General features: G+C 48.5%; 1 protein-coding gene and 1 pseudogene across 1 annotated transcript; one reads left to right on the top strand and one right to left on the bottom strand.

The window, feature by feature from the left end:
- Window positions 1-46,540: 46,540 nt before the first annotated feature.
- LOC144175582 (high-affinity choline transporter 1-like) lies at window positions 46,541-130,850 on the bottom strand. The gene is made up of 9 exons (XM_077704643.1): window positions 130,642-130,850; window positions 118,927-119,034; window positions 116,578-116,733; window positions 106,512-106,660; window positions 87,914-88,063; window positions 83,024-83,153; window positions 69,020-69,237; window positions 62,902-63,072; window positions 46,541-46,795 (listed from the first exon to the last, which is right to left on the bottom strand). Exons 1-9 carry the CDS (start codon window positions 130,832-130,834, stop codon window positions 46,541-46,543), a joined length of 1,530 nt encoding a protein of 509 aa, XP_077560769.1. The 5' UTR covers window positions 130,835-130,850.
- LOC144173758 (uncharacterized) lies at window positions 76,190-78,589 on the top strand (annotated as a pseudogene).
- Window positions 130,851-144,179: the final 13,329 nt, after the last annotated feature.

The following is a 144,179-nucleotide window of genomic DNA, read 5'->3' as shown; positions in this document are numbered from 1 at the left end:
AAAGCCATTGAAACAGATAAAGAAATTCGAAAGACAGAAAAAAAGTGGAGAAAAAAATTGGCCGCGTATCTGCTCCTTTCGTTGCAAATGCCGTCAAAAGACGATAGTCTATCGGATTTTGCGAAGTAAATGCCTCCCCTCACTTTACCGCTCACCTCTCATGTTGTTCCTCTTGCGTCGCGCTCCTCCCAAGGTAAAGACGCCAAATGTTTGCTTAACACTTTACGGCCCAGCCCACACAAACGTGTGGGTCAACAAATTCGTTTACTAAGTGGCACCTGTTTCGGGTTCGGTTCCAGAGCTCTGGGTAGTCACTGCGAACGCTTCAGAGACTTTATTGGTTTCGGTAGTTCTCTCATTTTGCCACCAGGGGGCCAGAAATCGCATATTAAAAACGGCGCCCAAGCCGTCGCAATCACGCTAGCCGCCTTCACGATGAAAGCTGGTATTTCTTCTTGCTATTCTCGTATTTTCTGAATAACAAGCGTAAGACGCGATTTCCAGAACTTGGGAAAACACGATCGGCTAAAAAACACACCCGTTCCCTTCGTGTGCGTACTGTCATCACGCTTGAAAAATGCACCTACACATATGTGTGTGCTGGGCTTTCGTCTTCACGAAAATTTTGCTAGGCGGCACACGGTGGCGGGCTTGTGCACTGCAGCGCTAGCGATTAATAATTTTTTCTTGCTTTATTGGTGTCTCATTTATTCGCGGTTTGGTCTGGTTCATTGGTAATGTTTTCTTCCGCCTTAACCTTCAACTCGTTGCGTAATTACTTGTGATAATAGTATTAATAATAATTAATAATTATGTTAATTAAAACTTCATTATTTTTATTTTCACAAAATCCTATTTATCATATAAATACTGCTCAAAACAATACAAAACTTATAAATAATACGTAAAAATTTAGTTTTTCTGTGCCTGATGCTGTTTTTAAGGTATTCTTACTACCCGAAGATCATACAAATAGAAGCCCAGCCCACACATATGTGTGGGTTAGTTTTCTGTGTGAAATACTCTGGGCTTTCCATTCTAACTTGTCGAAGCATCAATGGGAAGGGGTAAATACACAAAATTTATTAACTTGTGGCCATTTTTTCTAAAATCTTTATGTTGGGCAGGAAAGGGTTCAATCATTTTAAATTTCCCGCGTTCCACTGCTCCAAACCGGGTGTCTCGATGCGAACGCTGCCGTACGGCGAAGACGCGCGTTAATCTAGGCACCCTACTTCATCGTTTATAGAACCGCGTTTCCTTACTCCACGTGCGTTGCAAGCAGAACGTGGAAACTATCTAGTGGAACCTTGCGTAACTGTTGCCGGTTGATTTCTTAAAATGGCGCCAGAAGCTATAGTGGCGCGGGCGACAGCAGGCGACGGCGGAGTGAATTCTTTTTCTGCAGTTGATGAAGTATTTAATTTCGCAGAAGTCAAGCATGTTTAAACTTTTATAAAGGAACACTGCAAATGTCACTTCTGTATTGATTTGTTGTCTCATATTTGCGTAATGTCTTGTTCTTCTTCAACAATGTTGACAAGTATGAACATTACACCGGACATGGACGGGTAGATTTAGCTGTGACTATATAAGACTATTGCGCAGGCATTGTTTTGTTTTGGCCGGGGGGCTGAATCGAGTCACAGACCGACAGACGGACAGACAGACAGACAAAATAAAGGGCTATAAAATAAAACAAAAGCCCAACCAGTACTACATACGTATCACGGGTGACGCCAATTAAAAATAAACAGACTGGACCGAAGTCAAAGAGTGTTTTTACGAGAGGAAAAGAAGAAACAAAGAAGAAAGAAGAGAGATCTATCACGCGAAAGCAAGACAAGGGAGGGGACGGGAGGCAATCAGTGGTATTTTTTAAACTAATATGTGGAAGCTCGGTTATGAGTCAACATGTCGGTCTTCATATATGTGATCTTGGTATGCAAACACAAATGCAGTTTAAGTGCTTCCTCGATGGTGAAATTTCATGCTCAACGTTGACTTTTCTTGATCTTCTGTCTTGATCTGCCGTCTTCGTTCTCTGCCGTGATCCGATCTTCATTTTCCCCTGTCCTGCTGTCCCTTGTGTCCTGGTAGCCCTTCTGTAAAACTCAGAAACTGATTACTTCCCCCGACCCCCCTTCCCCATATTTTTCCTCCCCTTTACATCATATTGAATCTTGCTGTTACTGATGTTCCAACCTGAACTATCTTGGTTGTGGTTTCACCTTGTTTCTGTTACTGATATCCCTACCTGAGCTATCTTGATTGTTGTGGCAACTCGTTTTTTACGAAAATTTGTTAGACTTCCACTGCTTCCCACTCCTTCAACTTATACTCACTTTATAATTTGTACTGCCTACTTTATTTCACCCTATTGGTCTTATGTCGTGTTTATCGCTTATTTTCAGTAATAAATGATTTACTGCACCTCGTTGCGCGATTATATCTGCCACCTAACCTCAGATATTTTCAAGCGGGTGCGGCCATTATATCTCTTCCTCTGTTCCTTAAACCTTACTGTACATATACAGTTGTACCCTGTCACAATATTTTTTTCCCATCCCCTTTGTAACCCTTCCTACCCAGGCGGCACAGAAAGTGTGCCCCAAGACCGGCCCGTCTATGGCCGCTTTCTGGCATGTCCGGCCAGCATCCAGGTTCTGGCAGCCACTGATCATGCGTTGAACGGCCAACATTCGGCAACCAGCGCTTCGGCATTTTTCCGTCCGCCCGTGTCCGGACGCACAACGGCAGCTAACCGGCTGCCAGATATTCAGTTCTCTTACGGCTGCCGATGTTGAGAAAGAGAACGGCCGAAGTACGGCCTTAGGGCATCCGTTTTTTCTTCGGGAAGCGGTAATCGGCCGAAGCACGGCAAGCGACCGGCCACAGAATATGCGTATTCTTGCGGCAGTTGGTGTTCGAAAGGAGACCGGCCGGAGCGCGGCTGCCGTGCATTCGTTGTTTCAACGGTGAACCGCGCGTCCGGCGGACGTACGGCCCCAGAATATACGTTTTGCATTCGGTTAGCTGTCTTCGGCCGAATTACGGCCAGCAAATGGCCACAGAATATTTGGCAACCGGTGTTCAAGAGGAGACCGGCCTACGTAAGGTATCTGGTTATACGTCCTTTTTTCGGCAAACGGCATCCAGCCGAACAACGGCTCGCGCCTGGGCGCCGAGAATTCATGCACAGACGTGTTTGGAAGGAGACCGACCGGTTTTTTTCTGGGGGGACAAAGAGCCGTTAGGGAGCCGAACGACGGGGACGCGTTTTTCATCCGCTCCGTGTTTCTACGTTTTAAATGAACGAACATCGTTTGTCAAACAGTAATGAGTGTTCTCGGTGAACGGGCAAGGTACAAGGACTCACTGGACATTAGCAGGGAACCTTTTAGGCCATCGAAATGTCATTTATTGCCACAAGAAGACTGTGCCACACCGACGGGTGAGCTAAGCCTCGCCAGTCATCGCCGCTACCACGCTTCTGCCTCCGGCTTCGTCGACGCATCATCTGGAGGCTATTCGCCCGCTCAAGAAATGGAGAATTGGAGACATCGATCCACCAGAGATGTCCGATCCGAGATGGAGATGGTTCACCAAAATAACTGGCCTTCAAAGGCGTCGAGCAAGCGGCAACCACGCAGGAGCTAAACCGCCACCATGTCAAGGACTCCCCACCAAAGAAAGGCAAGTGCGAGCAAAAGCGCAAGTTATTCTGCTTACAATTAAACTGCGACAAGCAATGTTGCACTATGTTGTTGGTGATAAACGTAGAATAGACTCGCTCGTGCATTGGTAGGATCAACTTCATGCCCTGCACTATGTTACTTCCTGGGATTTTACGACTGCCTATTTAAAAAAATTATTTTAAGTTTGCGATAACAACAGAGCCTTGTCACTGACGAAGCCTAGCTGTTAATTTAGTTCCGATGTTTGAAGGTTAGCTTAGCTACTCTTGGGATATGACTCATTTGGTTAAACATAATCGCCAGCATCCTAGCAAACACGGATTTTGTCAGGATTTTCTTGCTCAACGCAGATTGTTGAGTTCACGCACGATTTGGCTCTTGCAATAGATAAGCTTAAAGTGGTTGACTGTATATTCTTGGACTGCAGAAAAGCAAATGATGGTGTTGCATATCACCTTCTGCGTAGTACATTTCATCCTATGAACTGAATGAATTGGTTTTTGCATTGTTATTACTATTTGCCCTATAGCTTTGTTCAAAAGTACTGTGTAGTTAACCGGACTATAGCGAATGAACGTGATTCCGTATACCTGCAGCTTTATTCGCATTTAATAACATCCTGGTGTGCTGATTCAGAAAAGTTTTTGGATTTAAACAGTGTGTTAACGGCACCTTTACAAGAAAACCTTCATTCCAATTGGATACGTATACCGTAAATTATGCTGCTGTGACAACGGCCGAGGAATATAAATACCCAGGAGTTTATTTAGGGAGTGGTTGGAGGTTAAATAGGCAGGTTCACACCATAAAAGTTACGGCTGCATATGTTTCTGGCTTTCTGAGACGAAATTTCAGTGAACCTCCATCTAACTGAAAAGAACAACCGTATTTCACTCATGTGCGCTCAATCTTGGAGTACGCATGTGTTTTTGTGGATCCCTACACCAAAGAGCTCGTTTATACGCTCGAAAACATACAGAATATGTCAGTGCAATTCGTATTAGGTAATTGGCACGCTCAACTTAGCATGAGAGAAAGTAAAAGTAAACTGAAATGGCAGGACGTGAAAGATCACAGACGAAACCACAGGTTTAACTTTTTTCGTAATATCTATTATTCGAAAACTGTTGTAGAAGGGAAGTATGTCCATGCGCCATTCTACATATCTCAAAGTGGGACCGTTAGCTTAAAGCAAATTATTAACTTTTCTTTAAAGGTGACGCCTTGCGCGATTCCTTTTATTTTACATCAATGCTGCAGTGTAATTATCTTCGACGTATGATTGCATTGACTGTTTATATTGACGATTTTCAGCGCGCTTTGTAGAATTATTTTGTTATTTTGTCTCATATTTAATGCTTAGTGTTATGTATCTCCCTTCTGTAATGCATGCAAAGGAAAGCAGGTATGAAATAAATAAATAAATAAATAAATAAATAAATAAATAAATAAATAAATAAATAAATAAATAAAACAATGAATAAATAAATGAATAAAAATAAATAAATAAATAAACAAACAAATAAAAAACAATAAATAAATAAATAAATAAATAAATAAATAAACTTCCAGAGGCGCAAGTTTGCCTCCGACGGGTTGAGAACCCTACGCATTCAACCTTGACCAATACAATATTTATTGCCCTATTCGTTGCAGTATGCAAGGTTTCCTGTATACATGCTACCATTGCTATGTTATTGGTTTGAAACAAATTATGTAACTAATTTTACGCCTTTCCTTGCGTGAACACAAAGGGATACAACTGCAGCCACCTGAAGCAGGGCGTCATTCGCGACGCGTCTAGAATTTTTTGAACGTAGTATGACATTAGAAGAAAATTAAGTTCTTTTGGACTATTGAGTGGTGTGGACGTACACTCATGAAAACAACATTAAAATAGATTGAAAATGAAAGTACCGGTTCGCTCCTTCTTAGGATCAGCCCTGCGCAAGATCATCAGAAAAGTTGATCGAGTAGAAAATGTCTTTGCAAGAAAAATGGGCAAAAAACTGGACATACTTTTTTGTGAAGGAGTTATATTAAATGCTCCTGAGTGTTTTGTTGAGAACCAAAACGCTTCGTAAAGGCATTCACGCCGGTTTTATATACATCAAAATTGGTCAAGCAACTGTTATAAAAATAGTTTATGTAGTCATAGCATGAAAGTGTTCCGGAATATTGCCCTAAAAGAAATTGGCTAAAAGCGGCGCAATTTATATCTCTGAAATTCAACCCACTAAAGTATGCGCCCTCCGCCCCCCCCCCCCCCTCCTCTTTCCCCGTTTATTACAGGAAAGCCGCCACACAGAGGATATCAGGATCTGGACAATACATCTATTCAAGCTCTACAAAGAACTGAATATTTTCTGTGTTCGGCAGTAAAAGAGGCACAGCAATTAAAGGACCGACAATTTGTGAGCACTGTTTAATAAATGAATTTTGCTGTCAACTGAGGCTGGTAATTAAGCAAAGCTGCGCTGAAAGCTTGACGGCTGGTGCTTGCGCGCGAACTCACTTTGATGTGGCTGCATTGGACCCAAAATGCTGGGTTTGTGCTGCTTCTGCACTGCGCGAATGAGTCATCTGCTTGCGCGACATGCAGTAACCGGCCTCAGTACAGCTAACGTACTGTGGCTGAACTCCAATGCCCGTAGCACGGCCGTATTTCCGGTAGCTGTAGTCCGGCTGGAGTCCGACGACCGCATCTCGGCTGTCCTCCGGCGGACGTACTTCGGCCGTACACGGGTGGCTTTGGAATGGCCGGAGCCCTACGGCTGGAATCTGGCCGTATGACTGTAAGCCGGTCGACTGGCCGACGGACACTGGCCGTTGGACAGCCATCGGAGTACGGCCGTATACGGCCAAAAGGCCCACATTTGGACATGGGCCGAACATGGCTGCCGGAAAACGGCCGGACAGAAAATCACCGGCCAAAGTACACCGGCCTGTTTTAGGCCGAACAGTCCTGTGCTGCCTGGGTAATTTCCTGTGTGCATCTTTTTACTTGGTCTTCTGTTTTTGTTATAAGAGCACTAAAACACCAACGGGTCCTCAATTGTAATTGTGCCCTCCTGAGTGACCAGCCCTGGTTTATATATTCCCGTTTTAGTCTCTGCCCACCCTGTTTATAATACTTCCCACCACTCCACTACAATTCCGTGCTCTCCTTGAACATACCTCCCACGGGGGAGGGTATTTGTCCACCTCTTGCCACGAGATGGACAGACAGACAGACAGACATACAGACAGACCAAAGACAGGACAGACAGACAGACAGACAGACAGACAGACACACAGACATACAGACAGACCAAAATTTCTGGGTTTAAGTAGCCCAAGAAAGACTATCGTCTTTAAAATTCCCGCCGGGTAGGATACTCTCTGTTACTCTCTTTATATATCCGGGCTACAACCGGGCTACAGCCGCTGCGTGACGCCGGTCGTCTCCAGGTAATGGAGCAGATGGAAGAAGACTTCCAGTTGGGTTGCCGCAGGCCCCTTCGGGAACAAAAGGTCCTCCATGCCGGCTCTAGAAAGCTTTTGGCGCTGGAGCGCTCGGTGGAGCTGTTGCCGGCACTACCTTCAATACTCGGTTACAACTCAAGTACGGCACCACCTCATGTAGTGTATCACTCCGCCAAAGCGCCGGACCCGTGATGTCAGTGCGCGCGCGTTTTGAAAGGCGTTTGCTATGAATGCGTGACATCTTCTGCCTCGTCTCACGCAGCTTGTTTGACAGTCCAAAGAACCACGGGAACGGCTCACGCCATGTTCAAAATATTCCCACTAACCCCCGACTTGCGCCGCGGCTACGGTGATAACCCATGTAGCACAGGACTGTTCGGCCTAAAACAGGCCGGTGTACTTTGGCCGGTGATTTTCTGTCCGGCCGTTTTCCGGCAGCCATGTTCGGCCCATGTCCAAATGTGGGCCTTTTGGCCGTATACGGCCGTACTCCCATGGCTGTCCAACGGCCAGTGTCCGTCGGCCAGTCGACCGGCTTACGGTCATACGGCCAGATTCCAGCCGTAGGGCTCCGGCCATTGCAAAGCCACCCGTGTACGGCCGAAGAACGTCCGCCGGAGGATAGCCGAGATGCGGTCGTCGGACTCCAGCCGGACTACAGCTACCGGAAATACGGCCGTGCTACGGGCATTGGAGTTCGGCCACAGTACGTTAGCTGTACTGAGGCCGGTCACTGCATGTCGCGCAAGCAGATGACTCATTCGCGCAGCGCAGAAACAGCACAAACCCAGCATTAGGGTACAATGCAGCCACATCAAAGTGAGCTCGCGCGCAACCACCAGCCGTCAAGCTTTCAGCGCAGCCTTGCTTAATTACCAGCCTCAGTTGACAGCAAAATTCATTTATTAAACAGTGCTCACAAATTGTCGTTCCTTTAATTGCTGTGCCTCATTTACTGCCGAACACAGAAAATATTCAGTTCTTTGTAGAGCTTGAATAGATGTATTGTCCAGGTCCTAATATCCTCTGTGGGGCGGCTTACCTGTAATAAACGGGGAAAGAGGAGGGGGGGGGGAAAGGGCGCATACTTTAGTGGGTTGAATTTCAGAGAGATAAATTGCGCCGCTTTTAGCCAATTTCTTTTAGGGCAATATTCCGGAACACTTTCATGCTATGACTACATGAACTATTTTTATAACAGTTGCTTGACCAATTTTGATGTATATAAAACCGGCGTGAATGCCTTTGCGAAGCGTTTTGGTTCTCAACAAAACACTCAGGAGCATTTAATATAACTCCTTCACAATAAAGTATGTCCAGTTTTTGCCCATTTTTCTTGCAAAGACATTTTCTACTCGATCAACTTTTCTGATGATCTTGCGCAGGGCTGATCCTAAGAAGGAGCGAACAGGTACTTTCATTTTCAATCTATTTTAATGTGGTTTTCATGAGTATACGTCCACACCACTTAATAGTCCAAAAGAGCTTAATTTTCTTCTAATGTCATACTACGTTCAAAAAATTCTAGACGCGTCGCGAATGACGCCCTGCTTCAGGTGGCTGCAGTTGTATCCCTTTGTGTTCACGCAAGGAAAGGCGTAAAACTAGAGTTACATAATTTGTTTCGAAACCAATAACATAGCAATCGTAGCATGTATAGAGGAAACCTTGCATACTGCAACGAATGGGGCAATAAATATTTTATTGGCCAAGGTTGAATGCGTAGGGTTCTCAACCCGTCGGAGGTAAACTTGCGCCTCTGGAAGTTTATTTATTTATTAATTAATTTATTTATTTTTTTTTTAATTTATTTATTTATTTGTTTGTTTGTTTGTTTATTTATTTATTTTTATTCATTTATTTTTTGTTTGTTTATTTATTTTTATGTATTTATTTATTCATTGTTTTATTTATTTATTTATTTATTTATTTATTTGATGGGTGCTTGCCTTTGCATGCATTACAGAAGGGAGATACATAACACTAAGCATTAAATATGAGACAAAATAACAAAATAATTCTACAAAGCGCGCTTAAAATCGTCAATATAAACAGCTAATGCAATCATACGTCGAAGATAATTACACTGCAGTATTGATGTAAAATAAAATGAATCGCGCAAGGCGTCACCTTTAAAGGAAAGTTAATAATTTGCTTTAAGCTAGCGGTCCCACTTTGCAATATGTAGAATGGCGCTTGGACATACTTCTCCCCTTCTACAACAGTTTTCGAATGATAGATATTACGAAAAAAGTTAAACCTGTGGTTTCGTATATGATCTTTCACGTCCTGCCATTTCAGTTTACTTTTACTTTCTCTCAGGCTAAGTTGAGCGCGCCAATTACCTAATACGAATCGCACTGACATATTCTGTATGTTTTCGAGTGTATCAACGAGCTCTTTGGTGTAGGGATCCACGAAAACACATGCGTACTCCAAGATTGAGCGCACATGAGTGAAATACGGTTGTTCTTTTCAGTTAGATGGAGGTTCACTGAAATTTCTTCTCAGAAAGCCAAAAACATATGCAGCCGTGACTTTTATGGTGTGAACCTGCCTATTTAACCTCTAACCACTCCCTAAGTAAACTCCTAGGTATTTATATTCCTCGGCCGTTGTCACAGCAGCTTAATTTACGGTATACGTACCCAATTGGAATGAAAGTTTTCTTGTAAAGGTGCCGTTAACACACTGTTTAACATCCAAAAAGTTTTCTGAACCAGCACACCAGGATGTTATTAAATGCGAATAAAGCTGCAGGTATACGGAATCACGTTCATTCGCTATAGTCCGGTTAACTACACAGTACTTTTGAACAAAGCTATAAGGCCAATAGTAATAACAATGCAAAAACCGATTCATTCAATTCATAGGATGAAACGTACTACGCAGAAGGTGATATCCAACACCATCATTTGCTTTTCTGCAGTCCAAGAATATACAGTCAAGCACTTTAAGCTTATCTATTGCAAGAGCCAAATCGTGCGTGAACTCAACAATCTGCGTTGAGCAAGAAAATCCTGACAAAATCCCTGTTGCTAGGATGCTGGCGATTATGTTTACCCAAATGAGTCATATCTCAGGAGTAGCTAAGCTCACCTTCAAACATCGGAACTAAATTAACAGCTAGGCTTCGTCAGTGACAAGGCTCTGTTGTTATCGCAAATTTAAAATAATTTTTTTTTCTAAATAGGCAGTCGTAAAATCCCCTGAAGTAACATAGTGCAGGGCATGAAGTTGATCCTACCAATGCACGAGCGAGTCTCGTCTACGTTTATCACCAACAACATAGTGCAACATTGCTTGTCGCAGTTTAATTGTAAGCAGAATAACTTCCGCTTTTGCTCGCACCTGCCTTTCTTTGGTGGGGAGTCCTTGACATGGTGGCGGTTTAGCTCCTGCGTGGTTGCCGCTTGCTCGACGCCCTTGAAGGCCAGTTATTTTGGTGAACCATCTCCATCTCGGATCGGACCTCTCTGGCGGATCGTTGTCTCCAATGCTCTCCATTTCTTGAGCGGGCGAATAGCCTCGAGATGATGCGTCGACGAAGCCGGCGGCAGAAGCGTGGTAGCGGCGATGACTGGCGAGGCTTAGCTCACCCGTCGGTGTGGCACAGTCTTCTTGTGGCAATAAATGACATTTCGATGGCCTAAAAGGTTCCTGCTAATGTCCAGTGAGTCCTTGCACCTTGCCCGTTCACCGAGAACACTCATTACTGTTTGACAAACGATGTTTGTTCATTTAAAACGTAGAAACACGGAGCGGATGAAAAACGCGTCCCCGTCGTTCGGCTCCCTAACGGCTTTTTGTCCCCCTAGGAAAAAACCGGTCGGTCTCCTTCCAAACACGTCTGTGCATGAATTCTCGGCGCGCAGGCGCGAGCCGTTGTTCGGCTGGATGCCGTTTGCCGAAAAAAGGACGTATAACCAGATACCTTAGGTAGGCCGGTCTCCTCTTGAACACCGGTTGCCAAATATTCTGTGGCCATTCGCTTGCCGTAATTCGGCCGAGGACGGCTAACCGAATGCAAAACGTATATTCTGGGGCCGTACGTCCGCCGGACGCGCGGTTCACCGTTGAAACAACGAATGCACGGCAGCCGCGCTCCGGCCGGTCTCCTTTCGAACACCAACTGCCGCAAGAATACGCATATTCTGTGGCCGGTCGCTTGCCGGGCTTTGGCCGATTACCGCTTCCCGAAGAAAAAACAGATGCCCTAAGGCCGTACTTCGGCCGTTCTCTTTCTCAACATCGGCAGCCGTAAGAGAACTGAATATCTGGCAGCCGGTTAGCTGCCGTTGTGCGTCCGGACACGGGTGGACGGAAAAATGCCGAAGCGCTGGTTGCCGAATGTTGGCCGTTCAACGCATGATCAGTGGCTGCCAGAACCTGGATGCTGGCCGGACATGCCAGAAAGCGGCCATAGACGGGCCGGTCTTGGGCACACTTTCTGTGCCGCCTGGGAAGGCACTGCGGCAACTTCCGGTGCCCTTCTTAAGTTGTCACCGAGTATACCTTCGCGTAAAGGCTTTAGCAAAAGAAAAAAAAATGCGAGGGCACGTGACCGTGCGCCTCGTGAGAAGCTTCTGGCGTAGTCCATGCTTGCGCGTGCGCTTTCGCTATAGTGCCTAGCCCTTTCGAAACTGCTCTCGTCATTCAACGACACCTCACAAAATATGCTTTAGCGCCTTGAGGACAAAAATGAAAACTTCTGGTTTTATGGCCAAAGGGTTCTTTGCGCTTTCGTGGGGCTGGAAGAAATGAAAAAGAAGCTCCAGTAGACGCAGGGGATGACGACGGGGTGGGTACGGAAACTGGAATCTCGGTTTGTCAAAATGTGTATAAACCTGTAAATACTTCAGTGCCAGCTTCATTTTTTCCCTGTAGGCTGAGGGTGTAGAAGCTTTTAAAATAAAAGGGGAAATTTTTGTTTTCACTGACAAGAAAATTTTGCTTGCCTTATGACCAAAGTAGTTGTCATGGCTGTAAATTAATGAATACTTGGAGTACTAGCGTAATTTTTAGTTTCTAACCTCCGGGGTCCACACTGTACAAAAATATGCAGAAAAACAGTTGCCCCTTGAAATAAAAATTCCAGGACTGAAAGGACTAAAATATACCTGTGTCACGTAAGGAGCTTCCGCCTTCGTCGTCGTCGCCTTCGGCGCGGCGGATCCGTTTGGCGCCGGTGGCTACAGGACTCCTGCTTCCCCTACCCCCTTTACGTAGAGCTGGAGGCCTTCGTGTTGCCCACGTGACGTTTTTGGTCGGTTGAACGTAGGAATTCAGGGGCGGAATCGTTGAGACGGGGAAGCCCTTGGTGGGTTAAAGGGAGGCGACATAAGCGGGCTTCACTCGGTCCGCGGCGATGACGGCTCGGCGGCCGTTAATTTCACGGGTGACAGTCTTGGGTTGCCGCTCGTCGTACGAGATACATGCACTGCATAGACTTGCTCTTTCTGCTCCCTGTCTCCTGGGATCCGCTGCCAGTCTGGGGAGAAGCTATGTCGACCGCCAGCTCTGCTGTTCCTCCAGCCCTGCACCAATAGTGCAAGCTGCGGCAATTTTTTATACGATTCTCTGATTACTGTAACGTCGAGATTCACCCTATTTTTGTGGAAAAATATATCTGAAACTGTACGAAAGTTTGGTGTGCGACATTGTGGGTTCTCGCCGCTATCTGCCCGTGCGCTTCGTCCAAATCCAGCGACGCCTATCTACGAAAATGTACGTCAGGGGTGATTAGTAAATTTTATGCTCAATTTAAACCTGCTGTAGATTTTTCTAAAAATTTTTGTTGCTGAGAAGAATATAAAACTTTTTTACGATCAAAGGTCGAATTTGTTTCAGAATCCAAACTTTTTCGAACATTGAGTCTGAATGTTACGAGAAGTACTCAAGTTACAACCCTAAAAGTTTGTTCAGGTGTGCTCTTTACATTTCTAAATTATAGCGCCGAATGTTATAATTGTGTAAAATACCATTAAGATGCAACCGGTACGGAAGTTTGAAGGCAAAACTGAAGAACCCAAATTCAGACGCCTGTATCAAAAATGAGAACATCGTCGATTGTATTGAAATTCCCCCTAGATGTAGGCCTTTACATGTACATGCAGTATCATCAAAAACATGTTGCATCATTTGTTCCTGAAGCCGTATATCATGAGAGAAGAGCCTTATCCCCCAGTCTCTCCCCGACTTACTGCAGTGATAGAAACTGTTGTATACGTTTGATATCTTTTGCATAAAAGGCAAATGCTCCACCGATACAACCTGATCCACGGATACAATAACTGGGATGGAACAATAACAATGGCACTTTTAATGTCCACGATGGCACCATAAAAAACTGTGTACCCCATTTGAAGTTTGTAGTTTGGGGGAAGAAAAAGGATAAAACTTTTATGTTCAGGCCCATATTAAGAAAATCACCTTAAATATTTTGTGAGACTATCCCAAGATGTTGGCAGCGAAATATACTTTAGTTACAAGCAAATACGTTCCCTCAAAACAGCACCATTTCTCCCATGGAAAACCGATACGCGACCGCAGCGCCGCTACTTCCCGCTGCAGTGAAAGAGCGGTAACGGCATTTCATGGGGCAAAGAAAAGCGTTTTAGGGCGCAGGTCCTTTCGCGCCCGGTACCTTGGTTTTGCGGCGGCGTAGACATCCGTCGGCGTTCAAGTAAACTATTGAGCGAAAGAAGCAGCGAAGGCAGAAAGAAAACGGAGAGTAGCGTCTGGCGAAAGTACGAAGGGGGAGGGCAGGACACTCAAAGGGCACAAAATACCTAATTTTATAATATAATAATACTTTTTATATACTTTTAATACTTATCAGGCACAAATTACTTGTTTTTCCTGTTACAGGTGGTGGCTGTACTGGGCAATATTCCCCTCTCCGATATTCGTGGACCAGCATTCTATCCTTCTCGTCGCCTTAGCAGCCTTGTAGTTAAGTCCTTTTTTGCTACGCTCAAATCATAGGGCTTCTGGAGGCCGAATATTTCCCTCTAGAATTGGATTGATACCCTCGCACTCTGACACTATGTGCCGCATAGTTTCTGTTTCTTTTCCGCAGACCACGCAAGCCTCATCATTTTGTGTATACTTCGCCATAAAGCTCTTAGTTCGCAAGCAACGTGCTCTAGCCTAAAAAAAGCAAAACACTGCCTTTGGAATCATCTTAGAAATTTTCCTTTCTGATTTCTAATAGATGTCATCTGATGCCATGCGCGGCGCAACTTTTCCTTTCTTTTGGGCTAAGATTTGTTTTGTTGCAGCGTCTAATGGCAGTATTTCATCGAGGCAGACTGCATTGACGCTAGGAGAGCTTTAGGCATACATTACCTTCTACCGCTTCATATTCATTTCTACTCCTACTATGGAGTTTTCTGAGTACAGCTTCACAGCGTGCGAGACAAATTTTGTTTTTTGTTTTTGGTCGTTTGTAAGGGGGACTAGTTTTGCCCAGTAAACGGCGGCCAGCAGCTCTTGGGCCCTGGCGGCGTTTTCAGGCAACTGGACGGCCTAGACTTGGACTCCAGCTGAGTTGGAGCTGAGCTGCCCGGTTTCCCACTGCTCGTTATTCGTGATTTTACTACATTGTCGGGTCGACCGAGGACAAGCCCGCAGTAGATGCGACAGGTCTGCCCGGTCCTTACATAGCCCGCACATGCCTGAACACTCGCCAGGGCAGTACTGAGTGTACGCCACAGCGCTTGGAAACGGATTTGTGTGGAGGGCTCCAGACCTCCGATTGTAGAGTTGTATGGGCGCTGGAATACCGGGCCCGTTTGAATCTGTAACGATTAGTATCTTCTTTGTATCAGCGGAGGCCGGAGAGGACGCTGGAAAAACAGAATCCCTTCCGGTTGCACAATACGAGCGACTTGCACATAGTCCATCGGGTAGGGATATACGCGACTCACTAGGAAATAACTAAGAGTCGCAACAAGGCACCAAGGTCGACATTCCCCAGAAAATACGGGGATGGTAGAAAATACTCCGTCAGGCAGAAAGGTGCACCGGAACTAAACGAGGGAAGGCGAAGCAGCATTGGATTAGATTGGATTGGATTGAATTGAAGTAGATTGGATTGGATTTGAATAGGATCGGCATGAATTGAAATGAATTTGGTTGGATTGGATGGTATTAAAATGAATTTTATCGGATTGGATTGCATTGGAATTGTATATACTGTACACAGGCGCTGTCACTCATTTACATGCGGGAGTGGGCAAAACCGCGGGTGATTTACGGTAAGAACGATCCCCAGTGCTTCTCCCACTCGTCATGGTTCACTTCGTGGGATACGTGAGTTTTTTTTACCCATCGGTTCCCCGTATTCAGTGAACTAGATATGCGTTGTCTGGAACTTTAAAATGAGATTTCGGCGCACATTAACGATCCTCAGGTGGTCAAAGTTAATCCGGAGCCGTCTACTACGGATGCAATTTTTTGGTTAGAGGGAAGTTGTATGTTGTGTTCATTATCCCTTTTATCCAAAATGTGGACATGGTTATACTAAGATAATAGTAAGGCATGAAAGGTTCCAGAAGCATCAAAACATTCCCCTTGCCTAAGCCAGTGGAATGGGTGTACCGGTGATGAAGAATGAAGTCTAAATCCACAATAAGAAAGCATAACTGTATTTACATACATAGTTAAAAATGTACATGGCTTCCGATGATACGCGTCTTCTTTCTTCAGACGATTGAGGCTGCCCCCTTGGTCCGTCTTCTTCATCTGGGCTATTTCTGTGTGTCCGAGGACTTGAAATGCAACATACTCCCCGCCCCACAGATAACTGCCTATTTTGGTAATCTTGCGGAAAACGTGATTGCGTCTTCGCGACAGCCACTTTATGCGCAGAAAAAAAAACAGCGCCTCTCTTGATCTTCTTTCGGTCACTTGTCCTTGCTTGAACAGCGATCAGTCTCACTGCCATGGCATCTTGCTCTCGGAAGCGGGTATTCTGACTCACTTACTGATTTATGTCCTTTCCTGCTCTTCTGTTTGCTTTTCCTCCTCTTGTTAGATGAATCACTTGGTTCCACATTAACTTTGGCTTCAGTAGCGTGAGAATAAAATCGATCTGGCGGTGAACCACGATTCATACTTATCAGGCCCTTCTTGCGCTTGTCGGAGGCAGATACGTCTGCCTCTGACCTGAGCCGTATAGAAATCGAATGGCACTCTTTCAGCGGCCTTTTCGTGTCGCTTCTTGCCTCGGACAGGACATTTATTCGCGGAGATGACTCATGGCTCCAATGGTAGCTTAGTCGCAACCCGCTGACATTCGATGCGCCATCCGATGAACTTAGTCCAGACAGGGGCCCCTGAAACATCTAACCGAAAATAGAATTGAGGGCGACCATGCTGTTGTTTCCGGGGTGATGACGCACCTCTTCTGTCATGGCCTTCCAGAGGTGGTCAACTCCAATCAGCAGGCTGATGCCCGGCATAGCAGCCATGCCGGGCCGAAGAAGCTTGTCTGCAATGGCATGATTGCTGTCTTCGATAGATAAAGCAAAGTCACTCTCTGTGGGTACTTGCAGGATTTCCTTGCAAATGAAAAGAACTTCGATCGCTTCCGGAGAAAATGATGCGTCACTGAACTGACTCCGTACAAACACTTGCACAAGGCGGCATTATTTTTTTGATAACTCATCCTGTCCGAACGCGCGAAGGTGAAAGTTCATCTTCCAAATATCCTGCAGATGAAGGGTATGAGAGACATCTTCGCAGATGAAAGAGCGCTCACTCTCCCGATCCACAATGCCACAGACGCATGCATGCTGCTGACTTTCCTGAATTCGGAACCTACATGTCTGTAGAAGTATTTGCGTGTACAGAATAGGTGTAGTGTTGTAGTTCAGGATACTGCCACCCAACTTCCTTAGATTCTCGTTTCTACCAGTTCCCTTCCGCTACCAGGTACGATTGCAAAGCGATGCTACATGTCGCTCGTTGCAATGTCCACACATAACATGGCGACGGCGCACTTTAGAAAAAAATGCCGTTTCATAGTGCAACGAAAGCATTGCCCGTCAGCTGCCAACTTCTCCAATCTATCCTTATGACCGATATTCCCATCGCACAGCTCCCTAGAGTGCTGGCCTGAGTCACAGAATAGATACTTGTACTCTCCCGAGGCGCCAGAACTCCGCACCGCTGCAGTTGGAGGCATGCGCAAGCCTTCCTTGCCATCTTGCGATTTCGAGTGAGCTGGTTCCCTTCAGTTGTCCATCCCACTTCGTTCTCTGAACTTTACTTCGATCATAAGGTAGGACAAAATCACTTTAAGCTCACCGCCCGGGGATGCCGGGGACTCAGCCGTTCCACCGACGAAGGACTCTCCGCCTGAATGGCCTGACCTGTGCAAACTGTGCGCTCTGTGGGTGGTAAGCAACTATGGTGTCTGATGGCAATGCTCCCAGAAGCACGCTTGTCATCATTGTAGAGTACGTGTGTGAAGAAACCTTCAGGGCTGCCAGTCCGCGCACGTGACACTGCACGTGGTCCAGCAGTCGCTGCAGTCCGCCAACCTTATTCGATGACACCACTGAAGGGAGCGATGGAAGCAGCACCAGATGTTCCTGTACAATATGGCGTGTCAGCATAGAGTCGCGAAAGAATTTCCACGGCGTCTGAATAACGTCGGTTGTAGCCCGGTAGTGGATGCACCAGCTGACCTATCCAGCAGCGACCAACGGTAATGAAACTTCTCTCCATTTTTCAGGCCGGTATTTTTGTGAACGGCTGCCTTAAACTTCGCCTATAAGTTGACCCACAGACACAACTCGTTGTTGAATGTTTGGAGCTTCAGCGTCAGGAGCTTCATGGAACTTCCCTGGAGATGACGCTTGTCACTCTGAGAGAGAGAGACATAATGCATTTAATGGTAAAAGCGAGGTTAGCCGAGCCATATCGCTGAGCATGTTACGCCATATGAAGGAACGAAAACATCAGGGTCTGTGAACTAAAATAAATAAATAAATAAATAAATAAATAAATAAATAAATAAATAAATAAATAAATAAACAAGGTGATGCCCACGACTGTTCATGCGCGTTTACAGAGTTTGGAATCCACATACACAGAGATTGGAAATTATGTTGGTCACAGCGCTTGTTCCAAGCCAGTACTACGCAAGAACACCAACAGAGCTTTGGTCACTGCTAAAGCATGCCCACGCTGCCAAGTTACAATGCGCAGTTGCATTCGACATAGCTCCAGTACCTGGAGAGTAGGACACGGAAGACGTCTACTTTCTGTCATGGTTCCTACAGTAGATGTGGTCTTCGGAACCAGAAGACAGATTCGTAGTATTTTGGCCTGTAGGCCTTCTAGCCCTCTACAGTTCCCTTTGGAGAGTGTGGTCAGTGCTGGGAGGCTGTAGCGGAGAAGCCTTCACAGAGAGCGTCATATAGCCTTAAAAGAGAGCTGACATTGTATCCACCAGCGCTGTTTGAGAGCATACCAATAATGTGCGCAAATGATGTCAGCTTCTCTTTTAAGCTGCCAACGTGTGGTGTCCACGTCAGATGACGGTCAAAAAGTGACACCAAGGAATTTGTGATGATGGACATATGGTATTGGAACGCCAGCGGCCATTAAATGGTACTTGGATACATTCCGTTCAGTGAATGGCATTGCGGCGCACTTGGTGGGTGATATATCAAGGCCGCGTATCGCGAGAAACTTCGCAACCGAGGGAGGAGGAAGGAGGAGGAAGTGATTGTTGGGGGGGGGGGGGGGAAAGAGGCCGGTAACTGTCTGGAGTTTCGCCGACACCTCAACCGGCCGAGCGGAAGCGAGGAGGGTGGGAGAGTCGAAAGAGTAGGTATAGGGGGAGAAAAGAAGTAGGGAGGTAGTGAGTGGGCGAATGCCGAGAATCAAACACATGTAAGTAGCGCGGCGCAGCAAGGCAGGCGGGAATACACAGTGAACGGGGGGGGGGGGGGGGGGTTGAGTGGGCCAATGAAAAAAAAAAAAAAGAAAAGAGAAGAAGAAAATAAAAAAACCATCAAAGGGGAAAAAAAGAAAAAAAGAAAAAAACCGATAATAACAACCACAAGTGCGAGAGACGCGACGGCAACAGTGCTAAGGACGACTAACACTAAACAACAACAAAAAAATTCCCTCGCACTTCCCCGAGGGGGAGAGTGTGTAAGTGCGAATGCACGGTTGTTGATTGCGCGATTACGGTGGATATCGTGATCTTGGAGTGGAGAGGAGGCGCCCAACACCCGCAGTCACTGAGAGGAGAGAGGAGGAGGAGAGTAGCGCCCGCCGTTACGGCGAGGGCTACACGAGCGCCCTCACGCGTCGGAATGCGGAGCGCCCGCTACGCGAGCGAGAGCTCTCCCGCCCGAAGTGGAGAGAAGGCGCCCAACACCCGCAGTCACTGAGCGGAGAGAGGAGGAGGAGAGTAGCGCGCGTCCATCTCCCCCCGTTGCTAGGGAGGACGAGGAGGAAGACGAGGAGCGCGCGCACCCGCAGCTGTTGCTATGCGGACGACGGCGGCGGACGATTCAGGCTCGCCTAAGAAGTGCATTCGCACTTAAAATAACAAACAACAACAACAACAAATGCGAGAGACGCGACGGCAACAGTGCTAAGAACGACTAACACTGCGGGTGGGGCAGTAGTAACTGCGGCGAGACGTACGGGAGTAGAAGGCAACAGACAGCACATATAACAGCAATCAACATAGGGAAGAAAAAAAAGAAAAAAAAAGAAACACATAGCAAGGTACAGGGTTACATGATAGGGGGGCAGCTGGATATGAGTGGGGGCTGATAAATGTAAAGATAACTGATAAGCGGGGTACAAAGGGCATAATATAAGACATGCGGGGGGTAAATACTAGGCACAATGGAATGGGGATACATGATTAATGTAAGTTGAGGGCAGAGATACAGCATGCAGACAGGTTGACATTTGTACAGGTAACACAGAATACTTGGTTAATAGTGCGCGTGCCGCATACAGTCTGATTGCAAATTTCGGGATGGGTCGCGCTGATGGTGTGTGCGAGGTATTAGCGGCATAGGATAGTGTTGTGGCGGGATGGGGGCACTGGGTTTATGGCGTATGGGCGCGGTCTTGCACATTCGCATCATGTCGCGCGCACGCACGCACGCACGCACGCACGCACGCACGCACGCACGCACGCACGCACGCACGCACGCACGCACGCACGCACACGCACACGCACACGCACACGCACACGCACACGCACACGCACACGCACACGCACACGCACACACACACACACACACACACACACACACACACACACACACACACACACACACACACACACACACACACACACACACACACACACACACACACACACACACACACACACACACACACACACACACACACACACACACACACACACACACACACACACACACACGCACGCACGCACGCACGCACGCACGCACGCACGCACGCACGCACGCACGCACGCACGCACGCACGCGGCGAGCACAGGGCAAGGAGAGTTCGTTAGTCTTTTTGGCCGTGGATGGGACAATAGCGCCCTGTAGTCTCGCTTGAATCACACGCCGGTTGTGGCGTGAGAACGAAATGGATATATCGCCTGCGCACATTGACATTTTCACCGATTGCGGCAGACATCTCTCAAGACTGACCAAGGAGGGGTTAAAAACAGTTGGGTTCACGACGCCGCCCTGGGGGACACCGCGGGTAACATTGTGCGATGACGTGTCACCATCTTCTACGCGCATGTAGATGCTTCTGCCGGAGAGGTAATCGCATTTCGCATCGTGGATGCGTCCCGAAATAGCTGCAGACCTCATAGCTGTGAAGGTAGCTCCATGGAGCACGCAGTCATAACCTGATCTTAAGTCAATGAAGACTGCGGTGGTTAATTCTCTTCGAGCCTTTGCCTGCTTAACATGTGTTGCAAGGGCAATCACGTTATCGATGCTGCTCCGATCCTTGCGGAAGCCTGACATCTGCGACGGATATATACCTCTGTCAGTGAGACCCCAGTTCAAGCGCTGTAGTACCATCTTCTCTATCAGTTTACAATGCAACTGAGGAGCGAAATTGGCCGATACGAGTCAATGTGCGTGGGCACCTTGCCAGGCTTTAAGATTAGTACAATGCTGGCGTGCTTCCACTCTGGTTTAAGGTGGACGGTTTCCCAGGAATGGTTAAACACTGAATGAAGCCACCGCTTCGCATTAGCATCAACATGACTCAGGACCCCGTAGCTAATGCCGTCAGGACCTGGGAAAGAAGCTTTCTGAACTGAGGCCAGGGTGGCCTGGAGTTCCGCCACTCGAAAGGGTGTGTCCAGGTAAGATGTGTTCGCCGATGGAGGGCTCATTGTTCCTACGGTGCTTGTAGGAAGTGACCCTTGCGTGGCGGTGATTTTGGCACAGAAGGCTTCAGCTACATCCAGGTCAGTTGTCTTTATACTCAAGGAAATTGGGGTAAAGGCATGTAACTGAGCCCGTGGTGCACGGAGACCACGAACTAGACTCCATATCCTCGTGAGGGGCTTCCTAGGGTCTAATTTGGAGCAACACGACATCCATTCACGCTTGGCGAGCTTTTCCAAATCTCTCTGAATGAGCTTTTGCGTGCGTCTGACCGCTCGTATGTCTTCGATCGTAAAGGTTTTGCGCGCACGTCTTTCCGCCCTTCTACGGATCGCCCGAAGATTGTCATATTCAATGTCAGCCACAGTATACTCCTTTAGAAGCCTGCCGGCTCACATGGTGGACACTGTATATGCAAGAACTTTTTGGAAATTGTGAAAACGGTGTCTCACAAGCATTATTTAAAGGGCCATTTCAGTATTTCTTCTGTCAATCACAAATTCCATGACGAGAAGTGTAACGGTATTACTGTGTCAGCATTCCTTGGGGAGTACACAAGCAAAGCCTACCCTTAATGGAAAAAAAAGTGCAATGCCGAATTCATGCTAACTAAGCACATAATCAGACAAATTACGATGCGTAATTATGATGAACTCGTAGCTTCAGACGCGATAAGAATAAAAAATGTAATGCACTGATGGGGTATTAAATGAAGGCCGTGAAACTCTACATTTTCCTGTCACTGCTTATATTTCCCGTGATTGAGGAGCGCGACTTGGACAACGACACTAAAGAAGAACGACGGGGCAAGCGCTCTGTCCCGTCGTCCTTTTTAGTGTCGTTGTCCAAGCCGCGCTCAATTTTCCAATCATAATGCGCCAGATTGCCCAACAGCTATGTTTAAAGAAGTATATTTCCCGTCATTAGAATTCTTTCCAGCAATCCAATTGTGCTTAGTGAAGCCGACTTTACAAGACTAGATTTAAATCGCTTCATCAGGATGTGTCTAATAAGAGAAAACAATTTTTACGTTGTTGCTAACGCAAGGAACAAACACAGGGAAACTTAGTTGGTTAGCCCAGATACAGGAAGCGCCAATTAATTTAGTTAATACAGGGCCACTTTCGACATGTCGACCTTTCGGGTGCAGCTCGAAGCTTATTGATAACGAAAGTGAAACAGCAGCTGTCACGGGTCCGTCGTCGTTCAGAGCAGTACGCTAAATACCTCTATCCCACAAAAAAAGCGTTCACAGATGGTAACAATGCTCCGCACAACTTTTTCAGGAGTTACGAAGTACAGCACGATATTTGGGTTTCCACAAGTGTCCTTTAGAAAATAGATGCTCACCCACCAACAGTTGCTTGGCAACGCTGGCACACTGCATTACAATTCACGGACAGCAAGTAGATAACTTACCAAGCAGTCATATTACAAGCCTGAAACAAGGCAAACTGGAACGACGCAGCGGCTACCACCGCAGACAGGCCACCGCAGCCTGGAACCTCGTAGCACAGATATTAAGGGAAGCCGTAGCTGCGCAAATACTGTATACAAGACAGCCGCCGACCCGCAGATCATAGTTTCTTACAATAAACACTAGAGAGGAATCTGGCGCTAGCGTCTATGCGGCTCTCATCGAGGCCGTCTGTGTAGTCATGGACCGCCATTATATCACGCGCTCGCCTCAGTTCCATCATTGACTTGGATTGAAACACTTCAGTGGCCGTAAATTCTAACACGGTGCCACAAAAAACGCAAAGGATGGTGTGTTATTATACAAGTGGAAAATAAAACAGGCTGTTTTAAAGCTAAGGAAAAAGTAAGTAAGGCGTATTTTTTCAGGAACGGTTGTGCCTAGTATTATGCAGGATTAGCTGGCAGGTAACAAAAATGCTGAAATTTGGTGGGAAACTCATTAGAGACTCTCAATTTATTAACTTTACCATTGTTTCAGATAATAAGTTGTTTGAAGAGTTTGGGAAGCTTTTTGAGCGTGCCTATGAAAACGCCGTCTTCGTGGTAAACCGGTGCACCGACCGTCAGCTACAGTTTAAGAAAACTTGTTGCTCAGCGACTTGGTTCATACTTGAAGAAAAAAAAACGTGGCATACCTTCCGCCGATGCACATATGTACGTGTAACCAAATAAAGCACTATATTAGCAATCTCCTCCCGCTAGAATTTTGTTAAAGTGATGAGTATTAGCTGAGAAATCGTCAATCAAAAACCCCGCATTGTCGTCGCGCCGCGTTCCCTCCTTCTTTCAACTTATTCTTCGCTGTTGACGGCGAGCGAGCCTTCCCTCCCATGATGCTGCGCTCCTCAGCGGTGACGTACTTCCGCTATTGCGCTCCTAAGACTGCCGTCTGCTACGGGAAAGCTTTGTTGACACCATGAATCCCGCACTCCGCTCAAGCCTGGAAAAGCCAACGAAAAATCTGGCCGCATGTGTGCGGTGGCCTTGCCTTGCCTTTTCGCGGTGTACGTTGCTGCAGTTGCTATCGGCGACACGTGATTTTTTATCGGCGGCGAACTCGCAGCCGCACGGGGAGGATCGTGCGCTCGTTCCCTTTAAAGCACCGCACACTGTTTATCCAAAAGGCGCCGTATGAGATGTGGCCACGCTGGTACCGGGTTTTATTTTGGGGTGGTGGTAATTCCTGCCGGCGGAATGGGAAAAATACATATTAAACCGATACAGAACCCGTGCACAAAACGCTTCAATCATGTGACCAGTTCAGCTTGGGGCGACGCGTGGTGGAGAGCGACAACGTTGGCAAAACATGCTCCGCCGCGCTCTGAGCTTTCTAGCGCTGGAGCGAGCGCCATTTCTTTGACAATCTCAAACATCGGTTGCCTTGGGAACAAGGCTCAAACCGCTCTAGAAGTCCGTTACGGTTGCGTGATCCCGGTTCAGCTCGAGGCCCCACCTCGCGACGCGTGGGCACTGCAGGCGTACCACTCACTCCCATTGGGAAGTGTGAGATGCGTTTGGCATTACAGGAGGCGATGGTGTGTGTGTTGTGGACGCCTTTGTTTCGCGATGAAATGCGACGTTGTGCTTCTGCGGGTGGATAGTGCTTCCCATGGTGCGGATTATCTTTCTCGAGCGACGTACGTCTCAACCTCGCATGGGGTATGTGCAGTGTGCGTGGCTAAAAGCCATCTCGGCTTGTGCGCCAAAGTTAAGTCACTTGCTGTTCGTCCCCGCAAACCGCGCACGAGGTGAGTGCCGAATTTACGACGGGCAGGAGGAGGCAACCTATCGTCTGTCAATCGCGGTTCAGACTTGCAACGCATGTTGTCACGTTGTGTTCGTTCGAAACGCATCTCTGGATTGTTTTGAAGTTGAATAAATTGTATGCGTCAATCCCGGACATTCGGCTCAGGGCATTCCCTGCGATTGCACGAACGAAGTGGCACGGGGCTTCAACGCTTTCTTTATGGAACGTACTCAGGTAAGAGAATATCCATGTCGTGTTATGGCGGTGTTGCATTCATTACAAACGGTTAAGCGTTTGTTTACACTTGTTTCGTTTGTAGTAAAATGTCCAAGCACTCCGGCACTCCGCTGGCAGATCAGCCGGCGAGCCGACGCTGAGCAGATGACTCATCTCTTTGCCGGAAGTGCGTGAAAAGGCCGACCAATAGCAGGATGTCTAGCTCATGACGAACATCTGGGAGGCGATGAGAAAGACATGTGAAGATGGCGGGGTCCAAAAACATGAAGGGAAGAGTGAGAAAAAAGCGACAAACTTTGCAACAAAAATGTGAGCTTTCCACTGCCCGTAAAAGAGTAATACTAGCGGGGTCACTGGCGCACCCAGCTTTATTGAACAAGATGTTCCCGGCAGAACACGACCCCATCTGCCCGTTCAGCAAAAAGACGGAAGGCACTCTGCCGCACATACTGGCAGAGTGTACTGAGCTCAGGAATCCTCTACCTTCCCTCCCCCTTCCCCTTCCCCCCCTACCCGAGCGATGGGAGATCTTGATGCCCAGCCCCGACCTGTCGAAGCAGCAAGAGCTCGCGTCCAGGGGCCAGGAGCTATTGGACTCATATGGGACTCGTGAATAGGGTTCCACCCCATCTGACGCCTGCGAGCGTCACCTGAAATGGGCTCAGCGAAAGTTGTTTCTCTCTCTCTCTCTCTGGCACCGATGACGTTGACAACCCAATCTAACGATTGCGCTAGTTCATTTAGTGTGCTCAAAACGCCTTTCAGGGCCCCTTTAAACAGTCGCGTAAGAAGAGAAGTAGGGCTGATACGGGCCCCGGTATCTGTCGTATCTTGTCTTCGTCGAATTACGTTTTCTTGCTTTTTTTTGTCAGCTAGAACCTTCGCGGCGGCATCTTACCTTCTCAGTCATAAGTCGTTCGCATGACCAACGTCAGGTGCGATCGCGCACTGCCTGCCGTTTCACCGAACATGCCTACCACAGAACAGGGAGGATTTCGGCTTCCTCGTAGCTTGCAGATGTGTTAGTGCATAGTGAAGAAAGCAAATCCCAAAAACCGCTTAAGAATTCAATGGTCATGCCAAGCCCAAGCCAGGTAGGGGGAGGGGGGGTCTTCCCATAACCCCCAATGCGACATGGATTACCAGGCGCAGTTTCCTGTCTGGTATACTTACTAAAAAACTCTATGCCGCAAATCACGTTGAGCTGCAGATTTGGCTGCACATTTCACTTTCGTGTTTGACTGACTCCTACGGCAGAGGAATCAATGACAGTTTTTTAGAAACTTTACGGAAATTAAAAAGGAAGCAAGAGCGTTTTCAAAACTAGAAAACTGCTACAATACGAAAAACAGCGGCGCTGGCGTCGGCGTTATCTTCTTACAGGAAGGAAGAACTACCCGCCATTTTTCGTCTTAAGGGCATTGTCAAAGGCATTATTGGACATATCAACCGGCGGGAACCTTGCATGTACGCTTGATTAGCCTGAGATAAGCCTTGTTTGATGCTTGCAGAGCGGACAGAACACAGTGCCACTCCACCTTGGTGATTAAAGACTGAATTAAGACCGAAAGATTAAGACCAGAAGATAAGCGGTGACGCGTTTGCGTAGAGCCACTAGATGAGCTTATTTATTGGCTTTATGTTTGGCCACACAAAACATGTTCGCTCAGGCGTAGAGCACACCGTAACGCGTAAACAAAAAGAAAAAAAAAAACGAACACATCGAGAGAGAAACATCTTTAATGGGCAAGTGAGGTCAGCCAGGCGGGGCGCTCGACTTGCTACATCAAATGGGGGTGAAGGTGTGATGAAAATTAATGAAAACTCTCACCTAAACATGAATACTCAAACACACAGACGCACACAAAAAGCACACACACAATCAGGCGATATAGGCATTTGTCTGAGAGTTCATAGCTCACTGACAAGTTTAGTGCTCCGGAGGAACGTTAAGATCACTGTTGTTGCGCGAATTGCCATGCCGGTTGTAAGCCAGAGCCCAAGAGGGTGACTCGAAGAGATCTGGGCAGACGCGGGCAGGCAGGGGATTTTCTGCGTGACCTGATGTGTTCGTATTCGATGCAGGACAGCTTCATCTTGCAAGCGAGATGAAGCTGTCCTGCATCTAACACGAACACATCAAGTCACACAGAAAATCCCCTGACGATGACATGGTCGACCGCAGGTTCAGAAAGTTGGGCAGGGAATATCGCACGGTTTCTCAGCATCTCACAATACAACGGCTTCTAAAGCCCACGGCGCAAATTCATCACAGTCACCCCCACCCACCCAACCCAGCGAGGTGCTATGTGGTTGCACAGCTCACGCCATACTAAAACCGCGGAGATTACTGAAATAAGAATTGTCACTTTTCATCTTTATAGCTTACACTTCTTAGCTTGATAATTTCGGGAAAATTTCTGAACCCAATACAATACGGAAGCCAGGGGAATAATTATATGCAACAATCAAACTGGAATTGCAACGATACTTACTTACAGATGCCATATGATGTGCCAGATCGCATTGATAATTCATCTGAAGTCGGGGAATGCCATCCCTGAGTTGGAATTTTCGGCAATTAATTTTTAGCACAAAAGTGTTTTATTCCTGGATTCACGAAGATTTCACTTACGTCATATCCGTCACAGAAGTGACGCCAGTACAACGAAGCAAGCGTCCTGTAAATGTGCACCCCAGCGCACAGGTCTTATTGCGGGGAAGCAACCTTCAGTACTAAAGAGTACGTTATACCTCGGGTTGTTCGTTTTCGAGTTTTATATATGAACAAGCAAGTGTTTTATGTCGGGATACAACCAGATTTCACTGACGTCATATCCGTGACGGAAATGACGCCAGTACATCTTTGCTAAAGAGACCCGCGCTCGCCAAGCACACCCACAAGACAGCCGCCGACCCGCAAAGCATGCTCAGCTGCAGATTTCGCTGCAAATTTCCCTATCGTGTTTTACCGATTCCTATGACAGAGGAATCAACCACAGGCTGTTAAATCGATACGGTACTGGAATGAGCTCTCAAATGTGCAAGTGTTTGCTGAGAATGAAAACTTTTTTTTCGAATCTGTAACCCCCTGACATGTTTTCGGGCGCTGCAGGTATACGTTAAATAAATAAAGAGTAAAGAATACTTGACAATATTAGGCGATAGTCTTCGCAACTAAACTTAATAAGCACGCAGGTGGCAACACACGCATAGCTTCCTCTACCGCGACCCAAGATCACAGCATCAAATTATTTTCCTGGCCATGCACCATGGCACAGGGAAGACCGGCCCTTGGCGGATAGAAATGCCAGTATAGAATTGCGCAGTATAATGACTGCCTTGTGCGCCTGTGTCCAACGGGTCGGTCATGCAAAATGAAATCACAAGCAGATAAAAGCACGCGTGCACGAAACTAAAATTTCCTATTCATGCTCCATGTAACATTACCTTTTCAGTTAATCATACATATAACAATAAAACGGCGATGAAACACTGCAAACAGCACTTTTTTTTTCCTGTGGTCACTATCTAACACCTTTTTGCTTAACGTTCCATATGCCCGTTGGGCACAAGCGTTAGAGGAGGAAGCAGTAAAGATAAAGGGCGCTGACACTGTTCACTTCAGTTGCGGCCTACTCCAATGCAGCCGTGCGGCGCGAAACGCACCAAATGTTTTCGAATTGAATGTTTTCGTTGCACCTGTTCATGTTCGAAGCGTTTGAAGTAACAGCGTCTCCAGGTGTAGCGCCTATGCTCTAGTTGTAATTGGTTTATAAAGGCGCCATCGGGCTAGTCACTATGCCCTAATGCATGCAACCAGAAGCAAAGTGATTAACAATTTATCAGCGCTCGTAATCTCTTCGCTAATTCTTCGGTACCAGGTAAAATGCACAAAAAGTAAAAGAAAACAGGGAAGGGCCGGAGGATTCACAGCACAAGTGGCAGTTATCGCCTCCGTTCAGCTTCAGGCTTGTCTACACACGTCAAAGGTCTTAGGTCTAAGCTTACCGCTGTATCTGCAGTAATGCTCGTACTCAGAAGCCGTGAACGAACTAGACGAAGTGCCGTTGTTTTGCTGCCACTAATCCACCTCTAACCACCCCCTCCTAAAACAATCCTGGGAAGGTCACGTGATGGCTGTTGTACATAATTGTCTGCAAGTCATTGCGGGTGCTGCAGGGGTATGCGCACGCAACGTGCGGTGTGCCGGTAGCATTTAAACTCAACTGCGATGCGAAATCCGCAGTATAAAGAGCACAAAGAGCGGATCGCATGTCATGAACACTAAAAAATAACAGTTCACAAAATGTGCCAGTTAAGAAGAGGACAAAGAGGAAGAATAAAGGCGCACGTGCCACACACAGTCAAAGAATGCAAAAAAAGTTTCATAATTACAAGAATAAAAAGAAACTAGCGGCCACCCGACATCTGCCAGTATGCGGGCCTTTCCGACAATCGTTCCTAACTGATTTTACTGCTAACGGAAGCAAAAAAAAAAAAAAACAAAAGGCAAGACGACGCCCAATTCAGGAGTCCACCATCGTCCTTGCTCCCTATCAACCAGGCCGCGCAGCAGACGGAGCACGTCTTCGGGTGTGCCGCCGTGGTCATCCTACGTCGCCTTGCCCTTGCGAGATTTCTTGCGCGCCGCTGGAGCGGCGGACGTGCTGCTTTCCTCGGTGGCCGTGGCCGTGACCGTCTCCCGGCTTTCTTCCTTCTTGCGGCGTCCGCCCTTGTGGCTTTCACGGCTCGAGCTGGAAGGCCGTCTCTTAGGGCGACGCCGGTCTTCCTCCGATGTCGCCGACAACCCGGAACCGCGCTTCTCGCCCTTGCTGCCACGGATGTCGCCCTTGCTGCCGCGATTTCCGCCCTTGCTGCCGCGATTTTCGCCCTTACTGCGGCGATTTTCGCCCTTGCTCCCGAGTTCTGCCGACCGACCAGAGGACATCCTGCGTTAGGAAGGAGCGTATACAATGTACCATTGCAAGCTGCAGGATACTATCATAATGCAGCTCCGGAGTAGTGCGGCTACGCATTTAACGTGCTCCCTCCTGATAGCGGTTACACAAGACGTATTAAGCCAGCAACGAGGTCTCCCGCCCGAGCGGTAACCCGTGTTCAGGCGTCGGGCTGTCGGCAGGTGGTCCTGTTGCGTAGGGGATCACCTAACTGGACGTACCCGCGCCGTTTGTCTCACTTAACAAACGTGGTGTTGAAAAGCTCTTGCCGGAAGCGCCATCACGGGAAATGATGGCACGGGAATACTGAAGGCGGGATAGTAGTGGAGGAACGAGGTAACGTGAAACTACAAAGCAAGCTTTGAGTCATCATCAGCACCTCACCCCCCCACCACCACGACCACCATCATCATCATCATCATCATATCTTCACCCACTGCGGGGCAAAGCCCTCTCCCATAGACCTCCGATTTCCCGGTACTGTGCTAACAGCGACCAATTTATCGCCGCAAACTTCTTGATCTCATATGCCCATCTAACTTCCTGCCACCCCCTTCCATGCTTGCCTTCTCTAGGGATCCGCACTGTCACCCTTAAAGGCCAACTGCACTCAAATTATCGACAACGTAAAAATAATGTCACCTAAGAGTGTTTTGACTCGGTCGAAACCTCATCAGTCATTCAGGCATTACGGAATCAGGGGGTAGATTAGCATTATGTAAGAATACTAGAGGATATCTACAATGGGTCCACAGATACCATCATCCTCTATAACGAGAGTAGTAAATACTTATAAAAAAGGGCGTCAGACAAGGAGACACAAGCTCTCCAATCTTATTCACAGCATGTTTAAATGTATTCAGAACGTTTGACTGGGTCCAGGTGGGAGTAAGGGTTACTGATGAATGCCCCAGTAACCTCAGATTTGCTGATGACATTGCCGTGCTAAGTAACTCGGGGGACGAATTGCAAAGCATGCTTTACGCACTGGACAAACCGAGTAGAACCATGGGCCTGAAAAATTATATGCAGAAAACCAAACCTCGGGACAGCACAGCGGTTTGAGATAGGTGGCTAGGCAGTGGAAGTGATAAGCGAATATATCTACTTAGGCCAAGTTGTGACCCAGGATCTCAACCATGAGGCAGATCTAATTAGAGGGATAAGAATGGGGTGGAGTGCATAAGGCAGACATTCTCAGATAATGAATGGCATGGCAGCTTACCATTGTCCCTGAAGAAGAAAGTGCATGACAGCTGCATCCTACTCGCATTCACCTTCGGGGCAGAAACTTGGAGGCTCACTAAGAGGGTCCAACTTAATTAAATTGAGGACGACTCAGCGGGCAATAGAGCGGAAGATGATAGATGTAACATTAAGGCACAAGAAGAGAGTGGAGGGGGTCGGGGAACAAACGCGTGGTAAGGACATAGTACAAATTACGAAGAAGAAATGGACGTGTGCAGGGCATGTAATGCGAAGGCAAGATAACCGTTGGTCGTTAAGGGTAACAGAGTGGATGCCTAGAGGAGGCAAGCGTTGCAGGTGGCGGCAGAAAGTTACATGGGCAGATGAGATAAAGAAGTTTGCGGGGATACACTGGTCGCAGTTAGCACAGGACCTGGGTATTTGGAGATTAATGGGAGAGGCCTCTGCCCTGCAGAGGGTGTAGATAGGGTGGTGATGATGATCAATAGCACACAGAGTGCGAAATGCAAAATATTACGTTTGAAACATTAACGCGAGCGACGCGAACGGCTCGCCAAATTCGTGTTTTTGTAATGGAAACTGAATAGAAAAGGCGGCCATTACCGGCGGCCGGACGTGACGTACGTGATGGAACGGAAGCGGCCGCGATAGAACCGGCGGCCGCCGCTCAGAGCCGCCTTCGAATGCGCGTGGTAGCGTCGTGTTTCTCTCTGTTATTTCCACAGAAAAACTCCCACTAACGTTTACCCAGGATAATTGAATTAGGCGCAATTCCGACATGGCGTTGCTATCAATCGAAGTAAAGTAGACCATACGGCAGTTTTTTTTTTCACCAGAATAACGGCCGTTGTAGCGATCCTTGGCATTGCGAGTAAAAAATAGGGCCCTCATTTACAAAGCTAGTTGCTCGTACGATATCGAAAAGCAGCTTTGGTTAGCCGGCGCCACGGCTGTCACCCCGCACCCTTTGAAGGGAATAAACCGCAGGCGGGCGTAAATCAATCACTATTTTTACTATAAATTACGTGCAAATAGCTTCGTGAATATCATTCCAGCATTGTTCGCCTTGCTGCACATCGAGAATCGAATTATAACAGAGATTTAAAACTATAAGACAGCTTCTATAGCTAAATTATGCACTAAAACACGAAAAAAAGACCGATCTAGCGCTGTTTTCTACTTTCACCCGAGGCATATGCACTGTTGAAAACATGTTACTTTCAAGAAAACTAAATACTAGCGCTCTACAGAAGTAAATACTTCATTCGGGAGTTGAAAAAAATCAAGTTTATTGTTTATGAGAGGAACAGTTTTGTTAGCTCTCACACTTCGCAAAGACGACGGCCGATATATTTGTGCGGATGTTTTTGTTACCACGAGCAAGGTTGATTTTGGTTTACTTAGCGAGTAAGGCAAAAGTTGCACAAATGTTTATACCCGCGTGTACAACAACTATAGTTAGGTCGCAAAACTTTGGACAGGTCTAAGGGATGGAGGTGGCATTGGCCCAGCCCAAATATTGCAAATATTGGACGCGGAAGTGCAAGTGTTGAAGAATTTATAAAAGATCCTTTTCTTCGGAGCTAGATGCAATATAAATGACAAATGTAAGGCAAGTGTGGGTGTCGCTATCGGCGACTATGTGCTGACAAGACTCCTCGAGGGCACCGCGAAGACAGCTAACGCCAATACCCCTTTCCACTATCTTAGAATGAGCTGAACGATTCGAAGTCGCCGATAGTGTTCAGCACCAAGTTTCACGTTTGAAAGATGCCGGCTTCCCTCGGAAAGTAATAGCATCAGTGGTTGAAAGCCTATTGCGTGACGTCAAGTCAGGGGCACGACGTCAAGGGCGAGACGAACCTCGCAAACAAAAGAGGCCTGTGGGCCTCCCCTACGGGCACAATTTCTCCCACCGCCTTAAAAAGGTACCGGCGAAATGTGGTGCCGACGTTGTGTTCTCCGATACCGATAAACTAGCACGAATGTGGTCCGCGGTGAATGGCGAGAAAAAGGGCAACCGCTGTGCTAAGAGGCATGCCACGCAGTTTGTTGGTTGCAAACAAGGTGTTGTATAAGAAGTGCCTCCATCCTGTGGAAAATGATATATCGGGCAGAGTGGTAGGTGCATTAACGACAGGCTCCGGGAGCACCGTACAGCTGTTCAAAGCGCTCGCTGCGGGGGGCCATTTAGCTGACCATTGCCGCCGCTGCCGGTGCAGGTGCGTTCGACACTGCGTTCCACTTTACGAAAAGCACAAATATTGCGTTGTTCTAAGGACCAAGCCAGCCGTGAATTTTTTGAAGCGTGGCGCATCATGAAAGGCGGTGGTAAGTGTGTAAGCACGGCATCTATTAGTTTGTCAAAAGAAGAAATAGAGTATCTGAATGCGAACTTGCCACGTGTGTTACGGAATGCACCACTTGACCCTGTCACGACTTCTTTTTTGGTATTTTGAGCATGCTCACGCATGCGCGCTCCTGTATATATATTTCGATACGTGTAGTAAAAATTCAGTTGATGTCTAGCGCTAGTCCTAGGTGTGTGGCCTCTACTTTTGTCCCGTCCTTACTGCGCTACTTAACCATGTTTCACAGTTGGAACCAACTAGCCCACATTTACCCGTTGTCGAGAACAAAAATTGGTGTTACTTTTAAAGCGAAGCCTTGTTGGTCTCACTAATGGTGATGCCATACCAACTTCACACAATTAAAGGGCACATGATGCTGTTGATGATGATGATGAAAAGACGCTTCCTGTGGTGGGAATCGAATCTGGGTTGCCGCCTAATGAAGCGGGCTTCTATCCGATTGCGCCACCACCGCTTATGAGACACTCAGCATTTCCTTTGAGTTCGTTGCGCGGGCGTTGGCTTTGGACTGTGGCTAAGGTGGACTTTGAACTGAGCTGAAATGGAAGAGAAAGCACTCAAACGCAATGAAATACAAGTCCTTCAATACGTGCCTCCTCTTCACACAAACACCACCAAACATTACACCTTGCATTTTCCCTTCAGCGTTCAAATCCCCTCCGCCTAACGACGACGATGGGTGGTAGGGGGGAGGGCGCTCAGCTATCTTGGAGACATTCGTTTGCTGTCGTCTGTGTTTGGACTTTGAATATCAGGCAGTTTGCACTTCGGCCGTGGACGCTTGACCTTTGACTATCAGAAGGTCTGCACTTTGACCGTTGACACTTTGACCTGTGATAGCAGCGGCTTCGACTTTGGCACTTTGCCATTTGATTTTCGCACGCGAGGGAGCTTTGCGTTTCAACCATCGCCGTGGTTAGACGGAGTGGATTTGAACTTTTATCGCTGTCGCACGCTCAAGAACGATACTCGTCGTACCTTGCTTTGTCCCCGCAACTTGTGAGCGCCTGCGAGAGCCGTTGATAGCCGCCGTGACTGCGAAGCGCTACGGCTGCGGGCGCGGCCACTGCGGACCATGTTCGAACGACCAAGGTTGTACGTTATGTGCACTTACGTTTCAGCGCTGACTGCTTTGCCGCTTTTAATGCCGCTGTTGCTTCGGGCGCTTGTATTGAGCACCTGGGAGTTGGAGATAGCCGATTCTCTGGTAGCAGTGGCGTTTTGCGGCCGGCTCTCTGCGAGTGGCTCGGCCTTCTCCACGAAGCACCTGCGGCAGCAGCGCCAGCAGTTTTAGTGGCTGAATAGCCACGGGGCCAGGCATCTTTCTGTCCTGGGGTGAGATGGCACAGACGGCCCCCTTGAACACCCTCTTTCCTTAAACTGGTGAGACAGTAGCTGGAGCTTAAGGGGCCGCGAAGACGAAAAAAAATAGCAGTGGCTTAGCTCGGCTATGCCAGGATATACGCAGTGTGAGCTAAGGTTCAGGTGGTTATTCTTAGCTTACCTGGTTGTCCAGGATTAGCTTGATTATCATGCTTACTTATGCTAACACGAATTCCAATCCAATCCAATTTAATTCAATCCAATCCAGTCACGGCAGCGGCGGGGATCCGTTTCGCCAGCTGTGCGCCGTGAGACGTCACTGCTCCTCGCGAATGCGGAGCACGGCTCTCCAGGAGCCGCGCGAAACTGCTCAACCTCGGCCATTCTAGCTCACTCTACAAAACAATGTTTGTGTTCAGTAAAAAAAGTCTGCTTTGTCTCCACAGCAATTATAACAATATGGCAGACTTGCAACCAATTATCTAGGGATTAAGGAAAACAGACGAAGCTGCGGCTACTCCCCAGTCACTGTGTTGCGAGGGCTGAGTGACATCGCAGACTGTGGTTGTGCGTTTGGTAGAGCGGGCCAAAGCCTCCGCCAAAGGAACATGCCTAGGTGAAGGAAGGGCAGCCATTAGTTCCATTCGATCTTAACACTTGAATGCGCAGGTTTTACTTCGTTTTACTGCGAAACAGTAAACCTCTAACCAGCCAAGGAAATTTTCGTCTCCGCGTCAGCAGAAAACTCCCAGGCTACTGCTGACTACGCAAAGAAACATCCCAGGCTACTTACTTCTTGCTGCTGTCTGCACCTAGGCTACACAAACAAACTACTGGCACCGCCATGGATCGAACCTCGGCCAGTCTTGCCGTCTAAGCTAAGCGCACACGTGCAGACTTGGGGGGGAGGCGGGGAGACAGACGGTGGTTTGGATTCAGTTCTGGGGAGGAGAGGGCGCTCTTTGGCGGCGACGCATGAAACAAGAGGGGTAAGCAGTGAGTGAGATGACGCAAATACGGTCGTGTTGCTCTCTTAACGGTTCGAAAGACGCTAAAAGTGGCCGCCATAATGGCGCGTTCCAAAGTGCGCAGTAAGGCGCCGGAACGTGCGACATGAAAGCAAGCAAAACGGGCGCGCCAGTCCACCCTGCGACGGCGGTTGGAAAGCGAAGCTGTACACAGCACCCACAACAATTACGCATGCGATATCACTTGAATTCACGCACGTGACTCTGAAAGAGTGAAACCAGAGACAAGTGAAATGCACTTAACCACACCCTTTATTACTTCAAAGAGGTATTTTTTAGCGGAGGTTAAATCAATGCATGATCTATTGATGGTGGTTGGTTGAGTTGTATTGGTGAAGTACATGGGTGGAAACGTTTTTTATAAAACTAAAGGAGCTCAAAACCGGTGGTAGACGATCTCACTTCCCTGTCTCTGCCACCGCCGCCGGAGGCGACGAGATCGGCGGCAGAGACGAAGGAGAACTAAGATACCAATGAGTTGGTGAGACCTTCCTTTAATTTATATGAACTCCTAGCGCATGCGCAAGGTGCGCACACAGCCGCTACACGTGCCGTGGGCGTTCCGCCCACGGTACGTGTAGCGGTTGTGTGCGCGCCTTGCACAGCGGCGCGAGAGGTCGCGTGACGCTACCTCGTGGCATTCAGCGAGAACGCAGTGATTAAACCGGCAGATGTGCTCGGTGAGTGCACCATTTGTCTCCCATGTCTCCGCGTGGGCTCGTACGCTCAATCGGTAAACCCACCGCGGTGGCTCAGTGGCTAAGGCATTGCACTGCTGAGCACGAGGTCACTATTTCGATTCCCGGCCGCGTCGGCCGCTTTTGTGATGGAGGCGAAAAGCAAAAACGCCCGTGTGTACGTGATTTCGGCGCACGTTAAGGATACCCAAGTGGTCAAAATTAATCCGGAGCCCTCCACTACGGCGCGCCTCATCGCCTGCGTGGCATCGTCGCCCCACAATCAATCTGTCAATCTCAATCGGTAAGACAACGGCCTTCCAGGCGCTTCCAGTAACTTAGTTGTTCGAGGGAGTGTTATGTTGACACCAACAGTCGCGACAAAACCCTCGGGGTAGAGGTAAAAAGCTTCGCTTTAAAATGAACAGAACTCCCGCTCGCGATTTTCCAGACAGGGGATGCGCGAGCACTGCGAAGGCGCGAAATATGGATTGTGTTGGACAAACCTCCGTTGCATTCATCAAGAAAGGAGTGAGACAGGGAGGCGAAGAGTGTGATGGGTGGTAGCAGTGAGCGTATGCCGCGTGTGTGAATTCAAGTGACGCCGCATGGGTAAACGTTGTGGGTGTCGTTTACAACTACGCAGTCCGGCCACCTCCACAGCGTGGATTGGAGCCAACTTGTTTAGTATTTCCTTCATTTGCACCACGCCTGCTGCTTTGGAATGATTGATGACACCGTGCAGCGGGCGCAATTTATTATTTCGTGCTTTTCTTCGGTCAGAAAAGGTCTTTCGTAGCTGAAATAGAGCTCGGCGAGTTACTAAAGGCTGGTTTTGTTATTATAAAACCAAGTAATATAGGGTTTCATGGTCATTTCAAAACACGCTTTCAGAAAGTGCGCATAGCCACTCCTTAAGGTAAAAGGATAAAAAGCTGCGGTAACTGCCACGGTATCGCTGTTGATGTTCATTTTAAAGACAATAGTCTTTGTTGAGCTAATTAACCGCAGAAATTGTCACATCTGTATTCCTATCTACCTGTTCCTCGATTCAAATGCCAGGCCCAAAGTTGAAAGAATTCTTGAACGAAATGTTTATACAGGCAAAAGTTTTTAAACTAGTTGAGCAAAAAGAAAATATTAGGCGTATTTGAGGCAAGGCATCAATACAAAGTGATATCTGCAGTATTTTTGTAATTAAAAACACGTGGGTGCTTGATTTTTTCTGTTATCAAAAAAAGAATACGCCTTTAAAAATGATTTCACCCAACAATGTAAAAGCGCTGGCAATGCACCTCTGGAGCTACTCCCAAAAAATTCAACAGTAACAAAAGGTTCCAGGAGATGGCGCCGAGCTGCGGAAAGTGGTCATCATCATCATCATAATCATCATCACAATCATCATCACAATCATCATAATAGTCATCATAATCATCATCATCATCATCATCATCATCATCATGGACTAACCAGTTAGGACCAAAGAGCAAGGGAAAACTACTACAAGCCGTCAGAACAAGGATAGAAAAAAAGGCAATACCGGCCGCGTGGCAAATGAGCAGGATGAACTTAGTGTACAAGGGCAAAGGAGTCAGGACAAACCCGAGCTCGTATAAGCCAGTAACCATCACGTCAATTCTGTGCAGGTTAGCAATGCGGGCAGTGAAGTTCGAACTAGAGCAGTGGGTGGAGGAAAATAGGATATTAGGGGAACTTCAAAATGGGTTTCGAAAGTACATAAGCCTAGACGACAACTTATTTCTGGTAAGCCAATGCATAGAGGTGGCGAAGATGCAAAACCGACCGTTGTGGTTAGCCTTTCTGGACATTAAAGCGGCTTATGATAATGTAGACAGGGAGCGGCTATGGGGTATCCTGGAGGACTCCTGGAGGAAGCTTACTCAGGGAGCTATAGCGGGAGAACCAAGTGCAAATAGTGTGGGAGGAGATAACATACAATATGCCTGTATTCACCTACATGGGTCATAATCAAGGATGTCCTCTCTCTCCGCTGCTGTTCATGATCTACATTGCGGGGATAGAAAGGAAGCTAGAAGTCAGCACGATGGGGTTCGACTTATCCTACATGAAAAACGGGCAGGTGGTGGAACAACGGGTTCCGGGACTAATGTATGCAGACGACATATTGTTGATGGCGGACAACCGGATAAGTATGCAGGGCTTGATGAATATATGCGGTAAAGAAGCGACGCACCTAGGGCTATCCTTTAGCAGAGAAAAGTCGGGAATCGCGGTCTTTCACGACTGCGCGGAGCACAAAGCAGTATCAGTGCAACAAGTAGGAACACCATTGGTAAAAGAGTATAAATATTTAGGAATATGGCTGAACGACAGCGAAGATTACACGCAGGCGCATGAGGCTCACCTTAAGACGAAAGGAAGAAGGAACGCTGCTGTAACGAAGCATGGAGCCCTCTGGGGATACAGCAAATACGAGGGGGTAAGGGGAGACTCAAAAGGGGTCCTGGTACCAGGATTAACTTTCTCTAATTCGGTTTTGTGCTTGAAACCAGACACCCAAGCTGGCCTGGAAGTAAATCAGAGGGCTGCAGGCAGCTTGGCCCTAGGGGTCCACAGCAAAACTACAAATGAAGCGCTACAGGGGGATATGGGCTGCTCGTCTTTCGAGTCGAGGGAGGCGCAGAGCAAGATAAAGTTTGAGAGCGATTTCGTGACATGGAGGAGGAAAAATAGATCCGCGAGGGTGTTTAAGTACCTGTATATGGGGAGCGTGGACACGCGGTGAAGACGGAGTACCAGACAGCTGACCAAGCGGTATACGGAAAGTCGGTAGGGGAAAGTGGGGTTTACACAACAGTTAAAAAGCAGGTAAAGGCAGCAGAGACGACAAACTGGGCACAGAGAATGGAAGCGAAAAAAAAAACCCTGGAGATTTATAGGGCACAGAAACGGGAAATTAAGGAGGGATTCTATGACAATACGAAAGGCAGTGCATTGCTCTTCGAGGCACGGGCGGGGTGCCTGAGAACCCGGGCATCGACGGGCAGCTACAGGCAGCAGGATGAAACATGTGCATGCTGCGGCAGTGATCGCGAAACTATAGACCATATTGTCAGGGGCTGCACAGAGATACGAATACCGCGGGGTGAGGCAGAAACGACGCTGGCGGAGGCTTTGGGATTTGGGGCGAGGGGGAACCTCAACGTCAAGGCCATAGAGGTGACGAAGGGGCGACTGGAGTGGTGGTGGAGGAAAAGAAGAAAGGGATAGGTACGCCGGCGGAGTAATCATACGGATGAGAATTTAGAACAGCGAGGGTAGAAAAAAGGGGGGTAGGAGCGATGAGTTTAAAACAGGTAAGAGGGGGAGACGGGAGGGAGGACGCAAATCTATTAGGTTAGCTGGGATTAGGGTAAGTAAGTGTAATTAAACAGGCAAGTCGGTTCCTGACAACCGACGCTAGGGTAAGTAAGTGTAATTAAACAGGCAAGTCGGTTCCTGACAACCGACGCCCCGGTTCAAAAGGAGAGCCACTAATCAACATCACCATCATGTCAAAATTCAAAATTCATTTGACTTCCGCAAACCTCTGCGGTGTTTATCGCGGGAGGAGCGAGGCGGGAGGCGGAAAAAAGAAGAGAGGCATTTTCGTGGCAGGGGCGACAGAAGACTGTCGTCTTTCAGCGACATTTCCAGCGTAGTCGGCAGATACGCGGTCACATTTTTACATCAGCAGTAGTTTTAGAGAATCGACCTAAGCCTTTTCATTTTGCTGATCTCTACGCCCTTCAAAAAAGTGCGACCATTGGAAATATTACATGTACGCAAACCACATGTCAGACGCTCTAAAAACATTGGCGCGTAAGGGCTCGCCTCGCTGCAAATATCGTCGAGTGACTAAGTCGTCTGCCGGCCCTGCCACAAAAATGTCTCTCTTCTCTTTCCAGCCGACGTCTCACGCTGTTCCCCGCTCGTGCCGCTTTCCACATGATTAGCACGGTGAGGTTTGCTCGAGTCAATTCAGTTGTCCAGCAATGGTTGGTAACGATGCTGCTGATGATGATTAGCATCTGCCCCTTCGTAACGGAGTGGCGTTGCACAGCGGCCTTATTCGTTACGCCACTGCACAATAACCTCGCCGAAAATGCAAAAAAGTAATAAAAATAAAATAATAAATACCTTTACGAAATTTTTCTGCTAGTCGTGACTTCCTTGTTCGCATGTCTTCCCGATTGCTCTCTGCACTTTTCCCACCAACACTCTAACCTTATTTTACTAACCTCTACTGCTGTACAATTCACTTTGCCGCTAACCTTAAAGCCAAGGGCTTCTGGAAGCTGGATGGCTCCCTCACTGAGGACTGGACGGATACTTTTGCACTCCGTTACAATATGTCGCATGGTTTCTGGCTCCCTGCCGCAGCATGCGCACAATTCTTCCAGTACCAGCTCGCGGATAAGCGTTTTTGTCCCCAAGCAATGCGCCAGGGCTTTAAAAAGCAATGCACACTCGTTGGTATTACAGATGAATTTTTCCCTTGTGATCTCCTGCTTCCCGATCCTGTAGATATCTGAGGACTTCTTCGTATTCATCATCTGTTTCCAGGTCCTTGTCTTTTATTGTTTCACTTCACTTTTTATTGCTTTGTTCGTTACCCTTGCACTTCCCGGTTTCATATACTTTGTCCTGAGCCTTCCGGTTCTTTTCCTCCACTGTGTGTCCACGCTTTTCTTATAAACATACCTTAACACTATGGCCGCCCATCTCTGGTCATCAATATTTCGAAGTCGTTCTTCAGAGCATACTTTGCTCTGTGCTTCTCTCACTTCAAAGTAGGCCCGACCCATGACTCCCAGCACTGCCTGATTTGTTGTTTTACTTTGTGCTCCTAATGCCAATCGACTTATACTTGTTATGCTTTGTTTTCGGCCAAAACATTACTCCCAAGGTTTTTTTTAAATTTTCTATTGCAAAAATCAGGCAGCCATGTATTTGCAAATGAAATAACATTTTAATAAATATAACTTATGTGTTGATGATTGGTCTCAAATAATGCTATTGTTTTCGTGTTGGTGAACCATGTTGACAAGAGTGTTTTCGGATTCAGTAGTAGGAAGTTTTGGCTATGTACTTCTTGTTCAAGAATTTCGTTACGGTTTGCCCGGGTGGCTTAATCGAGGAACAGACAGACGCATAGAGACGCTAAAATCCTCGCGTTTAAGTACCCAAGAAAGACTATCGTCTGTAAATGTAGTACCTGGCTAATTACAAAGCCATGATAGCTGTCAGTAGTTATTTAAGCGTTTGAAGTGCCAAGTAACATCGCACATTCGCTATCCGGCATCAACTGACCGTTGTTGGGGATGTCAGACGTGATGAACAGAAATAAGCGTGAATACTAGTACGTGTAATAAGCATGTAAATGACTCATCAAATGGAAAATCTCACACAGGGCAAACTCGACCTGGCGAAGTGTGGCAATTTTGATTATTAGAGTTGAGATTAAATAAAACCGATCCACTCAACGTTAGCGCTGTTGGAAGTGCAGAGCAGTGATTCGCCACAGCGGGCTGTGGCGCCGTTATTCGCTCGCTGCCAACACCCATCCCTGTCTTCGACTCCCTGTCTCACTCCTTTCTTGATGAATTTATCGGATGTTTGTCCAATGCAATTGAAATTTCCCGCCCTCGCAGCACTCGCGCGCCCCCTGCCTGGAACAGCGCGAGCAAGATCTAGCCCGTGCCGGCGCCTTACTGCGCAGTTTGGAACGCGTCATTCTTGGCGGCCACTTTTTTCACTTGCTATCGTAAAAACCAACCCAACGGGCGTTCCTAACTAAATGCACGCGGGGGCTGCTGGTTATACACACAGATTTTGCCTCAAATGTACCTGCAGTTTTCTTTGCGCTAAACAACGGGGAGATGTATGACAAGCGCCTGCGCTTCAGGAGTTTCGAGCGTTTATGACTATATGAACAGCTTGGTTTTCGAAGCCTCTGTGATACGCCGACACGTACGTCGTGGGGCTCTACGTGGGTCGGTTATCCCGCTGCGCCGCCTGATTCCGGCAGTCGCGTGACCTTGTGACAGCGAGCTACCACGACAAGATGAGCCCATAAAGTGCTCTGCACTCAAACTCAAGACGTGTCTCCCGCGGATGGGGTACAACAGTGTTGAAACGATGGTGAGGGACATAGTGGCTCGTAGGGAAACAGGTACTGGTGAGTTCTGTAGGTACCAGTAGTTGGACGCATACTGGCGTTGAGCGCGACAACGGGCGGCGCTGCGGAGCGGGGCTCCGTGACGTCGGCTCAGGGATTCTCGTTTTGTCGTCTGCTTCACTCGGCCTCGCTCTCCTGCTGTTTCTTTGCGCTCGGTTGACGTCTGATGCCTTTCCGCGCCGGATTTTGCATGTGCGTAACTTTTTATAATAATAATAAACCTAAAATTGGATACACTAGCTAAAGGCGTGAGTCGAAGTATAGTTTTGTATACAGCTACGGAAGAAAGATTGCTGGCGTCGCTCCATTCCTTGCGAAGCCGGTCCTGTGCGGAGCAAGAAGCGTCGGAGTTAGGCATCAGCTTCTGTATTAATCAATCTTTCGAACAGAGGTAGCAGCCACCTGCTAGTAACCGACAACGGCGAAAATACAAGACCTAAATAAATTCCAGACATTAGGGGCTGTCGGTTTTGGCACAAGGCATTACGATTCCCGGTTCTAATTTGTAAGGTAAAACAGTTTTTGAACCTTGCCGACCGCTCGAAAGTATTCTATCACATCACTTTACGCTGTCATGGCATGAAAGTGCCGACATACACTACGGCGCGCAAAAAATGTAGGTTGAGTTACAAATAACCTACTGTGCGCATAGGCGCGTGCTCGTTTTATACCAGGCTTCTAACCAGGACGGAGGTTTATTGACCAAAACGAGTTACGTATAGGCTAGATATACGGTAACACAATGTTTTTTCAGACCGGGGGTGATATTTCGATTTTATTTCTTGCAGCCATCTCACCCAAATATTGCAGATGTGTTATAGGAAATCTGTACTCAAGAGGAGGAAAAAGAAAAGAGGGAGGAGATGGAGGGGAAAAAAACTTTTTTGACAGTAAGGTCGAGCTGATTCGTGGGCCGGGTCCTCACTCCAGGACAAGAGAGTGAGAGTAATTTTCTTTATTTCATAAAACGCCATCCCAAGCAGACCAGGATTCGTTCTTTACTCCTGGAAGGGTTGGAAAATAATAGCGCTGCTTGGAAATATTCATCGGTTTCGATTCTTGTAATATTTGCACGTATACTATTCGCTGCCTTCGTTAGCGAGTGTGTCAAGCTTTCAACACTATAATCATGTCATAATTGTTCGGGTTTGGTCAGTACGTTATGATATCGATGGTTACCACAGAAGTTCGAAGCACAAAGGCCGCCTTCGAGTACTCTGGACAACGCTGTCTGTGGCGCGATGGCGGTGGCGTAGCAAAAACCTTCTCATTGTATTTGCATGTGAAAAAGCAACGCATGCTGCGGATATGCACCTTCCTGCACGCTGCCATAACGAAAGTCCCTTTGTGAAAAAGGGAACGTATGCCATACAGCCTGAAGAAAATATCACTATCTTTGTGAGCCTCGAAACATCCCCAAACCTACTAAGACATTTGTGACGGTGCAGAAAAATTAATGCGTTGGGCACAGAAAAAAAACATTCTTCTGATACAAGTTAACAACAACGAAAGAAATAGAAGACAGCCGCTTTATTTCCTGCTGTGCAATGCGCGTGTAGGGCCCCGCTGCTTGGTACGTAGCAATATACTGTTGAGTCTTCATAAGAGCATTTCATAAATACTGAAGGAAGCCTGCGTATTTTGAACACTTATCGAGAAGCTCTGAGCGCTGAACCTCGTGAATAAGCTAGAAAGAACGAGTTACACACGATCTTCCGGCCGGTGCTCTGAAGAAAATTGTTCTCTCTCTCATCTTAATTGTGTTGCAAACTTGTGGGGGATACAGCTTGAAATTATTCAGATGTGTCAGAAGCTGGTACAAATAACTGAATTACTAAAAATGTGTTTTTAATGCACTGAAGCATCAAAGCGGGCGATTTCTAGCCCAGGCACTGCTGCCCCTCACAAGCGGAGTGCACCAGACGACAGCGGCGCGAGTCCCTAAGCCGACGTCAGAGCCAGAGGTCGCCACTCAAACATCTTACCACCAATGCTTTCGCAACCACTGAAGCGATATAAAAAGATAAAGTGATTGAACATACAGTATTATTGTCCGCTAGTCAGCGTGTTACAAGATAGCTATTACTACATATGGCTTTGGTTACAGGTAAGTGCACTACCTGAAAAGTACCAAGTTACAGGTACCAGTGGGGGCTGGTGGGAGCAACCAATGTTTGCCAGCGGGGTTCATGAGCCAGGCTCGAGTGGGCAGCAGCTTTGAAAACTCCCGGAAATGCATAGCTACTGACCCCAGTCATTAAAGAACCGATAACAGCTGATTCGGTGGGGCTATGACCATTACTTAAAAATCTAAAGGAGGTATCGTGAACACCACTGGGAAGCCGCTTTTGTGCACCCTGTTGTGGTGCGCTTTACAGGTATGTGAAGACATTAGATCCCACCGAGGTTCTCGCAGATGATGAAAAGCATGCGTCACGCATTGTGGGGGATCGTTAGTTTCATTCGATATAGTTCGGAGTTCCTCGCCACGAGCCTCACGTGTGAGATAGTAGGATAAAGTCAACTGGACGGCAGCGGATTTCGCTAAGCGGTCGAAACCACCGAACCGTGCGGTGTAGTTAGCAGCAGTTGCATCGTGGCCCAATGACCCAGGCGCCGCCGGTACACAGCGCACTCGACAGGACATAGGCGGTTCACTCTCCGCTGTTGTGCCATGGCCCGCATAAGAAGCGCCGCTCCTGGAAATTGCTGGCGACAGCTGCTTTTCGGTGTTTCGAATCTCGACATCGTAAAATTTTGGTGAATCCGCTATGTTGACCGGAAGTGTTTCCTGAAAGGCTGCCACGTAGTCCACATGCTTCTGGCTGGCAAACGACCGTGCGTGCGTTCGCAATTTTCCTTTTCCACTACGTTGAACACCCCGAGTTTTCAGGTGTACGTGTGTTTTTAGCTTCTCTTTGTATCATGTTCATGGCTGGAAACGAGAAACAATATACACATGCGAAAGGAACGGAGAAGGACGATGTCCTTTTTGGTCGCCCGTAGACAAACAATGCCGCGTGCGTAACGCCGAAGAGCCATGCTCTCTTTGTGATTGGCTGCAACATCGGGACGTATCTTTGACACTTGGCGGGAAGGATTACACCGCACATTTCTAAATTTTGCTTGCGAAGAGCTCAGGTGGGAGGAAGTCATTTCTGGGCGTCATTGCCCAAAACACGCGAAAAAATTTCGCCAGCTACCGTTCGTTCTTGCGAATTCTGCGTGAATTTTCACAAACTGCAGTTCAAACCTTCTTACTAGCCAAAATATCATAGCTTCTGCTCCTTTTAAGTGTAGATAGGCGAGCATTAAAGTAACGTTTATTGATTTGCTCTTTCGAGTAGCAATAAAATCGTACTAATTATTTTCCCCAAACGCATTACAAGCTGGCAGTAAGTACAGTCGGAAAGCCCTTGTCTGTAACACGGCTTTGTGTACTTCCGGTGTTTTGTTGTTTAGGCAATTAAGTGAAAATTGGTGCACCATTCTGAAGTCTACGCCAACCACTTCAGTCTCCAACACGTCTTTGAAGAGTATCCTCCAGCACTGTCCAGATATAGGCAGTTAAAGAAGCAATCCCTGTTATAGACGAGCGTTTTACCTACTGTACATTCTGCTTCATTAGGAAGGGACCAACGGGCTCCATTACACGCGCATACACACACGACTCTCCGGACCGCTTGAAATAAGTGGATAGGAATTCTGCGCTGCAAACGTGCGTTTCCGGGTCAGGGAAATTTAGAAAGAATCCAGAAAGGGGCCACGTCTCACTTGAAGATGTCAGCGGAGGGAGAGAGGACGTCCAGGATGAGCCACTTGGCGAGGACGGACACGGACAGCAGCGTGCAGAAGGACATGATCATAGAAAAGGTGCGGAATGGAAAGCGCTGAGCGTCCTCCTTCTCGTCGTAGTAGGGGTACCGGATGAAGGCCGGTATGTGCATCACCTTCTCTCCGCCACCGGCCCGAAAGAAGGAGCCCACGATGAAGGCTGCCAGGGAGCCGTACGTGTTCACGTAGTCCTGCACCCGGAGAGACGATGATGGAGGCTGAGAATACATCTCGTTAGCTTTTGGCTCATCAAAAAGGAATAGCGGGTGACACGCGGCGTTCTAACGCTCGCTTCATGGCGCAACTCACGACGCAAGCGAACTAAACGAGTGGAATAATGCGGCGTGTAGCGGGCGGGACAAAGGACTTAAAGAAGCTGAAAAAATCTGACTAATCCAAACATTTGTAGTCAGCCGTATTACACACTCACTACCATACCTTAATCCATCCTCGGTCGAACTGAACGAGGTAAATTGCCTTATTCGTAAAGTCTTGCTCAGTTCGATTCAGTTCCAACAGGGAAAATACCCCACAGCACTTGCACTGCCAGATTGGAACAGTCGGGCGTCTACAATACAGCCGAGGAACGAATAGAGACCCACAGGCTGAATCAGCTACCGCGACTGTCGGCATCCCCAACCGGCCAACAAATCATGTACAGACTGAATCTGCAAGCTCCGCAAACTACTGACGCCAGGGTCCCCATCCCCTATGAAGTTCCCGCTCAACTTCTCATTCGCCCTCTCCGCGAAACTTGCAACCGTTACACAATCAAAAGCGCAGGGAACAATGAGCCCGAACTCTTACCGAGAAATACACCATAAACTCATGCACGGTATACGTCTAAGCGGCCGACTATAGCATCACGACGTGTATGCTGCTATTTGACGCCAACAGGAACAGTCTAGATGTCTAGATGGACATAAAGCTAAAGGGCTATAGTCTAGACACGGACAGTCTAGATGGACAGTCTAGACATGGACAGTTCGAGAAAGAAGTGGCATGTTGGCGGCAAAATTGAAATCCGCAACATCCTTAACATTCTACCCATCAATTCCCTTACTGTGCGCACCCGCAATCCAGCAACGGCAGAAGAGGCAGCTATTGCGTTGGCACTAGCTCGCCGGCCGACCCCTGCAATCATGATTTCAGATTCGAAAACGGCCACCAAGAACTTCGCCAAAGGCCAAAGGGACTATTTCCCCTCAAGCACTAAAAATTCTCGTCAAAAAAACATTCTCTCCATCTTTCCGCGAGGGGAACCCTGGGGTGATGCAAGGCATCTCACGGGGTTCAATTTGCGTTTCCGTTATGTCGGTTACCCAAATGTGGTTGAATTGTAGCGAACCTTAAATGATGCTCAATCACACGTAGATTCGCTGGCTTCGCTGGTGCTAGCATTTCTATTACCACCTTGGCTGGAACTGGTTACGGTTGCGTCAGCCAACGCGGTAGCAGGCATCTTAGTGTCCAGTTCAACTAATCGGAGCAGCAGGTGGAGCAGCAGTCGGAGCAGTAGCAGCGAGATCGACTGACGGAGCGACTGAGGAGCGCACCGCAGATACCGCGGTTATATAGCCATTCGCGCGAGAGAGTTATGAGAGAGAGACGCGCATGCGCGCTAACGCGCATCTGGCATGGCTAGGAGAACGAGAGAGAGTGTAGCATACGCGAGCTAACGGCGCGCTGACGCACAGCTGGCATGGCGAGGAGAACTCGCTAACACAGCTGGCAGGCGAGAGGAAAGGAGGAGGATTGCGGACGCATGCACGCCGGATGGAAGGACAGGCCGAGTGTAAGAGATGCCTTGCATCTAAAATTACTTCAACACCGAAGTAGAATTGATCTGGACTCCTGCCCACACAGGGTTGGAGGGTAGCGGGCCGGTCAACAAAACAGCTCGAGAGCTCACGACCCGAGCAGGACCATGCCTCGTCCCCGTATACATGGAGCCCGATTAGCCCGAGACAGCTTATTAAGCTTACGAGAAATCACGGAACACCACCGCCTCTCCCGCCGAATGTATCCGCCCGCACATCAGGATCTTACTTACGCCGAAGAACGTCTGTGGTGCCTACTACAGACGAACACACTGCCATGTCGCTCCATACTGCACCATATTCACCCGACTTTATATACGTCACCTAATTGCCCTGCGCGTGGCGCGCAAGACACAGGCGCCCATCCCATATGGGCAGGCTCTGAAGGCAACCTTTCCCTTGATCCCCTCAGTCGAGCTCTGGGAGAAATCGCTGGGTGGCTCGGACCTGCAGACCCATAAGAGCCTCGCGGATAGAGCTCCCATGGTCACCGACAGACTGTGGCTGTCGGTCACCGAACGCACTTAACCAGGCTTTTGAATAAAGTTCTCTCTCTCTCTCTCTCTCTCTCTCTCTCTCTCTCTCTCTCTCTCTCTCTCTCACTCACTCACTCACTCACTCACTCACTCACTCACTCACTAACTCACTCACTCACTCACTCACTCACTCACTCACTCACTCACTCACTCTCTCTGTCCGGCTTAAAGTTGTTAGCCCGTGTGTATCAAATTTGTAATGCGGTCGGTTGGACGCCAATGTGAGGGCAGGTGCATTTGAAACGGTTTACCATAGACGGGGTAAAAAGACGAGCGTATCGCCCAGCTGCACGATTTGAACAAAAATTAAAGCCATTTCACTCAATGTGAAGCTGTCGGAAGTGCAGAACAGTGATTCGCCAAAATGGGCTGTAGCGCTGTTATCCGCTCACTGCAAATCAAACGCAAATCAAACCCAATGCAAATCAAATTTCTCGCCTTCGCAGTGCTCGCGCGCCCCATGCCTGAAACTGCGCCAGCGGTAGTTCTGTTCTTTTTGTGGTTGGTTTTCTTCCCGCTCATGCCGGCGTTGTATTGGCACTTTTTTAAGTGCAGAGCACTTTAGGCGCTCGCCTTGTCGCCCTAGCTTGCTCGCTGGAACCAAGAATATCGCCACGAAGTTACGGTGTAGCCTGTCATGGTCCCTCCGCCGTGGCGTAACCCAGAGGCTTCAAAAGCCAAGCGGCCATGCCAGGATATGCGTAGCGTGTGCTGAGGTTCCGGTGGTTATTCTTAGCTTCCCTGGTTGTCTAGGATTACCTGTTTATCATGCTTAAAGCTGCTTATCATCCAGTCCAAGTCCAATCCATATCCAATCCAATCCAATCCAATGCAATCCAATCCAATCCTCGCGCTTGCGCAGCACTCACACTCGCACTCACCAGACCGGAACGATGGTGAGGCTCACTCACCACTCACTCGTGAGGGGTGAGTGGGGGCTGTGTGAGTGCACTCATGCGTGAGCAAGCCTACCTAAGACGAGCGGCATTGTCGAGTCGCCAGATCTTGTTTACCACCTGGTCATAGTCTATCTGGCGGGAGAATTTCAATACATCTTAATCTGGCCGTTATAATGTCTTTCTCACTCCTTTCGCCGCTATATTTCACGCCTAATTATGTGGCCAACCACGTTTGCCGGTTTAGGCATGCACGGGTTGGGCGTGGAAGGAGGGGACATGCACGCCCAGCAGGGCTTATGCCGCTTCCGATGAAATATCTGTTGTGGCGGTGGGAGATTTAAACGTGGGAGTCTCATGGCTCAATGCGCACTGTCAGCTGTCCTCCGAAATCGAGCGGTTTGCGTGTGGGTTGGTGTGTTGCAGACAATAAGGCGTCTACGAGTGGGCAGCGAAAGGGACACCCACGTGTGTGTTCCCTAAAATAAAGGTCGAGGCCGTCGAGATGTTAACTTGCTATAGTACAGACACATGTCGTTCGTTTGGAGGAAGAAGAGCGGAAACTGAAGAAGCGTCAGCCCGACCTGAACTCTGAAGGGACGTGAAAACAACAAAAAGCCGCTGCCGCCGTCGCTGCAGCCTCAATTTCCAGGTGGTCAAGTAGCTGCGAATCCCTCCCGGATGAACAGCAGCTGGCCCGCTTGGAACGCCTACATGGGCCATTATCACTTGTTCAGCTAAAAGAGCTTTCAGAGTGAGATGTTCGACAGTGTATTTCACTTCTAAGCGTGCGCTCATGCCCGATTTCTGGTTTATGCGTGCACGGGAAGGGAGTGGAGGGGGGCGAGCACGCGCAGCTGTATGTTTCATGCCCTTGCAGAGTTCATGTCTGTTTTGTTGGCCCGAGGTTTAAACGTGGCCGTCAAACAGCCCAATGCGATTGGTCCGGTGTCCTCAGGAGTAGAGTGGCTTGGGTTGACGTGTTACACAAACAATACGCTGCCTACGACGCGGGAGGGAAAGGAAGCTTTACGTTCGTCCACTGGGATAAAGCTTGGGTCTTTCCAAATTTTGTTCAGGTAATTGGTTAGGAAGTACGCTCAGTCATAAATTACAAACGAACTAGTTTTGTTTCGTCCGGTCCGTGGAGGCCGAGCAGCGTCGCAGGTTTTCCTTCTCGACAGAGTGGAAGGGCACTAAAAGCAGCCGCGAGCCCGTCGTCAGAGCCCCCACCCCTGCCCCGGTAACTAACAATCTGAACGCCTACACGCTGCAGTTTTGTCCTCAAATGGGGTTAGACGACGAGACAAGGACAGTAAATTAAACCCTTCCAGTTGCATTGTGCCCCATCTTCACACTTAGCCAGATTGTTGTCAATTATTATTGGCAATTCGCTGAATTTTCTCTTTGCCTTCAAAGCCCCCTTCCCCCTTCCACCCTATTTGCCATCCAGCCCTCCGCCGTATCGACTTCATGCTACTGGGCCCCACACCTCAAACAGTGCTGACCCTTATTTTAGTCTATTAAGTGCGAACTGGGAATAAATTATCCAAGGACACAATTAAATAAAGTGAGAGCAAACAACGAAAGAGAACAACCACTCAGTTCACCCGACCACTTTGTTTTAAAGCCACTACTTTCGGATTCCCGAAGCAAATTTCGTGTTTAATTCTGAGGCTTGCTGCATTGTGTCACTGAGACACGCAATAAAACGGCAAGCTAGCGCAGCACCATGTATTCGTAACGGCGACGCAAAACAGCAGTACGTGTTAAATGAAAGTGCACGCATAGTGCGCAGATACGCAAAAGCGCGGCGCACCGCAGCAGACAAGCTTGCGGTCCACTGAACCAGCTGACTTTTATGCACTATCATTCGCCGATTGCGTTGCTCTTTTTTTTTTTTTGATCGGGTGTTGTTAAAACAGTCCTTGCAACCAAATGTATTAGTTTAAACAAGAAGTACTTTTGCTGCTTAAGGTGTCTGTGGCGCACCGTAGGGCATCGGTAAAGGAGTGGCGATTCCTCGAACCGTAATCACCCACTGCCTGCAGCATGCCGTTCCAACGATCTATGGGGTTGACACTGAGACATGGTGCAAAGAAAGACGGCCGTGATGAATGCATCGGTTCCTCCGTGCCATTTGTGTTATCTGCAATCTGAATGGTCGGATACAATATCAACAGATAACGTATTTTTGTCTGCGCCACTTACTGTTCGTTCTTCTCGGCCTTGTTATCATGAGGTTACCTTAGATGCGTTCTTTGTGTGAGCACCTGTGCGTGACTGGTGATAACCCCGGCTGTTGCTGTCTAGGACACAGCGCCGACCGTCCCGTAATACGAATGCTACGAACCGAGCACGTGGTATGCGTGCCATCTTTCCTACAAGAGATGACCCCCCAAACCACCAGGATATAGAAAACGGCGCTGCCGTTTGCGAGGTAAACATCGGCGCAACGTGCCTATACGACCATGGATCGGTGAACCTGCGAGTGGCAGAGCGCCGTCACCGTCCCAGCACTTTTGTCGACGCTGTAAACGTATTTAGCACTGCAAAGCCATTTTTCTTAATGCCATGTTGATCGCTGGAAGAGACCGTACGAGTAGAGGATGGACTGGAGACCATGTAGCAAAAGAATCGGGAGTATCGAGCTCATTTTGCTTCTGTCAACACGGGATCCTATAGGGACTGGGCGGCGTATTCCCAAACCATATCCCGTAGGGGCCTAGGCCAACCACACCCCCAAAGCAGCGGCGCCGCCAATGAGGTTAAAAAATTGCAATTTTTTAACCTCCTTGGATGCAGCACCGTGACGTCACTTCCTATATGTGCGCGACTTCATGCGAGGTGGATTTTTTGTTTTTTCCCCCTCCCCTCGTTTCGGCTGCTTTGCGGGCGGCCGATGGTTTCGCTCCGTGGGCGGTGATGGCCTGCGGCGCTGGGGAAGCTGACGCACATGTGGTAGACGTTAACCTTTTGTCCCTGAGCCCCTGATCTCTCTGCGCTCTTCTTGCGCGCCTTCAAGTTGACGCTGACCTCCGATCGTGTTCCTATATAAGCGCTCAGCTCGGTGCACGAAGTGCGCGCGCGCGGATGGACGCCTTCACGTACATGTGGCAATTATACAAGTTCCGGAAAGCAAACACTCTCATAAAAATGAAGACAAAAATTTGTTTTGATCTTTTGTGATCGCGCTGCTTCGCGGCGGCCGATGGTTTCGCTCCTAGCACAAGCCTGGCGTACGCGCTGGGAAGATGAAGCTCGCTCTCCGCGCTCTCTTGTGCACCGTCAGTCGCTCGTCTTCCATGCTGTTCCTAGTTAAGCTAGCGCTCGGCGCTTTGCTCAAAGTGCGCGCGCGGATGGATGCTTTTGCACGTACATATGTAGTTACTGTTTACGTTCTGGAAAGCAAGCACTCCCAATAAAGTGAAGGTAAAAATGTTTTTTTTTTGGTCTTGGGTGGTCCTTTGGACTCCCTACCGAAGCGCAGAACGTTTGCTCTCATTCGGTCGAAAGTACACGCGTACGTCGGTCGCTCGTCTGCTGCGAAAATCAGCGAGCGTGTTATTCGCCATACTCGTCTGTGCCTCGCACTCGCGCAGAACTGCCCATCACAAGGTCCGTTCTCATAATTGTGTGCGCCATGCGCGTCCCCCGCGCATTCACGCGATGGTCGCGAAGCTTATAACTTTTGCTTCATGGATAAGCATGAGCAGCCGCTCGAGGTCGTCAGAGATGACCTCGCGTCAACAAATCATGAGTCTGTGTTCCGCGCGAACCTGTCTGACGATGTAGCAGGCAACGCCTTCATGGACACGTATAGCGGGCGCACCAACACAACCTCGATTGTCCAAAAGGTCCAGAAACGGGGCGAAAGTTATGTTTTTCGATACGAAGCGTTGTAGTACGCGAGGAGGCGTTTTGCAACTTGTGTTGTACTATTTATATTTTTATTCCTGCTATTTCTTGTTTATACATTTGTATACTTTTTTGCGTGTGTGTGGCTTACAGTTGAGGCGCGAGCTGTGACACAATGCTGGCGAATTAAAAGGCCAGACAATACAGAAATCTATATATGTGGTAGCTAAAAAAGCGTCGCAAGAAACAGACACAAACTGCTCATCTATACCCATCAGTGGATCTCGAAAAGTGCCAATTTTTTACCCCTATTTGGACTCCCGGATCACTATCGCAAAAATAGTGCGCCAAGGAGATAACGTTTTTTACTTAGTTTTATCTCTGCTGCGACTGCCGTGACTTCAAGCTCACGCGCAACTACTCACTAGTCCCAGCGAAAAGAATGTACGTATCCGAGTGAGTGTAAAACTTTATTAAATGAGAGGCCATGGGGCCCTGGGGGAGCAAGGATGAGGAGCAAAAGGGGAAGGTCACAACTCTCACAATAAACACCGTTGCAGTCTTGGGGTCCTAATCGCAAAAAGAACACATTAAAGTCAGTCAGTGGCAGAAAAACGCCCAGTTCCCACTTCAATGTACAGTTCACACTGTAGACAATGCGGTTCACACTGAAAACAGTGCACGCTGCAGACAGTTCACATTGTAAACCGAACGGGGAAGTCGGCCAGGCTGCTACACCAATTTGTAGAGTCCGTTTTCAAGGGCGTACTCGGTAATTGCTTCTAGTGCGGTGGGATCGTCACGGACCCGACTAACATGTTCCTGTTCAGTCGCAGGGCGGGACCTAGAGTTAAAAGCTGGTGGCGATTACGGTCGAATAATGGACAGAGCCAAATTAAGTGGTAACGATTTGGTGTGCCTTCCCGATTACAGGGGGGAAGGGGGGGCATCAGCGCCATTCGGATCCTGCTGGGGCTGTCTATTTATAAATAACGTATCTAATGCAGCAAAATCTGTGTGTGCATGAAGCACAAATTGTTAAAAATAACTAATCGACATTGGCAACAATGTGAGTGGTAGCACGTATGAGTACTGATATCAAACTGCACCCTGACGGCTTCAGTTAAGAGACTGTGGTCAATAGCCCTGTAGAGAAGACATATTGTCACAAAGCCAAGGACGACGCAGTTGTCTTGAAGGAGAAACAGATTTATTGGAGCCAACTTGTGCTCCCCTAACAACTCAAAAGAATACAGAGGCGGCGAAGCAGCGGTCAACAAAGTGACTTGCGTCGGCGAGCGTCGCAGAATCGAATGCCGCGGCGTCTGCTGTGCCGGCTTTTATCTTTCGGCGCGAGAGTTTCTGGAACCGTCGATTCACATCCAGAACATTGTAGATCACAGAAGATTATTCTGGGCTAGCGGCGTTACGGCGAAACACTCTGCTTATCTGAATGAGATAGCCCGTGCGGTATAAAAATAATGAATGGAACACGCGCTTCGCATGGGACACAGATAACAGATCCGGGCGCCGCCGGGCATTAAAAACAAACGATAAATAAACAAACCCATATATAGTTCGCAGCATTACCCACCCTCTAAGAGTGCATCGACCTGATGCTAAAATAAAACGACAGTCCGAACAAACAGCAACAACAAAACAACAACAAAAAAGTTCGTCATCTTGCGAAGTACGGTTTGAGGCGAACCACGTGGACGATTTCGGGTCGCGTGCGTCGTCGTGATGTGCCAGAATCACCACTGGGGATCACTTCGTAGGTTAATTGGCCAAAACGTCGTAGAATCTGGTAGGGTCCGAAATACCGCCGCAGAAGCTTTTCACTGAGTCCGCGTCGTCGAATGGGAGTCCAAACCCACACACGATCCCCTGGTTGGTACTCGGCGTCTCGGCGTCGGAGGTTGTAGCGGCCGGCATCCACCAGCTGCTGGTCCGTTATACGGACTCGAGCGAGCTGGCGGGCCTCCTCCGCACGCTGAAGGTATCCTTGGACGTCGGCGTTGAGGTCGTCGTCTTCTACATGCGGAAGCATGGCGTCGAGCGTCGTAGTCGGCCGTCTTCCGCAGACAAGCTCGAACGGTGTCATCTGCATAGTTTCCTGCGTCGCTGTATTGTACGCAAACGTGACATACGGGAGGACTTCGTCCCAAGTCTTATGTTCAACGTCGACGTACATGGACAGCATATCCGCAATCGTCTTGTTCAGACGTTCCGTTAGTCCGTTCGTTTGGGGGTGGTAAGCCGTCGTTCTTCGGTGATCCGTGTTGCTGTAGCGTAAGATTACTTGCATCAGCTCCGCGGTAAAGGCCGTTCCGCGGTCCGTGATAAGGACTTCAGGGGCTCCATGTCGCAGCACAACTTGGTTTATAAAGAACTTGGCGACTTCTTGTGCAGTCCCCTTCGGAAGAGCGGCGGTCTCTGCGTAGCGCGTCATGTAGTTTGTCGCTACGACAATCCACTTGTTCTTTGATCGTGACGTAGAGAACGGACCTAGAAGGTCCATTCCAATCTGTTGAAAGGGCCTCGACAGGACGGCGATCGGTTGCAGAAATCCGGCGGGTCTTGTCGGCGGCGTTGTTCGTTGCTGGCAGTCGCGGCAAATCCGAACGTAGTGGGTGACGTCGGAGGTAAGGCGGGGCCAGAAGTACTTCGCCTTAATTTTTGCAATAGTGTGAGCTGTGCCGAGATGTCCGGAAGACGGGTCGTCTTGGGACGCTTCCAAAATTTCGTCACGAAGGTCTGCGGGGATGGCAAGTAGATAATTCGTTCTCGTTCCGGGGCTGAAATTCTTCTTCACGAGGACGGAGTTTTTGAGGCTGAATGCTGGTAAGTTCCGCTTGAAGGCTCTAGGCACAGCGACGTTTCGTCCTTCGAGGTAGTCGATCATTACGCGCAAGTCGGGGTCGGCACGCTGCTGGGCGGCTAGGTCGCTCTCCGTAACAACCCCGAAGAACGCGCTGCCTTCATCGGAGTCTTGTGGTGGTGGGTCGACAGGGGCGCGGGACAGGCAGTCGGCGTCGGAGTGTTTCCTGCCGCATTTGTAGACGATTGTAACGTCGAACTCTTGCAGGCGCAAACTCCACCGCCCAAGACGGCCAGAGGGGTCCTTCAAATTGGCGAGCTAACACAGCGCATGGTGGTATGTCACAACCTTGAACGGTCTACCATACACGTATGGGCGAAATTTTGAAATGGCCCATAGGATTGCCAGGCACTCTTTTTCGGAGGCAGAGTAGTTTTTCTCCTCCTTCGACAGACCACGGCTTGCATAGGCGATTACCTTTTCGCACCCGCTTTGCTAATGGACTAGGACGGCCCCAAAACCTATATCGCTGGCGTCCGTGTGCATTTTCGTTTCGGAGTTTTCGTCGAATTGAGCGAGCACGGGCGGGTTTTGCAGGCGTTGTTTCAGCTCACAGAATGCTTTTTCTTTAGCGTTTTCCCAGGCTAAGGGGTGCTATCTTTTGTCAGGCGCGTGAGTGGCTCTGCGATGCGTGCGAAGCTTGCGACGAAGCGCTGGTAGTATGCGCACACTCCGAGAAATCTTCGCACGCTCTTTTTGTCTCTCGGTCTTGGGAAGTTCGCTATGGCTGATGTTTTCGCCGGGTCAGGCAGGACTCCCGCGGTGTTGACGACGTGTCCCAAAAACTTGAGTTCCTCGTAAGCGAAACGGCACTTTTCGGGCTTCAGCGTTAACCCCGACGAGCAAATAGCCTCGAGTACAGACTCCAACCTTGCAAGGTGTTCATCGAAATTCCGGGCGAATACCACAACGTCGTCGAGGTAGACGAGGCAGGTGTGCCACTTCAGGCCAGCGAGCACAGTGTCCATGACTCTTTGAAACGTTGCTGGCGCCGTGCACAGCCCAAACGGCATCACCTTGAACTCGTACAGACCGTCCGGGGTTATAAATGCAGTCTTCTCTCGGTCTCTCTCGTCCACTTCAATTTGCCAGTAGCCGGTCTTCAGATTCATCGATGAGAAGTACTTCGCGTGGCAGAGGTGGTCAAGAACGTCGTCGATTCGTAGCAGGGGGTACACGTCCTTTTTGGTGATTTTGTTCAGTCTCCGGTAGTCAACGCAGAACCTTAAAGTGCCGTCCTTTTTCTTCACGAGTACGACCGGCGCAGGCCACGGACTTTTCGATGGCTGTATTATGTCGTCGCTGAGCATGTCGTTGACTTGAGCCCGGATGGCTTCCCGCTCGTGGGAAGAGACGCGGTACGGTGACTGTCGGGTAGGTCGGGCTCCGTCTTCGGTTATTATTCGGTGCTTCGCTAGAGGTGTCTGACGTAGTTTCGAGTTCGACGAAAAACACTCGCTGTAGCGACGCAGCAAAGCCAATAGTTTGTTCCGTTGTTCTTGCGGTAACGCCGGATTCACGTCGAAGGAATGCGGAAACTTGAAGGTATCTTCGGGTGCGCGTTCAAAGTCGGCGACTGCGATCACGTCACTTGCTTGTCGTGTTTCTTCGAGGAATGCAATTGCAGCGCCCTTGTTTAAATGCTGGTACTCCTCGGTGAAATTGGTGACCAAAACGTGGGATTTCCGTTGCTTAAACCGCACAATGCTTCTTGCGGCAGACACACCGCGGTCGCGAAGCAACCTTTGGCCACTCTCCACGATAGCGTCGGCAGCAGGAGCAGCACCTTCACAGTAGACGGTGATCATCAAGCTTGCGCGGGGTGGCAGGGTGACATGATCATCGGCGATCCTTACAGCTGCACGGTGTTCTGGGTTCGGTTCCGGCGTCATAGAGGGATCGGAGGAAAACGTTATCGACTTGGTCTGCAGATCAATTATTGCGCCGTTGTCTGTCAAAAAGTCCATTCCGAGAATTACGTCGCGGGAGCAGTTGGGCAAAACGACGAACACTGCAGGGTACGTCGTGCTGTCTATGGTGACGCGCGATGTGCACGTTCCACTTGGCGTCACGAGGTGGCCTCCTGCTGTGCGTATGCGCGGACCATCCCATATGGTCATAACTTTCTTCAGTTTAGACGCAAATGGTCCCCTCATTACGGAGTAGTCGGCTCCCGTGTCTACGAGGGCGACTACATCAAAGCCGTCGATGGACACCTTGACGTCGGATGCCGCCTTCCTCGAGTTCCGGGTGCGTCGGGACGTCGCATCTCGGCTTGTGCGTGTTGACGGTCGGGCACTTTTCGTCGTCGTTGTCGTCGTCTTCTCAGCGGACGTCTCGGTCAGGTCGGGTACGCGTCGCGCCGTATAGCTGTCGTCGTGTTCGGGAGTCTCCTCAGGGTTAGGTCGGGTCGTCGGAATGACGGCATGTCGTAAATCACCATCTTCGGCGCGTCATTGCGTCGTTGGAGAGTTTCCGGTTTTTCGCCGCAGAGCAACTTCACCTCCAGAAGTTGCTGCTTTTAGTTTCCCCCGCGTGTGCTGGGGGACCTTCCACGGGCGAAGTCAGCATTGCTACGGCGGTTCGGCGATTGGTATGGGTAGGGCGATGGCGAACGGTTGAAACGCGCTGGGCCACGGCTGGTTTGAGATAGATACTGGTCGATCTCACGTGGTCGTTGTCCAGGGAGAGGGCGAGGTGCTTCGACGGAGAAACCACGCAGTCCGAGTCTCTTGTATGGGCAGCGACGGTAGATATGGTCGGCCTCTCCGCAGTGGTAGCACAGAGGACGATTATCGGGAGTTCGCCATACGTCCGTCTTTCTCGGCATCTGGTTTCGGACTACCGGGGGTCTGGGGGGGGGGTGACAGTGGGCGGCGGTAAGGCGGGGCCTCTTGACGGCGTGTTGGAGCAGGGCGGGGCCGATGAACAGCCGCGGAGTATGTCATAGCTTGTGGCTCTCGGGGTACTTCGGTTGGCGTAGAACTTCCCAACGCTTGTTGCACTTCTTCTCTAATCACGTCGGTAAGGGTAGCGAGTTGGGGCTGTGGCGGGGTGGGGAGAAATTTCCGCAGCTCCTCTCTCACTACTGCGCGGATGGTCTCGCGTAGGCTTTCAGCCGGAATCCATATGTTGTCGATGTAGCTCGCATTAGCCGCGCCAACAAAGTTCCGCTCATACTGCTTAGCCCGCATTTCGAGGGCCTTCTCAATTGTAGTGGCTTCGGTCACGAATTCGGCGACAGTTTTGGGCGGGTTTCGGACAAGTCCAGCAAACAGTTCCTCCTTTACACCGCACATTAAGAAGCGTAGCTTCTTTTCTTCCGTCATATCAGGGTCCGCGCGGCGAAATAGTCGCTTCATCTCCTCAACGAAGATCACAACCCCTTCGTTGGGGTGTTGCGTGCGCGTTCCCAAGAAGAGGGCGGCTCGTTCTTTTCGCACGACGGTAGCGAATGTTTTGAGGAATTCGCTCATAAAGAGAGTCCAGTTGGTTAGGGAGCTTTCATTGTTCTCAAACCACGATCGGGCCGTATCTTCTAGGTAGAAGAAAACATGGCGGAAGATTTCTTCGTCATCCCACCTGTTAAAGATGCGGACGCTCTCCATTTTCTCCAGCCAGTCCTCAGGATCTTCTCCGGGGGATCCGCGGAACTATGGTGGTTCCCGGGGCTGCTGCAGGACGATTGGCGACGCTCGTTCTTGCACCATGGTGTTGGTTGCGGCGTTCCTTCTCTTGGGCCCTTCTGGCAGAAGACCGCGCTCGGGTGGCAATCCTTGCAGTCGGAGGCTGTCTCTGTTGGACTGGGCTGGCGGCTTGCAGAGGTCGTCATAAAGGGTGCGTACCACGCACCTCCACCAGATGTCACGAAGCCAAGGACGACGCAGTTGTCTTGAAGGAGAAACAAGTTTATTGGAGCGAACTTGTGCTCCCCTAAAAACTCAAAAGAATACAGAGGCGGCGAAGCAGCGGTCAACAAAGTGACTTGCGTCGGCGAACGTCGCAGAATCGTATGCCGCGGCGTCTGCTGTGCCAGCTGTTATCTTTCGGCGCGAGGGTTTCTGGAACCGTCGATTCACATCCAGAACATTGTAGATCACAGAAGATTATTCTGGGCTAGCGGCATTAGGGCGAAACACTCTGCTTATCTGAATGAGATAGCCCATGCGGCATAAAAATAAAGAATGGAACACGCGCTTCGCATGGGACACAGATAACAGATACGGGTGCGTCCGGGCATTAAAAACAAACGATAAATAAACAAACCCGTATATGCTTCGCGGCAATATATCTAACTCCTCGAGTACTTCAATAGCTGTACAATCCAACCACTTGCTCCGTGAATCCAACTATTACTTAGCACTTGGTTGGTAGATATTTTCGATATTAGAGAGTTTTAGCTGACCGTTTTCGACGCTCCGCTGCGGTATCGGGGGCCCGCTCAGCGCAACCGGAGCCAATGCCGTTCGCGGCCAAGCGCGCCACGCATGCGCAATGGCGCTTCCGCTTGCTATCGGAGCGGAGCGGACCGTGAAAGACGGTCAGCTAAAACTCGCTATTGTTTCCCTAAATTGTTACCACCAGCAGTGCAAATTATGCAGAATTCATGACCGAGTGTGAAACGTGTACGTTTGAGCTGGTGTATTTCTTATCAACGTGTCACCCTTTCAAGAACGATTCACACCTTCCATTGCTGTTAAGAAAATGTCAATGTTTTCCTTAGTGGCACTGTTCCTGATAAAGAATTAATCCAATGAAGTTAATATTAACGAAATTCAATGTAATAGTGCTTATGAAAGTGCCAAAATGTAGCAGCTCATGCAGCTGTAATATTTCGCAATGGTAGGACAGTTTGGAAATGTGGTCATGGGTAATTGGCTGCCTTTCTTGTAATCCTTACCTGCAGCACCGAATTGTGTTTTGAGGTGTGTATATAGTGAAACAGCACCCAACTCAATTGTATACCCTTCTGTGTGCTGTAGAATGAGCTTTCAATGAGGGTGTTTGCTTTCCGGAACGTGTATAATTGCCACATGCGCGTGAAAGCGTCCATCCGCGCGCGCGCACTTCGAGCACCGAGCCGAGCGCTTATCTAGGAACACGATCGCAGGTCAGCGTCAACTTGCAGGCCGCAAGAAGAGCGCGGAGAGATCAGGGGCTCAGGTATGAAAGGGCAACTTCTACCACATGTGCGTCAGCTTCCCCAGCGCCGCAGGCCAGCCCCGCCCACGGAGCGAAAACATCTGCCGCCCGCCATCCAGCCGAAACGAGGGGAAGGAGAAAAAAGAAAAAATCCACCTCGCATGAAGCCGCGCACATAGAGGAAGTGACGTCACGGTGCTGTGTCCAAGGAGGATAAAAAATTGCTATCTTTTTAACCTCATTGGCTGCGCCGCTGCTTAGGGGGTGTGGTCGGCCTGGGCCCCTACGGGATATGGTTTGGGAATACGCGACCGGGCGGCCGTTGTATGGCACCACCGTCGTTTCAGCGAACAGCGCCGTCCGTGGCGAACCGCTCGTCAGTGGAATGCCGGTGGCGGTCAGCGCAGCGTAGTTGTGCATGGCTTTGTCGTTTTTCTGCGGTGCGGCTTGCAAAGCGTACGTAATCCCACGTGCATTTTTCAGATCGGTAAATCTTGAGTGTAGATGTGACGTTTACGAGGCATGCCATGTGTGTATGGCCACTCCTATGGTTGGGGCCGTCGCTTTGAGGGGCGAGAGAGCGGCGAGATGGCACCCGCCGCGGTGACTCAGTGGCTGAGGCGTTGCGCTGCTGAGCACGAGGTCGCGGGTTCGATTCCCGGCCGCGGCAGCCGCTTTTCTGATGGAGGCGAAAAGCAAAAAACGCCCGTGTGTACGAGATCTCGGCGCACGTTCAAGATCCCTAGGGGGTCAAAATTAATCCGGAGCCCTCCACTACGGCGCGCCCCATCGCCCGCGTTGCGTCGGTGCTTTAAACCCTACAATCAATCAAATCAGCCGCAAAATGGCACTGCGGCGCACCGGCAGCGGGGCGCAAAGGGAAGCGCGCTGCGCCCCTTCGTTTTGCGTGTCGCTTTGCGCCCCGTTGCCGGTGCGCCGCAGTGCCATTTTGCCGCTCCCTCGCCCCTCAAAGTTACGGCGCCAACCCCGGAACACACGCGTTTGCATGGTGCTACCCCGTCGTTTCAAAGCTACGGCCTGTCGGTTTAGAGAACTGGGCCCATGGAAGACATTCATAAAAGCGGCACGACGTCACCAAACGCGACACGTGTGCTCGCACTTCGAGCTCTGAATGGCGTCAAACGTAGAGCGAGAACATCTTGCCTTCAGGTAGACGATCGAGAACAGCTGAGGGAAGAGGATGACATAGACGAGGTCCGAGGACAGGAACCACAGGTCGTACACGGACTCCGCCGTCAGCGCCATGTACGTGGCCAGTGCACCCACCACGACGATAGACAAGCGCATCACCCAAATCACCTCGGTGTCCGTTGCCTGAAAACAGTGTCAGTGAAGACAACTAGTGTCCAAACAACTATTTCACATGGTGGTGTAATTGAAGTCGTTCAATTGTGACCGACGCTGACGGTGATCAAGAAATATTTCACGACACCTTATTTGGGCGAAAATTGCGCTAGCTGAACTGTGTTTGTCTCACACACACGCATTTAAGAGTCACAGCACAAACAATGAAAAATGGCCCCATTCTTTTGTCACCCAAGAATCATTTCTGACGCGGAAACGTAACCAAGATCCCGCAAGCTGCTCTACAAGGTATTCACCACTTTTAAGATATCACCCTAGCCTGTAGTCGTCGTTTTATACCTTTGCGTTTTGTGATTGTTCTGTTTATACAGACGACAAACGTCGAAATTTTGAGTGACTTGTCTGTCCACTTACGGCATGCACAACGGACCGCGCCAAAGCTTCCATAGCTCTAGTCATCGCACACCAATTACTATAGTGAGCGAACATATCGCCTAAGAAATAAGTAGGTAGTTGTCGTTCGAGCGCGAAGTCCTTTGTGGCGAGTGTTTCGTCGCCTAGCAATAGTATTCCTGCTATTTTTAATCACTAATTACCCCGATTTTCCAACGTTTGCCACGACTGTAGGTCATTTCCACGACGTGGGCAGCACAGTCAATTCTACACGTATCTCAGCAATGGACTCGCGTTTGCGCGTGCAAGTCCCCCGTGACATCTAAGCGGCCGGCTGAAGGAAAGGCGACAAACACGTTCGGTCCTCGGAATGACATAACCGTCTCTCTATTTGCCACGTGGAACAGAAAGGTCCCAACACCTAGTTATTGCTTTTATTCAGTTGTCCATTGGAGATAGTCACAATGGGTGCGCGAGGGTTGTAGAAACACATGACGCGTCGCAGCTTGTGAAATAACCCATACTTACTGCGGTTATGACCACGTAAGCGCTACGGTCATACCAGCTGATTTTTTGGACCAGGTGAACTAACCAGCAAAAAACTACGCCGCGGTTTCTAGTTCACCTGTTGAATTTGAATTTCCCGCCCGTACAGCGTTCTCCCACTGCAATGTTACAATTCTACTCCTCTCGTTTCAGTGCAACAAATAACGGGCTGCCACGTTTGAATGGTCATTGTATTTCATATTTCAATGATCAAGTACAATTCACTTAATATATCCGTGTAGGCTTGTTTTTATTATTACTGTTACGTTATTAAGGAGAACGCCTTAAATGGGCCATGCAAACAAAATACAAGTTTGTTTTATTCGAAAGACTTCGTGTTTTATAGTGCCCCCAGCGCTTGTACGTCAGGCAGCAAATGACACCGTCTTCACTGAGAATTTAATCAATTTAGGTTAAAATTTTGATTCTCCCGCCAAATCGTGGGTCACGCCTGACGTCTGCCATGAAGTCATCAGTACGCGTATTCAAATGTACTTCCACTGCGTAATTCGGCTCTGCAGCCTTGCTTGCCGTCAGTCATCCCAGATGGCGCTACCATACTCAGCCACGGACCGTTGTCAGCGGTTGCTTTGATTTTCACCGTATTTGCACCTAGCTTGCTTTTGTTACTGTAAAAAATAATCGCTTCGTGAACCGTGAGGTATCCTCGACAAACAGACACGTAAGACAGCGTTGCTTACGCCAATCGGCCAGTGTCGTGTAAGACACCTCCAAAGCGACGGACTGCGGTGCAGTTAAAACAAGCACAGTGCGCCCTAGTACCAACAGCAGCTGGCATAGGTACTTCTATGCTTACGTGTGGTTTCGCGACTTTCGTTGTTTACCGCACCATTTTTTCTGCTGTAAAATGAATGTGCATTACATTTAAGCGCAAATAGCTTGTTAGGAAAGCTCATACGCCCTGCCTAATTTGCGTTCGCTTTTGCCGGCCTCAGCCAATTGCACAGCTGGACACATGTGACATCATGGTTCTGTTGCGGGAAATGAGCTAGTGGGTCGCAAGGCCATTCCTTTTTTTCTAATTACATAGCTTATTTGAGTGAACTCTGCGTTAAAAGTAGTGTCAGTATGATACTAACGAGGCAATCTTTCGAATGAACCAAACTTGTGTTTTGTCTGCATGGCTCCTTTAAGGGCACAATTCTGTGAAAAATCGCTGTTGTTATCCTGCCAAGGAAATGACTGACCGACGCTGTGAAGAGTAAATAAATTGAGAACACTAGTGTAATCCGATGGAATTTGAACTGGGGTATCCAGAGCAGCAACCGGATGCGCTACCACTGTACCGTGTCCGCACGTTGCCAGTGGGAGAAGAAAAGTTGTCTCGGAGGTTGCCGTCCCTTCTTTGGTGCACGTTCCCACTTAGGGAATTTACCCAGTGATCGAGAGCTTTCAGGGGCTAATGTGCCCGTGTAACAAAATTCGTAAAACTATGAATTGGAAAAGTGTAGAATACTGCGTGCCGCGTGATACCCGAAGGCGACGCCACGTGAGTAGAAGAACCAGAGCTGGCAGAAGTAATTTGCATTAAAACGCAGAGAAATGAAATCAAACAAAGAGATAGGAGTAGCAGTAAAGCAGTTGCAGATAACTATCGCCAGGCTTTCTCCTTCAAAGCACGTAAGCAGAGTTAAGTCCTCATATACTCCGACCGGCGAGGGTTAAGAACGGCGCTAGATCACGTAGTGTACCCCTCCGCCGAAGCGACGGGCTCGTTACGTGAACGAGCGCGCACGTTCTGGAAAGAGACTGCGTTTAACGGGTGGCGTCCTCTGCTTTTTCTTACGTACTTCGCTTGTCGCCGCTGCGGTTGTTTTAAGCATATATACTGAGTTCGATAAATTACAGAAACCAGTTGTGGCGGATTTTATATACTCGGTGTAACGCACTCTTTGCCTCCGCGCTGGGAAACAGCCGGCTCGTGAGATGAGGCGCAGAGGCAACTTTCGTTATCGTTCTTGAGTTGTGCAGGGATTTTTGTTCCGTTCTTGTTATTCGGATTGAGCTTGTGTCGCCTCCTGTTGCTGCTATACTATTAGAAGGGGTCATAGCAATAAACTGAAGGCCTCGTTTTGCGAGCAGAAGAGAGAGGGTGTACAAGGAGCCCAAAGCGGAGGAAAGTGGAAAGTGGAGACAGGGGCTCTTCGATTTACAGTCTCGGACTCGCCACGGATAGTCAGCGGGTAGTCCGAGGATTCCACGAAGCCATAGGGATATATGGGAAAATCTAATGCCGGACTGCTTTTCGGGGAGTCCGCCGTAAGTCCGAGACTGTAAATCGAAGAGACCCCCAGTTGACTCACATGCGAGTGGCGTAACACTGCTTCAGCCACTAGGTCACGCGCTCAGAGGGCTGACGTCATGGCAAGCCGAGGCGGCGCCGACGAAAGCGGTCTCGGAGTCGCCACCGCTACATCGACGTCACCCGGGAAACTTAAACTACACTTGCTCGGGGGCTTAACTGTGACAGGGTTGCAACTTGGGGTAGTTAGAGACAACAACACTATAAAAAATGGCCGCCAGGAACACACAAGGGGATCCCATTTTTCGCAGGCGCCTTATCACTCATCCGAGATCTGGATGCTTGTTTTGTGTTTGTTAAACGAATAGTGAACTCTATACTGTATGCCTGATTGGGAGGAAAGATTGCGCTTGGCTCCTCTGGCGGTAAATGCTGAGTCCTGCCTATAGTCTGACGCATGCGGTCGGCGTCTTTGGCGAGAACTGCTGGGACCTTCTCGGGTTTCTTGTTTGCGACAAGAAATTTTCCGACCAACGGGAGGCCAACAACGTCGCTGTGAAATGAAACAAGCGCTGGTTGCGTTATTTTTAGTCTTCTCGGCCTGTATAGTGGGTGCGCTGGTTTTTTATTATGCTAGGGGGATTTCTGCGTGATGCGTCACCGCTTTGGTGCGCTTTGATGCGCACTGTGAGATGTAGTGTGGAGCGAGTGCAGGACAGAGCATGGGGCCAAAGGAGACGAATTAGGAACGACGGCGACCAAATTCCAAGACTGCAGAGCAACCAAAAGACCTGCGGGCAACCCACGCGTGTCCAGTTGAAGCGAGGGTGACCCCTTAGGTAAAAAGAAGTTTAAGACATTTAAAAAAATCTTAAAAAGGGGAATCTGCTGGTGACCACTGACACACGAAGAACAAAAAGCAAGGTCGGTACGGTTCGCGGATTCGGCTCGCCAACAGCGCGGTGGAAATGCTTAGGTGCAGGCTCCTAAAGCCGGAGAAAAGTGTGCAAGTGGCATATTGTCAAGTTGGCGGGGACGAAAAATTTGACGGTAACTCATTCCTAACTATCCATCGATTGATGGATACATTATTCATGTTTTGTGCTGAACTGCTAAGGTCAATGGACCGACAGAGAGACGTGGAAAAAAGTTATGGTTGATTTCTCTGTCATAGGAATCGGTAAAACATGAAAGGGAAATGTGCAGTGAAAGCTGCAGCAAAAGGAGCATGATTTTCGGGTCGGCGGCTGTCTTGTGGGTGTGCTTGGCGAGCGACGTCCAGCTGGCGGGTCGCTTAGGCAAAGGTTTACTGGCGTCGTTTCCGTGATGGATATGACGTCAGTGAAATCTTGGTGTATCCGGGCATCAAACACTTTTGTGTTAAAACATAAAACGCGAAAACGAACTACCCTAAGTATAACGTAGTGTTTGGTACTAAAGGTTGCTTCCCCGCAAGATGACGCTGTGGGCAGGGGCGCACCCTTCACAGGCCGCTTGGTTCGTTGTACTGGCGTCGCTTCCGTGACGGATATGGCGTCAGTGAAATCATCGTGTATCCAGGAATGAAATTGCACTTTCGTGTTAAAAATTATAAATCATTCTACCCTGTGAAGATGGATGGCCAGCAAAGCTTTGTAGCACGCGACATAGAGGTGGCGCAGAATTCAGACGAAAGGTAGCAGCAAATAACATTTTTCTTGAGAGTTCACGGCGTTGATATCTAAGAAAGACACACTTTTATTAGGACTGCACTCGTCTTGAAAGTGGTGCCTAATATTAACAAACCTACTCAATATTCCGACCCATGTGATGGGACGTTTGAGCTTAGGGTGGAAATCATGTTTTCAACATCGTGTGGCTGTGATAGTGACCGCGGGCTGATTTCGTGCTGACCGCGAACGTACAGTAATGAACAAAGGAAACACGATCACGAAAGCATGAACCAGACAGCACAATTGGCGCAATTACTTTGCATGCAAGCCAAATTGATGCATGCCCTAATTGCAGTAATAACGGTGGGATATATGGCTTTCGAAAGATACCAATATTGCGCCACGTTGAATTTCCACTATCAGAATTTTTCTATTTTGCGTGTTCTGGTTCATATTTCCGTGTTCGCATTTCACTTGTCCATGACTGCGCATAGCTGTACGTTCGTTTAGCAACTGCCAGTGCACTCCCGCTAGAAATACGCCTCGAGCCTCGGCTGTTTGCCTTCGCGGACGTGAGAAATACGCGTAACCTTCGCCATATAAGCTTCGTCTAAATGGTAGTAGTACTTAAAAAAAAACTGTGGTTGATTCCTCTGTCATAGGAATCGTTGAACACGAAAGGGAAATGTGCAGCGAAATCTGCAGCTGAGTATGATTTGCGGGTCGGGGGCTGTCTTGCCGGTGTGCTTGGCGAGCGACGTCCTGCTGGCGGGTCGCTTCTGCAAAGGTGTACTGCCGCTATTTTCGTGACGGATATGACGTCAGTGAAAAGTTGGTATATACCGGCATAAACCACTTGCGTGTTAAAATATAAAACCCGAAAACGAACAACCCGAAGTATAACGTACTCTTTACTACTCAAGGTTGCTTCCCCGCAAGAAGACGCTGTGGGCAGGGGTGTACCCTTTACAGGCCGCTTGCTTCGTTGTACTGGCGTCACTTCCGTGACGGATATGACGTAAGCGAAATCATCGTGAATCCCGGAATAAAACACTTGCGTGTTAAAATTCCGTCGCCTCGAAAAATGCACGCGCCCACCCACCGTTTGCCGGAGGAGGAGCCTGTAGATGTTCCAGGCGAACATCGAGGCGGCGCTAAGGATGGATGAGTCGGACGACGACATGACGGCAGCCGACACGGCTCCAAGGCCCATGGCGGATACGAAACCCGGAGTCAGGTACTGGAGAACCAGCGGCAGCGTCAATCCGGCCGTCGTCTTCGTGAGCGGAAATTCCTTCTTGTATCCGGCCAGAGTCAAATCTGCGAGCGCGCGGGAACAGTCGCAGTGGTTGGCTTTTTGATGGGGCTGCGACTGCACATGGTACTTAAAGAATGGATGGCAAAACTTCCTAGTGCACAAAAGACGACGGCGAGACGTTACGTTCGCAGAAGGACGGAGATGTGTAAAAATACACTGCTCACTTAAAAAGCGAATCGGGCAGGTCACTTGCTACCCGCCAAATGAGCGCTAGAGAAATGGGGGCGGGGGGTGACACAGAACCATAATCTCCCACTCTAACCTGTATAAACGACAGAGCATACAACTGGCATCGCCACTTGATGTCGCCCATAACTAGAACCGGGAGTAAAGGTTCGAACAATTTAACAGTACCCGCCACAAAGAATCAGCCTCTGACAACTGGCGCTGACGCTGATATTGGTGCGCATAATAAAAGCTCTCTTAAACACACAACTTCCCACCCAGGGAATCCAGGTGTGCTCTTTGTTATTAAGTTGACAGATGAGAAGTGACTAGGGAGACTTCTGATGTTGTGCGAAGGTTGCAAAAACAGGCAGTGCTTCTCATTTCATCGCGTGAAGCAGGCGCAACGAGGGAAGTCCATGGGGCCTCCTACGACAGGAAACTACTGAGGGATGTCGGAATTGCAGTTAGCTTATAATATCAGTGAACAGGCAGGAAGATATTTTGTTTTTGGATGCCATAAATACTTCGATAGAGAAGCGGGTAAGAGCAACAGGCATCCACACGACGAGTAAAGCTTCAGTACAAAGCAAGCTCCGCAAACCACGCCGCGGGAAGACTCACGTTCTTCTGCGCTTTCCTGCCTGCAAACGACGAAACATTGCCGTGTAGCCTTCTCCCAACCCAGCGACGTGTTTAGCTGGTGTTTCAGCAGCCTGATACCTTCGTGCTGCCTGGCGACATCGGGAGTCAGCCACTGGTGTAGTCCACTTCTAATTTCTAGATCATACCGGGTATGCTAGAAATAAGAAATAAGGCATTCAACCAACGAAATAGCCTAATTCTGAATAATAACATTATTGAAGTGGTTAATGAACACAAACTTCTTGGTGTCTGGTTTTCGTGTCACCTGAGTTGGGATTCGCACGTGAGATATGTTGCCCATAAACTCTCTTCGATAGCAGGAGCGGTATCTCGTTGTCGCATGGTAATGCCAGTGAATGTTAAACTCCAAATATATTATGCTTTGTTCGCCTCGCAAATCAACTATTGCAGCCTAGTTTGGGGAACGACAACCAAGGGAAACATTAATAAAATATTGCTTTTGCAAAAAAGAATCTTACGACACATAGCAAATGTTGACAGGATATTCCCCACTAGAAATTTATTTTTACAATATAATATTATTCGATTTGAACACAACTATGAATTTCGCATACTGCAATCAATGTATTTTTGCGGAAGTGAACGTCAAACTTTCTTACACACTTTAGCCTCTCTTACGCCCTGCAGCACTTCAGTTATGACCAGAAATAGTGAATTATGGTTTATCCCCTACTTTCGAACGCAATATAAGTTACAGTCGCTAAAACATAACTTACCTGTGACACTTAATAAATTCAAAGATACAGCCTTTACTTCTCAGAAAAAATTACGGGAGTACTTTATCAACGTGAGTATAAATAATTAATTTACAGAAATGAATCTATGTGGTGACAACGTATGCAAGATACAAATTCTTATTAGTGCGAAGAATGCGTACACGTAAATTTCTCGTGTTTTTTTTGAATGGTTTCTTTTGTTATCGTGTATATGAATGTGACTGAAATTGTGTTATGATTCCGGTACGGTTTCATTTTGCAATGTATTTTTGCGTTTCATCTGTATACTGCATGTCCTGCGAAATTGTACACGCGATTTATTTCTGCAATTTCTATTTTTGCCTGTGGACCTTTATAATTTCTATACGAAAATTGTATCATTTGTACACGTTGTATTATTTATATCATTTGTACAACTTGCATTTACGTTTGTTTTTCTTAGTTTAAAGAGCTACTTTTTGTGGTTTTGTTGTTTGTTGTTTTTATTGTACATTGTTGTTGTTATGTACAACGGCTCCTGGGCCTAGTCAAGCTGCAACTCGCAGCTTATAGCCCAGGAGGCCGTCCAGCGGTTGTTCTGGAGAATAAATGAAAATGAAATGAAATGCTGCGCTTGCACGAACAAGTCTTTCATGTCGTGGTATTCGCGCGTGTTCTTATGCGATTTAACACACGCGATGCAAGATAGTATTCTGCTTACCATGCAATAAATGTACCTGGGAAAAGATAAATGGACCGGTATACCGCTGATAAGGTGGCCCGCAGCCGCTTCAGTCTACGCAATGGAGAACGATGAAATTCATAGCGAAAAGCACGCTGTTATGCGCCACATGGGAAAGGGGTCTCAAAACTGTGGGCGCAAATGTGCCCTACTTGCGTGCGGTTCACGCTCCATGTCAGAAGTAGCATGCGCAAGGGATATGTGAGGGGAGCGCTCGCTGAGCTGAGGGTAGGCCCGCTTCTGTCGTTCGCGAGGGTTGGAACTGGAGAGCGCAAGCGCCGCACTCTTACGGGCCAGTTTGTTACTCAAGATGCACCCGAACAGGTTGCGAAACGCCTTGTGTTTTGCTTTAAACGCCGTTGATTAACGCCAGTGTTTATTGAAAGTCAAGGAAAATGTCCCCTGGCTTTTGGGACATTTTCTCATTGGCGGAGGGGCAGACAGCGAAATAAAATGGCGCGTAGTTGCACAATCGGCCGTTAACGGCGCTAGTTGCGTTATCAGCAGTCGCACTTTAAACTCACTAGAAGGCGGACGCGTGTTGTTCACTCAAAGGAAGACAAGCGGAAATTGAAGGAGGGTCACCCCGTACAGAAGCGCGAATTGGCGCAGAAACATCAGAAAGCCGCCGCCGCAGTACGAGCAGCCGCCGTCGTCGCCATCTGAAGTTCCACTTCATCGAGTAACTGTGAATCCCTTATGCACGAAGAGCAACCTTGCAAGTTGTAACGCCAAAAGCCTGTGATTCTTGTTTCGATTAAATGTTTTCGGAGGCGGCCTTCTTGCCGACGTCTTTCACGTCTAAGCATGCGTGCGTCACCGGCTACGGGGGGAAAGGGACGTGCATGCACAGCCAGGCTTCACGCCCTCACCGAGACAGCCCCGTTGCGCTTTCTAGCGATTTAACCGTGGACGTACGGCGCAGGTTAAAGATTCCAAGATCGTCAAAATTAATCCGGAGCCCTCCACTACGGCGTGCCTTATAGCTTAGTTGTATAGTCCAGAGTTTGACGGAATACCGTCTGGTCGGGTAAAAGCATGGTTGTGACGATGAAACGTAGGTCACTGACCAAGTCAAAGAAGCGGTTTGACGTTTTGGTACTCCTACGGGTACCTTGATCACAATGAGCCTGTGCTTGGAAAACGAAGCTATATATTGGGCATGAGGCGTCGCAATGAGGTCACATAGATACGGTGCAGATTGCCGTCTGTTCTGTTGATAGTGTCGCCCGTACGTCGTCTGATTGATGAAGGATTCGAGCAGCAATCGAGAAGACAGATTGCGCTCGGTTGTCAGAACTTTCGCCTCGTCCCAGTTGACCACTTGTCCCGTTTTCTCACAGTGCTCCGCCAGTACACTTGTTCTTGCATGACCCTTGTTTACGTCGTTCCGGTGCTGCGTTAATCTTCTTTGAAGATTGCCCTTGTGATCAGTGTACATTGGCGAAACGGGCAATCTTCAAAGAAGATTAACGCAGCACCGGAACGACGTAAACAAGGGCCATGCAAGAACAAGCGTACTGGCGGAGCACTGTGAGAAAACGGGACACGTGGTCAACTGGGACGAGGCGAAAGTTCTGACAACCGAGCGCAATCTGTCTTCTCGATTGCTACTCGAATGCCTCATCATGCAGACGACGGCCGACACTATCAACAGAACAGACGGCAACCTGCAACGTATCTATGCGACCTCATTGCGACGCCTCATGCCCAATATATAGCTTCGTTTTCCACTCACAGGCTCATTGTGATCAAGGTACCCGTAGGGGTACCGAAACGTCAAACCGCTTCTTTGACTTTGTCAGTGACCTACGTTTCATCGTCACAGCTTAGGTGTAGCTTCGGCAAGTTAACCTCTACTATAAAAAACTACGACGTCTCGCGTAACGATGCGATCTAGCTGCTGTACTCCGTGCTCGAGCTGTTTGGGTTGGTGGGTTACACAGACAGTAAGATGCCTTAGACGTGGAAACAATTACACCATCTTCCCGTGGGGAACCATGAGGAGGGTGCGAAGCATCATGGGGGTTCCGTGTAGGTTTCGTTGTGTTGCAGTTATGTTGTTTTATTTATCGGAGCACGAATGGGAACGTGGTGTGAACCCCCATGTAGAGACAGAGAGATATGGGGAAATGTAGAGACAGCGAAGAGACCGACACCCGCGTTACCTGATCGAACACCTCCTGGTTCTCGTATTTCTTTATTGCGTGCTCACGCTCCTACCCCGCTGAACGCCCTCTTCGCCCTCTTCTCTGGTTGAGCTGCAAGGCGCGTGGCGCTTCCCTCATCAGCTTTCCCGAAGGAAATTCAACATCCTCCTCTAAAGTTTTCAGTTCGTCGTTTCCGTTGACGTTCAGTTTCGCGTGCCTTCGTTGTATCGGCAGCTTCTTGACGTAGTTTGAATGAGTGAAGGACATAAGGCGCGTTCGTAGCACATGCTCCCGTCTCGGTTTGTAGCGCAGTGGGAAGAGCGCCACGTACCTCCCGGTGCGGCCAGAGAGTCGTGGGATCGAAACCGCGCGCCGCCTAACTATTTCTGTTTATAGTGAACTGCTTTATATATTGAACTGCGCTGATGGGGCTGAAGAGACCCGCATGCACAGTAGAGTGCGGACGGCGGACAACGACAAGGGAGGGAGGGACACAGCCCCAAGAATGAGATGCTTCGCATCTAAAAACCGGACAGCTCCATGTTTGTCCGCTACGACAGTTGGCTAAGAAGTATGCTCAATCGCAAGTTAAACACTTCATTGAGCACAGCCAACGCAGTTATGGAGTGCCGCCTGCTCCGGAAGTAACCACCATCCTGGATACCTGAGAGGCTAAACGAGATAGGTTCAGCCATGCTGGGACGGCTCTTTGGTACACACACAAACAGCATTCCCTCACCAGAAAAGGATCTGGCCACCCTGATGTTGTAGATGGCCGACAACTCCTATGACTTGCCAAAGCAAATTTCGACCTCTCTGCCCCCCGCAGCTGTAGAGCCCCTACCACGGCAGCGGTCAGGCCAGCGCTACAACAGAGGGAGCTATAATCTATAGTTCCGGACGGGCCGCCTTTGGAACTTGACCCTGGCAACGTTCAACGCATGAACACTGTCAAGCGAGGGAACCTTAGCTGACTACCAGAGGAGCTCTCAGACATTAGATGGGATATCATAGGGTTAAGCGAAGTAGAAGAACAGGAAAGGGCTTCATGGAGCTGACTAGCGGGAATATTTTGTGCTACAGAGGACTCCACGAGAAGAAGGAACACGGAGTGGGATTTGGTAGGGTAAACCGGCCAAAAAAATTGAATTTGCAATTTTGGCGCAGAAAAACCGAGCACACTAGGAGGAACAGCCCTGTGGAAGCGCGGCGTCAAGCGCCCGGTCAAAACGGTTTAAATGCCGCGCCGAAGTGGGCCGTGCGCCCTGACGTTTAAAGGGGCCATGAAGAGAAAACAAAAGTTTGTTTTATCCGAAAGGTTAGGTGTTTCATAGTACCCCAAGCGCTTTCCCGGAAGCAAATGATGCTTTATTCACTGAGAAATAAGGCAATTTAAGCCAAAATTTTAAATCTCCCGCTAAAATTGCACATTCCGTGACGTGAACAATGGCGTCATACGAGCTGGTCCATGAAACAGATACTTAGTATGTCGACTCCATATAGCACCCACACGCGGGAGTCGACCGAAACGGCGGCCATTTTAAAAATACTAGTAAAACCTAGTGCACCCGCAGCCCTAGTCATGGAATTGCCTGATCCGGAGAACAAAACTCTCGCCGAGGAGCTCGGGCTTGCATTTAACAACCTCACACCACAAAAACGCTCAATGCTTCTAAGTGCACGAGCGGCAAGAGTTGTGGGATACGCGGTGGACGGGAAAGCGACGAGTCCGCGATAGCCACAACAGACGAACGCCCTGCCGTCGGCACCGCTGCCTCGTCAGCCCCGTCGCGACGGACGAATACAGACTGGTACGTACGTGCCGTATTTTTATTACGGTTAATAATAGTTCAATTTCAGTAGCAGTATCACTTATGCCAGTTGGCCGGTGTCGTGTATGGAAAGCCGTTCGCGCGAGCTCTCTGCTTCGACCAGAAAGATACGAGCGTCAATGCGCGGTGTTTACGGCATTTTTTTTCCCCAAGGTCAGAGCGATTTGACGAAGTCGGCGACGAGCGCCAGCATGTCCCAGGAGTGAGCTAACGTAAGGGTCCCTGCCGTAATCACTTCCTCGGAAATGAAGCGAGCACACTCGCACTTCCTTTAGCTCTCTTTCTCCTCCGTTTGCAAAGTTCACAAAACGTAGCCACTTGCTTCGCCGAGGTTCGTCGTTGGGCAGCACATGAAAGGAGATCTCCTCACCGGCGGGGATGTCGCACTCCCTCGACGATTTGCCCGTACTACATGGGCATTTCGAAACGCAGCAACGAAATTTCATTGTAAAGTACTCGAACAAACTGAAGTTTTCAGTGGTTGTAAACTGGAAACGAGCTCGTAACGACAGCAGCAAGCCAACACCATTCGAAACTTCTGCGACGACTGGCACTATCTCGTCGCTTCTTGCTGTTCCTTACTCCCCTCGTTTCTATTTTTACTTTTGCTGGTTGGCGATATGACGGCCAACCTCCTGTCAAGGGATTAAGATACCAAGCAAGGTCGCGGCTGTACGTGCTGGAACGGTTCGCTGGCCCCTAAGATGCCTAAGAGCCTCGAATCCGAAAATTCTTCTGCGCGACGGTGGCGACGGCGAGATGAGGAGTTCGGCCGACGGTAGTTTCGTACGCATTGGCGCACACGCTTGCGTGTTCATTCGGAACTTCAACCGTTTACTCCACCGTTCTTTGTCATAAAAAGAATGTGCAGTATGTTTCACGGGCATTTAGCTCGCTATGCAAACTATAAGCCCTGCCTAACATGCGTTTGCTTTAGCCGGCCTCCGCCAATCGCAGAGCATTCTCAAGTGACATCATAGGTTCTGTTGCGGAAAATGAGCTGGTGGGTCGCATGGTCATTTCCTTTTTTCCTAATTATGTAGCTTATTTGAGCGAAGTTTGCGTTATAAGTGGTGTCGTTATGGTTCTAACGAGGCAATCTTTCGAATGAACCAAACGTGTTTTCTCTTCATGGCTCCTTTAAAAACGGCGGACACATTTCAGACATCGGTTCAGAGGACGTTATGTTTAGCGTTTTTTCGCGGTTCGCTGGATTATTTTACTTTTTTTGCTTGCGCCTGTGTTTCCAATGTAGGTAGTGTACTAATCATCGTATATCTTTTAAATTACTAACTTTAAGAGACTTGCCGCTAGTGGTGCTCTTGTAGCATGTACCGTTTTTGTGATTGTTCCCACATTTACGGTCGTGGTCGCGTTGCCCCTGCTTCGAGTTTCAAACGCACTGCGATACCGGAAGATGGCACGATCATCCAACAAATGGGCCAAAAGAGAACTTTCAAAGGTAATCGGTTTACGACCAAGCAAGACAGCAAGAAACCGGCTCGACGAAGCGCAAGCTTCGCGAGACTTGGTTAGAGGCATAGTGGTGCATCTTTCGACGTAGACTGTGCAAGTAAAACTGGTTACCGCCTGATCGGCCTCGCGCTTCTCCGTAGCTTTTTGCAAAATGTAGCTGTGTGTAAAAAGTGCAACAAGGGAGAAATTACTTTGGAAGAGGTTATTGACAGGCGTAGCGGTTTGGCGTCCTCCATAAATATCACTTGCAGCGAATGCGATGATTTCAATGTGCTCGAGACATCCAGGCGCACTTTTGGCAACATCTTTGAAGTGAATGAAAGGTTCGTGTACGCCCTTCGTACCTGCGGAAAAGGGTTGGCATTGGGTCGCACCATGTGTGCTGTGCTCAGTCTACCGCCACCGCCAAGAGTTTGCGTCGTACAACACAAGGCTTCTTGACGCATCCACGACCACAGTGAGAAATAGTATGGCAAAAGCTGCCGAAGAGGCCTTCGACTCTGATGGAGAGCTTGAAACTGCGGTCATGGTAGATGGAACACGGATGAAGCGTGGTTATTCATGGTGTTGTAGCAGCAATATCGGCTGACACAGGAAAGGTGCTGGACTTTGAAGTAGAATCCAAGTTTTGCCACATCTGTGCTCGCAACCTTCACACAGATGACAACATGAGTGAATGTAAAGTTACCTACGATGGGCCATCTGGTGGAATGGAATGTGCTGGAGCTGCAAAAATTTTTGGTCGCTCTGTTGAAACGCACCAGCTAATGTACACAAGTTACATTGGTGATGGAGACACTAAGGCATACATTTCTGTCAGAGACTCACAGCCCTACAAGAAGGCCATAGAAAAGCATGAATGTGGGGGACATGTGCAGAAGCGAATGGGCACGAGGCTCAGGAACACCAAGAAAAAATGGAATGGGAAAAAGCTCGCCGATGGTCTGCCACTTTCAGGGAAAGGACGCCTCTCAGAAAAGGACATCGACTCCCTTCAGGTTTACTATGGCAAGGCTATCCGGGAAAATGTAGATAGTTTAGATAACATGAGACGAGCTGAGTGGGCAATATACTTTCACAAGTTATCAACAGATATCAAGCCCCAGCACGGACTCTGCCCAAAAGGACCATCCTCATGGTGTGGGTATAATCGGAGCCTTGTTGAGGCAAGCGTGACCTACTCCCACAAAGACAACGTTCCTGAGGCCGTGATGGATGTCCTCAAGCCAGTGTTCAAGGCGTTGTCAGATCCAGGTCTTCTGAAAAAATGTCTCCATGGAAGAACCCAGAACACTAATGAGTCACTCAACCAACTCATCTGGTGCCGCTGCCCCAAGACAACATTCGTCAGCGCTGACACGGTGAAAACAGCAACTAACGATGCTGTAGCATACTACAATGATGGCAATTCCGCACGGAAAGCAGTTCTGGAAGCCCTTGGAATTGTTCCAGGTGTGTTTTGTGACATTGCCTTCGACAGGATGGATAAAGAGCGTGTTGACCGGGCAGAACTCTATAGCTCCTTCGAAAGCAAAGAAAGACGACGGGTGAAAAAGAACACAAGAAAAGGTTTCTGAGTCACCTCTAAAAAATCCAGCAGTGAAATTTATTCTCCTGGTTCATTTTAAGCATACTTGAGCAGTACGCAAACATAAAACTTCATTTTTCTCAAATTGGGTTTTTTGTAACTTATTCAACTTCAATGTACCTTTTTTCGGAAAGTATTGATTTGATTACAATGAAACTTTGCACACATGATCTGCAACTAATCATAAATATTCCGAACTAAAACAATTACGTTAATATAAATATTACTACTGCAAAAAAGTATACTACATGACACCCCTTACAGCTGTGTGCATGCAGTGACATTATTTTTTTGCGCCCATACTCGAAGTAGGGTATCAAATGTCTTTAATCAGATAAAACCAATGGGTATTTAGAATAACACTGCGCGATATCATCACACTCCTCTTTCTTGTTCCAGAGAAAAGGTACATCGAAATAAGAAACACACCTGAAATTTTGGGAGTGGGCCACAAGAAAGATACACAATCTAGACCCAGACAAAGGGTTTCATGTTTTACCCAGTGGCAGCTTGTCTGCGCACAAAAAATTTGATGCGATAATCTGCAAGCGTTTCGGAAATATAACGTTAAATTTAACATGTATCATTTACCCTACCATACCTCCTTTAAAGCCATAAAGAATTGTCAGGCACGAGGAAAAACTCTTCGGCATTAATGAAAGAGTCAGAGCGGTCGTGATCAATAAACGTTACAGGTTAGAGCAGGTACAGGCCTCTGCGCCTACAACAAGCTACGATGATGAAGCCGTAGACTTTTTCTACGGGTACGTGCAATCAGCATTGAATAAGGGAACAGTACAGTTCATGGTCATGATGGGTGAGTTTAACAAAAAAGTCGGCAAAAACCAAATGGGAGCAAGGGCAGTGGGACACTTTAGACAATCGCAAAAGTCGTGGGGATACACTGGTTGGATTTGCGGAGAGATTCTGCGGTTGATTAAGACATTCTTCTGCAAACTTGAGAACAAAAAATGGACGTGGAAAAAAAGTCCTGATGGTACAATACAAAACGAAAGTGACTTCATCGTAATTAAGTGATAGCCCAGGGATTATGCAGGACGTAGAGGTTAAGAAAGGTTCGAAACAGCGATCATGGGATGGTGAGATGCAAGGTAAGCCTGAATCGCAAAAGGGAAAGAAGTAAACCGATGAACATTAAGATACCCAGCATGGAATCAGTCAGAGCCAGGACGGAAGAAATGTAAAATTGCTCTCCAAAACAAACTCACGCTTCTAAACGATGAGAACGAGGATAGTGTAGACGAGCTACATGGCAAGCTAACAAGGGCAATCACAGAAAATACAGCAGCTGTGGGAGAAGCAGCGCGTAGGAAAGAAGCGGGGAAACTAACTAAAAACGAAGGAACTAATTGCCAAACGTAAGATCACGAAGGCGTCAAGTGCGGTGGATCAAATTGAGTAAGCAGAGCTTTCTAAATTGATTAACAGGAGTAAAACAAATGATGAAGGTCGTGCATATAACATGGCAGTGATCGAGGAAACGCGGCAAATAGGAGGGAGTTTAAAAAAGACTAAGAGGAAGCTTGCCATCGGCAAATACAGGATGCACGCGTGCACTCAGAAACGAGGAAGGAAACATTACGCACAACATGGACGAGATAATAAAGGTAGCAGAACGGTACTACACCAAGCTGTATGCCTGCGAAGTTAGATCAGGGTAAACCACTCAGGGTACGAGCGTAACTTGCGATGCCCCACTAGTAATTAAATAGGCAGTAGGAAAGGCTCTCACGGACAGGAAAAGAGGAAACGTTGCAGGTGACGGCGGCATAACCGTGGAGCTTTTGAGGGAGGGGCAAGATATAGTACTAGAAAAGCATGCTGCAATATTTTCGGAACGCTTAAGGACTCAAAAAGCACCCATGGACTGGAAAAACGCCAACATTATTTTGATTCACAAAAACGGAGATACCAAGGACCTCAAGAATTACACACCCATCAGCCTACTATTAGTTGCTTGTAAGCTGTTTACCAAAGTTATAGTTAACCTCAATGGAGAAAGCTTGGATTCCCAACAACCCAGAGAGCAGGCTGGGTTTAGGAAGGGGTACGCAACCATGGATCACATCCATGTTGTCAATCAAGTTATAGAAAGATCCACAGAATATACTAAATCCCTTTACATCGTATGTGTAGACAATCTGTAGACTATGAAAAAGCGTTTGGCTCAGTACAAACCACAGCCGTACTAAAAGCGTTGAAGGACCAAGGAATAGAAGAGATCTACATAAGACTTCTAGGCGACATTATAAGGGATGTACATTCAGGATATGACTTCACAAGAAAGAATAAGAAGAAGAATGTTTATTGTGTGTTCATAAACGGCATACATAGGCGAATATACAGAAGGAGGTCCCATAGCAAGATGCTCTAAGTGAACCCCCTTTGAGTAAGTGCATACAGAAATTGCAAAAAGATCAGTGAAGCTAGTTCGACAAAACTAAAATACAAGTAGAGCAGTGCACAAACAAACAATAACGGGAATTGCAAATAGAAAAGAGTTGTCAAAAGTGTTTATAGAATGCTAAGCGCCATGAAGAAAGGAAGAAAGCGGAGTTTTGAAGGAATTTATAAAGGATCGCGTTTTAATTTCACTACAAAGACTATTGCAGTTTGAAATTGCCGCGAAATATGCAGTGTGTTTGCCATAGTTAGTGTTAAGGTTTGGCAGTAAAAAGTTTTTTTTTTTAGACGAACCGGGTGCACTGGCTATTAGTGTTTCGGGGTGGAATATGATCGTAGATATCAGTTTATTAAGTGAGTGGTACATAAGGATACTCAGGCTGTATTTGAAAAGATTGTCTATTGTTAGTGATTAAGAAGCTGAGCGGCGTTGCTATTGTGCGGACTATATGTAACTATTCGTATCGCTTGATTTTGAAAGTGCTGAATAGGAGCGGTATGAGTATGATAGGTATTACCCCATGATGAAATACAGAAAACGAGGTGAGTGTGCATGATCTAGGCGCAAAACTAGGAGGATAAATAAAGAAAAAAAAACGACGATGGAAACTTCCTGTTCGGGAACGCAGCAGCTTTCCTGACCAATGCCGTTTCTCAGCGGGACCATGTGAGTTCGCGTCGCGAGTTTCACCGCGTCACCGCCGAGAAAGCGAGGAGTTGTCGCTCTGCTGCGTTGTCGCTTTAGGTATAGCAGGTGTACGCTCTCCGTCGCCGCGTGGACTAGATAAAACCATGGAGGAGCTCTTGAAGACAGTCTTCTATAAAGTTTCGCGTTAAAATAAGTCATTCTGTCTTTTTCCTCCATTGCATAAGTCTACTTCATTCACCGTCTTGAAGCAAGATATTTCCATGCACCTGGGCGTGTTGCCAAAACATTTTTCGTGAGGTCTTCTGATAAGACGAACTTCCTATAAGACGAACAAACCACCATGGTTCCTTCGAGTTCACTCCATCTACTGTCCTCGACTGGCCCGTACCAGGTAGAAATGAGGACGTGCAGATGAGCCGAAGAGCAGGAGCGCTACACAGATGAGCGGCGGCTTTGTGTGCAACGCGCTGGATCGCTTTATGCTTGTCTGCATTGACTACCCATCCCCGTAATCCCACGGCCCCGCCTTGCGCGCCGCGGCAAATCCAGAGGCGGCGCTAAGACACGGCGGCGGAGCACTTGCAGGGGGTAAGCTCAGGCACACGGGCTCAGAAATCGGGGATGAATTCCGGAAGGTCAAGCTGAAGCCTTGTTTCCTGTCGTGTTCGTTGCACGCAGGCGTGCGTCGGTCCTGGTTCGTGTCAGCCATTTGCCTACGGTCCTCGGCTTGTGTATTGGGCGCACCACACGTATAAAGATGGAAACAAGCAAAGACGGCGGCATTTGTGTGGAAGGAATAAATGTCCGATTAAGCCGAAAAGCTGGCGTCGGTGGTTACGTTGGCGCCTGGGACAGAAAGCGCTTCCTCTGGAAGCGTTCCAAGGCCCCAGGCGTTTGGTAGCACGAGCTTAAACTCGGAAGTAACGAGAGGTGGTTGTCCACCTAAGGCGCCATGAGGTACGTGCGTACACACGGGCAGAACCTTAGTTTTGGAGCCAAACACGTGCCACCTTTCGTTATAAATGCCCATGAACTTCCCATATTCTTGAGCCCGACGAAAAAGCTCTTTTTTTGTTGTTTAACCCACCGACGCTACACAGGCGATCAGGCGTGCTGTAGTGGAGGGTTCCGGATTAACTTTGACCACCTGGGAATCTTTAACGTGCGCCGAAATCTAGAACACACGGGCATTTTTTACTTTTTGTCTCCATCAGAAAAGCGGCCGCCACGGCCGCGAATGGAACTAACGTCATCGAACTCAGCAGCACAATACCTTAGGCACCGATGAACATTCTCGAAGTATTGTGTACTATAGGCGCTCCTCAATGACAGCTCCGTCTCCGTCCGTTCAACGATGGGTACGTATCAATAGAAAGAACTACATGTCCTGCTCCCACTCACTGGAAGCCTTGGCAACCGCTCCGATGACTACCGGAGGAACGGCCATGAAGAGGCAGCCAAACGCAGCCATGTACGACAGTAGTTCAGCACCCTCGGCCGTCCGGCTGGAGAGAACTCGCTGGAAATACACCTGCACGGAACGAGATCGGCGGGAGGTACATCTGCTTTGATTCGACCTCGGCTGTTCTCCTGTAGTAAAGTTCCAACGGCAACCGTAGTATTTTTTAACGAACACTGAACTCTATGCTCTACGCCTAATTAGCCTGACGCATGCACTGAAATAATTAGGCAAGAACTGCTCTATTTAGTGACAGTAGTCCTGCCTAGCCTTCAGACAATCTTTACCAGGAACACAAAGTGGGGGAGGATCCATTGTTCACAGGCGCGCCTTATCATCCATCATGCGGTTTCAATGCTTGTTTTCTGGTTTTTAAACAAATTCTCAGCTCTATGCTGTATGCCTGATTAGCCTGACCCATGCGCTCGGCGTCCTAGGCGAGAACTTCTGCGTACTACCTGGTTTTTTTTTTGTTTGCGACACGAAATGTTTCGACCAAATAGAGGCTAACATCGTCATCATCATCATCATTATCACCAGCATATATATGCCCACTGCAAGGCAAAGGCCTCCCCCATTAATCTCCAATTACCCCGGTCCTGTGCTAACTGCGATCAATTTATCCCCGCAAACTTCCTGTTCTCATCTGCCAATCTAACTTTTTGCCGCCACCTGCAGCGCTTGCCTTATCTAGGGATCTACTCTGTTAACCTTAATGACCAACGGTTATCTTGCCTTCGCAATACATGCCCTGCCCACGTCCATTTATTCTTCTTATTTTCTACTAATATGTCCTTAACACGCGTTTGTTCTCTGACACACTCCGCTCTCTTCTTGTCCCTTAATGTTACACCTATAATCTTCCATTCTGTTGTTCGCTGAGTCGTCCTCAATTTAAGTTGAACCCTCTTAGTGAGCCCCCAAGTTTCTGCCCTGCAGGTGAGTACCAGTAAGATGCAGCTGTAATACACTTTCTTCTTCAGGGACAATGGTAAGCTGCCATTTATTATCTGAGAATCTCTGCCGTATGCACTCTACCCCATTCTTATTCTTCTACTTATCTCTGCCTCATGGTTGGGATCCTGGGTCACAACTTGGCCTAAGTAGATATATTCGCTCACCACTTCCACTGCCTCGCCCCCTATATCTCAAACCGCTGTGCTCTCGCGAGTTTATTGATCATTACTTTGGTTTTCTGCATATAAATTTTCAAGCCCACGGTTCTACTCTGGTTGTCCAGTGCGGAAAGCATGCTCTGCAATTCGTCCCCCGAGTTACTTAGCAAGCCAACGTCATTAGCAAATCTTAGGTTACTCAGGTATTCTCCATTAACCCTTACTCCCACCTGTTCCCAATCCAACGTTCTGAATACTTCTTGTAAGCATGCCGTGAATAACATTGGAGAGATTGTGTCTCCTTGTCTGACATCCTTCCTTATAGGTATTTTACTGCTCTCATTGTGGAGGATGATGGTAGCTGTAGACCCACTGTAGATATCCTCTAGTATTCTTACATAATGCTTATCTACACCTTGGTTCCGTAATTCCTGAATGTCTGCTGAGGTTTCCACCGAGTCAAATGCTTTTTCATAATCTATGAGGGCTATATGTTCAGTATACTCAGCACACTTCTCTATCACCTGATTGATCGTGTGAATATGGTCCATTGTTGAATAGCCTTTACGGAACGCTGCGTGTTCTTTGGGTTGACTGAAATCTAAGGCTGCAGAAATTCTGTTAGCGATTACCTTGGTAGGTACTTTGTAGACGACTGACAGTAAGACTGACAGTTTATAAGGCTGACAGTAAGACTGACTGACTGACAGTAAGACTGACAGTCTAGTCAATAAAAGCATAGCTGGCAACATAGAAGAATACTATAGCATTAACGAAAGGGTGCCAAGACTTGTAATTAGGCTCAATAAGAGGTACAAACTCAAGGTTGTACAGGGCTACGCGCCCACATGCAGCCACGACGACCATGTAGTGGAGAGGCTAACAGCTTCGCTGTAAAAATCAAGCTCACTCTACATACGCGGTGCTGGGCTGAACCGTCGCTACTGATAATTCCAACTTAGTAAGCACAGTCCACCTGCTGAAGCACGATGTCGCATTTCATCGCGAAGCGAATGCGATCACAGCACACACAGGGCCTCTGCTGCTGGCCTGGCTGCAAAACTTCATTCGAGAAAACAGCGCGACGCCAGGGGGCGAACATTTGTCATATCCGACGTAAATTACTGTCCGCAGAAACACCGAACCGTGAAATGCCGACACGCTACTCGCCGCCATGATGTAAACAAGGAGATACGAAAGCCCCCTGGCGAACGCACGAGCGCAAACAAACGGCGTGCGCTAACTCTTTGCGTACGGCTGCGTACGCTAGAACTCTCTATTCAAATTTACGTCTCGACAAAAGGGCTTATGCGGCGCTACCTTGGTATGCGTATAGTTGGAGGTAACAGGCGTGTGACTACGAAGAGCTTGCAATAACCATCGCAGCCGCCACCGGCGCCGCGGCTTGGCAGTGTGCGAATGTCAGCACTGTTTCAATAATACCTGTACGTTTTCAAATATTTATGATTTATGAACGTCAACGTGCAAAAATAGATTTTACGTGTTTCCATGAGAGCGTGTGTGCGTGCTTTTCGTTCCACTGTTCGTCACGTGGCTCGCCGCTCTTGGCACATCCGCTCAGTCACCGTTTAAGTGAAGTTTACTGGGCGACTGATAGCTACATTTTTTCTTTGTTTACGAGTATATTTTGAAGGTACTGCACCAGAGACTGGTATATTCGCTTTTTGGGGATGCCACTATATGCATTTATATCAAATTCCGTTTTGTCTTCAGTGTCCCTTTAAGGAAAGCGAGCGCGACTCAAACAGCTAAAACCGGGAATCAAATAGCAAGGAGCCTAGCTCGAACGACGACTGTATGGCGAAAATTCCGACAAAGCTTTCGTCATGGGTGGCGTTAGACGTCGTCGAGACTAAAGTCCCTTCCTCAGACAGTTGATAGCGGGAAAGGAGAAAATGCTTGCCGGGGAGCAGGTGCTTTTTGAAGGGTCGGACGTAAAAGCTGCCGCGAAATTCTTGTTCCCGTCGTGTTTGGCATTTTCACCGCGGGAGCGCGGGCACCCCAAGGGCAGTTTCGTAGCAGCTGCCTTTCGAGGGAGCAGCGGGCTCCACGGCATTGCTAGGCGATCTCTCCATTTCAATTCAAAATAATTCGTTTACGTTAGTGAGCACGAGCTAGAGGTTTTATGTCGCGCACTGTTGGAGATACTTGTTTGCTCAAAGCGCGCGCATGCATGCTCACTTGCCGCAGTTTCTGAGTATTGGTCTAAGTACCAGCACAGCCCTGACTTACTGCTCGGTTGCAAGGATGCCCGCTTTCTGTTTCTTTTTGCTGATGCAGCGTGTTTGATTACGAATATTATTTACAAAATAAATTATTTTGAGAATATTTATGCGGGGGCACTTCGCCTCGACGCCTTTAAAAGCGCAGCTGTTTGTGACTATTCCACCGGTATTCTGATTGGAAGGGGGAAGGTGCTACTTGTAGTGTTGCTTTTGGCATTGTTTCCAGGTGTGCCGCTGGTTTTTATCTCACGCCAGATAACGCTGGCCTCCGCGTATCGTTTCCGCGGGGATGGGAAAACGACTCGCGGAGAGGCGCCCTGGAACTTGCACCAGATAACGCCATGGCCTCGCTGTACCTCACCAGGGGGCCCGGCCGGAGAGAGCGACTGGTGGCACAGCGCCAAGAGAAGTTTCGGTTCTCTGAAAAGTGCTCTAAGAAAGACGCTCTTGGAAAAATGGTGTACCCAGGTTCATTTCAACCCACGTATGCCCCGATGAAAGCATGGCCGGCGCGTTTTGTGGTCATTTTATGTGCCTAGACATTTGTGTGCGTGCGTGCTACTAAGATGCGATCACCATGAAAGTCGCACGCCTTTGAAAACAGCCCCTGGACCACAAGCTTATACGTCCCACCCTTTCATTATGTATTCAGGGTAGATGAGTTATAAGTAGGCCAAATTTTCTAGACTAGTAGACCCACAGGTAGATCGGAACGCTTTCTCGAAGATTGGTGGCTGGGCGACCCGCGTCGGCCGTTAGCACCAACCTTTATCTGTCAGCGCGTCAAGAGGGTTTGTTCGAGTTTCTTCGAGTTCCTTTAGTTTCTTCTAGTTCCTCGGGGCGCCAGAAAAGTTGACGCTATCCATTACAAATTTTGTATCTTTTCTGTCGTCGCAGTGGGGAAGCTGCGTGAAGTCCGCATTCCAGCTTTGCTGGTCATCCACATTCACGGAGTGGAATTACTTGACGATTTCTGGTTCGAAACTGGCAATCTCCTTCAAATAGAAATAATTACGAAGAACTAGAAGTGGTTACTCGGTCCCTATAATATCCAGAACGTGTTGTTTTGACAAAGTCACCGTTGTTAGGTGGATCGCCTCAAAGAAAGACAGAGCGGCAGTGTACGCAAGTTTGTTGCACAGGTGAATAGTTAGCGTGATTCGAACTTTGAAAGCGCGAGTTCAAGGAATGGTATGATTACCCGGTCACATTACAGAGGCGTAACTCACACAGTTATAACGATGGAACACCCGTACAAGCAACGATCACAAAATTGAACGGTACATGCATTTACTTCATGAGAAACACGGCGGGAATTCCGAGCGCAGGTTTGAAGGAGTAGTGATGACCGTTACCTGAAGTCGAAAGAATATTAAAAAACGGTGGCTGTTTGTCTTGTGTAGTCACGCCAGCTTCTCTCATGAATACATTTGTGGAAACATTGCACGCAAGCCCCCCCCGCAACACTCACCTGCCAAGGAATGCCACCCATCATTAAGAGCAGCATTGAGTCGCAGTAACTGCCCATTGATGTCCAATCGACGCTGCCGATGAAGTCGTTCGTCGGGTACGAGATGGGACCCACAGCCTTGTGGAATATGGCGTAGGGCACGCACAGCCACTGCGTCGGACAGTGAAGGATGTTCTGTCAGGAGTAATTCTGGAAAAGCATAGTCCCGTCATGCGCTGCGAGCGGTTCCTGCTTCACAGTTTGCTGTTCCGCAGGTTGCTGTTCTTTAGCTTGTCCCGCAAACCTTGGTCTTAATCGCTTTCCAGGGGCGGTGTTGGGTCCTCAACAGCGCGTCTAGCAACACGACAATTGACACTCGCTGTTGGGTTGCACGATGAGAGTGGCAGCGGAGCACCGCACTCGTCGTTCCGTGTACGTCCTCTGCTTTGGAACGTGTATCAGGAAGGCGACACTCAAGCGACTAGACCAGTGCCGCTACTTACAGCTGCCGTCAGCCCCCCCAGAGCCACTCTGCACCGAAAGCTATTTATTTGCTTATTTTTTGGCGGATTTTGCTGTCTCAGAAGAGCCGAGCACTAAAAAAAAGTAAAGCCGTTCCACTCAATGGGAAGGCTGTCGGAAGTGCAGAGCAGCGATTCGCCATAATGAGTTGTGGCGCCGTTATCCGCTCACTTTTACAGGTTATTCGCCGCCCTTCACGCTCTTCGCCGCCCTGTCTCATTCCTCTCCTCATTAATTCAACGCAGGTTTGTACAACGCATTTCAAATTTCCCGCCTTCGCAATGCTGGCGCGCCTGCATGCCTGAAAGTGCGCCGGCGGGAATTCTGTTCTTTTTGTGCATGATTTTCCTCCCGCACGCGCCGGCATTGAACTGCCACTTTGTTTCGCCTACTATGGTAAAAACCAACCCAACCAGCGTTCGTAACTACATGAACGAGGGTGCTGGCGATTAACTGCGTATATTTTGCCTCAAATATACCTGTAGCTTTCTTTGCGCTAAACAACGGGGAGATATATGACGAGCGCCAGCGGTTCACAAGTTTCGAATGCTTATGACTATAAACCTTTCGAAGCCCCTGCGGGACGCCGCTACGACAGAACGCTGCGTGGCTCTACTTGGGTCCAGCGAGCGAGCTACGACGACGAGCCGTGCCACTAAAGTGCTCTGCACTTAAAACTACTCGGTATCGCTCATGCACTTGCAACACTGACGTACTTATGTTGTGTATCCTGAGGTTTTAAAACGATGTTTTGGTGTTCTCACTGGTGGCGTCTCTAGCGGAAACGCCCTTCAGGAAAGCCAACTTTCTCTGAAGGTGATGATGAATGATCGTTGCCGACGTGAAAGAAAAAAAAACCTCTTCCCGTTGCCGGAGTCGAACCTGGGTCCCTCGAGCTACCATGGCGGCGTCTACCCGATTGCTTTATTTTTTTATTGCCTGTCTTTGACAATTTACAACAGATTTCATCTCAACTTTGTAAATATGTACACATACAAGAGGTGGAGTTGCCAGTTACTAGAGGGCTGACTTTGTAAATTTAAAATGCCCTCATATCGATTAGTTATTTGTGGCAGCCAATCAGGTAATTCCTGTTGGAACTTAATAACTTCAACAAATCGACCAATGCTCTCTTTGAAATACTTCCTTGCACATCGCGCATCAACATCATTGTACAACCTTGCTGTACGTGAGCGCCATATACTATGGAGACCCAGTGCCATGACTAAATCGTAAGGCACTCCATCCTCATTGTCTATTGCAAGGAAACGTATACCGTGAGGATCTAGTTGAAAATCTGTGTAATGTCCTCTGTAGCACATCTAAAAAATATACTCCCTCCCAACAATGCAAAAATACATGATGTATTGTCTCGGGGGATTTACAACTAAAATAATCTGTCCCCCACGGAACGAATAACCCCCTTTCTTCCATAAACGTTTGTACTAATAATGTCCATGTATGTGACCTAAACACAAAGGACTTGACCCCTGGTTGAATCTGCATTCTTTAAACCCTCTTAAGCACATCGCTACCGGGCCTTCCAAAGTACATAGCCCTGTACATGGGAACAGGGAACACAACATCGACAATATCACGGTACAATTTCTTACGCGTAACGGTATTTAAATACTCTTTTGAAAATCTTGCGTTTAAAAACTTCACGCTGGCCACAACCTCCTTAAAATATCCAAAGATACCTCCCGTATGTATTCAGTTGTAATAACGAAATCGGAGAGAACTCTGCCTAGCCTTAATTGGCACACTGTACGAAGAAATAGGTCCCTTACTTCTCTCAAAAAAAGAAATCTATTTACTAGTTGTCGCCCAAATAAATGTGCTATCCCCACTCCTCCATCTTTAACACGCCTAAAAAGGTTGTGGCGACTGCACCTCTCCCAATTCGAGGCCCAGACAAAAACAGCGAACACTCGATGCAACTTTTGCACATTCGTGCGTGAGCAGTGCAACATCTGCATGACATACTACAGTTTGCATACTAAGAACAAGTTACACACGGTGGCCCTACCAAATGTGGACAAATAAGCCCCCTTCCACTTGTCCGCTTACGCGCGAGTTTCTTGTTTCTTCTGTTCTCGCCAATATGGTTCGCTATCCCTATAAAACTGAAGGGGGGCTCCCAGATACTTGATTTGGGGGGGGGGGGGGGGGGTTGCCCAGCCTACGTTGGCAAAAGCGCTGGGGGTGGATTGCCATCGCCATGCCAGAACTCCAGACATTTTCCCCAATTCACTAGGCTTCCGGTTGTGGTACTGAACCGTTTTGTGACCTGGACTACTCTATTAATACTCTCCTTGTTTTCACAGAACACAGCAACCTCATCCGCATAAGCCAGCAGTTTCACTTGGGTCTCCAGGATGGGCGAAACGCAGCCCAAGCACCGACAACAACCAAAGAATACATAACGGAAAGTTCGCGTTCAACCATAGTCGTTGTTACAGGGAGGGTGCACAATTGTTCTCTCTCTATTGCAATAGTAATATGTCTAACATAGCTTGCGATAGAGATAAAATTGCAGGTATTTGTTTGCTCCTAGTGTGAGCTCAACTTGCTAAATCGATTCAGAGTATTTCACTGTAGTATCAAAGAAACCTGGAGAGAGAGAAAAAAAAGGTGTAGCATTTAACGTTTATTACAGAGTCACCAAAATTGCTACCATTACAACGAAGACGAGAAGCATGATGTATCCAGATAGCGGAAAAATTGTCCCGGAACAAATGGTCTCGGAAATAATGACCCCGAGACTAATGAGTCCGGAACAAATGGTCCCCAAACAATTGGCTACACCTGTGAAGTAGAAAGGAATAAGTAGCCTTAGGCTGGCCACCAGTTATTCTTAGCAAGTAAGGAATGTAAACTGTATCACTGTGTTTTAAACAGCGAATATTTCTTGAACTGCCCTGCACGATTGAATACGGAGCATGTTTGTTTAGAGCCAATCAAGGAATCAAACATCATAAAAATTTGCAGGCATCTAAATTGAGAACGCGCTTCTCACGTAACCAGAATACTGGATATGAGCTGGGTACTTCGTTTTCGGTTTTACTTTTTTGACTTCAGGAAGAGAAACGGGGTGCTTTGAAGGGCTTAAGCGCGCCATTTCATGAAACGGTGTTTTTGTTGTTGTAGTTGAATAATCAAGAAAATTGCCGCCGAAGTAAAGAGTAAATAACTAAAAACATCTGTGATCAGATGGGATTTCAACCCGTGTTGAAAAGTGACAGCCCAGCTGTAGTTTTTTTTCGCGGCAAATACACACTTGGGCGATTGGCCACAAATCGGAAGCTTTGACAGTGTGCACGCTTCACAAAATTCACAAAACCTGTTCCGCGTGACACTTGAACGGGATACCCGCCGCGGTGGCTCAGTGGCTAAGGCGTTGTGCTGCTGAGAACGAGGTCGCGGGTTCGATTCCCGGCCGCGGTGGCCGCTTTTCTGATGGAAGCGAAAAGCAAAAACGCCCGTGTGTACGAGATTTCGGCGCACGTTAAAGATCCCCAGGTGGTCAAAATTAACCCGGAGCCCTCCACTACGGCGCGCCTCATCGCCTGCGTTGTGTCGGCGCGTTAAACCCTACAATCAATCAATCACTTGAACTTGATGAAACGCGAGTGGAACAGGCCCACACCAGCACCCCAGAACCCTGATCTAGAGAAGCTCTAGCGTGTGGCAGTCTGCTTGCTGACGGAATAGGGGACGTAAGAGAATAAAACGAAAACGATGAAATAGGCGCGTGCACTGTTTAGGTGAAAAGATGAATTTATTCACTCCTCAACACGAAGAAACGAAAGCAAAAAAGCGATGAAACAGCGATGTTGCAGCAAAGAAAGCGTTATTAAGTATCGCCAGGCTTTCGCTTTCAAAGTACGTAATCAGACTGAAGGGCCCTTAGGATTTATTTTATATTTCTAACAGGGGAAGGAATTAGGCTGCTAACAGCATCTTTCGTGAAATGAGGGATTATTTTCAGAAAGAACACATTTTTGTTTACAGAAATGACACATTTTAGGAGCCACAACCTTACGCCATGGGTATTGTAAGCTGACATTAGCGATTAGAGCTGGAAAGTCTGCTCTTTGGACAAACACGATCTCTACAAGACGTTTGGTACGAGTCATTATTTTCGGCATTCTACGAGTGAGCTTCTTCAATTCATTATTCCAGAGAATAACTTCAGTGAGACACTTGTTTTATACTGGCGGAAGCACCTCTAATAATTTTCTCTTTTGTCGTTAGTTACGTTTTGGTAAATTTCTTCAAGCCTCCCCGAATGAAACTCACTTGCAAATACGTTTCCGCAGGCCGTGAAGTATAGAGAAAGTGCTTTTAGTTTCCAGATGGTTCACTAACTAAACTTCAAATTTTGGAGGTTTACACGCGGAAGCGGCACCATAGGTATGAGATAGGCCGTAGTGGAGGGCTCAGAATTGAGGTCGCCCCCTGGGAGCGCTACCGTACTCACCCGATTCTAACGCGCACTTTTTTTCCGGAAAAATAGGTCGAAAAATCGCATGCGCGTTAGAATCGGATACGAAATCGAACTTGCCTCAACAGCGAAAATTTTGTCCCACCCATCTCCATCGCCATCTCAACATGGCACCAAAGTTTTTAGCAACAATTTTTCGGACGCATGAAGCATAGGCGCCTGGGCTTTTTCTATCGGCTTTCACACAAACCGTCAAATCGTTCAACTTGCGCGCTTGATAATAGCAATGGCAGCAGCGGCTCTCTCGCGTTCAAAACGAGCGGTAGGCTGAAGCGTGCGCCTCTGGAGAAGCTCGCGGGGGGATCTGGCGAGGCGTGGGCCACGATCCCATCGACCACGGCTGAACGTTCGTTTAGAAGTGTGGCATCGCGAACGCGCTTGACGGCACCGGGTACGAGATGTTGTGGTCAGCGGAGAGCGACGAGGAGTGAGATGAGTGAGATTACTTCGGGAAATAAATCGCCCATTTCTCTCGCATTCGTTTTTGTTGCTCACAAAGTTCCGTGCGCGTTACAATCGGAGGTGCAAGTTTGTTCGTTTTTTTTTTTTGCCAGGAAAATCGGGTGCGCGTTAGAATTGGGGGCGCGTTAGAACCAGGTAATTACGGTAGTACGGACGTATGAGTATTCGCGTTTTGCGCCTCCATGAAAAAGGCTCCGCCGATGCCGGAGCCGAACCCACACCTTTGGGCTCAGCAGCACAGCGCCTTAGCACCTGGGCCAGCGCAGCGGTGAAATGCTTCAATACGGTTACGTTTTATGTCTCGGTCGGCAGTTAGTGCTAGGGGTTATGCTCTCAGCAAAGGTTCTTCGTGCCAAAGGAGCTTATTTCTGCCGGCAGCCACTGTTTGAGGTGGAAAATACTTCTACCGTGGCAAATTTGAGAGAGTGGGCCGGGCAGGTTTGGCGAAATTTTGCGAAACCTCCTTTTGCCCGTCCCGTACAGCTTTTCCCATATTGCAGGCCGGCAGGTGAGACCCAACCTTAAAGGGGCCATGCAGACAAAATTAGTTGTATTCGAAATTTTATTTTATTCGAAATTAATTTCATTCGAAAGTTAGTTTTATTCGAAATATTTGTTGTTTTATAGTGCCCCCAGCGTAATTCTGGCACCAAGTGTTGCTTGATTCACTAAAAAATTACTTGTTTAAAATTCTGATTCTCCCTCCAAATCGTGTGTTTCGTGACATCTGCCATGACATCGCATGTACGTGTCTTCAAGCCAACTCAAGGGAACTGTTCGGTCTGCAGGGGACTGCGGAGCTTTGTTTACCGTCAGTCCTCCTACATGATTGCACCATACTCGTGCGCATCGCTGCCCGCCTTTGCTTTGTTTTTGACCGTATTTGCACGAGGCATGTTTTTGTTAGGGTAGGTAGTAATCGTTTCATGAAACATGGGGTATGTTCGACAAATAGGCTCATGAAGGACAATGTCGCTTACGCCAATCGGGGAGTGTCGTCTGAGACAGCCCCAAAGAGGCCCACTGCTGTGCAGTTATAACAACCATAGTGCGCGCAGTACCAACAGCTGTGCGCACTGCTACTATTCTTTCACCCCACCATTCTTACTGCAATAAAATGAATAGGCCCTACACGTAAGCGAAAACAGCTCGTTCTGCCAGTTGATAAGCCCTGCCTAACTTGCATTTGCTTTTGCCAGCGCCCGCAGCCAACCGCACGGCTGGGCTAATTGTTCTAGTGCGGGAAATGAGCTAGCGAGTCGCATGGCCATTCCCTTTTTTTCTAATTATGTAGCTCATTTGAGTAAGGTTTACGTTAAAAGTGATGTCAGTACGGTTCTAACGAGGAAATGGTTCGAGTGAACCACAATTGTGTTTTGTGGGCCTGCCCCTTGAGCCGTTTTTTTCCGTAAAGACTCATTAAAATGAACGGATCGCTTTATGGATGTTTCTTCCCACAGGAGCCGCGATGCCACTACAGTAAGCTTGATCTGATGAAAACAAGCAGCACGTCAACAAGGTACGGGAAACGTTTTCCTAGGTTATCCTTTCGACCATCTGTTACCGGACTACTTTTTCCTACTTCCGAGGGGCGATCATTGCTTGTAAGACCAGTTTTCCGGGGCCATTTGTTCTGTGGCCATTTTAAGTGCGAATGCACTTTATAAGCGACCCTGAATTCCGGCGACCGCCGTCCGTCCACATAGCAACAGCTGCGGGTGCGCGCGCTCCTCGTCTTCCTTGGCAACGGGGGGAGATGGGCGCGCGCTGCCTGGCCGCTGACATGGCACATACCCACGTGGGGGATTGGCCAGGAATCGGGCGTGAGAAGGGCTAACGCACCCGCTTAAAGGAGTACTGACACGAAATTTCAAAGCTGAGATCCGCTCTACCAATCAAGTACAACGACAACACAAATAGGTGCCGTGCATGGCACATACCCACGTGGGGGATTGGCCAGGAATCGGGCGTGAGAAGGGCTAATGCACCCGCTTAAAGGAGTACTGACACGAAATTTCAAAGCTGAGATACGCTCTAGCAATCAAGTACAACGACAACACAAATAGGTGTCTGTGAATAAATGCATCTTTCTTTCTTTGTAGTTGTGTGTGTGTGTGTGTGATCTCTCTTTCGCGAACATTACCGAACCGCGCAAATTCAACTCGTGCATTCGCACTTTCACATTCTTCCCCTCGGGGAAATGCGGGGAAATTTTTTAACAACAAATCTGCTTAAGCATTTAGTTCCGTCATCGACCGTTACCAGAAAAAATACGAAAAAGATACTGAGCACACGTGGGTGTGCGGCTCGTGAGGAACGCCCGTTGTCGGCCAGTGTTGCGTGTGGGCTTGCGGAACTTGAGGAGCTCGCAAACAATATTGTCACGCGACGTGTTGGACAATCCCCGCGGCACCACGGCCGAGCACCAATGACGATGGCGACAAGGAAGAAGCTGTGTTCAGGGCGCAGACATCCCGGGCTCAGTTATGGCCGCATGTTTTTCGCATTATGTAAATACATCGCTTCATCGCTACATGGTTCCTGCCATCCGAGCGGGTCTTAGCCTTGAACCCTTCCATGGAGCCCTGTCAGATCGAGATCGGCTCCTTTCCTTTCATGAGATTACGTCTCATTACCGCCTCTCCCGCCGGCTACTGCCCCCTGCACATCCGGCGCTCTCTCACACCGAAGAACGTCTATGGCGCTTAGTGCAAATGTACACCCTTCCTTGCCTGTCCCACCTGCACCGCATGTACCCCCGTCTGTACCCTTCACCCCACTGCCCCGCTTGTGGGGTGGTCCAAACCATGGATCACCTCCTCTAGCAATGTCCCCACAACCCATTCCCCCATATCGAGACGGTGAGCACTGGGCGAGGGCGTTGGGCAGCTGGGATTCGGCGGTGCAAGATGCCATCGTCGCCCGGGCTGCCAAAGTCGCCGGGGACCTTCCTCCCTCGGTCACCACCCCTCCCCCGAATTAGCACTTGCGGCAATAAAAGTTTTTTCTCTCTTTCTCTCTCTCTCTCTCTGAAGTAGAGAGCACAGACACCGAGTTCACGCTACAGACGCCGCGTTCGCGAAGCCGGTTGCCGTGGTTTCGAGCTGTGCTAACGCGGTCCACTTTGGGAGGGATCTTAAAGAAGGCGGACAAGACGATCCGGGCTTGCCAATCATGGAGAACTTTCGGAAACAAGTTCGGGAGTTATTGTGAGCGGCAACTGCCGGGTTTCCGACGAAGGGAAAGGGGCCGCCGGCTCTGCTGCTTTTCCAACCTTGCACCACTAGTGAGAGCTGCGCCAATTATTTTCCTACACACGAGATGATCTGGAGTAGTCCCTACCCCCAATATTAAGGTAGCAGATTATGGCACTTCAGTCAGAATCGCTCACTTACCCAAGCTCTTATGAGACCTTAGTTAACTTTTAGGCTCGCGCATTGGAAGTATCGAAAAAAATATTGTCCTCATAGCAATTTTTATAACTCCTGCCTCAGACTCTGTAGTGCTTTCAACCATTATGTACGGAGAATAGGCAGGGTTACGAGGTTTCTGCGCCGAGATAGGACGCGCGACATTTGTTGTCGATATCACAGCCCTACCATCCGATCCCTTACGTGGTTAATCTCTCATGTATTTACAGAAGCTCCGAGCAGAACTACCGGTGTCAGTGTAACTCCCAAAATGGGAGAAAATACAATATTCAATTAATCAACAAATCTCATGCTGAAAACGTTTTCCAAAGCATTTACAAAACTTTTACTCTTTGTTTGAAGCTTGTGCACACAAACACGTATCAGCAGCATACAGCATAGGATAAAGAACGTCGTTCTACCGAAATCGTCGTTTGAGACAGCCTACTTCGGTGAATTTCCAATCGCCGTTTCCAATAAATCTTTGGCACTGGCAACGTTATTCACAGTAATTCATGTCTGCACTGACGTCTTGGCTAAATATAGTTGCCAAAGTTCTTTCCCGGTGTAGTTCCGTCAGTTGTGTTAATTTTGTTGTTTTGCATGCCTACTTTCTTTGGGAAGCTTCCTATAACAGGAATAGACGGTCATCTTGTTGGCCAGTTTTAATTCACCAATAGAATAACCTCTACTGATAGTCTTTTTTCGTAACATCTCCGTCCAACTGGACATTGTCAACACCTTTTGGCAAGACGTCTACAGTGGAACTCGAGAATGCAAGATTGCTGCTTTTTGCGATCGCTGGAAAAAACCACGCGTAGCAATGCAAAGGTCCCTACCGATCTCGACTCTCTCCAGCGCTGGCTGCTTGTCTGCTGCGTTTAGTACGTCAAGCTTTTCCTGAAGGGAAATCGCCTCCCGTTTTCGTGATGCTATCAAGGCACGACTAAGTTCGCGGTTGCAAGTTCAACGGTGTTCTAGAATCTTGAGAGAGAGAGAAACAACTTTATTGATATTCCGGTATCAGGAGAGGGGGGTAGGAGCGGTCCAAAGGGCTGCCGCGACCCCCAGGGCCAAGGTGGCCACCAAGTCTTGACACGATGCCTCCGGGTCGCGCAGCGCCTGCTCTCAGAGGGAGGGGGAAGGGAGGGGGAAAGGGGTCTGCTGGGCACTCACACAAAGAATGATAGTGCGTGTTGAGGGCCCCGCAGGCAAGGCATGCTGGGGAGTCAGAAAGGTGTGGGTGGGTGTGAATGAGCTGAGTGCGGTGGGAGAAGGTGCGGGTCTGGAGGACGCGCAGGCAGTAAGCTGCGTCTAGGGTGAGTTGGGGATGTGGAGAAGGGTACTGGCAGCGGAGGAGGTGGTAGTGAATGGTGATGTTCCTGAAATGCAGGAGCAGGGCGAGGCTACCGGCAGGGGCACCGCGTGTAGGCGTAGATGAAGCGGTGGCCCGGTCTACTAGTTCGCGAGCACGGACGTTCGCCACCTCATTAGCGCCTACGCCCGTGTGGGCTGGCACACGGTGTCGGTTGAGGGATGGGTGGCCAGAATTTTCACGGCTTGTGGGGAGATGTTGCCCCGGAGAAAATGGCGGATGGCTGTATGCGAGTCGGAGAGGACGTAGAGGGGGGTGGGGCGCTGGGAAAGCGCGAGGGCAATAGGCGCCTCTAGCGCACGAGGGCGAGGAGAGCACGTGTTATTCTTGCGGGGGTGTTTTTAAGGCAAAGGCGCACTTCCGGCATTGCGAAGTGAAACTTCCGTTGTAAGCGCAGTGATTCTGATGGTAGCATAGAGTAGCATAGGGCCATCTGGTAATGACGAATCGCACCCGTGTGCGGCTTCATGCAGTCAGTTCTGTAGCCAAGCCCAGCCAAAGCTCTTCAAACGTCAAAATAGTAGTCCACGCATGTTGCCCGAGGGGGTGGGGTTCGTAGTGTCAGATTGCGGCGAATGATCCGGGAACGTACACTGAGCCACGACGTAACAGTGCATGGGACTCTATGGGACTCTATGTGAGCTGAGGGTATACACAAAAAATGGCAGCATCTCCACTACGTGGAAGATGGCCAGGGTACGGAGTAGGGGGACGCGAAATGACATCCAAGTTGCGCCTCGAGTGACATCCGATTTGTGCCCGCACCTTGATTATTCCCTAAATGTAACTGCAACTCACGGCTCAAATCAAATTTCGCTTGATGTTCGATTGATGGTGGTGTGCGTACAGATGGATGCGGACGGACATTGGGAGGTCCTAAGGTACTCCGCACCGTTACAGGCGAGGGAGTAAGCCATTTGACTCTCGAGTACTGACTCATGGCCGTGCTACACGAGCGTTTGGAAGGACATTTCAGTCGAAGGACCTTCGAAATTTCAAATGCCATTCGAACTGGAAGGAGTTTCGCCGATCTACATGGCGATTCTCAAAGGCAGTTGAAAGTTTCCGCATTCGCCCGCCATGTTTTGGTGTCGCCACTGCTGCCATGTTTCGTTCTTGGCGAAAATGTAATTTTAGAGTTAAAACGGGCAAAAAAGCAATTATTAGAGACCAAATTAATAACTATCTACAAGCGCGAACAAAACATGCACAAGGCAGCCAGCTTCTTTTTGTCTTTTTTCGCACCGCCGGTGTTGAGAGTACAAAGTCACCTCGTAATCGTAGAGCGAGTGACAGAGAACGAAAACAAGTGAACAAGTGAAAAATTATCAAGATCTTGCACTTCAAACACAAAGTTTTTCTCGTAAATAATTGGTTTTGTTATTACGGCTTGCAGAAACTGAGCCCGAGGGTACGACCGTTCGTGTTTCAAAGGCCTTTGAGTCTCTCAAAGGTCAGTTGCCGTGCTCCTTTGACTCAAATGGCATTTAAACCAAAGTCCTTTGAAAAACGTCGTGTAGCAGCTCAAAGGTGTCATTTGAGTCAAAGGACATTCGACTCAAAGGCCTTCGAAACGCTCGTGTAGCACGGGTAATTGCTACCTGTCTACCAGACGCAGGCTTGAATCCTGCCGGTGCCTGTGTGATTTTTTGCGATTGTAAATGCTATGCGCACGGACGCGGACCGACATTTTGTAGTACTTAGGTGCTCCACTCCTAAAACAACGTAGCAGCCGGGAAAACGCAGCACTGAGGAATGTAAGAGCGGTGTTCTACTGTATAATGCTTTTTATTTGGAGACACGGCGCTCTAATCGACAGTACAACGACAACATTTTGTTTTGGAAAAAGCATAGCGAGCTACACCTGCTAACAACAGCCCCTTTCGTTGGCGCAAAGTGTGTCTATACTCGGTAACAAGTTAAGAATGGCAATACTTCATGTACGGTATCACTCCGCCAAAGCGACGGACCCGGATGTCAACGGCGCGCGCATTTTGAAGGGAGATTGCTATGAATGCGTGATATCGCCTGCCTTTTCTCACGTAGTTCATTTGTAGTCAGTGCAGTAGTTTCTAAGCATATAAGTCCACAAAATCACGGAAATGGCTCGCGCCATGTTCAAAATATTCCCAGTAACGCACTACTTGTGCCGAGCGGAGCAACATCCGGCTGCGGTGATGAGGCACAGCTGGAACTGGAAGAAAGTCAAGTAGGGTTTAGCCTCACCCATATGCTGCAAGGCGAAGTGGTACAACAGCATATTCCGGGAATGTTATACGCAGACGACATTGTGCTTTTAGCTGATAACCAAACCGATATGCAGCGGCAAATAAGTATTAGCGGCCAGGAAGCCACCGACCTCGGTTTAAATTTCAGTGCAGAAAAATCCGGAATAATGGTTTTCAATGATACTACCACTGACGTAGTGTCTACCAGCAAGGCGAATTACCTTGAGTGAAGGAATATAAATATTTGGGAGTGTCGATAAACGAAGGGAATAACTACTTAAGAACTCACGAGGAGCAACTTAAGGTTAAGGGAAAGCGAAACGCAGCTATAATGAAGCATAGAGCTCTGTGGGGGTATAACAAATATGAAGTAGTAAGAGGAATGGGGAAAGGAGTAATGGTTCCGGGTCTCACGTTTTCGAATGCTGTACTCTGCTTAAAATCAGACGTTCTATCAGGCCTTGAAGTAAACCAGAGAATGGTAGGACGTTTGGCCTTAGGCGCGCACGGAAAAACAACTAACGAAGCAGTCCAGGGAGATATGGGCTGGGCGTCATTTGAAGTTAGAGAAGCTCAGAGTAAAATATGCTTTGAGATGAGGTTGAGGGCAATGGATCAACGAAGATGGGCAGCTAAGTTTTTTAGGTACCTATACTTGAAAAGCATGGACACGCAGTGGCTAAGGAAGAGGCTAACGATGAAATACGGAAAGAACAGTGGAGAATCCAAAACAGCCAAGGTAACCAAAAAGGAGGCAAGGCAGATTGAAACGAATAAATGGAGGGAAAAAAATGGAAGCTAAAACGTCGTTAGAGATGTACAGGGCTGAGAAATTGAACGTCAGAAAGGAAAATTTCTACGATAATTCCCAGGGCAGTGCTTTGCTTTTTGAGGCTAGAGCAGGTTGCCTGCGAACTAAGAGTTTTGTGGGGAAGTATTCACAAAATGATGGGGGATGCGTGGTCTGCGGAAAAGAAACAGAAACTATGCGGCACATAGTGTTAGAATGTGAGGGTATCCATCCAAATCTACATAAAGGGAATATTGGGCTTCCAGAAGCCCAAGGATTTAAGGGTATCACAGGGGAAGTTAACTTCAAGGCTGTCGAGGGGACGAAAAGAAGATTAGAATGCTGGTGGACGAAAAGCAGAGAGAGGAATATTGCCTAGGACTGTTACCACCTGTAACAGGGAAAAAATAAAGTATTTCGTGCCTAATAAGCTTTAGTGCCTGCACTAAGCAGCGCTAGTTTTAAACCAAGAGTGTGTAAACATGGTTATATTAGTCCTTTTTGGTAAGATGACGTCATCACCCCGCTTCAAAGGGGAAACCACTAGCAATCATCATCATCATCATCACCATCTTTGCCGTTCTTAAGTTGTAACCGAGTATAGGCATGTTCACTAAACGATGAAACAATACCTCTCTCCGCACAGTCGCGACTCTGCGCCGATTAGTGATCGATCATGTTACAACCTGAGAATCTTCACAACACACTTGTGTCGTCCTGTCTGTGTATTACACCTTGACAACAATGTCACAATTTCACTAATGAAAAAAGGCGTATTGGATTCTGGAGTTGTAACAACATATTTGTGAATGAACAGTTCAGATTTAGAAAAAAAAATAGTTAACCTAGACCAGACTACTAGAAATAAAGAAAGAAAAAAAGGCCTTTTGACAGTGTTCAACATGATATACTTTTAAAAGCTTTGCCTGTGGCATTCTGAGTGCAGCATGCGTGGTCACTCCTATAAAGATATTTGTCCTCTAGAACCGAATATACTGTAATAAATAATTTCAATTCAGACACACAAATTATTGAATGCGAAGTTCCAAAAGGATTGATTTTAGGGCCTATATTATTTTATCATATGTAAATGATTTAGTAAATATACAGGTTAACTCGAGAATAGTCTTATATGCTGGCGATGCAAACATTTTTTTTTTGGTGAAAACATTGACGAACTTTTTGAACAAGCGAATGACTGGAGGGGCCGCTTAAGTGTATGCTAATACGTTAGGTGGGGAAGTTTATACTTACTGCTACAAAGCCAAATCTAAACACAAACAAACTACGCACATGCTTTTTAGATAAAAAATAGAATATTAGTGCAGACAACTGCATAAACTCCGATAACACATTCAAGAGTCAATCACAAATGGTTCGATTTCAACGAGTTGGTCATGGATACCGGTCGTCGGCTCGCTACGAAAGGACCTTTATAGGGCAGTAGGGTCTTCAATTTTTTAAATATCGCGATTTTGGGCTCCAAAAACAATTAAACGACAAATTTATTTCGCACTGCTCCATTCCAGGTCAAGTTACCGTTCGACAACTATGCAAACAAATCTAAGTAGTCTTTACTTTACAAAAAAAAAAAAAAAGGCTCTGCGGGCAGTTGGGGATGTTTTGCTCCAAGAAAGTTGTAGGCCTTACTTCAGGAAGTACCGAGTTGTAGACATATGCAAATTACGACGGTATAAGATGGCGTTAGAAATTTATTGCGAATACAAAGCCAACAAAAATATATTCGTTGTAGGCCTTACTTCAGGAAGTACCGAGTTGTAGACATATGCAAATTACGACGGTATAAGATGGCGTTAGAAATTTATTGCGAATACAAAGTCAACAAAAATATATTCAATAGGTAATATCATGAAATGCAAGTAGCTATAAATTAAGAAACAGAGTGATAGAAAAAAACTTGCGTTAGGACAACTGATAAGAACCAGCTGTTGGTTTCACAGATACTAGAGCTATTGAATACCCTATAATATCAGGTCTATTTCAAAGTACAATCTCGCTACATGGGTTTGAAACAAATAAAAAATTATTGTTTTCCTCTTGAGTACACGTATTTTGGGCGTTATCACTAGGTTATGTGATTTTTTTATTTTAGGAAGTGTTATTTCATTTGTATCTAACAAGGCAGAGTCACGTGTAACTTACTCTTGAAGCGCTAACCAGTCTCTTGGTTTGCTAGAGCGTAGTTTTAATCAGGCTCCACCATAGTCAAAAGATAATTTGCTTTCACCACTTTCATTCGTCTTAAATTATAAGAGAATGACAGGGCCATTTGGGACTCTCGTGAAGCCTACATTATATCAAATATTGAATGCTTGCAGAACCATGCTAATCGCTTTTTTTACATTGACTAGTCCTCCTTTTTCAGCGTCCCTAACTTCAAAAACTGTGCTGAGCTAGTGGATGTGGTCCTTCGTCAGAAATATGCGCTCTTATCTCTTTTTCACGAACTTTACAACCAACCATCACTGCATGACAGTCTTTTTGAATGCCCCTCTGCTCTGTTTCCACAACGGGATCACTTCAATAAAGTTAAGCGCCCAGAATGTCATTCACGTCGTTTCACGCAATCATTCATCCCGCGCACCATTGTTGAGTGGAGAGGCTTGCCAGCATATGTTGCCACCGAAAAAGATCCCAATAAATTCTTGCAGCCCTGCGTACTACTGTGACTAACTAAATTATTTCCTTGTACTATTTAACAATTGTATAACGCCCTATAGTTGTAACTTGCATGCAGTATTCTTTTTTTTTGTTGCAGGATATATCTGCATATAATGCCACTTTTATGTTTAATTTTTTTATTTTTACACTAGGTTCTTTTCACCAGCCCATAATATGGTAAAAAAAATTCTTAGAACACTTGTGCGCCATGTTCACAATTTATCTTACTGTCTTTATCTAATTATCTAACGATTGTACTACGCCGTTTGGCTGTAGCTTGTATTTGTGGTTTTTCCTTCTGTCGCATCTGTCTATCTGTCGCACTGGTTATAACCCATCTGTCAGTACAACCCATCTGTCGCACTGGTTATACTGAGTCTTGTATTTTTGTCCGTATTTTCTATTACGTTGTCTTGCCCCTCCCCCATGTAATACACTCGTCCAGAGGGACTTTAAGGGTACTCTGACTAAATAAGCAAGTAAGTATATTCAAGAAAATATTGTATATTGTGTATTTCCTTTTATTTAGTTATCTTGCATGCAATCCTTCATGGCTCTTTGCATCCGCCGCTGTGGCTCAGTGGCTAAGGTGGTGTGCTGCTGAGCACGAGGACTCAGGTTCGATTCCTGGCCGCGGCGGCCGCTTTTCTGATGGAGGCGGAAAGCGAAAACGCCCGTGTGTACGAGATTTCGGCGCACGTTAAAGATCCCCAGGTGGTCAAAATTAATCCGTAGCTCTCCACTACGGCCTGCCTCATCGCCTGCGTTGCGTCGGTGCGTTAAACCCTACAATCAATCAATAAAATAGTTCTTTGAACATGTTTTCTGTGCATTCAGTTGCCTGGTGCAAATGATCATGGTGTAAAGTGTTTGAACTGCGTCAGCCAAAAGCGCTTGTTAACTCAGAATATTTGTCCTGTTGTAGCTATTGTTCGCTTGATTTCTGCTATGCTGGCTTGGTTTCGCTATGCCTTGTAAGGGTGGCATAGCCTCGTCAGGAATGTCCGTTTATCCTTGTCATTCTAGATAATACACGTGTAAGAAATGTCTCGAATAAATGCAAATAACGACAACTTTCATCACACGCGCGGCTCCAACTGTGCTTATTATTGATGGATCATCTTGCCAACTGCGAAGCTTCTCATACCAACGTCTGTCGTAATGTTTGTGTATTTAACCTTAGCTTTGCCTTTTTACCCATTGTACCTTCTTTTATTGTTTGCGCACTATGTCACGACGCATAAACCACTGGCACTGCTTACGTCCATAGCGTCTATCTGCACTAGTATTGGCAGTGCCCCGTCTTTGATTGATTGATTGATTGATTGATTGCAGGGTTTAACGCGCCGACGCAACGCAGGCGATGAGGCGCGCCGTAGTGGAGGGCTCCGGATTAATTTTGACCACCTGGGGATCTTTAACGTGCGCCGAAATCTCGTACACACGGGCGTTTTTGCTTTTCGCCTCCATCAGAAAAGCGGCCGCCGCGGCCGGGAATCGAACCCGCGACCTCGTGCTCAGCAGCGCAGCGCCTTAGCCAGTGCCCTGTCTTTTCCGGCAGCGCTCATCGTGGCATCGGCCGACATACTTGACGTATTTATCACTGCAGTAGCTTCTCTTAGCTAAACGAGAAGCATTTTGCTGCGACGGCACCAAAATTTCCTGAAGTTCCGCCGTGGTATTGTCGAAATGAAATTATTAGTACACGCGAAAGGAGTAAAGGAGAGAACGAACGAAAAAAAAAGTTACACCATCTTCCCGCGAGGGGAACATTTGGGAAGATGCAACGCATCGGGGGTTGCCGATGCGTTTCGGTTACGTTAGCGATGCCAGCGTGTGGATTGCTGTTGTTGTGTATCCTATTTACGCAGCATGTTCACCCCCGATGCGTCGCATCTGCCCCATGGTTCCCCTCGCGGGAAGATGGTGCTGCGCGCTAACGCACAGCTGTCACGGCGACGGGAGCGAGCGCAGCCGAGCGCAAGCTGCGCGCTGACCGCGCTGACGCACAGATGGCGCTGCGGTGAGAGCGGCGGAGCGCGCAGCTGCCGCGGCGAGGAGAATGGGGGAGGGATGCGGACTACACCGCGACAACGACGCGGGGCAAGGCGAGTTAAAGAGATGTGCTGCATCTAAAATTAGCCCCATCTTCCCGAAGGGAACGCTGAGTAGATGCGGAGCATCTCGGAGTTCCGTTGTGTTTCAGTTGTGTTGCTTGAGGGGTGGTGCTGACGCTTGCTTGCGCCAACCCACTAACTGACGGGACTGTTGCTTCCATCACACTTCATCGGAAGAACGGAGTGAAGCGGAGTGAACCGCAGCAAGCGCTGAACTGAACGCGCGCAGTGCGCTACCCGATTTACATTCAAGGTTGAAGGAGATGAGACGAGGGGAGGAGAGATGCGCAAGCGCCGAGCATGCGCCGCGAAAGCAGAAGCGAGAACGCGGGAGAAGCCAAGGCGAAGTGCACGCAGCTGGTACGAGAGAAGAAGTGGCGGGAGTATCGCGTAGCTGTGGGAGAGAGAGGAGGAGGAGAGTTGCGCATGCGCAGTGTGAGTGCGGACGCCGACGCGGGACATGCCCAGACTATAAGATGCTCCGCATCTAAAATCACTTTTAAATTTGCCGCCCTTCGCCTCTCACCAGTCCGAAGAAGATGGCGCCCAGTTGGACGACATCGGTGTAGGCGACTGAGTAGAGGCCCCCGGTGAAGGTGTAGAAGAGCGCTATGCACGCGGACACTATTACCGACGTCTCGCGCTGTAGTTCCAGGATTACCTCCACCGTGGCACCTGCGAAAGGGAAAGTGATCCCATGAAGATACATACATGAGTTAATAAATGACCACCACCAGCACCACCCTACACGAGTCGTGGCGGATCCGTATTTTAGAAGCGAACATTTCCGTCAAGGAAAAGGCCTTATACAGGATGGTGCGGCGATAATCGGAACACTAACATTTTTTCCTGAGCGAACCGCCGCTCTGTTCACGCTCAAACTTCACACGAAGGTCGCATTTTGTGGTCTATTTAGTTTGACACTGTATAAAACGACGGTACTTGCCTGTTTATTCTGAAAATAGTAAAAGGGATTGTCGCCTTTGGGAAAATGGCGGCTGATTTGGACGTGCGAGCCAGCGAAGTTAGAACGACTGCGCCACCTAGGGTTATGCTGAGCGAATCACACGTTTGGGATTCACGGTAGGAAAGAGCCAAATGGTGCAGCAGACGATCAGAAAATGCACCTTGGAAGGAGCCAGCAGACGATCAGAAAACCCGCTTTCACATTTTCTGATCGTTTGCTACACCATTTGGCTACATCCTAGCGTGAATCCCAAACGTGCGTTTCGCTCTGCATACCCCCGGTGGTGCAGTCGTTCTAAGATCAACTTGCGCTGGCACGCACGACCAAATCAGCCGCCATTTTCCCATTGACGAAAATCGTTTTTACTTATTTTCAGAATAAACAGGTAAGTACCGTCGTTTTTCCCGGTGTCAAACAAAATGGACCACAAAATTCGAACTTCGTGTGAAGTTTGAGCGCGAATAGAGCGGCGGTTCACTCATGAAAATGTTTTAGTGTGTCAATTTTCGTCGCACCACCCAGCATGTTTCAAGAAACGCGAAGGTGACCGACCTCGTCGTCGCAGTCGGCGTTTGCGTCAGCGCGAATCGTACCAAAATAACTGGCGCGTAAGAAGGAAATAAAATACTTAAAGACGTTCCACTCAATGTGGAAGCTGTCCGAAGTGCAGAGCAGTGATTTGCCATAATCAGCTGTGCGCCGTTATCTGCCAACTTTTACCACCCATGACGCTCTTCGCTGCCCTGTCTCATTCCTCTAACGGAGGTTTGTTCAACGCGAACGAATTTCCCGCCTTCGCAGTGTTCGCGCGCTCCCTGCCTGAAACTGCGCCAGCGGTAGTTCTGTTCTTTTTGAGCTTCCGTTTCCTCCAGCACGCGCCGCATTGCACTGCCACTTTGTTTCGCCTACTATGGTAAAAACAAACCCAACCATGGAGCATTCGTAACTAAATGAACGCGGGTGCCGGCGGTTAATTACGTATATTTGGCCTCAGATGTGCCTGCAGTTTTCGTTGCGCTAGACAACGGGGCCATGCATGACAAGCGCCAGCTGTTCACGCATTCCGAACGCTTATGACTATATAAACCGCTTGGCTTTTTTTCGAAGCCTCTGGGTTACGCCACGATGACAGCCGCTACGATGGAACGCCGTGTGGTTCTACTTGGGACCAGCGAGCGAGCTACGACGACCAGGCGAGCGCCTAAAGTGCTCTGCATTTAGCTCATTTGGCTTCGTGTAGGATCTAAACACGAGTACCTAGAGCCTCAGGCAAGTGCGTTACCACTGAGATAACTCGGCACCCCGCGGTAGATCGGTGGCTAAGGCGTTGCGCTGCTGAGCCCGAGGACGCGGGTTCGTTTCCCTGCCGCGGCGGCCGCTTTTCTGATGGAAGCGAAAAGCAAAAACGCCCGTGTGTACGAGATTTCGGCGCACGTAAATATGCCCAGGTGGTCAAAATTAATCCGGAGCCCCCCACTACAGCGCACCTTATCGCCAGCGTTGCGTCGGCGCGTTAAACCCTGCAATCAGTCAATCAATCAATCGATAACCTGGCACCCTGCCTTGGGGAGAGCAAGGTGCAGGTCAGTTAATTATGTGCCGGAGCGAAATTATTGACAAATAGTACGCATGTTTACCGGTAAGGATCATTAAGGACGTATTAGTGATTGATATCAATGATAGTGAGTTGAAGTGAGTCAATGGATAAAAGTGGGTTAAGATGAAATAGTATATTTCATTTCATTCCATTGATTTCAACCTTCAAGGTTCGAAGGCAGTCCATAAGGGTAAGAGTTTCTGCTCAACCATGAACACCGAGAGCACAAAAAAGAAAAAAAAAGAAACAGTGTGGCACAAAAAATGTTGCAATAAAAATGAAAGCAAAAAAATTGGCGGCGTATCTGCTCCTTTCGTTGCAAATGTCGTCAAAAGACGATAGTCTTTATCGGCTTTTGCGAAGTAAATGCCTCCCTTCGCTTTTCCGCTGACCTCTCATGTTGTTCCTTTCGCGTCGCGCTCCTCCCAAGGTAAAGACGCCAAAGGTTTTGCTTAAATCATTTTAAATTTCCCGCGTTCCACTGCTCCAAACGGGGTGTCTCGATGCGAACGCTGCCATACGGAGAAGACGCGCGTTAATCGAGGCGCCCTACTTTAACGTTTATAGAACCGCGTTTCCCTACTCCACGTGCGTTGCAAGCAGAACGTGGAACCTATCTAGTGGAACCTTGCGTAACTGTTGCCGGTTGATTTCTTAAAATGGCGCCAGAAGCTAGAGTGGCGCGAAGCTAGAGTGGTGAATTCTTTTTCTGCAGTTGGTGAAGTATTTAATTTCGCAAAAGTCAAGCATGTTTGATTTTTAAATGCAAATGCATTCCTTAGTCGGGGGTTGTCGTGCTCCGTCGGCGTGCGCCCGCAGGTGTTATCTCTCCGCGCTCCTCCTCGCCCCTAGCAACAGCTGTGGCGCGCCTAGCAACCGGAGCAGGTGGTAGCTCGGGCGGGAGTAGCGGAGGGCAAGGGGAGAGGAGGAGCGCGCTCGGGCGTGTGAGGGTGCTCGCATCGCGGAGCTCGGCGGGCTTTCTCTCCTCTCCGCGTACCCTCTCTCCGCTCGCTGCGCTAGGAATCTATATAATGCAGTGGAGCGCGCGCCTGGCGCCTTGATAGCGATGGAAGTCGGTGAAGTCATTAAGTACGCCATTAATAATAATTACTCGCACCGCAGTCATCGGTGCACCCAATGCATTCGCATTTCCGCACGATCCCCTTCGGGGAGGTGGGGGGATTTTTTTTCATCAACTAACTGCAAATATCACTTCTATATTGATTTGTTGTCTCATATTTGCGTAATGTCTTGTGCTTCTTCAACAATGTTGCCAAGTATGAACCTTACACCCCACATAGACGGGTAGATTTAGCTGTGACTATATAAGACTATTGCGCAGGCATTGTTTTGCTTTGGCCGGTGGGCTGAATCGAGTCACAGACAGTCAGACGGACGGACAAACAGACAGACAGACCGACAGACAGACATACAGACAAACCAAAATTTCTGGGTTTAAGTAGCCCAAGAAAGACTATCGTCTTTAAAAAAAACAGGGCTCCGAAAAGTACTCTACAAGGGCATATTAGCTGCATTAACTCAGATTGTGACATGTGACTGTTAAGTTTATTTCGGAAGGTTTGGCGGTGCAAGGACGCTGATATCGTTAGAGTACTGGGAGTAAGTTTATTTCGGAAGGTTTGGCAGTGCAAGGACGCTGATATCGTTAAAGTACTGGGAGTAAGTTTATTTCGGAAGGTTTGGCAGTGCAAGGACGCTGATATCGTTAGAGTACTGGGAGTAAGTTTATTTCGGAAGTTTTGGCGGTGAAATGAAGCTGATATCGTTAGAGTACTGGGAGTAAGTTTATTTCGGAAGGTTTGGCGGTGCAAGGACGCTGATATCATTAGAGTACTTGGAGTAAGTTTATTTCGGAAGGTTTGGCGGTGCAAGGACGCTGATATCGTTAGAGTACTGGGCGTAAGTTTATTTCGGAAGGTTTGGCGGTGCAAGGACGCTGATATCGTTAGAGTACTGGGAGTAAGTTTATTTCGGAAAGTTTGGCGGTGCAAGGACGCTGATATCGTTAGAGTACTGGGAGTAAATAAAACGGGTGGCGCAGTTTTGATTGATTGATTAGTGATAATGATTGAATAGTGCGACTAGCAAGGTGGCATTAAGCGGTATTAGAATGAAGTAAACCACATTAGGAAAAAGTAGGACAGATTTGGGGGAATAAGATAAGATTCGAGTGAAATAAGGGAGGCTTTAAGGCATATCAAGAACGAATAAGGGGGAATGAGATAGATTAGGATACTAAGAATAACAGAGATTAAAGTGAAATTCATGTGGATTATGCCTGATTAAGGTGTAGCGTGGCTTCTGCGTTGATGTGTCACGTTCATATAGACGTGCCCGTCAAAATAGTACGCAAGGCATCTGCCTTCAAAGCACGCAGGGATTGTTATGTGTCCCTAAATTTTTTTTTCGAGAACTGCGCAATTAGAAATGTAAGGGTTTTGCTATAAGACGCTGGGGAAAGGCGAAAGACATTTTTTTATAAATTAAACCCCCAATGAGTGAGAAGACCTCGGATGTGATGTCAACGCGCACAAAACCGCAGGTCGTAGAGGCTTGAGAAATAGGCGTCGTATTTATAGTACTCTAGAAGCAGGTAAAGTGCAGAACACTTTAGGGGCTCGAGTTGTCGTCGCAGCTCGCTCTCCGGACCCAAGTAGAGCCACAAGGCGTTCCGTCGCCGCGGCGTAACCACACCACTTCGTTATATGCGTCGCCCAATTCACTGACCCCCAGTAAAGGAGATAAGCGTATTCAGAGAAACAAAGGTTATCTACATCAAATTTAAACTCCAATAGGCAAAACATTTCAAGAATTTTCTCTTGTGTAGCAGTGTGATGTACTAAATCCGCAACCTGAGGCTGTCGAGGTCCACGGCATGCTGCGCAGCTAGGTCAGGAACAGACGATATATATATATATATATATATATATATATATATATATATATATATATATATATATATATATATATATATATATATATATATATATATATATATATATATATATATATATATATATATATATATATAAGAAAAGAAAACTTTGAACAAGGTAAAAGCACGATTGTTGCCAACGTTTCAGCAAAGGCATTTTTTCTCCACTTTCTTTCGTTCCAAATTCTTTATCCGTTTCAATGGCCTACCACATCCTCCCCTTTCCTTTCCAAAGTTTTCTTGACTGCCAACTCTTATTTTCTGTCTTATTTCAATGAGCCCCTCAAGAGCGTCTCGGGTAGCCACAACATTAGGACACTCTGCAAAATTTTCGCCCCTGCTTCATTTGCGGCGTCTCTTTTCTCTATATGGCCTCCGCAATATCGTCAATTGTCAGGTCCGAGCCAACCAGGACCTGGTCGTGCACCGAAACGTTTTCGTCGGCCGTCACAACCCGTACTGCATTGCAATACGCACTGTACGTGTTTATCAATTCCTGCAGCTTCGTGGCCGAATTGGCTCATTGCCACACCTATCAGCTGTGTCGTCGGCTTCACTGAAGCCAGCACTGCGCCTGCAGTAGCGCACAACGTCGGCGGACACCTTCCTTCATGCGCCGGTAACCATCTCAATAACCTGGCGAGCGTTGATACTGGTTGCCCTTTCAATGTTGCGCTGGAGATTCAGCAAAGTTCACGGCAGCATCATCGTGCGGTTTAACGGACCGTATTATTCCTTGGTCCAATGGGTGAACTGGTCCGATTGCTCAATTTTTGGTCCAACAACAATTCAGCGATTGGGAACGCATGAATTTCTTCGTTAAATAGGCGAATTCGCTGTAGTGGTCTTCACTGTAGTGGCGTTCACAATACATAGGAAACACAGGAATCTGGCCAGGCCATACTGCATCGTTGGTTGTATAGGCTATTTCATAGTAGAAGCGTTCGTTGTAGCGGCGGTTGTCTTTATAACGATTACAAGCAGAAGTTCCGCCAAATCTGCATTTTTGTGGAAATGCAGACTGTTACACGGTTCTCCACTTTTCGTTATTTTTTCTATTTTTGATTTTTTGGTTTCTGAGGATTCTGTTTGACCAATTGTCTTCATTTAAGCTATTATAACGATTACATGTGGAACTACCACAAAATATGCGTGTTTGTTTTGGAAATGCAGACCGTTACACGGTTCGCCACCTTTCGCAATTTTTTGTCTAGTATCCTTATGTTTTTTTTCTCAAAATTCTGTTCATGCAGTCATCTCCATTTACGCAATTACAACGATCACAGGGGGAATTTCCGCCAAATCTCTATTTTTGTGGAAATGCAGTGCGTTATACACGGTTCGCCTCTATTCACTAATCAATTTTTATTTTTCTTATTCTCCGTTTTTGAAAATTCGGTTCGCCCAAATATCTCCATATACGGCATTAGAGAAATTACAGATGGAGCTTCCACCACATCTGCATTTTTGTGGAAATGAAAGGCGTTACACGGTTCGCCACTTCTCGCTATTTTTTTTTTATTTTCTAGTTTTCCAAAATTTTCTTCGACCAATTATCTACATTTACGCTATTACAACGATTACAGAGAGAAGTTTCGCAAAATCTGCATTTTGTGGGAAAGACAGGGCATTACACGGTCCTGGCTGTGCGGGTGCCCGGAAAAGAAGGCTACGCATTAAAAGTGCCGGACGCTCCGCCTGCTTCTTTGCAACTGTCGTCGAACGCCGAATGCCTTCAGCTGCCTTTGCCAAGTAATCGCGTCTCCTTTCTCTTCCTTCCCGACTTTACAGTTTCCCGCAATCCAGACGATGAATATTACGGAGGCTGGTTCAATTCGACTCAGTTTTCCTCCATTCGTATAGCCTGTGCGCCATTTTTCAAGGCAGCGCGCGTCTTTTGGCTCCTATTCCTATACGCGAGCTTTTTCGCCATCTTAAAAACTAATCCAACGTGTGTTCTGAAGTAAGAAAACGCCGGTACTTGTACGCGTTTAGGTGGCCCCACAAGACAACTCCATTTAAAATCCCCCGAACCATATCTGTGAACTTGTGTTGATTGCGAAACCAAATGAGCGCATGACACAAAACTATTTGACCGGGACAGCAGCTGAAACGGTTGCAAGAAAAAAGGCTCGAGTGTGTGTAATCTGCGATTTTACGTCTTTCTGAATGATTTACTCAGCAATTGGGAAACAAACAGACAACAATGTTGCTTCTGCAGGCAAACGTGGGTCTGTCTCTTCCACGGCGAGTTTTGTGACTTCCATGAGTGAAACTTAAGCGCAAAAGTTTTTCACAGGGACGAGAAAGGGAACGACACAGGCGCTTACTATCAACTGAAAGTTTTAATGGAAAGGAATACACATTTATACCACCCCCAGACCGAACAACCCAGCACGTGTGCCCTTCGCACATGCGTACGGCCGTACAAGAGAACCACCCCATTCCCTTCTCGTTTCTCTTCTTCTCTCCCTCATCCCCTACCCCCTCTCCCTAAGAAGTTGCACTTCTTTATCTAAAATGCTCAGCGACGGGTGACTTATACAATCGGGACCCTTAATCCGGATATGGAAGGCTTCTGCAAGTTCCCTGGTGGCACGGTCTCTGTGCTTAAAAACTACTACCGTGTCCGTGAAGTGTGGCTGACAACGTGGCTGATACCCGCATTTAGAACAGTGCTGCGCCAGGTGTGTGTAGGGCTTTCCTTTCAAAGAGGAATGATGCTCCCTCAGGCGTACATTTGGCGTACACCAGCTTGGAATGAAAAGAAGCGAAGTTCAAGAGTGGCTTATTAGAACGAGGCGCGTACATCCAGCATGTATGGTGCCGTGAGAAACTTCTCTTCTTTTCATTCCAAGCTGGTTAAGAACGGGATAGCCCACACGTGTCTCAAATCCGCGGTCAGCAAGTCCTGTTATCATTTGGCGCAACAAAGCTTTAATGCACAAGTAGTTCGGCTGGAGAACGCAGGGTTTCCCCTCTCCGTCCTCCAGGCAATCTGTCAGCGTCTTGTGAAACAGTTGAAAGGGTTCGCGCATCACATAACAGATACCGAACAGAGCAAAAAAGTGGCAGTCATTCCCTATGTACATGCGCTGTCGCATCGCCTCAAGAAGACAGCTGACAGATTCGGCGCCAAGGTGGTGTTCTCGGCCAGGAACAAGCTGGGCAGTTTATGCGCCATGGTGAGCAACAGGCTCGATTCCCGGGGCGATTCCCCCCCACAAGGTTGTTTGATAAAACACGGGCTCCAATTTGTTCGTTGCGTGACTAATGTTGTGTACTGCATTCCCATGTCCTGTGGCCGGGTGTACGTCGGCCAGACCGGCCGCTGTCTAAATGTACGCCTGAGGGAGCATCATTCCTCTTTGAAAGGAAAGCCCTACACACACCTGGCGCAGCACTGTTCTAAATGCGGGTATCAGCTACGTTGTCAGCCACACTTCACGGACACGGTAGTAGTTTTTAAGCACAGAGACCGTGCCACCAGGGAACTGCAGAAGCCTTCCATATCCGGATTAAGGGTCCCGATTGTATAAGTCACCCGTCGCTGAGTATTTTAGATAAAGAAGTGCAACTTCTCAAGGAGAGGGGGTAGAGCATGAGGGAGAGGAGAAGAGAAACGAGAAGAGAATGGGGCGGTTCTCTTGTACGGCCGTACGCATGTGCGAAGGGCACACGTGCTGGGTTGTTCGGTCTGGGGGTGGTATAAATGTGTATTCGTTTTCATTAAAACTTTCAGTTGATAGTAAGCGCCTGTGTCGTTCCCTTTCTCGTCCCTGTGAAAAACGTTTGCGTTTAAGTTTCACTCATGGAAATTGCGAACCAACTAGCTCGTCTCTCCATTTTGCTTGAGTTTTGTGACGCGGCTGGAATGGTTTAGAAGCGGTGGCTTCAAAATATGTGTTACAACACTGAGTGAGATAGAATGTGCTGATCTGAGACTAAGCCTGGGTAAATAGTTGCCTGACCGCAGCAATCTTGTACAGTTTGCTTCGGGGACGGTCTTATAAAGAACCACTGTCAGCCGTTTTCTCTAACCACATGCCTTCCGTAGCAGATCCTGTATGCATGGGCTGCTACGGGAGGCGACAGCAGGCGGGAATTCTTGGCTGTGCGCAACTCCAGTGCACAATAACTAATTATGAACAGATTCTAGTAACTTAATATCTGTTAATACCGATTTTTAATATGCCCACTGTGGCATCGCCGGGTACTGCCACCAGAACTGCATACTGCTTGCTTTGGTATTTTGGTGCTAGTTCCTGTTGTGTTACGCCTTGTGCTTTATCGGTGGCCTTACACGTACCGAAGTCCTGGGCTGTGTCAGCATTTATGTTCTTAGCCAAACAAATGCATCACAAGTTTTCTGATACACAGGCCAGGTGTAAAATGGCAGAAAAAGTACGCTTTTCTTTCCAATTAGAGTTAACCCTTTGATGCCCGCTTTTGCTCAGGAGCAACAACTCAAACAATATTTTTTTTCTCTCGCGCTTCGCGGTTTTTTCGACATTTAACCCCATCTTTCTGCAGGAAAAGGATCCCGGACTTTCAAAAATAAAAGAAGAGAGGACAGTACGTACTCCCGTGTGCTAAAGAAATATTGTTTCCGCGAGTCAACTCGCATCGAGCCCGGGTGGCTCAATGAGCTGGTCACAGGTAACAGAAATTGTGCAATTTCGTTCTCATTACAAATGATAGCAATACGAAATTTACGTTATTGTCTTCACTTGAAGCATAAATCATGGTGATCAAGGTAGCGGTCTTGTTCAAGGGATACATGGGCAGCCAGTGGCCAGCGTTTCCCAGTGTCCAGTGTGTCCCAATGTCCGTCCTGATGAACCAAATTTTTTCTGACTTCATATTTGTGATGTCGGAAGTCCTTTTAGATCATCAGAAAAACTCACACGCTTAAACAAAATACTCAAGTTTTGGGCATGAAATGGTTAAGCGCTACCTACACGTAAGAGGTCGCGTCCAACTCGTTCGAAAAGCTGCACAGTAATCTGTCCTGGCAGAAATGGAGGGCGCGCATTGGAGTGCCACTTAAACACACTGTGCGGCGTGCGTACCGAGAGCGGCGAGGATGGCGGCCGACCAGAAAACCTCGCCGCACAAGGCCGGCAGGAAGAGCAGGCCCCCCATGCGGTTGCCGAAGTGCTGCTGGAAAGGGTCCAGCATCGTCTTGTAGCCGGCCTTGCGCATCTTCACGGCGAACAGGTAGCCTCCTGCACGCCAAGAGCCGCGCGCGTTACAGGGGCACCTTGGACGGAGCCACCACATTTGCTCCCCGGAATGCCGCGAGCACTCCCGAAATATACAGCGAAAGTTGGCCAGCTCCGACTTCAATAATTCCAATTTTTAAGTGCAGAGCAGTTTAGGCGCTCGCCTTGTCGTCGTAGCTCGCTCGCTGGAGACAAGTAGAGCAACAGGGCGTTCCGTTGCAGCGCTGTCGTCGCGGCGTAGCCCAGAGGCTTCGAAAGCCAAGCGGTTTGTATAGTCATAAGCGTTCGAAGCTACTGAACCACTGGCGCTTGTCCTACATCTCCCCGTTGTTTAGCGCAAAGAAAACTGTAGGTACATTTGAGGCAAAATATACGTAATTAACCGGCAGCGCCCACGTTCATTCAGTTAGGAATGCTCGTTGGGTTGGTTTTTATGATAGTAAGCGAAGGAAGCGGCCGCGCAAGAACAAAATGACTCGTTCGAAACGACGCGGAAAGGCACCACGTGCAAGAAGAAAATGGCACGTTCGAAATGCCGCAGAAAGGCTCCAGCCGCGCAAGAAGAAAATGGCGCGTTCGAAATGCCGCGAAACAGCCGCAGCATACGAAATTAAAGCAAGCAGAAAAAGAACATGACTCCCGCCGGCGCAGTTTCAGGCAGGGGGTGCGCGAGCACTGCGAAGGCGGGAAATTTGAATTGTACGGGGTGGTAGCAGTGAGCGGATAACGGCGGTACAGCCCATTATGACGAATCATTTCTCTGAACTTTCGACGGCTTTCACATTGAGTGGAACGACTTTAAATTTTTGTTTTGCCTAATTTGAACTCTTCGGTTTGGTACGACTAAGTATTCCTAGAAGGCTATGTATAAAGAAGCCCGTTAAAACAACGGCTCTGAACAGTTGAACGCAACGAATACACAGGAACTGTGAAAGGACACGACACAAAGGCGCTACTACAACTGAAGTTTATTACACAGACACGCCCTTAGTAAACGTGTGTCGTGTCTTTTTACAGTCGCTTTCTATTCTTTGCACTTAACTGATCAGAACCATGGAATACCAACTAGGCCAATCGATCACGCCGTTAAAGCAAACCGTAGACGGTTCCGTAACTGATAATTTGAATTACGCGCCAGCGTCCTGGCGCCTCACACGGCCAAAGAAACGCACCCTGAGCATACACACGAGGCTGCGTGGCACGGAAAAGGCGAAATTAGGCAACGGTAAATCTCACACGGCAGACGTTTTGGAAGACGCATTCTTCGGCAACTACGTCGATGAGGGCGCGATTACAGTGGTGTGTGTGGTGCGCTATCAGACGAGGGCATCAAATCGCAGGTCAGAAGCGCATAACCAGTCCGTCTATGAAAGGCGACGAGGAGGACTGGGACGAAGCGTAATGTGGCGTGCGCCCAGCAGTCATGGCAGATGGAATGCCGCCCGTGTCTTCCTTAGTTTTCACGAAGGCAGAGATGGGGCTTTCCGCTACATTCGTTTATTAGAGCCAAAAGTGAAAAAGCGGGAGGTTCTAAAGTATCTTTCTAGTCAGCACTGCTGCTAAATTGGTCCCAGTAACTCATAACATAGCCTGCGCTTTCTAGACACACCCCGGAAAAAACCTTGTTAAAAACTGTCCTCAGTGCACCATTTCTGGCAACTGATGGGGGACTGAAACCACGCTGTATACGCGCTTTTCATGCTGTATAACGAGATGTTGTTTGCTCGTAGTTGCCCTCGCCTTCGACACAGCTCAGAAAACAATCACAAAGATGTTCCAGTAACGCGAAGTGTGTATTGATATTCAGTATGGGTTATGTTAAATTCCACCGTTATGTTAAATTCCATTGTTATTACTGCATGCTATACCTGTGCCGCTGGTCTCTCCGGTTGGAGAGAACAAATAGAAATAGGTGCCCGCTGCAACACAAGGGTAATATTAACACTTAAAATAATGACCAGCCTGTGCTGCTTGCGCGGACTAATCAAGTTTTACTTATCGTGCAAATGCGTTTGAACAAGAGTCGGTCAATTCGAAGAGGACGTGCAATCGTACGAAACCACGATGATTTCACCGCAACCATCCGCCAACTTGTTGTGTTAAGCGTCAATGAGTCATACATTAGCGTCGTACTTGGATTGTAGTTAGAGCACTTCTTACGCGACTGGCGTATAACGATAGCAGTGAGACGCTCACCAATGCTGAGGCTGATAGCGTAGCCGAAGGGTGCCTGGCACCACGCTAGTCCGCTGGTGTAGACCACCTCGGCCGTCCCGTTGATGTAGCCGCCGCCCACCCACGTGGCTGTAACGATGGGCGGAAGACATTAGCTTGAGGATTCATTTTATATCCCCCCTCCCATTTCCCTGCCGCTATCGATATGCCTCACCAGCGGCCGGAACAATCGAGTTAGTGCGAGGTGCCCGCATGTTTAATCGACCTGACGTTGACTACTGTGCATCTGTCGCGGAACGCAGATCTCTTTACACACGGTAACAGTTAAAATTATCCCCCGCGTGCACCGCGTGTATGCGACGGTAGGGGGTTATACAAGTGTTAGGATAAAACAAAAAAGCCACCTGCACGTTTCAAAAGGCATTAGCTAGTTCGCCACGAGAAAACTCCAGCCAAATACTGATTAGCTTTCGTGAAAACAAAATCGCGCTTCAGACCATCTTCCTTCGAATATTCCTGGAGCCAAAGATGAACGGAGGTAGGGGTGTCCTTGCTACCGCAAGAGCTCCATGGCACCATTTATTCGCCGTCCTGTGCCGCTTGCCCCCAAAGCTAGAAACTGTGTCACGGCACCAGGTGTCAATCGGACCTCCCCGCCGAATTTGTGACTGGTGGCAACAGTAATTGGATGTCATGCACAGTCCTCGATACTGCTTTGCACAAATAAAACGGGGATGTGCGTGAGCGTCGTCCTACCCTCCATCTTCATGTTCTCCTCGACTGCCCTCTTCTTTGACCCTTTTCTGAATTCTCCCGTTGCAGGCTACGTCTGCAACACCCTCCTGTCACTTCACTACTATCCATCTTTGCACCATATTTTAATCCTCCATGGAGCCAATCGGTTCGCTCAACTATCTGTCCTATCCTTCCCGTCCCAATGTGCCCTCCCCATTCTATCCACCTCGCCTCCTCCTATTCCTGTTCTTACATCACTCCGTACTCCTACTGCATTTTTCATCATCATTTCCCTTTACATCTCCGCATGGTATGTTTACTCTTTCACCTAATTGCTTTCACCACCGCCCGCTCATCTTCCACGCCTTCGTTTCGTCCCGCAATCCTGATACATTTCATTTAATCATTCCCACTCAACCATCCTCCTCGCCATCCCCTTCCCAGACCCCCTTTCGCTACACTTCTCTTACCCTCCTCCACTTCATCTCGTTCCTGCTGTCTCTATCCCACTCTTCTATTCTATGCTCTCCCTCCTCTGATACCGTCCCTATCCCTCCCCCTACCCTTCCACGTCTCCCCCCTCTCCTGTTTGCTGCACCCGTTTGCCGTCATCTGCTCTCCCCTCCACCAATTCCGCCCTCTTCCCTGCAATTTTTATACTTCTGCCTTCTCCGTCTCTGTCTCTCTCTCTCTATTCGCCTTTCTCTTACTCCCTGCTTCATACACTTCATGGTGGACGGACACTTGATACCAGTAGCGCCCCTGACATGCCAGCTATCACGAGCTGAGGCTGTTCATAAACGCTGCCTTCAAACGCGGCTGCGCACTTCAAATACGCTAGAGCTTCCGCTTGCAAACAAAGTATTAGTAATAGTCATTAGACACTACTAAATTCAATGCAGACGACTTCCGCCAATACAAAGTCCAGGGGTATAGGAAAACACTTCGAATTAACCGAACTTTCAAATAAACAGAAAGCGGGAAAAACGCCAGAAAAGTTGGTACGCAACATGTTTTCCTTCTTGATTGCGTTCAGAATCTCGACTTTTTTCGCAAAGTCTAGCGTATGACACGGACTGCCACGATAATTGAGACTTAAAGCTGTCGGAAGTGCAGAGAAGTGGTTCGCCATAGTGGGCTCTAGCGCCGCTATCCGCTCAATGCTACCACCGAACGCATTTCGAATTTCCCGCCTCGCAGTGCTCGCGCGCCCCTGCCTCTAACTGCGCCAGCGGGAGTTTTGTTCTTTTCGTGCTTGCTTTTCCTCCCGCACGTGCCGGCGTTGCACTGCCACTTCTTTTCGCTTACTATCGTAGAAACCAGCCCAACGAGCGTTCTTAACTAAATCAACGCGGGCACTTCCGCTTAATTACATATCATAATTATCACCAGCCTATCTACGCCCACTGCAGGGAAAAGGCCTCTCCCATTATTCTCCAATTACCTCGGTCCTGTGCCAACTGTGACCAATTTATCCCCGCAAATTTCTAGATCTCATCTGCCCATCTAACTTTCTGCCGCCCCCTGCCAGGCTTGCCTTCTCTAGGGATCCAACCTGTAACCTTAATGACCAACGGTTATCTTGCCTTAGCATTACATGCCCTGCCCACGTCAATTTCTTCTCCTTAATTTCTACTAATATGTCCTTAACACGCGTTTGTTCTATGATCCACTCCGCTTTCTTGTCCCTTAATGTTACACCTATCATCTTCCGTTCCATTGCGCGCTGAGTCGTCCTCATTTTAAGTTGAACCCTCTTCGTGAGCCTCCAAGTTTCTGCCCCGTAGGTGAGTATCGGTAAGATGAAGCTATCATACACTTTCTTTTTCAGGGGCAATGGTAGGCTGCCATTTATTATCTGAGAATGCCTGCCAAATGAACTCCACCCCATTCTTATCCTTACAATTATCTCTTCCTCATGGTTGGGATCTGGGGTCACAACTTGGCCTAAGTAGATATATTCACTTACCACTTCCACGGCCTCGTCAACTATCTCAAACCGCGGTGCTGTCCCGAGGTTATTGATCATTACTTCAGTTTTCTGCACATTCATTTTCAGTCCCACGGTTCTACTCTGTTTGTCCAGTGCCGTAAGCATGCTTTCCAATTACTCCCCCGAGTTACTTAATTAAAAGGCAACGTTATCAGCAAATCTGAGGTTACTGAGGTATTCTCCATTAACCCTGACTCCCACCTGTTCCAAATCCAATGTTCTGAATACTTCTGGTAAACATGCTGTGAATAACATCGGAGAGATCGTGTCTCCTTGTCTGACGCCATTCGTTATAGGTATTTTACTGCTCTCCTCATGAAGGATGATGGTAGCTGGCGACCCATTGTAGGTATCCTCTAGTATTCTTACATAATGCTCATCTACACCCTGGTTCCGTAATGCCTGAATGACTGCTGAGGTTTCCACCGAGTCAAATGCTTTCTCATAATCTATTACGGCTATATATAGGGGTTCAGTATACTCCGCGCACTTCTCTGTCAACTGATTGATGGTGTAAATATGGTCCATTGTTGAATAGCCTTTACGATACCCTGCTTGTTCTTTAGGTTAACTGAAATCTAAGGCGGCAGAAATTCTGTTAGCGATTATCTTCGTAAGTACCTTGTAGACGACTGACAGTAAGCTGATCGGCCTGCAATTTTTCAAGTCCTTCATGTCACCTTTCTTATGGATTAGTATGATGTTCGCGTTCTTCCAAGATTCCGGTACACTTGCGGTCATTAAGCATCGCGTGTACTGGTTTGCCAGTTTTACTAGTACAATGTGCGCGCCATCCTTCAAGAGGTCTGCTGTTATCTGATCTTCACCAGGTGCTTTGCCCCCTTTCATTTCTTTCGAAGCTTTCCTTACTTCTTCTATCGTTACTGGTTGGATGTATATCTCCTCCGAACTACATCCTCTTTCGGCATTATCCTGGATGTCCCGGCTGCTCTACAGATCTCGATAGAACTCGTCGGCTACTTTGACTATTTTACCCCTATTTATGATGACATTGCCTTGCTTGGCTTTAAGTGCATGCATCTGATTTCTCCCCACACCTATACTCCTCTTCACTGCTTTCAGGCTGCCTCCGTTCTTTACAGCATATTCGATCCTCTCCATATTATACTTCCGTATGTCAGCTTTTACGCTTATTGATTGATTTTGAAAGCTGCGCTAGTTCTATTCTGTGAGCTTGGGTGGAGATCGTCATGCTTTGCCGTTTCCTAATTAGATCTTTCGTCTCCTGGGAGAGTTTCCCAGTATTCTGTCTAGCCATCGTGCCCCCCACTTCTACTGCACACTCCGTGATAATGCGTGTAAGATTGTAGTTGCTTCCTGTATCCTAAACTCTGCTTCCTCGGTAAGAGCTGAATACCAGTTCTGCAGCGCGATCCTGAATTCTTCAACTTCATGCCTTACTGTTAGCTCATTGATCGGCTTCTTTCGTACTAGCTTGTTGCGTTCCCTCCTCAAATCTAGCCTAATCCGCGATCTCACCATACGGTGGTCACTACACCTTACCCTTCCGAGCACTTCCACATCCTGCAGGACGCCAGGGTTATCGCATAATATGAAGCCTATTTCATTTCTATGCTCCCCATTCGGGCTCCTCCACGTCCACTTCCGGCTCTCCCGTTTGCAGAAGGAGGTATTCATGATGCGTACATTATTCCGTTCTGCGAACTCGACTAGTAGGTCCCCCCTGCTATTTCTATAGCACAAACCATAGTTCCCAACTGCCTTGTCACCAGCCTGATTCTTGCCTACTTTAGCATTGAAGTCTCCCATAACTACGGTATACTGGGTTTTTACTTTAACCATGGCCGATTCCACATCTTCATAGAAGCGTTCAACTAGCTGGTCGTCGTGGCTGGATGTAGGTGCGCAGCCCTGCACCACCTTGAGTTTGCACCTCTTACTAAGCCTAATCACAAGACCGTCTACCCTTTCTTTAATGCTATAGTATTCGTCTATGTTGCCAGCTATGCTTTTATTGACTAGAAATCCCACTCCCAGTTCTCTCCTGTCCACTAGGCCATGGTAACAAAGCACGTGCCCATTTTTGAGCACCATAAGGGCTTCACCTGTCCTCCTAACCTCACTAAGCCCTATGACATCCCATTTAATGCCCTTTAATTCTTCGAACAACACCTCTAGACGCGCCTCGCGTCTAGAGGTGTTCTCGAAAGTTCTCGCGTTAAACGTTGCCAGGTTCAGATACCAATGGCGGCCTGTCCGGTTCCAGGGATTCTTAGCACCCCCTGTTGCGTCACAGGTCAAAACCGCCGCCGCCAATACGTCTGAATACGCCAATTAATTACGTATATTTTGCATTAAATGTGCCCGCAGTTTTCGTTGCGCTAAACAACGGGGAGATGTAGGACAATCGACAGCGGTGTCCCGAGTTTCGAACGCTTATTATTATACAAACCGCTTGGGTTTCGAAGCCTCTGTGTTACGCCGCGACGACAGCCTTTACGACGGAACACCGTGTTGTTCTACTTGGGTCCAGCGAGTGAGCTACGACGACAAGGCGAGCCCCTAAAGTGCTCTGCCCTTAAAAGGTTGATGACCTCAAAATTAAGAGAAAGAGAGATGCGTACGTCGGTGCGAGTCTCAACCAGCCTGCTGACCTGTGCTGCCTCAGCTGCGATCAGTACAGAACACGGTGCTGTTTTCGCGCTGGAAAAGTTTGAATTTTATCGAGAAATGGCGGCCACCTTGATGCTTTTTGTTCGAAATAACTTCCAGTTACCCATGTAATGAATTTGAGCTCCAAGTTATCTAGACATGTTTTCTGTTCGATTGCATGCAAAATTGCCGATACCAGCACATCACCTCTGAGCAAAAATGTTAATTAAGTGACTTCGAGCTATCGAGAGTCGACTGTACCGAGCGAACGTATCATGCGCGTTGTAGTATCAGGCAGTTTTATAGTTCGTATTTTCTACGCCAGGTGTCAGTGTTTGCCAACACTATGGTGGATGAAGAGGCCCCGCAGCGACACAGAGAGGTCGCGGCGGGTAGGCCGAAAGGTCTGGAGATAGATGGGGACAAGCTGAAATGGAAAAGAGCAGAGGAAAAGGTCCCCAAGAACACCGCAGCAGGCACGGATGGGATACCGATGGAGTTGATTAACCAGTTAGGACCGAAGAGCAAGGGAAAGCTACTGCAAGCCATCAGAACAAGGATAGAAGAAAAGGCAATACCGGCCGCGTGGCAAATGAGCAGGATGAACTTAGTGTACAAGGGCAAAGGAGTCAGGACAAACCCGAGCTCGTATAGGCCAGTAACCGTCACGTCAGTGCTGTACAGGTTAGCAATGCAGGCAGTGAAGTTCGAACTAGAGCAGTGGGTGGAAGAAAATAGGATATTAGGGGAGCTTCAAAATGGGTTTCGAAAGGACAGAAGACTAGACGACAACTTATTCGTGGTAAGCCAATGCATAGAGGTGGCGAAGATGCAAAACCGACCTTTGTGGTTAGCCTTTCTGGACATTAAAGCGGCGTATGATAATGTAGACAGGGAGCGGCTTTGGAGTATCCTGGAGGACGAGGGAGTTGGGGCAGAATTCATTAGCTTACTCAGGGAGCTATACCGGGAGAACCAAGTGCAAATAGTGTGGGAGGGGGTAACATACAATAGGCCTGTATACACCTACAAGGGTCTGAAACAAGGATGTCCTCTCTCTCCGCGGCTGTTCATGATCTACATGACGGGGTTTGAAAGGAAGCTAGAAGTCAGCACGATGGGGTTCGACTTATCCTACATGAAAAACGGGCAGGTGGTGGAACAACGGGTTCCGGGATTAATGTATGCAGACGACATATTGTTGATGGCGGACAACCGGATAAGTATGCAGGGCTTGATGGATATATGCGGTGAAGAAGCGACGCACCTAGGGCTATCCTTTAGCAGAGAAAAATCGGGGATCATGGTCTTTAATGACGGCGAGGAGCACAAAACAGTATCAGTGCAGCAAGTAGAAATACCATTGGTGAAAGAGTATAAATATTTAGGAGTATGGCTGAACAACAGCGAAGATTACACGCAGGCGCATGAGGCTCACCTTAAGACGAAAGGAAGACGGAACGCGGCTATAATGAAGCATAGAGCCCTCTGGGGATACAGCAAATACGAGGTGGTAAGGGGAGTCTGGAAAGGGGTCATGGTACCAGGATTAACTTTCGCTAATTCGGTTCTGTGCATGAAGTCAGAGACCCAAGCGAGCCTGGAAGTAAATCAGAGGGCGGTAGGCAGATTGGCCCTAGGGGCCCACAGTAAAACTACAAATGAAGCGGTACAAGGGGATATGGGCTGGTCGTCTTTCGAGGCGAGGGAGGCGCAGAGCAAGATAAAGTTTGAGGAGCGACTGGACGAAAAATGGGGCGCGAGGGTGTTTAAGTACCTGTATTTGAGGAGCGTGGACACGCGGTGGAGACGGAGGACCAGACAGCTGACCAAGCGGTACGGAAAGTCGGTAGGGGACAGCGGGGTTTACACAACAGTTAAAAAGCAGGTAAAGGCAGCAGAGACGACGAAGTGGGCAGAGAGAATGGAAGCGAAAAAAACCCTGGAGACTTATAGGGGAGAGAAACGGGAAATTAAGAAGGAGGGATTCTATGGCAATACGAGAGGCAGTGCGTTGCTCTTCGAGGCACGGGCAGGGTGCCTGAGAACCCGGGCATACACGGGTAGCTACAGGCAGCAGGATGAAACGTGTGCATGCTGCGGCAGTGATCGGGAAACTATAGACAATATTGTCAGGAGCTGCACAGAGATACGGCCACCGCGGGGTGAGGGGGAAACGACGCTGGCGGAGGATTTGGGATTTGGGGCGAGGGGGGACCTCAACTTCAAGGCCATAGAGGTGACGAAGAGGCGACTGGAGTGGTGGTGGAGGAAAAGTAGGGAAGGGATGGGTACGAAGGCGGAGTAATCATGCGGACGAGAATTTAGAACAGCGAGGGGAGAAAAAAGGGGGGTGGGGGCGATGAGTTTAAAACAGAAAAGAGGGAGAGATGGGAGGGAGGAAGCAAATCTATAGGTTAGCTGGGAGTAGGGCAAGTAAACGTAATAAAACAGGCAAGTCGGGTGCTGACAACCGACGCCCCGATTCAAAGGGAAAGCCACTAATCATCATCATCATCATCATGTAGGGTGCCTTGATTCACGCGTCCGCCGTACAGGGTGGAGACACGTATACGCTCGCCCCGCCATTTTGGGTCACTCGCTCGGTGCCGAAGCAAGTCATTGTATCGAAACCGCGCTAAAATTATCGCCGCAACGCGGTTTACTGGCGAAGCTTGAATCATCGTATCTGTTTGGCGTTGCTGCGTCTCGTGGGAAACGAAAAGAACAACGCGTTGAGCACGTTGACCCCACGGGACCGTACAAAGGGTGTCTCCACCCTGTACGGCGGCGCTGGCATCGAGGCATCCTAACACTATGGGTGGAAGCGTGGGCAGTGATAACGATTTCTCCGCCTCTTCATAGAGGGCGGCACTGCTACAGAATTTATAGAAACGGAGTAACGGAGCGCAGTAAAGGACGTTGGTGCTTGTCAACTCATCCATGAGCTGAATACACCGTCGTCATCGTGTCGTATCATCAATGTACCTTCATGTCACCACGACAGACAGCCCATGTACCGGAGTTTCACATTTTTAGTCATGTTCTGGTTCACCTAGAACTCCCTCGCCCACTATACCCGGTTACAGCTTAAGAACGGCAACGGAAGTTGCCGCTGTGTCTCATCACCGCAGCCGGATGCTACTCCGCACGACGCAAGTAGTGCTTTACTGGGAATATTTTGAACATGGCACGATCCGTTTTCCCGTTTTTTTGGGACTTAATATGCTTATAAACTACTGCAGTGGCGACAAATAAACTACGTGAGAAAAGGCAGGTGATATTATGCATTCATAGCAATCTCCTTTCAAAACGCGCGCGCCCGTTGACATCCGGTTCCGTCGCTTTGGCGGAGTGATACCGTACATGAGCTGATGCCATTCTTAACTTGTTCCCGAGTATAGCCACCGGTCGACTGGGGACCGTTAGATTTCAAATTTTCCCGCCCCATCACTTCTCTTAAACAGTATACGTCCGAATATACAAAACAAAGCAGTACGATCGAATAAACAATATAAAAATACAGGATACATGGCCAAAATTTCCAACGGTCGTAATTCATCACGCAATGACCTAGTTTTCCGTTCGCTTGGCCATAATTCAAAAGTAAGGGGTTGCAAGACAAAGCTCCCCCTCCTCCCTATCTTCTCACACCTCTGAGCGAAAATGTGGAGGGGGAGCCCGGGGCGCTGAGCGGCGGTGCGTCTACTCCTATCTCCCAATCACTTGGCGGGGGAGCAAAATGAGAACTGAACCCATCCCGCATCCGGCTTTAGATTCTAGGGCAATAAAAAGCGAGATACGGTACGTTGCCGCGTAGGCTCCGGGTTTCACCACAGTGGGGCTGTGAAATGTTCTCCAAATACACGAGCGCAGCACGTCATGACAGCGCAAAACCGATCAAGGACGCATTCAGTTAGCTGTAGATATCAAATCACAGGAAGCGCACAGAAGGCCGCGGATACGTCCGACCTACAGATTAAGAACAACACAAAGTGGGAAACGACGATTCCTAGGGCGGCCAGATAACGCCACAAGCGCTTGGCCCAGGTCAAGCTACGGGAGCAGTCGTGGAAAAAAGTTATTTCTTTTGCAGTGCGCAGCCAGAGGTGGCGATGCCGAGCGGAACGCGTTCCGCTAGCAGACGACGCTCGCTTTCCTAGCGCAACTCGCAACCGCAGCGCCGCGGTGGCGAGAGTCGCGGCCGGCCGCCTTTTCTCCACGGCCGCGGCGGGGAGATACGGAACTGAAACTAAAGCGTGTCAAACTGTTCGCATGGCGGCATGGCGACGCAGTGAAACATCCCCCTCGTGAGGGGCACGATCAAATGCAGAGCATTTCCGGGGGCGCACGACGTTAAGTAGTTTGCGTTACGTTAATGTTGTTGCACTTGTGGCAACTGCTGACGAGAGAGCGCTCGTCAGCAGTAAAATTGGCAGCCTCGGCGCACGTTGAGTCCGAGAGAGGGGAGAGAGTGTCCTTGAAACGTGCCTGGGCGCGCTATCGAATGTTGATCGCGCCGATAGCGAAACGTCTGAGCCGGGCATGTCGAGGCGAGCGATGCGGACAACTACGGACGCCAAGAACGGGTGACATCGTGAGTTAAAGAAATGCTCTGCATTTAAAACACTGCGCGGCCACCACGATCGGCGTTCCACTGCGCAGCCCTGGCATGAATCGTGGCCGCTGTCATTTCTTCCATCAGGTTCCGCCACCCTCTTTTTCGCCGTCGCAGCTACGAAACTTTGTAGTCCGCGTTGGTTTTCATTGTGACAGAGTTTTAGCTGACCGTTTCTCACGGTACCCTCCGCTCAGATAGCAAGCGGGAGTGCCATTGGCATGAGTGACGCACGAGCGGGCTAACGGCTATGCCGGAGCGGGGCCCCGCTCCGCTAGGCGGGGCCTTTTCGCGGACCGTCGCGGCAGCTCACGCTACCGCGAATAATTTTAAATGGCTGCCCCATGTGAGGCGAGCGCGCTACGGCGAACTCCTTTTCTTCAGTTGAAACACGAGCCACGACGCCGCGAAAGCGCTTCCGGATAGGTAAAGGTGCCACCCATGTTAACGACGTTTAGAACGCAAGCGAAAAACGTTGACCGAAGCGCGGGCCTACTTTTATGCACCTCCGAGACAGACAGATTTGCCTGGGCTATTCGAAAGTTGAAGGGCTCTTTTTAATAACTATTGAGTAACATAATATCATATCAGCCACTAAATTATATAAAGATCTGGTGAAATAAGGCAACAAACACGGCACTTTGCTCTATTGGAGTGCCTAAAATACTAACTCTCATATTTCCTTTGGATGACGTCTTGGTTTACACGCACACAGGGACACGAGCAGCGACGAGATCGATGCCCCGCCCAGCGAAACACGGTTATCGCTTACAGTACTTACCCGATTCTAACGCGCACCTTTTTCCCGCAATCGCATGCGCGTTAGAATCGGATACGAAACCGAAACTGCCGATACAGCTGAAATTTTGTTTCACCCATCGCCATCACTATCTCTAGATGGCGCCAAAGCTTTTACCAATTTTTCCGATCTAGGCGCCTAGGCTTTTCTATCGGTGTTCACACAAATCGTCAAATTATTCCACTTGCGCGCTTGATAACAACAATGACAGCAGCGGCAACGAAGGTGAGCTGCTTCCGCGGCTTACGAGCGGCTCCCACGCGTTGACAACGAGCGGTTGGCTGAAGCGTACGCCTCTGGAGAAGCTCGCGGGATGGGCGTGCGAGGCGTGGGCCACGATCCCATCGACTATTGTTGAACGTTCGTGCAGGAGCGTGGCATCGCCAACGCGCTTGACGACACCGATGACGAGATGTTGCGGTCAGCGGAAGGCGACAAGGAGCTCTCGGAGAGCGACGAGGAGTGAGATGAGTGAGATTACTCCGGGAAATAAATCGCCCGTTTCTCTCGCATTCGTTTTTCTTGCTCACAAAGTTCCTTGCACGTTACAATCGGAGGTGAAGTTTTTTAGTTTTTTAGTTTTTTTTTTTGCCTGGAAAATTGGGTGCGCGTTAGAATCGGGGGCGCGTTAGAATCGGGTAATTACGGTAGGTAAAAGTGTTTCTGCTGCTGACGCTCCGGCCGCGCTGAGCGGGCCGGCGGCAGCGGAGCAGATCGTCAGAAACGGTTAGCTGAAACTCTCTATAACCTGGTCGCTCGCCCGCGCCCGCCGCAATAAGTAGTTGCACCTCCTATGTACTACATTTTTACCTCGTGATCCTACCGGACATTCAAATTAGAGGTTGTGTCGCCATAACTCTATTCCCACTAACAAGAACACCAATACAGGATGCTAGTGGATGCTCGCAGAGTGATAAAAAAGCGCCTTAAATAAAGAGTGCGGGTGGTCTGGCTTACCGGTCATGGTGAAGACGCCGACGAAGAGGCCTATGTTTCTCCCGGCCAGCATGATGTTTGACTGTTCGCCCATGGTCACGTCTTTCGAGTCCTTCGTTTTCTCGCTGGTCTTGCGTCCGGCCCAGATTCCCACCACCAAGATGACGAGATAGAAGAAAATGATCGCGAGAAGGCCGGGGATATTGATCGCCATGGTTGCGGCTCGCTGAAAGGACAGAGCGACTAAGCCTGATCAGCAGCGTTCCCTGGAACTGCAGATGATGCTAATGATGATGCCTTTGACGAAGAGGAGGAGCCACGCGCAAATTAGAGGCGACTGGCCAGTAGGACGGTCGGCCACCTCCAGCAAGTATGCCAGGCGCTGCATTCCTTTTTGAGAAAACGGGTTTGGTACTAACGTGAAAAATATTGCGGATGGAAATAATGCCCTGCACGCTGAAATTCCTGAGCAAGCGTCGTGTTTTACACTAGTTATTGCAATATAAACGTCTCATTGCAGACGTGTTACTGGCGTTACATATGCGACGCGGTAAGAACACTTGTTCCCGTATGCATGCTATGATTTCCGCTCTTGCAGGGCTGCAGTTATATTTATAAATAGAATAAACCTAGAGGAAGGATTTATACGTGGGGATGCTGTTAAAGGGCCCCTGAGATGGGGTTTTTTGGGGGGTCGATGGTATCGGAGCACAACGGCTATTTCTTGAACTAATCGTGACGTAATAGTGCGCTCTTGATTTAATCAATTTTTCACGAGCGTAAAAACATCAGAAAGCTACAAAAAACATCTTTTGTGTGTGGGTGCTTTTACACAGTCACACATATTTGTTTTATACCGGAGTGTAAAGCACTTACACACCGGGCCAAACCGGGCTTGACGCTCCTCCGTTCTCGGCGGAAGGATACAGTAAGCGCAGGAGCAACGACGCTTGCAGCCAGCGTGATCGCTCAGCGCTCCGTGTCTGGTGTTAGAGTATCATCAGTTTTCTTTGCATTTGCTTTCTTGGACGCTGTACCCGAAAGGATTCTTTGCACCATCTGTGTTTCGAGCGTAGCCTCGACGTTGTTTCAGAACGGCGCGCCAAGGGAGCGCCGCGCCGACGACGAAGGCGGAGCTCCGCACGCAGCGCTTGGACGACTCCGGGCACTGCTCGTGATCACGAGGCGCACGCTCAAGTGCGCTCACGCGGGCCGAATAAATCAGTTCAAGCCCAAACGCTGTCGCAGCTGATTCTCTGCGGCGGTCGCGACAAGGGCAAGAGCATGCGCATCCCGTAACGGCAACTCCTGCCAAAGAGTTTCATTTCATTGCTTCCCATCAAGTCATGATCGCAGGAAAGTGGTTTGCTGCACCGGCCTTCTGAATGAACCTGTTGCCTAGTGTCCTTAGCGCGCTTTACCGTTTACCGTGTTAAATGAAGCAAGAGTAGCCGTTTGCCGCTGAAAACGAAAGGATTGCACTCTGCGGTTTCTGCACTCCGGCTTACCGGCTCTGCCAAGTAGCGACATCTGGCGAATTTGTCTTAAAGCAAAGGACAGAAAAGTGTGTTGCCCAGAACTGTTCGCTTACGCTTGAAATAGCTTGAATCTTGGACGTTTTAGATTGAACTCACAAAATACAACAATTTTCTTACTTCTGCTGTAAGGCTTAAAAAATAGAAAACATGACGTTGACGCCGCCATCAAGTGGTAACAATTAGGACCAAGTATTGCATTAACCAGAATTCCTAACTCTATGCCAGAATTCACGCCACCGCTAAATATTTCGATATAAAATGATTCCGCAGTTACCTATTACCTTGCCCAACGCGATTTTAAAAGCATAAAAGCGCTATGCTAGTTCATGAAGGCATCTGAACCATTGGAAGCGTGGGAGGCTGAAGTAGGGGTGGAGATTTTGCTCGCTCATTCTGAAAAAATTGTCATTTATCGTGCTCCTGATCATCATTTAGCAAGAATGTATTAAACATCAACTAAGATTGCTTGCATGAAGCGCCGAGCGCAGCGCATTTGCTGTGCCGTAAAATTCCGGAAGAACGGAAGAAGGAATTTAAGTACAGTGATATCAAGTGAAAAATACGAGATGGGCGAACTTTCGGGTCAAGCGCGGAAAGGACGAATAAGTGACTCCATCTAGACATGAAGAGATTATTCGGGTTTGTTTTGTTCATTCATTCGCGCTAAAGCCATGGATTTTACGGGGTGGGCGCGTCTTTCAGTAAATTGAATATTTCACCCGTAAAAGGGGGTGGCGATGTGGCAATGTTTTGGGGGAGGGCGTTCACTCGGAACTTTCCGGTAATCTAATCAAGACGCCAGCATACATTTCGCCGGCGCAGGGGGCTCGTTACTACATTCGCTAGAAATTCTAGCCTCTGTATCGCTATGTAGCGACGATAAAAATAAGTTATCGTTCACGGAAACTCTCGCGCATGCAAGGTCGACTTCCGCAATCACCAGTATCTCCTACTCAAAGTCCGTTAGGACTGAAAAGGTAGCTTAAAAAAAGAAGGGGGGGGGGCGTCGTCGTCTCATGTGCGACCCACTCGCTGAAGTAACCATGGTAACGACGACGCTGTAAACCAACGACCGCCGCCGTCAAAAATCGCGGACATTCCGGTGGCCAACCATGAAATGAGTGCTTCGCCTCGGACGAGGTCGGACTATGTCGTCATCGCACGCCGCCGAGCCAACAAATAGTTCTGTCTCATCGGGGTAATAACTTTTGTTAGCGTGAGCGAATATGCTTACTATTTTTGGACTTGTTTCTACAAGAACTATAGAGTAGTTTTCTGACACAAACAAAAACACTTTGAGATCCATCTCAGGGCCCCTTTAAGTGCTTGCTCAATTTTCAATCATCATCTATCTCTTCTTTCACTTTGATGATCATACTCCGTGCGACGGCGCGTGCGTCTCTTCGTTCTTTTGCAGAGGAGGAGGAGGAATAAACGTGTATCTGAAGCTGTCAGCCCTGGGGAAGAGTCTTCATTCCAGGACCCCTTGAGTCCGTCCGGCTTCTTGGGCTCGCTGCACCAGCCAAAGCTGGTCGTCAGGGTCCGAGCTGGACAGTGCTCTCTCCCAGTGCTCAGGGGAGGGGCAGGACAGGAGGGGGTAGGGGGGGGGGTTCTTATCACAGCCCCACATGATATGGTAGAGGGTGCCCGGAGCCTCGCAGAAGCGGCATTGCGAGGAGTACAGGGTGGGGGCCAGAATGTGGGCTCTAGTGAGGTGGGGAAATGTGTTTGTCTGAATGCCTCGGAGGTGGCGCTCTTGTTCTTTGGTGAGGCTTTTGTGCGCAGGAGGATATAGCATTCGTTCCAGACGGTAATGCTGAGTGACTTCGTGGAACGACAAGAGAGGGGAGACCTGCCACTGCTCGCCGAACTCCTGGCTTGCCCGGTGGGTCAACTCTCGGGCACGCTGATTAGCAGCTTCGTTGCCAGACACGGCGGAGTGGGCTGGAGCCCAAACAATCCGTACGGGATGTCGAGGAGGAGCCTCGAGTAGAATTTTTCGGGCAGGTCGGGATATGCAACCGCTGGAGAAGGTTCTACAGGCTTGTTGGCTGTCTGTGATGATTATTTCTGCCGAAGTTTGTGCAATCGCTAGTGAGATGGCCGCTTCCCCCGCCTGCAGAGAGTGGATGGTGGGGATTGGTACGCATGTAACGAGGTTTTCGGTAGTAGAAACCACAGCGGTCATAGCTCTTCGCCCGGGATATGAAGCGGCGTCTGTACCCTAGCAAAAATTCTGATACAAATTCTAATACACGTATATGCTTATTGCCACTAATAGACCTATCAGTCTGTATTAGTCTATTAGGTCTATCAGTTTGTATCAGCCTATTAGTCCTATCAGTCTGTATTAGTCTATTAGGTCTATTAGTCTGTATTAGTCTATTAGGTCTATCAGTGTGTATTAGTCTGGTAGGTCTATCAGACTGTATTAGTCTGATAGGTCGACCAGAATGTACTAGTTCTATCAGAACCAGTGCAAGTTCGAACAAAGCAATGAAACATGGCAACACATTTTATTATCAGGGTACACAGGCAAATTCCCCTGGCTGACAGAAATCTGGCTGAATAATTTAATGTTACATAAGTTCGTAACCTGATTAAGAACGAATGAATAAATTGCAATGCGAATCCACAAAATAGCTGCAGCATGCAATCAGAAAAGCTCGTCAAACCTGTGCGGTCCAGTCGTAGGTACATATCGAGCGCATTAATGGCCGATTGAACACCATTCCCATTTCGATGCAACTTCAAAACGGCATTCACCCTTCCGCAACACGCGATTAGAATGGAGTCTCTTCGTGAGGCATTCCGTTGAGAATGAACAAAGGAGTCCGAAGCGGCGAGGTGACGGGTCAAAGATGGGTCGGGCGGCGGCCCGGATCACATTTGTCAATGTTCGGCGGGCGCTAGACACAGCGCCAACATTTCTGGATGACGTGATGCACACGCTTTCTTCGATGTCAGGCGTTCGTTAAACAGCATAGCAGACAGAGCAAAGATGTCCGGAGCCGCGAGGTGACGGGTCCATGATGGATCGCGCTGCGGCCTGGTTCATACTTGCCAAAGTTATACGGGCGTTAGACACATCTCCAACACTTCTAGATGACGCGATGCACACGCGTCTGATGTGAAATAACGCTAGAAGCCGCTTCCTTCTAACCGTCTTCTTCCCGAACGTACACACATGCCAGCCGCACTTTGATACCGTCGCCATCTTGGCTACCCAACGAAGACCATTGGCACGGCTTGGCTTGACTTCGTTGCAGTTTTTTCGGCTTCGCTAGATTTCTTGCTGCTCTTCTTGCAGCCTCGCAGGTACGGTCAGGTTAAAGTCCCATCATCTGCTTTAAACGCCGATCAAGGGCCTTTAGGTCAGGTTAGCGTCACTAAATAAAGGCGTAGCTTATTTAGTGACGCTAGGTCAGGTAAGGTGGCTTATCGCTGGCGCAGCACTCCCAGCTCCCACCAGCGCTCTTAATGTAGCGCATTATTAGGAGCGAAAATGAAAAAAAAAAGTTGACCTATTTTGCATAAGAATTTAGTTGGAGATTTACGGAGATTTGTTAGTGAACAAAACGCTTCATAATAATATAATAAATAAACATTATTGCTCAAGGGCGATCATTTCAACCTTTTTTGGCTTGTGATTTTCCAGAAAAAATAAAAATTCAGGAAATCGCACTTTGCGGGTCCATTTGTATTAGTTTTTATTAAAACCAATACGTCTCTATTAGTTCGTATTAGACTCAGGTCTATCAGATCTATTAGTATTTGTAAACTAATACAAACTAATAGGTGCATTTGTATTAGACTAATACAACTTGTATATGAAACGTATAAAACTGATACAAGTTTGTATAAGACTAATACATGTCTTATACACCTAATACAAAAATGTATAAGACTAATACAAGTTTCTATCAGAATTTTTGCTAGGGTATAGACTGTGGCAGAGTTTCGGCCGTATTGATTAAGAATAGCTTTCGCTCTGGCTTCCCTACGAGCCTCGTGATGTGTCGGATGCATGTTGCGTGGTAGTGGGGCCACATCAATGAACTTGCGAACCTCATCGGGAAGCTGAGTCGCATCCGCCTGCGGGTATTGCAGAGGAGAGCGCAGGTGTAGTTGAGACAGAATGGCTCTACTGGCAGGGGTAGAGCTCAGGCGTAAGAGTTGGCTCAAATTCTGGGCTTCCAGTAATTCATCTAAGGTATTGTGGACTCCCAACCGCAAAAGTTTCTGTGTTGAGGTGGTAACAGGTAGTCCTAATGCTAGTTTGTACGCCTTGCGTATAAGGGCTTCCACCTTGTCCTTTTCGGTCTTGGAGAGTATGGCGTAGGGGAGGGAGTAAGTGACCCTATACACGACGAAGGCTTGAACCAGCCTGAGTACATCCTCCTCTCGCATGCCCTTCGTCTTGGTACTAATCCTACGGATCAAGTGCGATACTTGCTCTGTGGTGTTCTTAAGTCTATTGAACAGTTGGGTGTTCGAGCGATCCGCCCTAAAATTCTGACCTGTGGAGTCGGAACAATTACATGTCCGTCCATGTGCAGGGAGATGGTTGGCGACCCAGGAGAGAGTTTCGTCTTTCCTGAGACGATCAGCAGCTCCGATTTCTGCGGCGAGCATTCTAGGCCACACTGCCGTGCATATTGAATGACTATGTCAACCGCCTGCTGTAGATTGTTCTCCATGTCCCCTACTGATCCATGAATGGTCCATATGGTAATATCGTCCGCATATAATCCATGGCGTATGCCTGGTACGGCAGCCAGGAGCGGAGGGAGACCAGTCAGGGCTATGTTAAATAGCACAGGAACGTCAAGGCTATGTGGTTTCTTTTGCAGAACCTTATTTTGTCGCAGACGGTAGCCAGACTTTCTGCACTAAGCAAGGTCAGCGAAAAGAATTCCCCTGCCCAAGACAGCCTTTGTTATGACAACTTTCCCAAATTCAGTAATACGGGCACAAAAAGCTACTGCTGATAACTTTATTTTGCCCAAAACTGTCTGAAAGGAGGTCGGTGAAGTGGGAGTCTTCCTGGAGTCCTTCCCCTGAGATGGCGGCCTTTAGCCCTTGGGCGCGAGCTGAATCATCGGCCAGTTGGACGACATGGATCTGCGTTTCATTGCTAAGCAAAATGGTCTGCCACTCCCTCGCAAGGCTAATGGGTAAATGTGTTTGCGAAGTTCGCGGCTGAGCATTACAAGCCCAAATCATGTCCGAGTGGGCGTGGCTCGCTGTGTGCTTCACTTGCAGTGATCCTTGCATAATTCGGGATAAATTGTGGCTGAAGGTTGCGCGATTGTGGAATGAATTAGCCGGTAGCTGACGCCAGCCTACATATTTAGGTCTGATAAGCGTGGAATTCCCTGCTGGGTATTTGGAGCGTTCCCTACGATAGTGTTCAGTGACGTCCCGGTAAGGTCACCACCCCAGAGCCCTGTTCGAGCCAGTAGCGTCGTCAGGGCAATCCCGGTAACTGAAACCTCGGGCCTCCTCATGAGCTATCTCGTGGCCTGGGACAGATGCATAGGCTGGAGTCTAGATTATTTGCACGTCGCACATACGAATGGTCGGGATGCGTATTTGACCAACCCAGCCGCCTAGACGCGTTCTAGGTTTGCCTCTTTTTCATGTAGTGCTAGATGAATCAAACAACTAAAAAAAATTTCACCATCTTCCCGTACGGGAACCCTGAGTAGTATGCGAAGCAGCCATGGGGTCGACTCGAGTTCCCATTAGTTTTCAGTTCGATCGCGGCGTTGCGGGAGAAGAATAACGGGAGCGGAGCGCGCGCGCACGTCATTTATACCGCGGAGCTACGGTGGCGCTCCCAGCGGAGTATGCAGCGGCTACCGTCGCGTCTCCAACCCTAAGCTGCTTCGCATTATCAGGGCTCGCAAGCTTGGACGTTCCCTGGTTTCCCTATAGGCGGCGTAAAAATCGACGCCCCACGTGACCAACCTACAGGGCACTTTTCGACCATCAAGTCCACCAGACGGCTCAAGCGAAAGGTTACTTTTGGTATAGAATACAAAACATTCATTCTGTGACTCAAAGAGCCAACACAGTTCGCTTACAATGTGTTGTTTAAAAATATTATTAACAAGTTCCGCATCAAACATCCGTTGAGCAAAAATGTACGCAACTTTTTACGAACAGCCGACTGGTGCACCACCTCGTTTCTGAATTCGCAACCACAAAGCCGGCAATTCAAATTGAAACCGCTGCAACGGCCCACCGTTTCAATGTGCGCGGAGCACTGGTTTCGTGACTGTTATTGCTGTTATGTGCTTTTGCGTCCATCAGTTGTTGAGAGGACTGGCAAAACACGGGAATTGAGTGCTTGTTGAGTGACAAATGTGGGAAATTCCGCATCGGAAGACAGCTGTCGAGGCCAGAATATTTGATTCTTCCAACAGAAGGTGAGTGTTATGCACTCCGCTAGAAAGACGGTGCAAACGAAACCGTTGTCGCCGTCAATACCTCATTCGTGCCCTTCGTTCGAAATCTTAGCGCAAGTCAACGAGTTGTTATGGAAAAAAAAATGTTGTCATGAAAGCGACGTACAATTGCAGCGGTCGAAATGAAATGATGTCCTGGCCTCTGTAAACTTGCGGATGTCAATAAACGATTTGTTCTCACTTGCTGCTCACTGTGGTCTGTGCCAGTCGAGGCCATCTGGTCACCTGGCGTAACATCGGGCCTCTTCGATTTACAGTCTCGGGCTCACCGCGGACTCCCCGAGAAGCAGTCCAACATTCGATTTTCCCGTGTATCCCTATGGCCTCGGGGAATCCTCGGACTACCCGCGGGCAGCCCGCGGGGAGCCAGAAGTGGAAAATCGAAGAGGCCCATCACTTCACTAGCGCGGCGCAAGTAAACACGCGACCAGCGTGCCAGCCAGGAACCAGCAGGAGCAGCCACGGCCGGACTCGGCGCCCCTTTCGCGCGCGGGAGGAGGAGAGTCGAGTCCGGCCGTGGAGCAGCGAGCCGGCGGCCGCCGTGCGAGGGCAGCCATGTTATTAAGGAGCTCAAGCGGCCTGTGCAAAAAGCATCCGCCATGTTTACAAAGCCGTGTTTACAGCGCCATCAAGCGGGCGTACTGGGTAGTTCACGACGCCGCCACTACGCTTTTTCTGGCACTACAGGCAAAGCTAGACCTTTGCTTCTCTAAAATCCTCCCTGTTCTGTGGCATTATCGCGCGCGGAGCCGCAGGTGTTGCCATTCGTTGCGCAATCCCGGAGAGGAGAGGAGCTTCGTAAAGGAGAGAAGTGTCGGAGAGGAGAGGAGGAATGCCTCGCATACTACTCAGGGTTCCCCTACGGTAGGATGACGACGGTGGTTGAACGCGAAACTATCTCGTGATGGATTCTTTGGTTGGCCAATCCCTAGGGGCATCCTGCCACAATCATTATCAGCGGTGACTGGCCAGGCATACGCAGTGGGGGTGTGGTACTCAGGGCTCTTCTACGGGAAGATGACGACGGTGGTTGAACGCGAAGCTATCTCGTGATGGATTCTTTGGTTTGCCAATCCCTAGGGGCATCCTGCCACAATCATCATCAGCGTTGCCTGGCCAGGCATACGCAGTGGGGGTGTGGTACTCAGGGCTCTTCTACGGGAAGATGACGACGGTGGTTGAACGCGAAGCTATCTCGTGATGGATTCTTTGGTTTGCCAATCCCTAGGGGCATCCTGCCACAATCATCATCAGCGGTGCCTGGCCAGGCATACGCAGTGGGGGTGTGGTACTCAGGGCTCTTCTACGGGAAGATGACGACGGTGGTTGAACGCGAAGCTATCTCGTGATGGATTCTTTGGTTTGCCAATCCCTAGGGGCATCCTGCCACAATCATCATCAGCGTTGCCTGGCCAGGCATACGCAGTGGGGGTGTGGTACTCAGGGCTCTTCTACGGGAAGATGACGACGGTGGTTGAACGCGAAGCTATCTCGTGATGGATTCTTTGGTTTGCCAATCCCTAGGGGCATCCTGCCACAATCATCATCAGCGGTGCCTGGCCAGGCATGCGCAGTGGGTGTACGTACGGCGGACAACGACAACGACACGGGAGGGAGGGACACAGCCCTGAGCATGAGATGCTTCGCATCTAAAACGGGTTGGTAAGCTGAAGCACCCCGAAACATACCAAACTATCCTTATTTTCGAGCGGCATGTGAACGATTGACCTAAACAGGACATGTTGTAGAGATAAGTTGTCGGTATTATGTAAAAATGAAAGCCGTTCCACTCAATGTAAATAAAATTTGAAGGCTCTCGGAAGTGCAGAGCAGTGGTTCGCCACAACGGGCCCTGGCGCCATTATCCGTTCACTGCTACCACCCATCACGCTCTTCACCTCCCTGCCTCACTCCTCTCTTGATGAATTGAACGGAGGTTGGTGCAATGCAATTGAAATTTCCCGCCTTCGCAGAGCTCGCGCGCCCCTGCCTCGCACATGCGGGCGCCTTACTTCGCAGTCTGGAACACGTTTTTTTTTTCGCGGCCTTTTTTTAAGTGCGAATGCACTTCTTAAGCGAGCCTGAATCGTCCGCCGCCGTCGTCCGCATAGCAACAGCTGCGGGTGCGCGCGCTCCTCGTCTCCCCTAGCAACGGGGGGAGATGGGCGCGCGCTACTCTCCTCCTCTCTCCGCTCAGTGACTGCGGGTGTTGGGCGCCTCCTCTCCACTTCGGGCGGGAGAGCTCTCGCTCGCGTAGCGGGCGCTCCGCATTCCGACGCGTGAGGGCGCTCGTGTAGCCCTCGCCGTAACGGCGGGCGCTACTCTCCTCCTCCTCTCTCCGCTCACTGACTGCGGGTGTTGGGCGCCTCCTCTCCACTTCGGGCGGGAGAGCTCTCGCTTGCGTAGCGGCCGCTCCGCATTCCGACGCGTGAGGGCGCTCGTGTAGCGGCCGCGTGGCTCGGGAGGGTATTAGTCGAGCGCGCGCCGTCGTCGAGAGCGGTCGCTGGTCCTGCATCTCGATAACGATGATGGCGGACCGGGCAACGGTACCAGCAATAACGAGTGAAATATCTTTCTTTGTAGTTGTGTGCGTGTGTGTAATTTCTCGACTACTCATTAAGATCACGATATCCACCGTAATCGTGCAATCAACAACCGTGCATTCGCACTTACACACTCTCCCCCTCGGGGAAGTGCGAGGGAATTTTTTTCTCTTACTGTCGTAAAAACCAACCCAACGGACGTTCCTAACTAAATGGGTGTATGGGCTGCTAGTCATATGCACAGATTTTTCCACAAATGTACCAGCAGTTTTTTTTTTTTGCGCTGAACAGCGGCGAGATGTATGACAGGCTCCATCGGTTCGCGCCTTTCGAACGGTTATGACTATTTAAACCGCGTGGTTTTCGAAGCCTCTATGTTATACCTTTACGGTACGTTCAGCACTTGCGCAATAGAATAGAATGTTCTGTTCCAAGCAAACCAGGAGATGGCGATAGTGGGGGTGCGTCTAGGAGGCCAGGTTTGTCAATCACGCATCCGGCACCGAGCGTAAGATGCGGAGCGCTGTTTTGGACATCCAGTGAATTTTGAAGATCCCGCCAGTGCACGAGAGCTGTTTCCAAATCGCTCACAATAGCTTACACCATGATTGAGGCGATATCAAGCGCGATGGCTGCCTCTCCTCCTTCCTCAGCGTGATGCTGGTAAATACAGGATGATGTGATTCTAGAGAGTTGCCGTTATCGCGCACAGTCACAATGGGGATGGCGCGCGCAAGATGGCAGTCATGGGCGTCAACACATGTGAGTGCCATTTCGAAAACGCTTGTGCATTGATTGATTGTAGGGTTTAACGCACGGACGCAACGCAGGCGATGAGGCGTGTCGTAATGGAGGGCTGCGGATTAATTTCGTTCACCTGGGGATCTTTAACGTGCGCCTAAATCTGGTAGACACGGGCGTTTTTGCTTTTCGCCTCCACCAGAAAAGCGGCCGCAGCGGCCGGGAATCGAACCCGCGACCTCGTGCTCAGCAGCGCGCCTTAGCCGCTGAGCCACCCCGGCGGGTCAAACGCTTGTGCAGGCACCCGCTGGGTCATAACGGCGATGCTGGGGGAGGGGGGGGGGGAGGTATTGTACTGAGTGCATGTTCCTGGGTATGGAGGAGACGTAGACGGGAATTTAAAGGTCCGGCGGTAGCGAAGTGTTGGTGTCATGTTGCCTGGCGTATGGAATGCGAAGTTCCTGTAGTTGAAGGCCACCTGTATGACTGCTGCATAGTCCCGGGTATTGAACGGTGCGCTAAGCTTCGAAAGTTCCATTAGGGTAGTTCGCTCTCCATAGCCACAAAACGTTCGGTGAATGCTGGGATGGGGATTCCCACGGGCTGTTATAGGCTTTGCGTATTGTACACTCAACAAAATCGAAACACTGAAAACAGCAGAAAAACACGAAAAACAGCAGCTGTTCTGTACCATTGTTTTGTCACCGCCCCTTATCTAATACTCCGCATGGGGCCAGCCATTTCAGCATTTCAAACACTGAGAAAACAAAGTACGATAGAAATACATATCACTCATAATTTAACTGTGGCCGCTAGAAAAAGAAATGAGCTTTTCAAAACACAATCTGAAATATCGGTAGAGAAGCGGAGTAAAATATTGTAGGCCCAAAAATTGTCTAGTTCCGCCAAAATCGCCTCTCAGTGCAACTTTAGCCAGGGAAGTTTGGTCATGAGGTGTTCCTTAGCAGACGAGGTTACTTTAGGACAACCCTGGAGGGAAAGTGCCCTGAGGCTCTTGAGGTGGCCGGCGAGTTCCTTGACTCCATAATCTGTGATTTCTTTGCAACGTAGCAAGCGGAGAGTCTGCAAACCGTACAGTTTGCGGGCGATCACGGTAAGTCCCCTGTCGGTGATCATGCAGTTGGACACGCCAAGGATTTTCAAATTCTTCAGTCCCTAGAGGAAGAGAGAGAAAAAAAACAAATGTAACAAAGTAAGCCGGCTGAGTGACACGTTAGATTCAGGGTCAAAAGAGCAATTCTGAACGGCTTTCGCCCAACGCTGCAATTGAGCCTGCGACAGAAACCCAACCTCTTCATAATACAGAACTCCGTAGTAACAACAATCATTGACGATATCTTAGACTTTGCCCCAATACTACTGAACGAACTTCAAAATCTATCTATTTTTGCATTTTTTGCGTGCAACTTCATTATTGCACTCATGGGCGTCGGCAGGAATTTGTCTTGAGGGGAGCAAACCCCTACATTGTGGGGAAAGAGGGACAGGGTGGGGGAAGGGGCTATTATGCTGGTGTGACATAGGGGGGGGGGAACTGCCCCTCTTGCACCCCCCTGCCAACCGCCCATGACTGCACTAATGTGTCGCAGAACCAGGGCGGACATACCTGGCAAATGTAACGAACACCCTGGTCCCTAACTCCCGTGAACGAAACGTCCAGTGCCAAGAGATTCGCTGTTTGTCGGCGACCCTTCATGTATCTAAGGCCTTCGCTGGATATTCTCGTGCACGCCTTCAGGTTGACCTCAACCAGGCTGGGCATCCGTGACAAGTACTTCAGCGCAGAGTCAGTCAAACGCGTGCAAAACGCCAGGTGAATGGAGCGCAGATGAAGCAGGTGAACGCTGATCAGTTTCGCGCTGCTCGTGGTAATTGACTTGCACTTTCTCACGTCCAACACGGTGAGACGTGAAAACGTTTTGGCGATAACAGCAACGGACGTGTCTGATAGCGAGCATGATCGAATGCATAGTGCCTTTAGATCTTGGAGGGAGGGGTTGGCACAGATGAGAGTGATGGTATTATCGTCAATGCCATTGATTGCACTGAGGTCGAAGTGAGTGAGGGAAAGTCGCGAAGCGAGGTGCCTTATGCTAACCGCAGGGAGACCCTCGCAGCCTGCAAGCTTCAGCCTCTTCAATGACCGCATCCTGGCCACATGACTGAGTCCTTCGCCGCTTAGGTTGCCGCACTTGCTGAGGTCTAGCTCTACCAAGTGGACCAACCCGATGCTCAGGACCAGG

Source organism: Haemaphysalis longicornis, unplaced genomic scaffold (assembly GCF_048455015.1).
Source record: "Haemaphysalis longicornis isolate Haplotype H1 unplaced genomic scaffold, Haemaphysalis longicornis Haplotype H1 scaffold_3, whole genome shotgun sequence".
In the NCBI taxonomy this organism is placed as follows: domain Eukaryota; kingdom Metazoa; phylum Arthropoda; class Arachnida; order Ixodida; family Ixodidae; genus Haemaphysalis; species Haemaphysalis longicornis.
Note: the sequence above shows the minus strand (reverse complement) of the source record. Positions and strands in the feature narration are given on the sequence as shown.

Bases quoted from the DNA above. Each gene is read 5' to 3' on its own strand.
- LOC144175582 (XM_077704643.1), bottom strand. From the start codon at position 130,834: ATGGCGATCAATATCCCCGGCCTTCTCGCGATCATTTTCTTCTATCTC. The intron at 69,238-83,023 runs GTGAGTGGGAGC...GCGCGCTCGCAG, and splicing joins AGCGGTTGCCAAGGCTTCCA to ATTTGACTCTGGCCGGATAC. The intron at 63,073-69,019 runs GTGGGTGGGCGC...CACTGTTTTCAG, and splicing joins GGCTCCTCCTCCGGCAAACG to GCAACGGACACCGAGGTGAT.